At 43.2% G+C, this 105,285-nt stretch overlaps 1 protein-coding gene across 3 annotated transcripts; it reads right to left on the bottom strand.

Annotated features, from left to right (window-relative positions):
* Positions 1-12,604: 12,604 nt before the first annotated feature.
* GPBP1 (GC-rich promoter binding protein 1) lies at positions 12,605-69,514 on the bottom strand. 3 transcript variants are annotated; one of them, XM_074995552.1, is made up of 14 exons: positions 69,399-69,514; positions 68,188-68,383; positions 67,321-67,591; positions 66,276-66,344; positions 41,308-41,427; positions 34,990-35,113; positions 33,229-33,458; positions 32,019-32,085; positions 22,225-22,409; positions 20,983-21,123; positions 20,290-20,454; positions 18,035-18,216; positions 14,387-14,489; positions 12,605-13,493 (listed from the first exon to the last, which is right to left on the bottom strand). In XM_074995552.1, exons 5-14 carry the CDS (start codon positions 41,368-41,370, stop codon positions 13,335-13,337), a joined length of 1,419 nt encoding a protein of 472 aa, XP_074851653.1. In that variant the 5' UTR covers positions 41,371-41,427; positions 66,276-66,344; positions 67,321-67,591; positions 68,188-68,383; positions 69,399-69,514; the 3' UTR covers positions 12,605-13,334. The 3 variants fall into 3 exon arrangements, with proteins under 3 accessions (XP_074851653.1, XP_074851651.1, XP_074851652.1); XM_074995550.1 differs by having other exon boundaries at positions 67,321-68,383; XM_074995551.1 differs by having other exon boundaries at positions 67,321-68,383; positions 69,373-69,507.
* Between the last annotated feature and the right edge of the window lie 35,771 nt (positions 69,515-105,285).

Here is a 105,285-nt window from a genome sequence, read left to right on the forward strand (position 1 = left end):
GGGGCTGGAGAGAGCATCTCTCAACTCCTCAGATGATGGCCGCCATGGAGGACCCAGCAATTTCGACATTGCGGGACGTGCAACGACTACACTGTCCCTACTTCGACGTTGAACGTCAAAGTAGGGCGCTATTCCTATCCCCTCATGGGGTTAGCGACTTCAACGTCTCGCCGCCTAACGTCGAAGTTAACTTCGAAATAGCGCCCGACGCGTGTAGCCATGACAGGCGCTCTTTCGAAGTTAGTGCCGCTACTTCCAAGTAGCGTGCACGTGTAGACACGGCTATGGAAATCCAAATCGCCAACTGAAGACTAGAGCGAAGACAACTTAAGCTTGGCCACTAAGGGAAGAAATGTATACCAGAACAGAAATCCCAGACAAAAACCCTAAGCTAGGGGATAATAGTCTGGAAGTATCTGAATTATGTTATTTAATATCTAGGTCCCCTACTCACCCCCTCCCCTTACCCACTTCCTTCCCTCCTGTCAACACCCCACCTGTGAATTTTGCTTCCATTCTTTACCTTGCTGTAATATTTTTAACCAGTTGGATTTTCATAAACAATTGTTGTTTTTAAATTGCGTAACACATATGTGACTTATATTTTAATCATTCATATTGTGTGTAAGAAGATGGTTCAACTATAGCTAAGACTAGGTAACAAATGGCTAATATATGAGACACTTATGTGTAGCTGGTTTTTATTATGTAAATATACATAAAGTGAATTTAAAAAAAACCCTTATATGGGAAAGATTTTCCTGGTTTCTCACCTAAATCTCCGCCGCTGCAATTTAACCCTATTATTGCTTGCCCTTCCTTCAGTGGACATGGACAACAATTAATGACAGTGCTTTACATAACACTCCTGAACACATTGGAAGCTAGTTCTCAAATTCCCCCACCCCCGCCCCTCTACCAGAGTATGCGTATAAGGCATATTCACAGCACAGCTCCCCTTGAATTCACTTGCACCTCGAAGTACCCAGAGTCCTCACAGTGAAGTGGACACCTGTGATAGGTTTGGCTTCGGTGACTTGATTAGCATCACAGACAAACTCAGGGGAAGAAGCCGGGATGGAGTTGTGTGTGGAGGGCAAGGGGCTGTTGAAGGGCAGGGGGGGAACAGCCTTACCACAGAACCATCCCGCTCCTCCCTGCTTTGTTCCCTGCACACCTGTGACAGTGGGCTGGCTTTCCTGCTGCTGCCAGAGGAGGAGATGCTGTTGCTGTGGAGATTTTGCTTTGCTGCTAGTGGTGGCAGGGAGAGAGGCGGAGAACCTTCCTCCTGCTGCTGCTCGCCATCTGCTTTGTCTCCCCCACTCTTGGACCAGAGCAGCAGAGACTCTCTCATGAGCATGTGTCAGTTCATGGGCCCCCTCAGACTTTCCAACCGTCTCCTCTCATCAGCGTTCAGTAGGGTGGTTGCGTCCCCACGTTCTGCCTGTGCCTGCCCATTAGTCCCACCCCCTCACTGTCTGCTGCTGCTCTTCTGTTGGCTACCTGCCGTTGCTGCTCCTCTTCCACCTTGCATGGTGTCTCTCCCTGGTCCCCTCCTCACAGGGTGACTGATATGTCACCGACTTCCCTCTTAGTTGCTGTTTGCCACATACAGGCCCCGCTTCCCTTGCCATTTTGTTACTGGTCCTGACCAGACCCACCACCTTCACTGTTGAATGCTCAGGGCGTGTCTATACTTACCACAAGATCGATGTGCTGGCGGTCAATCTTCTAGGGTTTGATTCAGTGCACCTAGTGGGGCCGTGCTAAATGGAACAATCAGGGCACCACTGTTGACCCCAGTGCTTCTCACAGCTCCCTACTTTCGTTGCCCCACCTGGCCCCATTGGTCCTGTGCACCACCCAGCACTCACAACACAGCCAGAGGAATCAGTTCCTCTCCCACTGCTGCCTGTTGTCCCTGCCTCCTTCCTTAATTTACGTTCCCACTCCAGTATGTGGCTGTGCACTCCTACCCCTGCCCTCCCACGTAACCTAGCAGAGAAAGCAGCGAGCCTGAATGGTCCTCCCCTACCCCACCCATTATCACATTGATCCCACCTCTGTTCCCATCACCTGCCCACAACGCCATATCCCGGCTCAACAGTATGTGAAGCTTCTGTGGTGGAGAATGGAGCAGGACACTGAACGGGGGGACCTTGGCCATCATTAGTCACCATTGCTTTCTCCCTCTGTGGCAACCACCCACCACATCTCCTGGTATGTCAGCACCCCCACCAGGGCAGGGACTCTGCTACCAGACCATCCACCACTGTGACAGCAGCTCCTTTTACTGGGAAAAAGAGCCAAGTTAGGAAAAAGGGCAGGAGCCCCAGCTGGAAGGCTTATTCCATGGCGGTGGCTGTACTGTCCTTATCTCCATCCCACCCTTCCCCTCCACCTGGGGAAAACTCCTCTCCAGCAGCAGCCCTCTGCTACAGGGCTGTCAGGACCAGCCCTCTGCCATATTTTCTCATTCTGCCATCAAGTCACTAGCCAGCTTCTGGCAGTACATGGCAGAGGAGCATGGTCCTCCTTGGTGTCCAACCAGAGCCCCTGGTTCTCCCTGGTGTCCAACCAGGGTGCCTGTACCAGGCCCACTATTCCCTGAGAGAGGGCTCAGTGCTTCCTCTGGCAGGCTTTGGGGCTTGCCAAAGAGGGATACTGGACACTCTGAGACCCAGAAACGTACTGGACTTGCCCCCACAAGCCAACCCATCTGCCCAGTTACTGCTAGTGCTAACACGTGCTCACATCCCTGCTTGAGAACTAGGGATGTCCCACTACCATCATAGCCAGCCAAGCTAACAGGCCACACTGCTGATAGCCATCAGGTGGGGTCCATGGAGGTTGTCACAATGCCCAGGAGCAAGTCCACCTCAGGGAAGACCTTCCGTCCCTCTATAGCCACAAGCACTGATCTTATCACCCTTGCTCCATGGGCCCACTCCACCAGCCAGTCCTCTAATGACACCACCACTGAGGACCAAGTTTGAGTAATGGGGTGTTAGCATGGGAAGTGTGAGACACAAGCCCACTGCCTCCCTCTGGAGCAGGCAGCAGCAGCCTTCTGTAAGGGATCTAGGGAAGCTGCTGCTGGGCCTGCTCTTTCCATGGCCCTTGTGAAAGTCTACCAGTTAGAGGCAACTGACACCCTCCTCCACATGTCCATTATGGAGGAGGCCTCAGAGGGCACCTCCTCCACCTTTCTGTCATGTCCCCACAGTCAGCACAGAGGTGGAATTTGGCTCAGTTGCTGAGGGGAGAGGACTTCTTTGTGGCAGATGGGGGCTTCCAGCTTCTCTTCCAGGAGACTGAGGCACTAGATCTAACCCCTACAGCCCAGGGAAAGAACAACTCTTGTCCAGCCACTTCCGTCTGGACTCTGAATCCATCTCAGTGCTAAGTCTGCCTCCCCCAACCCCTCCCCAGGTTACAATCCAGGATTCTGCCCTACCCATGCTTTGGGGGTGGCTGCTGCGCTTTCCACTTACCTCCCTCTGGATGCCACTGGAACTTGAGACCGTTGAAATAATGGGTGCTGCTGATCAGCCAAGAGCAGAGCTTTCCACGGTGCCCCTCCTGAGATGGGGCAGCTGTTCCTAGAAAAACTCAGACACCCCATCCCATTGCCTGAGCCCAAGCCCACTATCATATAGTGCCTCCGACCCTTATCTGTCACCTGTATGGCTGCGGAGCCAAGGATGCACCAGTCCCTCCTTCCTGATCCTGTTGCGTTCCCTTTCTCGGGGGTGGGGAAGAAAGAACAACATGGGGGAGGTGAGAACAACAAGAAGTCCTATGGCACCTTATAGACTAACAGATATTTTGGAGCATAAGCTTTCATGGGCAAAGACCCGCTTCGCCAGATGCATGAGTGGGGAGCGGGGTTCAGAGGGGTATTTGAAGAGTGGGGTCCCTGTAAAGGGGGAGGGCCAGAGCTGACACGGTCTATTCAGCAAGGTGGAAATGGCCCAGTATCAACAGTACTTATCAAAAGAGGAAAAAACAAGTTGGATCAGAAAAAAATCAAGTCAGATGGGGGAGGTGGTGTCTGTATTCCCTTTCCTTGCTCCAGGGGAGGCTGATGTGCTCCCTCTGCTGCACACAGCTGTAGTGGCAGCCAAGGCAGACACTGCAGTGCAAACTGTGCTGCATCAGGTTCTGTTACCTTAGAGAGAAGGCCACACACCTCTGCACACAGGCAAGAGGAACACTGATACAGCCTTGGTAGAGGATGATCCCAAGGTCTGGGATTCAGCTGAGGCCACAGAACTCTTGTCACTGCTGCATTTGATTACAGGAACAACCTGCACCAGGCCTGGCCAACATGCATAGCTGTGGATCACACTAGCACACGGGAGATTTTAATCCCAGAAGGGCGTTGACAGGGAGAGCAAAGGGAAAAGGAAACAGGTCACCACAGCCAACCACCAGGGCCATAAACTGATTCTCTTATTGCATCTGGGATTGACAGTCCCAGGTTGCTCTGCAGTTCCACCGCAGCAAGGGACTACATAGCCTTATGCAGGGATTTATGGAGCCTGTGCAGTACTATTAAACTGGTGCTCCTATACCCAACATGCACCTAGCAACACAAACCTAAGCTACAGCCTTAGAAAACTTGCCCCATTCAATAGCTCTGATCTGCTCATAATGTTATATTGCTAACAACATATTTATGCTCAAAGCTGATCAGCAGCAATACCACCATGAACTGCTTTCATGCTTCGATCCCACCCCACAGCCTGCTAGTCCAGATGGAACTCCCCAATCCTGCTCTGGGGGTGCAGTGTCAAAAGCAGCAGCAAACTCTGAAGTCAGGTCAGATCACCAGGCACTGCCCCCAGCAGCATGGTGAAGTGTGGCATCTGGGGCTGCGGCCACTCCTGCCCCATACAGTGAGGGCAATGGGGAGGCAGAGAAGGATGGCAGAGAAATAGGACACTGTGAAGATTGGGGACACAGGGGCCAGCCAGGGAAGGGCAGACAGTGAAGAGAGCAGGAGGACAGGGGAATTGCAGGGATAGAAGAGACTGAGTGACAGGGCTGGAGGGCAAGGAAGCAGATGGGCAAGGAGCAGAAGGCATCAATGGGCATTGATTTGCTCAACGCTTGGCAGACTTTGCAAGGGCTGACTGCCTAACAGGGGAGAGTCACTTCCTCAACTCAGCACACAGCCGCCTGGATGAGCCAGCGGCACCTCTCCTGCACTGAGCTCAGAACAGTACTCAACAGGGAAGAGAAAAGGGCTGGTGCTGAGAGGGTAGGTGGTGCTGTAGGGGAGCTGGTGAAGCCATCTTCACCCAGTTGGAGGATGCTGCCAAACAGATGGCTTGGCAAGCATTCTGGCATGATGCCTGGGAACAGGTGGCAGGCAGGCTCCCTCCCACCCCCATTCTGCACCATCCAGCAGTGCATGAAACCACTGCTCTCTCTGACATGTACCTTTCTGCCACTGACCGCTGGAGAGCTAGTGTTCCAGACAGGGTGACTGGCACGTGTGGCTGGGACAGAGCTGCTCTTGTGGCTTTCCCTATAAGGGAGGGTGCTGGTATTCAACCAACTGGTCCTGTCCATACAGTGGTACCACTTCAATGCACTGAGCCCACTCTGAGGAATCCTGACCAGCCACCAGCTGTTCCTGGAGCTGTTTTCCAGACTGGAGCTGTGCAAGGTCTGACTGAGGTTGTTGGAACGGATTGTCTTCTCTGCATCTGGTCCAGTTGTGGCTTTGCCAAAAGGCAGAGAGGGCAACACCAAGGATGAGTGAGTGTTTTTTTTTGTCATGATTTAACTGTATCAGCTTAGACTCATAGAAGAGTAGGACTGGAAGGGACCTCGAGAGGCCATTGAGTCCAGCCCCCTGCCCTCATGGCAGGACCAAGCACTTTCTAGACCATCTCTGAAAGCCATCTATCTAACCTCTTCTTAAATATCTCCAGTGATGGAGATTCTGCCACCTCCCTTGGCAATTCGTTCCAGTGTTTGATCACCCTGACAGTTAGGAACTTTTTCCTAATGTCCAACCTGAACCTCCCCTGCTGCAATTTAAGTCCATTGCCTCTTGTTCTATCCTCAGAGGCAAGGAAGAACAAGTTCCCTCCCTCTGCCTTATGACTCCCTTTTAGATACCTGAAAACTGCTATCATGTCCCCCCTCAATCTTCTCTTTTCCAAACTAAACAAGCCCAATTCTCTCAGCCTTTCTTCATACGTCATGTTCTCTAAACCTTTGATCATTCTCGTTGCTCTCCTCTGGACCCTCTCCAATTTCTCCACATCCTTCCTGAACTGCGGTGCCCAGAACTGGACACAATACTCCAGCTGAGGCCTAACCAGCGCAGAGTAGAGCGGGAGAATGACTTTTTGTGTCTTGTTCACAACACACCTGGTAATGCATCCTAGAATCATGTTTGCCTTTTTCGCAACAGCATCACACTGTTGACTCATATTTAGCTTGTGGTCCCCTATAACCCCTAGATCCCTTTCTGCTGTACTCATTCCTAGGCAGTCCTTACCCATTCTGTATGTGTGACTCTCATTGTTCCTTACTAAGTGGAGCACTTTGCATTTGTCCTTATTAAACTTCATCCTGTTTACCTCAACCCATTTCTCCAGTTTATCCAGATCCTTTTGAATTATGACCCTATCCTCCAAAGAAGTTGCAACCCCTCCCATCTTGGTATCATCTGCAAACTTAATAAGTGTACTTTCTATGTCACTATCTACATCGTTAAAGATATTGAACAGAACCAGTCCTAAAACAGACCTCTGCGGAACCCCACTAGTTATACTTTTCCAGCAGGACCGAAAACCATTAATAACTACTCTGTGGGTACGGTTATCCAGCCAGTTGTTCACCCACCTTATAGTAGCCCCATCTAAGTTGTATTTGCATAGTTTATTGATAAGTATATTATGTGAGACCATGCCAGATGCTTTACTGACGTCTAGGTATACCACATCCACCGCTTCTCCCTTATCCACAAGGCTCATTATTCTATCAAAGAAAGCTACCACCTTCCAAATGCTTGCAGATGATTTCTTTAATTACCTGCTCCATTTAGCTTCACAACTGATAAATTATAGCCACCCCTTAGTCAATGTTCCCTGTAATTTTTCCATCCAGCTGCAGAATAAATTTTGTGTAGAGGTATGTGCAGTGTTTCCCTCAGGCAGACTCCCTGGCTGCTGCAGCCACTTGCTATTCAAAGTGGGTGGCTGCTGGGGCTCTGCGTGTGTCTGCACACAATACAGCCCTTAAGGGAGAGCAGGATTCACATGCTTCCTGTGACAAGCAAACTGCACCCAGCGCCCATTGACCAGTTTCCAGGAAGTGGGATTGTACTGGGAGGGTAGGCACCATGCAGAGACACCTCAAGGGGTGCCCAACATGTCCACACACAGCCCCACAACTTTGAATGGCATACAAGTGCAGGGCACGGAGTCTGCTGGGGGTCTCCGTGGGCTACAGGACACTGACAGACCCCCTGGGGACTATGGGAGTCTTGAATCAGGTTGTATTTTGCCCATCCCTGATCTAAGACTCTCAAAGCAGGGTAATATCGTGGACGATACATTCACCCACACTATTAACACACTTACTGTAATCCAAAGCATTTAACTTACTTTTCCTTTATTTGTTGCTTTTGTTGTCCCCCACCCCCTATTCCACTGCCCCAAGTTAAACCTTGGTATTTTCCCACACAACAGTAAGGGGTTTTTTTTGGTTTTCGATTTTTGGCACTTTGATCCATCTTTGAAGGTTAACATCTATAAATTTCCTGAACATGTTTAAAACAAAACAAAAATCCAAAAGGCATTCACAACTCTATGCAAACAACAGTTCAGGCTAGATATTTGCACTTACTCAACCAAGTTCAGAACTGATGGAGCCAGTTATACAAAACTGTATTTAGAAAAGTCCGAAATTAAAGAGCCAGCAAGGGCAGGAGAGATTAGAAAAACTTTCCAATGATACACAGCAGAGATGCTAGTATCCTGGTTCACCATTCCTCACAGGTTCAGTGTACAAACTACAAAGGCCCCCTTTAAAACACTCATATCTATCAGGTTTCCCCCACCCCATGTGTGATTAATTTACAACAGTATCACTTATGAGGATATCCCCAGTCTGCTTATACCATTCTCTCCATACTGGGTACATAATAATGGTTTTACACCACTTACCACTTTGTCTTTCTGAAGAGATACCTATTACTTTCATTTGGGGATCCCTAGTTCTTGTTATGAGAAGTGATAAATAATTTTATTTGCTTTCTCTACACTAGTCATGATTTTATAGATCTCCATCATTCCCCCTTCTCCCTGTCGTCTTTTTTAAGCTGAAGCATCCCAGTCTTATTAACCTCTCCTCGTATGGAAGCTGTTCTACGGCCATAATCATTTGTTGCCTTTTTCTGAACTTTTTGCAGAACCCATATATCTTTGAGATGAGGCAACCACACATCTGCACAGAGTATTCTAAATGTGCATATACCATGGATTCATGAAGAGGCAATAAGCTATCTTTTGTCTTATTCTCTACCCGTTTTTTAATGATTCCTAACATATATTACTGTTTTGACTGCTGCTGCACATTGAGTGGGTGTTTCCAGAGGCTTCTGCTTCCTGTTACCTAGGGATAAATCCCAAAGTGTAAAAGGGAATAACCTTGAACATAAATGTTGCACTAACTCAAAGATGGCAGCTTCCACAACCCTTCAATTTCTCTCTCTAGGTTAATTTCACTTCCAAAAGCATTGGTTATTGACATTTGTGCTTTGAATAAAATATTTAATAAAAGTCTTTAGTTGCAAGTTGTAATATACAGCAAATTATATCCAGGGGTCATTTGGTACAAAGGCCACAAGGAATTTTATCAAAGATACTTGTCTGGCGTGAAATATCACTTGCTAGAGTCAGAGAACTAGTTTCAAAAAAGATTTAAAGTTGGGACTCCTGAAACAAAAGACTGTAAGGATGTCGTTCATTAGTAGCAAAGAGAGAAGTGTTGCATAAAAAAGACCAGAGGCCATAAAAAAGCTTTTTTAAAAGAGGCAGTCCTTTACATATTCTCTTCCTCTTTGCGGAAAAAACGTTCATTAAAAACTTCAAAATTAGGAGTCATTTCTTCAAAAAAAAAAAAAAAAAACAAAAAAAAACAATCTTTCAAATTAAGAAAAAACATTGATTTGAAAATAGTTTACAGAAAACGTTCTAATGATTTCTTCTCAATGGTGCAAAAGTTTATTCCAGAAATGCTTGGAAATGACAAGCTTCTTTTGAGATGTATATTTGCAAATAAGCTACTTAAAATCAAAGCTACCAAAATGTAATAGCTCCCTCATATGTGTTACCTATATGGTAAGGTATTTTATATAGCAATGTGGAGTTCAATAACCTTGCTGAAACTTCTTACCATAAAAGCAAGAAACCATTTGAGTACATAGTATTTATATCAACTGGAAATTAATTTATCTGGCACTGCCTAAGCAACATTCATACTAACTCAGAGCAAAAAAAATCACATCTTTAAGGACTGCTAACAGAAGATAACTGCTTCAATGACTGAGTTTAAAAAGACTAATCAGATTAAAAAAACTGAGAAACCCAAAGTTTTAAGAATGTATGGAATTATTTGAAACAATTCCAACTCCTATTAAACCCAAATGAAGCTAAAATACATAGTTCAGAAAGATAGATTTTAAACTTTTTCACTTAGTATAAGAAGTTCTGATAATTTCCTGCCACATAGGATAAATCAGGCTGAGGAAAAATTAGAGGCCTACTGCTTATATGTTATGCATAAAGCTGAAAAAGTTACTAAGCCCTGCCCACCGAACCAGTGATTGGATGACAACTAACTTGAACCTAAAGCATGAAAAGTGTTTTCTTCTCCTTCCATAAATTTAGGTGATAGTATAAAACTCTGAATTGAGGTGCTCCCCATAACTTTACAGCACTCAGCACAAGTTATCTTGTTCATCTCTGTAAGGTCGCTATAAGATAGCAAAAAACGAAAAAAGCAGCAGCAAGGAAAACCTACTATTTCAAATGACATCTTCAGGTTTTTAGCTATCCTTTTAACCATCTGTGTTGAAGCACTGCCAAAAAATTAAATTTTCATTGTAATAACTTTAACAGGATATTGAAATCGTATTGTCATTTCTGATACTAACACATTGCCATTAAACACGTTCTCTTGAAAGGGAATTGAAGCTTAATACTAGTAAACAGACAGTGGGACAATTTGCATTTAAACTTCTTGTTCATTAATTTGCCTGTCTTAAGACAATTCCTTAGATGGCCACCATTGACCAAGTGATCTGAATACTTGCCTTAGTTTCACAAGACTTAAAAGTACTCTACCTTTGCCCATTTATAAACTGTTCATGTTACCCATGACAAACTAAATAGAACTCACCTGTCCATAATGCAGGTCTTTTGTACAACTATAAACTGTTTTAGTTACCCATGACATATTAAGACCAGATTCACTGCTACTTCTCAGGATACCATCTCAACTAACCTTTCCTACTTAAGCTTCTCAAAAGACCAGTGGTCGAGTGTTTGAAGATCTCCACACTAACACATGCAGAAAATATTACAACTGAAGTAACCACTGTTTACCATTTTTATTCTGGTTTAATATTCTCATTTCCTTCAGATTAATCATTGTGATTATTTTGCATGCTTTTAGTCACAGCTTACCTCAAAGCATGGCCAAGACCAGGCACCTAAAATAGTGAAACTGACTATCTTTAAGTACCATTGAAACATAAAATTACTAAAATTTGGCCCATCATTTCTCACTTCTCTAGACTACTCAATTTTAATAGCTTCTGGGATAAAGTTACCTGGGATGCAACAAAAACACCTCTGTCACACCCAGGAAAAATTAGTATATTTTTCTACATCAGTTAAGTTGGGTGACTTGTGATTTCTAGAGAATTTTGATGATGGGATTGTAAGTGTAGGACTTAACTTATTGTCATGCTCAACAGTCTGACTAGCCTTCCGTGACAAACAGGAACCAAAAAGTTTTAAAAAAATACAAAAACCCAACAAATCGTAAAATACAAAAAGCTTTGACCAGCAAATGTAAGCTATTTGCACAAAACTAAAAAAAGTCATGAGTTTTAAAGAACAAACAAGTAAACCATAAAAAAGCACAAAGAAGGAAACAGATGCCAGGTCATGCTTGGTTAAATATTGTTACCTAGGGCTATTAGATTTAATAATTTTAAAAATTAATGTTATTCATATAAGTAGTTAAAAAACTCTTCAAAAACTCTGAACTGCAGTTCATCAAGCTGCCAAAGCTCTAACCCCTCTGCACAATTTTGACATGCAAAGGCATTATCAAGACCCTCCAAAGACTGGATAAAGTTTGTCTGTATTTTAAAAATGGTAAGCATACAAAAGTTGCTTGGCAAATATATTCTGCATACGCTGCTAATACATAGCTGTGTACAAAAACCCCACAATCCCATACAGCCCTAAGAGGGTAGATGCTTTATACCCACAGTCCTTGATAATTTAAAAAAAAGATGGGGATGCCTAAATTAAAAAGGCCATGCCTTTAGCCCTTGACAGAACAAAAGCGAGATGCCCTAAATTGCTGCCGGTAAAATCACAACAAAGGTGCTATGAAGTGGGGGTGGGGGGGAAATCAATACAAAGCAGATTAAGTCATCAAAACTGAGAGCGATGGAAGAGGTGCATTCTGTGATTATTGGAGATTCAGATACTAATATGGCAATTCTCATTAACAAGAAAACATTTCCATTCTTATCTTTGACAAAACCAGGCAATTAAAGAAACTATTTTTCATATATTCTGTACCCAAATGAACACATACTTACATGCGCTCAATTTTCAGTACAAATCTACCTTCATGCATGTATTCGACCTCCTTCTTTTACCCTCTTGCCAAAAATGTGTCCATATATTCACTTGTAAAAAGTTTTCCCAACACCAAAAGCTAAAATATGAAAAAAATCTGCCTTTTAGGAAAATAGCTTTCCCTGTCAAAGTCATAATCTTGGCTAAAACTTAAACACTATGCAAGATCTAGTACAACAGGAAATATTTAAAGAGAAAAATCTATATACATCTTTATAAGTCTACATTATAGAAGTAGGAAATCATATCAATGCATTTATGCTTTGAATTAGGCTCTATATAGTTGGAACAACCTCAGAAGGAAAACATACGGAAACAAAATAAACCCGTAAAAATAACTTAAGTGTTGGCCCTGCCAAATTATCTCCACTAATGAATAAATCATAACAAGACCACATTGGTTTAAGAATTACTCTATGCCTATAAAAACGATTGCCAACAAGGCCACTGAATAAACTGCTTTTTGTACAGATGAAACTGATATGAGTGAGCGCAAAGATTGGTGATAAAAATTTTGGTTTTCTTAAAGCATGAAAGGCAACCATTGCTGCCAAATCTGCTTGCAACCTAGATCAAGCATATTGCAGTTGAAGGTTACAAATATCTGTGATGCTATGCACTGAGACAATATTCTGTAAATCCAGTTTATTTTCCATGTAGATCCAGTCAGCATAATCAATTTTTCTGCATGTGAATAATTTATCAAAATGTTTTATTTTCCCACAAAAATCCTGGTTAACATCCATTCTGAGAATCCTGGACCTTGCAGCACCCAAATAAAGCTCTTGATTTTAGGTCAGTTCTATAAATCTGGAACTGTAGCAATAGTCTTTTTTGCTGTTACAATAATTGAACTACTAATGGCTAAAGAGCAATTATATTTGGAAAAAAGTGGAACAGTACAACAGCTCAATTCAGGAAAACAAAGTTTTAGTGCACTTTGCTCATTTTAGCCAACATGCTACATTGCCCTTTTTTCGCGTACAAAGTAACTTGAGGGTTTCCATTGTAAGAAAGAAAATGACTCTGCAAGCAAAACACTGTCAAGTTGCCCCTTTTTGTTAAAGATCTGGACATTTTAAGACAGAAGCTTTGCAAAACATTATACAATTTTTGTTTTTATTATTAAATGAGAAAATCTCATTTGTTACATTGTCACATTGCTAGCCAGAGAAATGCTGCAGTGATGAAAGTCGATGCTGGATCAACCAAAGTCCTCATTCTACAACATTCATTTACAAAGTAATTATAGTAATGTTCACAGCGCAACACAACATTCCTTCTTTTCTTCATAGAGAAGTCCCAAAATTCTTCCTCTAATGGGGTATTTTTCTACATAAATTATAGTTTGGGGGTGCAGGTTGAACAATTCACTCCCATAGTTGCTTGAGATTACACAAGCTTCTAAAGCTGTTAGAGAATTCTTCACACATCATCATCATCAGAAGTGTCACTGCTGCTTGTTTCAGTATCCTCATTCTCAATAGTGGGTTTGAAAGTGCTGTTTTTCCAGGGGCTAAATTTGAAGTCACAGATGAGGCCATTTTTTAGAATGCCATTTTTTCGAAGGCCATTTTTTTGCAACTGAAATGTAAAAAACCAAAACACATTTAGTGGACTGAAAACTGACAACAGTAATGAATTACACTAAAACAATACTGCTTTTAGATCAACTATGCTCCTCATAGGACATTTCAAATGCGTGATGTGGTTAGCTTCAACAACTTTTTTTTTTTTTTTTCACATTAATCAGGATCTAAAGATAGTGGAGATACTAAAGATGAAAGGGAAAAAACCCATCAAGCTGCTTCTTCACCTTTTCTCCTTGAAATACCTGGACAAAGGTTTCCAGAAGCCAAAGGAAGCCCAGGTTTAAAAAAAATTGTGCAACTGCAAAGAAGTTTGTGGGTAAGTAAACCTCTGCTAGTCATATTGAGAAGGAATTGGTCAATCTATGGGGTCCATGCAATTCTATTACTGATAGTAATGAAAGGAAACAGTTTCACCACAACCACATAAGATGTAAGCTTATATTTTATGATAGACATTTATAGATGCAGCATGAACTTGCAAGGCTCACTCAACTATGAATTTTTATAGCCCTGCAAATCATTTCTGAGGATCATGCGGGGGTAGGGGGGTGTTAAATTTGCGAACTTACTAAGAGACACAAGGTTGGTGAGGTAGGTTTTATTGGACAAATTCTGTTGGTAAACAAACAGAAGTTTGTTCAAATAAAGATCTCATCCATTTTCTAATATCCTGGGGCCAATATGGGAAATCCTGTAAAGTTATCCAGATTTCTGAATTTCCCTTCATATTGCAGAACACATTTATCATAGGTACCCGCACTAGAACTCTCTCAGGAAACCCAGTTCACCCTATGTCATAATATGCTTTGGCATATTCCTCCATTGTGGTTTTTTTGAAACAATGTATAACACATAAAATGCTTGTTAGTTTTTAATAAGCATTACCTGTTCACTAATGACCTGGAATTCCCTCATCTCATCTTCTGTTAGTGGAGCACAGGTTTCATCATTTTCACTGTCTTCCTGCCAACCCATCTCCTTTAACAACCTTTAAAAAGATAATATTAAGACATTTATATCCAACATTCAAAAGTCTGCTTGTAGAACACTGCTTAAATCTTCAAAATTTGCAATCAGCAATACCCAGTTGCAAAGAAGTGCAAATTTTGTATGTACAGCATTCATTTACAAGGTAATTATAGCAATGTTCATAGCCCTACACAACTTTCCTTGTTTTCCTCATGAGAAGTCCCCAAATTTTTTTTTTTGTTTGTTTTGACAGTGGGAGTGTTTCACTTAAGATATGCAAACAGGCTGAAATGACATGAGTTTGTCCTTTACAATTATTCGGGCTCTTGAGTAAAATACCTGTATTTAATCAAAGATGCCTAAATGATAAAAGAGAGCCTGTCAAATGATCAAAAATGTGTCCACAATATTTAGTACCTGCACGTGGTAACTGTATAGTTAGGCCTACCAGATATACACATGCCAATACACACAGCAAGCTATGGTAATCAACTGAAGACATTCCCAATAAAAGTCTACTTTAAATATAAAAGACCGCCGCCACCACATTTCATGCCATCCTGAGTGTGGAGGCAGGAATGTAATGTTTATTTAATGGATGGTATCTTTGCTTCTGACCACTCAGAATAATTCCATGTTATCTATTTCCTAAAATGAACTGAAGGTTTATTTAACTCCCAGTTTCAGCCCAGTCATAAGCCACTCTAAGCATCATGAGACACCCATATAAATGGTACAAGCAAGAGGGGAAAAAATTATGGTCAAGAGTGCAGTGCCACGACAAAACTAACATATAAAAAGGTAGGTTAACAACAGTGCAGTAGAAATTTGGATTAGGTGTGGTTCTTGAACTCGTTATTGACAGAAGAGCACCCCCAGGCCATAAAAACTGAGGTGGGGTAAATTTCAAGTTTTCTGTCTGTGATTGGACCAACCACATGAAAGAGTCAAAACACTGGAACCTGTAGAGAGTCAAGCCAAAAAGAACCCAACTCTACAACCTACTCCATTTTCTGCCAGTTGTTTCCAATTCAGGATGCTTTAAGAGGTGTGCTGCCCTCAAGACACACATAGGGCTTGTCTACACTACCACCTTCCTTTGAAGGAAGGGAGGTAATTAAGGTGTTGGGAGTTTACTGATGAAGTGCTGCCGTGCATAGGCAGCACTTCATTAAGCAAATCCCCCACCCCACTGCAGCAACTTCAAAGTTTTAAACTTCAAAGCTGCCACTGGGGGAGGGAGGGGGACGGGCAGTGCCTTTGCTTAATGAAGTGCTGCCTATGCATGGTAGCACTTAATTAGTAAACTCCCAACACCCAAATTCCTTCGAACACCCAAATTCCCAACACCCAAAATACATCATTCCTTCGAAGTAAGGTGGTAGTGTAGACACAGCCATAATGAATGCTCCGAGGACTGCTGGGAGAACAAACAGTACCACACACTGAAGGCAGTAATTCTACACTACAAGGAAGAATAACCATGACTGAAGACAACCAAAAAAAAAGTCACATGGCAGAAGGTAAGATCTATATGGATAGAAAGCAACTTTTAAACAAAAAAGGAGCAAAGCCAACTAAGAAGCAAAGAAAAATTTAAAGCACTGATACCAATAATACAGAAATTAATTCAATTAATAAGTGGAACAAGTTATTTACCTTTTGACTACAAATATGTATGGAATTAGAAAGTAAAACCTTAACAAAATTGAGGAACAGGGGTTTGGGTCCTGAGAGCAAGAGAGGGCAAATGTCTTCAAAGTACCTTGTGACTGGGATCAGTCTACTGAGGGAAAGCCAGGACAAACCAAAAGGCACAAAACTTGATGAAAATCTTACCTTGAAATCTTACCTAAAAGGCTGGAAAACTTTCTAAAAGACATTCAATAGTTCAAACAGAAGTTTAGGGACTGATGCTGGAATTTTTGGCACTGATTCTATTACATCTGTTATACAAAAGTCAGTCTGCTAGTTGGCCATAATGGCCTTTCTGACCTTAAAATCCAAGCTTCTGTCAACCTTTCAGGCCTAGTTTCGCAGGTGAAATAGTAGACAGATGGGTTCCAATGAACAAAGAGGCTCCAGCAAAGTAGAAACTAACTTCTTTTGTGGAGGTGAGATGGAATCAAAACTGGTACAATGATGCTTATTTGTCAGACGTTTGCAAAAGCCTTAAGGAAAGAGATGCTGCACTTTGAAATGCAGTTTCTTATGGATAAAAGATTTTTCAAGCTGAAAAGGACTCCATAACGTACGATGCAGTCCTTATTTGCGTTTCACCAAAATCTTATCCTTTTGAGAGCTGAGGATCTAGAGGCCTCCCAAAAGAATGATCTTAGACTTCAGGCTGATACTTCTGGATCACAAGTTAATCACCAGAACCACAAGGATTTTAGAGTCACTGCACTTTGGACAAATCCAAAGTATCTGTGACCCTTCAAGAAAATGGAGGGCTTCACAAAAGAAGGACTAGGTATTTAAAAATCTCTCCAGATGATGCTCCAAAACAAGCAGCTTGCCATATAGACAGCTGTACCCCAACTAGTTGGTATAGCACAACTGTCGCTATCAAGAGTGAAGCTTAACCTCAGATACTTATGGGTGATTTCTGAAGAAAAAATTAAAAATCCTGTGCTCAAAATTAAAAGCATGCACACTATTTTAAAATTCTGCATAATTTTCTCAAAATAATGCAATATGATCACTCCAGTTTCCAGAAGCAGTTAAAACAAACCCCTTCAACAACCCAGTTCTACTTGGGGGCTGCTGGAGGGGGCTTTGGGAAGACCCTAGAACCTAGACATGAGCTCCCATTCCCCAAAGAGCCAAACTATGGGGCACCCCCTCCACAGACACTACCCCTCTGCCCCACAGAGGCAAGCAGCATAGCAATCATATCCTACACAGAACCTAATTAACTGTTGGAAGGTGAGGAAGTACCATAGTGCAGTAAGTCATGCTGCCAGGGGTCCTGTAATTTTACAGTGATGTGGTAAAGTGAATGCAAAATACAATTTCTTTTGTCACCAGAAAGAGCTGTTGAAATACAGCATTAACATACACACTGCACAACTGCTTACAAGAGATGTGATCTCCCAGCAATATCTCCTCCCTATGCAGCTGCTCTTACAGGTTATTTACAGGACACCCTAGCACAGCAGGGTTCAGGCTTTCCAGAACTCATTTTCTTCCCTTTTGCCTTTGAATAAATACAACACACTATAAACAAAAGCAACTATACCTGGCTACATTTCAACAATAAATGGGGAAACCCAAAAATTAGAGACGTTTAAGTAGGAAACCTATTTGTTCATGTATATGAGTCTGGAGCGGGTGTTGCACGTGCTGGGTACTTTAGACATCAACACAATACTAAAGCAAACACCAAAGAATTAGAGCTTTTGGAAGTACAACCCCTGGAAAGTTATATTTTAAAATTAACAATGAACAAGATCAGAGCATTGGCTTCATCCATATGTTTAAATAATTTAAAGTTTGTTTTCAGTCATAAATCCAGGAAAAGATATTCAACAGCCACTAGATGCACTGATATGAAGTACGTACCTATGTTCTGCCTCAAGTGAACTTGAAAGGACATCTGTCTGAGGAAAAGTTGAAGACCTCATGATCTGCTGAGAAATCACTGAAGCATTTCCATTCTCTTGAGGAATTTCATTTTCAAAGTTTCGGTTTATGTCCCTCTCATGATGAGCATTGTTGGTGTTATGCATGTTAAATGAGTCATCCTGTGAAAAAAGTGCATTATGTTACATTAAAATACATTATATACAAAAGCCAAAGTAATACTCTGTCAAATGCTGCCACTTTCCTGGGAATATGTACCATTTAAATTAGCTTTAAATGGAGAAACTCGCCACCAATTCACAAAATATCTTTATCTGTAGTTCTAAATATATTTAAAGTTGAGGTACAGGACTGCCAGAAGCAGCGGCAAAGGGTAGTTACCTTATTGCAACTAAAGTTCTTTGAGGTGCGTGGTGCTTGTCTGGAGTCCACTATGGGTAGGCATGCAATCCACCTCGCCTGAAGCTGAAGATTTCTTGCAATGCGAGTGCCTTACTACACCCATATAACTTCACCACCACAAAGTGCTAGGGCTTATGTCAGTGTAGTTAGGGTACATACTTACATTGCTGATTAGCCACCTTGTCAGTTTAAGTGTTCCAGCATGGAGCCCTGAAACTAACAAGCTGCCCTGAGATCAGGGAACCCAAAGCCTGTAGGACAACCGGAAATCGCAGTGGGGAGCTGTACACAGATGAGAGCCTTGGCTCTCAGCCTCCCACACTGCTCTTCTTCAGTCAGTGGAAATACTCTTGGCAAGAATGAGCACCACCAACAGCAGGAGGTTAGTGTGGACATCAATCACTGCAAGTCAACCTAAGATATGTCAACTGAAGTCTGTAGTGTAGACATGCCCTAAGTCAACAGAACATGAGAGGTTTTAAAGAGACTATTCACAAAGGTAGTCAAGAGTATGTGCAGGTGAACAGATTAATGCAGTAGACCCCTGAGATATGCATAAATCAATTGTATCTCGGGTTAACACAACTGAGTGGCAAAGAGCTGGCACCTGGTATACCCTCCCCCCAACTCAGAGGAGCAGGGAAACTGACAAGCACTGCTGTGCAAGTCAGTTTCCCCGCTCCTGTCATTGACAGCAGCTGAGATACTGCCACTGACAGGAGCAAAGAAACCGATTTTCGGGGGTAGCAGCCTGAGTCTCACAGCCCCTGACAAGAACCTGAGTCTCAGCTGCCACCACTGACAGGAAGCCCTGACAGAACTGCTCCTGTCAGGGGCAGCAGCCAAAAGTCAGGTCAGTTTCCTCTGTCCTGTTAGCAATGGGCAGCCTACAGCCAGGCTCTGGGTTGCTTGCCACTCACTTGTGACAGTAAACTGACCACTGGCTCCCATGAGTTGCACAAAATTTGACTTACATGGGGTTGCACAAGACCACAATACCCGCGTAAGTTGGGGGTCTACTGTATATGCCAAAGCATAACTGAAGAGATGACAGCTGGATGTATACTTTCACACACTGCCAAGATACCAGTAAAAGCAAAAAAAACAGAAGGAACTTAGTATTTAAATTTTAATGAAGAGGGACTACCACGCTGTTAGAAGGACAGGGGTTCAATACCTGAGCAGGTATCAACAGTATAAAATAATTCATCTTTTTCTAATATCAAGTAGGTTTAGTACCCTGATGTCATTATTTTACATGTTGTATAGCCATAAATTCTGCCCTGGCAAGTTTTTTTTTTCCCCCAGCTGTAAGTATTCAAAATAAAAAAAGCCTCATTGCAACCAAATAAAACAATGCGGCTACATCTACACAGGCAGCTTCTGTCAACAGAAGTCACTTTCAGAGAAACTTTGGCAGTACTGTGTCAACAGATAGTGTCTATATATAAAAGCAGATCAAAGGAGCAATCCGCTCTGTTGACAGAGAGAAGCCACACTGCCCTGCTCGCTCTCAAGAGAATGTCTAACCAGAATCTCTGCAAACATGGCTGCCTGGGAAACCGGAAGCCCTCTCTACATGGGCACCATGTTGATAAAATACTGTTGACGGAAACATTATATCTGGACTGGGGAGAAGTATAACACTGCCAACTGAACAGCTGAGTTTTGTCAACAAACTCTCACCAGAATGTTTTAACTGTGTAGACATTCGGCGAGTTTCGTCAACAAAAGCCCAGTTTTCTCGACAGGGGCTGCCTGTGTAGACACAGCTTCTATGTTTGGTTTGAGATTTATTATGACTATCTACAACAGTTGGTGAACTGGCCTACCTTCTCTTCCCCAACATGATTCTCATCTTCATGTTCCTCTTCAACTTTATCCTGTTTCAATGCCTTTAAGAATTCACTCTTCTTATCAGTGCGCACTCTTGTCAATTTTGTTAACCGAGGATGATTAAGTTTGTCAACAGGAGATGAAGAATTTGACCGATTACACTGGGAGGGGGGAGGAAACACGAACACTCACAAATTGGCAAGTTAAACTTTACTGGATAGGACACAAAACAGAACTTCCTTTTACTGAACTAGAATTAATAGTTTACACCTACTGTAGTTTCACCTGCATCCACAACTGACTATGTTTATGTAATGCAGTAAAAATAAAGAGAATATTAAAATTCCCCAAAACCCATTGGCAGTGAAGGTATTGTGTGTTTCTACTGATGTGTCTAATTTTGAGTGTATTCAAACATTTCCCCTCTAAAGTGGTACTTCTGGAACTCTATTACACTATCAGCACTTATGTTCATCATTCTCAGACTTAACATCTTCTAAATTATCCACGTCTTCTCCTTGCAAACCTAGATGGCATATACTGCCCATGTTTGAGGTCTAACATGGCAGTTAAATTTAAATCTAATCTCAAGAGTAACTCTTACTGGCCTAATTTCTGCTATAACAGGTTACTCAGATTGGTACCATAAAAAGTTAAAAGTATTTTTTCTTTTGAATCAAATGACATACCTCTTTCACTGAATTCTGAGATACACTAAAAGCTTTGGCAGTTGATTTGAAAGCATTAAAGTTGCCAAGACCATACGATGACTCATGAGGGAATGGAGTCCCGAGTTTATTCTCTTTTGTTTGGCTTTTCCACTGCATAGGCTAAAAGAAAAATAAAACCATTAACTAAAGTCTGCTTATTCCAGAAAAGCTACATGATTAAAACTGTCATTTTATGACAGTATAGAAACTATTTTATTGTTGAAAATAGTTTACATTTGATTTATGAATTAGCACTTCTTATACCAATACCTTGTTCTGTTACTTATCTAACTAGTCCAGATTAAATTCGAAATCTGCAAGCAATATTCTGTACTATCTCTAGTACTGCAAAGTTAAACATTTTCAATCATTCAAAATATTTTTCACACCCAAATAACTCGATATTCTATTAATACTAAGCATGTAAATTCCTGAAATGAAGAAAGAATCAATCCAAGGAGTGAGGCAGGGGGGTGGCATGCCTTTACCTAAATGATGTTTGGGAAGGATGTACAGCCTTTTGACCTTTTAGACTGACTGTAAAAATCATAAGGTAAAAGTTTTGTTTTTGTTTTAAAAAAAGGGATTAAAATGGTAGTAGCATTCTATGTTTATTTTCAATTACTTCAACATGCTCAGCTTTTCAAATATTTTGTCCTATTGCCAGACCCATAAAGACACACTGAGCTCACCCAGTCAAATATTTACTATGAATACTGCAGGCCAAAAAAATTCCATCCTAAGTAACACCTGTGCAGACCTTTTATCATCAGTCTTAAGTCATTCAAGGCAATGCACATGAGAAGGAATAATCTGACCTAATTATACACACTGGTGGATTCTAAATTTAACTAGAGCCACCCAGGGCAAAAAGAATGACAAAGGTTTCATTAGGGACATCTTGATGAAGGCCTCTACTGCATGCATGGTGGGGGAGAAAAATGTTAATGCATGTTAAAGGATTGGATATAAAAATACTGAAAGTATATTCCCATTACACAGATCAGCTGTCCCCTCAAATCTCACCTAGAATACACTGTTCAACTGTTATCCTACCTCAAAAACACGTGGAAGGAACAGGAAGGGTGCAAATAAAGTTCAAAACCAGTTACTTTTTAATTATAGTTGTGCTTAAACATGGTAATGCTACATGAAGCACTAGCACTCCCACATACAACAAAAAGTAAATTTCACGTTATTTACCACAGAGTTCAAGTTTACCTTGGCAGGTGCAGTAACAGGTTTATGCAGTAATCCTTTATAAACACTTGCACCAGTTCCATTCTTGAATGACTGTGAATGAAGACCTCCTACTATAGGGAATCCAGATATCTGCAAATCTTTTGTGCTACCCTTTTTAATCACCAGCATTCGTGGAGATCTAGATTTTGGATTCAGAGGATATTCTATACGGGGGAGGGAAAAAAAAAAAAAAAAGAGAATGAGCCTTCCCCTTAATGTAATCCCCCAGAGTACAAAATTTTGGGTGGCAAAGTAGTCCAGGGCAAATAGAAGAGACCAGTGAATCAGGAACTGAGGAGTTCAGTCTCGAGCTTGGTCTACACTAGGAGATTAAATTTGAATGCAGGTGACTTAGGTGGCATTTATAAGGAATCAGTCCATACCATAGGGTCTGTTCTATCCATTACAAGGGCTCCCATGGTCAGCTTTTGTACTCCTACTTTTCACAAGGAGTAATGCCAAATCTGACCTTGTTTGGCCAACCTCAGGATAGTACAAATAGAGCACAGAGACCTCCTGGATGTGTCCCACAGTGCCCCAATGTGACCACTATGTCCACCACTTTCAGCTCTGCTCCTCTCCAGATGTGCAGCAAACAGCCCAGGAAAATTTGGACACCATTTCCTGTTTGGCCGGTGTCGGAAGAAGAGCAGGCGGCACACCTCAGCAGCATGCCTGGCAAATTTCCAGAGATGCAGACAAGCTCCAGCATGGAGCATGGAAGAGAGAGATTCACAACCTCACTGCACTGTGAAAACACTCAAACCTCAAGAGAAATGCAGACATACACCAATCTCTCACAGGGCATGGAACAAAAAGGGTACCTCAGGGATGCCCAACAATGCCACATAAGAATAAAGGAGCTCAGATAGCTGTACCATAAAACAAAAGGAAGCCAATGGACATTCTGGGTCATCACCGCAAGCATGCTGCTTCTATGACTGGCTGCTTGGGATTCTAGGAGTGACCCAACCACGGTCTCCTAACAGTCTCTGAATACCTCTGAAGAGATTCCTCAGGAAGCCCCTGGCAACAGCAATGAGAACACGGTGAATGAGGAAGAGAAGGAGGAGGAGGACAACAATGGTCAGCAGGTGAATGGAGCAGCTGACCTCACCAAAAGCCATGAACTTTTTAGATCTCACCCCCTCCTCCCAAGGATGTTTCACAGGTAGGTCCTGATAGTGGGGAGGGCACCTCTGGTGATTCCTCCTTTTTAACCATGCTATAAGTAGGTTACAGCAAGTGATTGTGATCTGTGACAGCCGCTGTACCTACAGCCTGGGGCCCCCTGAAGAGCTTGTTAATGTATCTGGGGACAGAGCACCAATTCTCCCCGCACATCTTCATAAAGCTCTCAGACAGGTACACCGTAATTCTTCCCACAAAGTGTTTGTGGAGGCCTGCCTTCTCAACAGGTCCAAGACACCAGTAAGTAATCTGGATTCATGGCAGCACAAAGCAGTCCAGCATAATGATCACTCTTCTGCCCACACTGACTCCACATCCATTCCTTATCAATATTTCTTATTCTAAGCAAACTAATATCTTTTTGCAACCTAGAGGAAGCAGGGGAAGCAGCATTAAGCTACTACATGATAGCACAAGCTGCTCTGCCGTGCCCAGATCATCCCCTCCCTTCCCAGGGCTGCTAGAGAAATGACAACATTCACCATCCCAGCAGAGTAGGTAGCAGAAGCATGCATTAACTGTGAGATACAAAATGCCAATAGCACTACAGTGCTGCCATGCTTGCCCCCACCACCTCCCTTTCTTTCCCCACTGACCCTGGAGAAAAGAAAAGGCTCAGTGGCCCAGCAAAGTAGGAGAAAGCTGACATTTGCCCCACTTGTAGTGGCAAAATGGCCTTGCTCACCCACTGCTGAAGCACCTGCCATGAACTCCTTTAGCATCCACTGAATTAAAAAAAAAAAAAAAAAGCAATTTGAAAGCACAGGAACAAACCATCCTGATGCACAGTAAGAAAAGTAAATATGGTAGGCAGCCAGCCTGGCTTTCAAGGGAAATCCTTGGGGAGCTCAACCTCAAAAGGGATGCATATAAGAAGTGCAAACTTGAGAAGTATAAATTAAGAAGAAGTATAAATATATTGCTGGAGAATACTGGGGAGTAATCAGGAAAACGAAAGCACAACTGGAATTGTAGTGAGCAAAGAATGTAAAGAGTAACAAGAAGGGTTTCTACAGGCATGTTAACAATAAGACGGTGATCAGAGAGGGTGTGGGACAGTTACTGGATGAGGGAGGTAATCTAGTGACAGATGATGCAGAAAAAGGTGAAGTACTCAATGATTTTCTTTTTTGCCTCAGTCTTCACCAACAAGATCAGTTCCCAACCTATGGCACTAGGCAATGCAGTATGAGAAGGAGGTAGGCAGCCCTCGGTGGGGAAAAAGCAGGTTAAGAGCTACTTAGAAAAGCTAGTGATACCCAAATCTGTGGGTCTGGATTTAATGCATGAAGGGTACTGAGGGAGTTGGCAGATGTCATTGCAGAGCCTTTGGCCATTAACTTCAAAAACATGGAAATCAGGAGAGATCCGGGATGACTAGAAAAAGGCAAATGTAGTGCCCATCTTTTAAAAAAAAGAAAAGACAGACAACCCAGGGAACCACAGACCAGTCAGCCTTACCTGAGTCCCCAGAAAAATCATAGAGGGGATCCTCATTCTGGAGCACTTGCAGGGGTTGGGGAGGAGTGATCAAGAGTAGTTAACATGGATTCACCAAGGGCCTGACCAATCTGATTAGTTTCTATAATGAGGTAACCAGCTCTGCGGACATGGGGAAGTCAATGGATGTGACATACCTTGACTTCAGCAAAGCTTTTGATACAGTCTCCCAACAACATTCTTGTCCATTAGTTAAGGAAGTATGGACTGGATACATGCACTGTAAGACTGATACAAAGCTGCTTGACATACAGGCCAAATGGGTAGTGGTCATGTCTGGTTGGTGGTTGGTTTCAAGTGGGGTGCCTAAGAATCAGTTCTAGGGTGGGTATTTTTCAACATCTTTATTAACAACCTGGATGAGGGGATGGATTGCACCCTCAGCAAACCTGCAGAAGACACCAAGCTAGGAGGTCAGGTAGATATACTGGAGGGTAGCGACAGGGTCCAGCGTGACCTAAACAAATTGGAGGATTGGGCCAAAAAAACCGTGATGAAGTTCAACAAGGAGAAGTGCAGAGTCCTACACTTGGGATGGAAGAATCCCAAGCACTGTTACACGCTGGGGACCAACTAGCTAAGTAGCAGTGCAGTAGAAAAGGACCTGGGGATTAAAGTGGATGAGAGGCTGGATATGAATCAGTGTGCCCTAGTAGCCAAGAAGGTTAATGGCATATTGGGGTGCATTATGACAAGCATTTCCAGCTGACCTAGAGAAGTTATTATTCCCCTCTACTTGGTCCTGGTGAGACCACATCTGGAGTACTGCATCTAGTTCTGGGCCTCCCAGTATAGAAACGATGTGGACACATTGGAGAGGGTTCAGCGGAGGGCAAATAAAATGCTTAAGGGGCTACGGCACATGACTTATGAGGAGAGGCTGAGGGACTCAGGCTTATTTAGTTTGCAGAAGAGAATAGTAAGGGGCAATTTAATAGCAGCCTTCAACTTCCTGAAAGCAGGTTCTAAAGAAGATGGAGAGAGACTTTTCTTAGTGGTGACTGATGGCAGAACAAGGAGCAATGGTCTGAAGTTACAGAGAGAGGTGTAAGTTGGATATTAGAAAAACTACTTCGCCAGGAGGGCAGTGAAGCACTGGATTGTATTACCAAGACAGGTGGTGGAATCGCCATCCCTAAAGTTTTTAAGTCCAAGCTTGACACAATCATGGCTGGGACGATTTAGTTAGTATTGATCCTGCTTTAGGCATGAGACTGGACTAGATGACCTCCTGAGGTCTGTAAGATTCTAAGCTCACAAAAATCAGTGTCGTTGTTGCTTGTGTTGCATGGATTTGTTCAGTTTTTTGTTTTTTTTTTTTTAACAGGCAAGCAGAAATCATTCAGGGTGCACCTCCTCAAGAACAGAAGACATGACATATCACTGCCTGGTTATTCATAAAGCTGTTTTTCAAAGCCTCTCTGATTAGCAGGAACCCTCACTGTGCTCTCCTTATTGTTCTGGTGCCTGGCTGCTCATAATTGCTAACCAGGTGATCTGCCTCAACCTGCCAGCCTGGCATGAAGTTTTTGCCTTTACTCTCACACATTGTAACACACACAGCAGGCTTCCACCACAAGGGTAATGTTCCTTTTGCTGACGTCTAGCTGAGTCAGGAGGCTCCTGAATCTAGCTTTTAAATGGCCAAAGGCACATTCTAATGGCATTCTGTACTTACTCATCCTGTAGCTGAATTGCTCCAGGCAGCTTGTGTATGACTTCATGAGCCAAGGGAAAAAGTGGTATGTTAGATCACTATTAGCGTCTCGACGTCTCAAATGGTCATTTTATGGTCTGGGAAGACAGTTCCATTCTGCACATTTCTAAATAGACCAGAGTTCCTAAAGATGCACACATCATGCACCTTTCCCAACCATCATCCCATGTTGATTTTGTTGAAACGGCCCTTGTGATCCATGAACGGCTGCAACGCCATCGGAAAGTACCCTTTGCGGTTTACATACTCTGTGGCAAGGTGGTCAGGTGCCAAAATAGGGATGTTTGTTCCATTTATTGCCCCACCACAGTTAGGGAATCCCATCACAGCAAAACCATCCACTGTGTCCTGCACATTTCCCAGAGTCACTGCCTTTTGCAGCCGAAGGGTATTAATTGTGCTTGCTACCTGGATGACAGCAGCCCCCAGCTGTGGATTTGCCCATTCTAAATTGGATTGCCCTCTAACCAGTAGCTGTCTGGCACTGCAAGCTTCCACAGAGCTATTGCCACATACTTGTGAGCCATCACAGCAGGTCTCATTTTAGTACTGCTGTGCTTCAGAGCGAGGGAAAGCGATTCAAAGTTCCATAAAAGTGGCCTTACACATGCAGAAATTTTGTAGCCACTGCTTATCATCCAGATGTGCAGATCAATGCAGTCCCACCAATCTGAGCTCATTTCATGACACCAGAACTGGTGCTCCACTGTGTACTAAGCATCAAGTGCAGTCAACATTTCCCTACTTCTACTTTCCAGCATCTTCCTTTTGTATATGTCCATGTCCTCCCCAGAGCCTTCATTGCTCTCATGGCTGCGTAAGCTTTGCACATATTGGAGCACAATGTACAAAGTGCTCATAATACATGCCACATCTGTTTAAGCTGTACAGATTCCATGCTAGCCTTGTAATGGTGTCCACATGGGTACAGAAAAAGGGAGTGAAAACACTTTCTGCTGTTACTTTCCAAAGGGAGGGGGAGGAGACAAGGGCTCTATGGGATAATAATGACATACACCCAGAAGGACCCACACAGCACATTTCTATCTCACCAAATACTGTAACAAAAACCCACACTACAACAGTACAGCAGGAACTGAGGGAACAGGTACCCACAGTGCATTGCCAGCAAAACTGAACCTGACAACACTACTGCGGACACAATCCAAAGACACTATATACCAGTGTGGACATGCACCTTCAATGTTACAAAACCAGATTCTAGAAAAAAAATCAACCTTAGCCAAATCATCCTAATTTCCTGGTGTACACATTCCCTGAGCTCTGCCAATAACTCACGTGGTAGGTGGGTGGCAAGTGAAGTCACTATTCTGTCTCAGCCGCATACCTGAAATACTGGAATTCCCTTCTCACCTTAAACTTGTTGTGAGAATTAAAACCTGTGAATTATTTTCATACACGATTAGTAATGCTCTTAAGAAACAATGCTAAATCTTATCAAGCATTTTCCCCCTCTCAGGTACACTACTTTGTTAATCCAAAGCCAGAAACAGTGCTTCATTGTGGTAAGTTTGCATCCAAGTATTCCTACTTGGAGGCCTATGCAGCTACGGAGAGAAGGAAATTTTTCTGCTTATTTTATCAACCATTAGCCAGGACTAATTAGTCTGCATTTCACCCTGAGTGACAGCTCATTGCCAAGACTAGAGGAACAACTCTCCCACATGGACAGAAGAAACATAGAAGCCTGATCCAGAGCAATATGTCTCTCGTGTACTCATTTCCTGTTTCAAGTGTTTTTGTTATTTCATTTCAACATGCCTCAGGGCATTCTATTATACGTTCAGCAACTATTTGCATTTGCTATCAATTAAAGAGTGAAAGACCATTTCACCTGAGAGACAGCACTTATGGTGTTTGCTTAGAGACATGGTGTTCCTCTGTAAAATGCAAGAAATAAATTTACAGAACAGGGATTCTCACACTGGCTTTTGCACACAGGTATTTTACTATAACTTGTGTTGAAAGATATTGGATAGATTATTTTCAACTCTCAATAGTACTGCTCCATTTCTATTAGAAGCTGATTTAGGACTCATCTACATGGAGAAGTTAGTACAGCATAAGCAAGGGCATGCATTTACATAAAACAACAGCTATTCCACAACTCCCTGAAGATGCTAAACTGCCAACTGGTGGCTCTTAATTCAGACTAGGCACCCACACAGAAAGTTAGAGTAGCATCAGAAAAACCAGTTTATATATAATGAACCAGCAAAAGCTGCCTACAAGTAAAATCATTATGCTATTCTTTTTGTTGGTGAGTGTGAGCAAATTAATTGTACCATTTGTTATATGGCAGCTGAATACATAGCTCTTGTAGAGTTTAACTTTATTGAAAATCGTTACGAGCATGGAATAAGCTCTTGTACTCCATTTACAAAGTAAAACAGAACAAATTATACTCCAGGTTGATCTAGACCAGGGATCTGCAACCTGCAGTTCCAGAGCTACATGCAGATTTTTAAGGCCCTCTTTGTGGCTTCCGACACTATAATTGCAAAGCACAAAAAGCTCTCTAAGGCCGTGTCTACACTAGCCCCAAACTTCGAAATGGCCAAGCAAATGGCCATTTCGAAGTTTACTAATGAAGTACTGAAATACATATTCAACACTTCATTAGCATGCGGGCAGCCGCAGCACTTCGAAATTGACGCACCTTGCTGCCGCGCGGCTCATCCTGACGGGGCTCCTTTTCGAAAGGACCCCGCCTACTTCGAAGTCCCCTTATTCCCATCTGCTCATGGGAATAAGGGGACTTCGAAGTAGCCGGGGTCCTTTCGAAAAGGAGCCCCGTCGGGAAGAGCTGCGCAGTGGCGAGGCACATCAATTTCGAAGTGCCGCGGTCGCCCGCATGCTAATGAAGCGCTGAATATGTATTTCAGCGCTTCATTAGTAAACTTCGAAATGGCCATTTGCATGGCCATTTCGAAGTTTGGGGCTAGTGTAGACACAGCCTAACATATCTAAAAGCCCAACAATGAACAACTCATACCTAAATAGCAAACACTAGTCTCAAAATATTAGATAACTCCTGCTTTAATATGTGCAGTGCATTGTGGGATATGATACTGAATCTGTATTTTGATAGTGTTGCTAATAGTGTCTTGATTTTGAAAAGGAAGCTTACGGTATTCTTGCTGTGAAGGGCAACACGCATTAAGAGAGAAAAATTAAACATGAAGTAAAACTGGCATAATTAAAGTGGGTCAGGACTGAAAGTCAGGAAGATAGTGACACACACACACACGTATGTACAGTGTGAGGAAACAGAATATGTAAAAAGTTTGTGAATGTCCGGCAATAAATATGTATCACATTACAAACCACTGTGTGCGCTGTTCTTGAAACAGGCGTTACAAAAAGTACGGTTTGACATCATTTATTAAGGATCATCTCCTCTTCACATGCCCTGCAGCTCCTGAATTAAGTTTTTTACTGAATTTAAAAAATGGCTTTTTTGCTATTTTGGTTGTCGACTCCAATTTAGACTTCAATACTCCTATATCCATGTGATTTATCTGCAAATTGTCTTGCCTCTTAACTTTTGATTACTTTTAAGCCTCTTCTTCCAGTTTAAGACTTCCAAATATACTTTAAGTTTGCAAATGCAAGAGCGTAATATGCCATTTCCATCTTAAAAAAAAAAATCAAGCAATGCACTGCAACAGGAGGTTATTTTGTAATTTTTGCTCATGAGTTTGCCAAATTAAATTATTTCTTGCCTTCCCTGTGAAGATCAATTTGACTGTAGGCTACCCCTTGGAAAGCTTATTCTCCTTCACATCAAACTCAACTGTTTCCTTTTCCACTGATACAAAGTTTGCCAATGATAGAATTTTGCAACACAACAGGTGTGGCCAAATGGTGACTCTCAAGCCACAAGCAGCTCTTTTACCATTAAAGTGAGTCTCATGTAGCCTTCCCTCAACCCTAGATCCTTCCCCCATTCTTCACCTACCAGACTGGATGGGGAAGCTTGGACTCTGTATTGCAGCAGGTTGATGGGGTAGGAGATTCTGCCCAGCTGAGAGATGGGTCTCCAGGCTTTTGCTTTGTGGGGCTGAGGGTCTCCAGATTTCAGCAGGAGCAGGGCTAAAGCCCTGAGCCACATCAGGCATCTCCCAAAAGGCTGACAGATAACCTGAGCCCAAGTGAGTATGCCCTGGCTCTCAAATTTCTGAATTCTGTCAGATGTGACTTAGGGTGGGGTAAGTTTGGCCACCTCTGCTATATTACATCTTCTGCCCTGGCTACAAAATTAAACACTTGCTAACCTTTCTGACAAAGATAAATAAGTGGACTGATTTTCAAAGGTGGAAGTGGATGGTCAGGCATCCAAATTATTTATTAGCCTAACTTTAGGAACTTATTTTAAAATCTTGGCCTGTACCTATGTTGCTTTCCAAAACATGTGAAATTGTACAGATGAAATAATGCAGAGTTAGCAAATCAGCACACTACTGAAAAACAGAACTCATTTCTCAGGTTTCTTTAACAATAAACCCATTTCTAAATAGAAGCTGTCATATATGTTTACCAAAACGCAACATTCTTCAAAGAGGCAGACCTTTACATTACACCAAAAAAATATTCCCCACACAGCAGGTATTTCCTGTATTTGTCAACCTGTGACTGTGAATCACTTATCTGTAGCACAAACTGTAAGGTGGAAGGCAGGCACACCAGTTCAAAAAAGGTAAAATAAAACCCAAACTACAATCCAGTTTCTCTCGTCAGAGCTGGCTCTCTTTTAAACCAGAAAAAGCCAATCAGAATAAAAGCCCAGCAACTCAAAATTGCTCCCAGGCATTAGAGGCCTTTCCAAGTTTCAGCAAGATAAAGGAAGAGGATATACTTTCCCCCCAGGGAGCTGTCGTGGCCATCTCCTAGACCTCTTGCCTGATCTCCAAAGAGGAGCTTCCCTCAAAGTGTTACCTCAAACATCGTCTTTGAAGACTGATTCAGAAACATTCGTCTATAAAATCTCCAGTTTGTAGGCATACAAGACTCAACCTCTCTTCATCACATGCCTGCTTGAAGACCAAATCCTAGCAACCCTTGACCAAAAGATACTTTCTTGCCATAATAAAATGTGCTGACTGGCCAATGTTCTAGTACCTAATTATATGCAGCAGTTACTTTTTTCCATAAAGAAGGAGAGGAACAAATTTTACTAGGGGCCAGAGTCCTTTTGACATCAAATTAGGCGTTTATGCAAAACAAAGTGGCATTGTTATACACTTTTTTTTTTTTTTAAAAAAAGTCTTTCCAAGTTTTATTTTTAAACTTGGATCTCTAAATCTTTACCACCTTTTCTATCCAAGCAGTCAAAAACACTTACCCCATACACCGGCTGCTAAAGATTTATTCTGGTTTGGTTCTCTCTCATATTCAGGATTCAGAGAGGGCTGAAAGGAAAGGGGATTCAGAATTATTGCATAGTTGGTTCCTTCAAGAATCAGTCTCGAAACATGAAATATTGGATAGTCACACTATAAGTACTTCAAATGCAGGAGAATACTTTGTCGTAATGAACACAGTTCTTATATAGGCAGGACAGAGCAGATCCAATTCTATTTCTGAAGCAGATACTTCAGCTAAATGTGAATTACTGTTTTCCTCCGATGTCTAACCCTTCTCCAATATCCCTTCATAATGGGCTTCTCTCACCCCTCAATCAATGTTGTTCTGTGGACCATCTATCAACAGAATATTGGTCAGCCAGAAAAGAAAAACCTCAAAAGGGAGGATGGTAAGTAGGGTGTCAGGAGATTATTAAGGACGTGCTGCACGGCATATGCAGCAATTCATTAAGCTAATTCTCCCCCACGGCAACTCTGAAGAGTTAAGCTTCGAAGTGCTGGCTTGCGTGTAGCCTTGGCTAACCCCGTCAGTACTTCGAAGGGCCTGGGCAACTCCCAAGTTCCTGTACTAGAGGAGTAGAGGACTTGGAGTTGCCCAGGCCCTTTGAAGTACCGACGGGGTTAGCCACGGCTACACACGAGCCAGCACTTCAAAGTTTAAGTCTTCGGAGTTGCCGCAGGGGAGAATTAGCTTAACGAATTGCTGCATGCACCGTGCAGCACGTCCTTAATCTCCTGACACCCTACTTATCATGCTCCCTTTGAAGTAGGGTGCTAGTGTACACAACCCTAAATTCTCACATTCTGCAATTCCCAGGTTTCACAATCCAAGAGGAAGCTTCCCGACTGGGTTTTTACATGGCAGAAAGACTACTTACTTATTCTACTCCCAATTTCTGAAAAGAACATTGGGTAGAATTCATTGTGTAGCACTTGCCAGGGGAAACTGCTGTAAAATATTGTAGTGAAAGATTTAGAACAGACCTAGATCCCCAAACCTATGAAGTAAAAAAATAAACGAGTACTATGCACAATAAAAGGAGGTAAGAATAAAAACAAGTTCATGGATAAACCATTAATACTCTCTCACCCATGGAAAGGGTGGGCAAGTCTCAAATCAACTTGCACATGGACAAAAAAAGCATTTGCAGAAGCAATGAAACCTTGTTATAATTAAAAGAAACTTACAAAATCCTCAGCCTCAAATTGCTTGGGCTCTTCCTTGTCTTCCTTTTTCCCAGTTTCATTGTCAGATACATTATTTTCATGCAGCAATCCTTGGCTTTTTCCAGAGTGGAAAGTGCTGTTACGAGACCGGGAACTTCCACCATGATATCCTCCCCCACGGTGGTGTATGTTTTCTGTCCCATTCCTGCCTTGCGAACGCCAGCCATTTTTCTCTTTTCTCCCAAAATGGCCTGAGATTTTTAAGTTTTAAAAAGTATAATTACAAGCAGTTTATAAAGAATTTCTGTGTTGCAAAATTAATACAGAAAGTTAAAAATCATGAATGAACCAAATGGCAGTCTACGCTGATTCTTGACCTGATAGCACAGCAAGTTTCTTTCACTCAGAAGCAGCAGAGCAGGATCTCTACCTTGTACTAAGGCAAGCTCGGTTTAAGAGCAAAATGGGAGATGGATGGCTTCAAAGGAGCTTGGTCTGACAACTAAGTGTCCTCAGGCCCCTCTCCTGTTTGGCCATGTCTGTGGCTGTCTACAGCACATGCTAGCTAGGTATTAACACTGCTTCTTTTCAAAAGTACAATACAGTGCATTCCGGGACTTATTCTTTTAACCCACCAGTTCTCCACCAGGTGGGGGGGGTGGGGGAGAGGAGAGATTTGCAAGACCTGTCCAGGGGGCCCATGGGCCCCATGGCTGAAACCCACATCCCTGATCCCACACAGGGCTGGAGCCATGATTCCCAGTACTCAGAGGCCAGGTGTGAAGCTGAATACCAGAGCCCCAAGTCCTGGTGCTCCTTTTGACAGCAGTCCTGGGGACAGCTCCATACTTACTCTCCAGACAGGTCAGAAGCAAGAAGTTAGAGTCAGGCAGTGCAGGGAAACTGCTGATCTGGCTGGTGCCATGCAGGAGGCAAGAGTTGTATTCCCTCATCTCTTGCTACTACTGCATGTTGAAGCTGCTCCTCAGCTCCTAGACCCTTTGTTCTCACAGAGGCAGATGGGAAGAGCCATCCAGGAGTGGAGATCAGGCGCTGTGACTTGCAGATCCCTCTGATAACAGGGACCGCAAGGGATTCCTCCCAGCACACAGCCCATAATATGCCTCCTCACCCTTAGCTACCCCTCCCTGCCCTCACATGGACTATAGTCACTCCCCTCCCTACACCCAAAGCTGTATCCCTCTCCCTGCCCCACTGGCTTGCACACAGCCCTTATCTACCCCTTCCCTGTGTAGGGGAAGGGGAAGAGGAAAATGAGGGGGCACAACCAACAAGGCTCAGAGCTTGTGCCCCATCCCCACAGGCTCTCAGGTTGGGCCAAAAACAAGGGGCTCAGTGTGCAGGAGCAGATTATGGGTGAGGCATATAGGCAGAAGGGGTCAGGGATTTGGGTCCCCAGTGGGGGAGAGGAGAGGGAAAACAGAAGCCCACCAACCTGCTTCCTCTCCTGCCCGTCCTCACCCAGAAGAGTAAGCGGGCCCGACAGGGCCCTCAGCTTGCCTTGATCTGACTCAGCTTGCCTTGATCTGCTTTCCCCGGCAGCAGCAGAGAGCTGGTAATCATACTCCAGCCATGGTGGGGTGGGAGGGGAACTTGGCCAGGAACTACATCCCTGGATGTCCCCCATCCTTGGATTAAGCCTAGCAATGCTAAAGCTTTTAGTGTTTGCATATTCAGAAAGGATAGAAGGGCCATGGTAAGCTTATGTCACACAGCTTTAAACACACAGCACTGTGGTGTTCTCTGGAAACAAAATGATACCTCCATTAGGACGTCCAATACTAGGATCAAACCCTTCTGAAGAGTTGTGTCGTCTGCGGTTTGCTTCATAACGATTCTCTGTCCATGACAAATTTTCAGAATGCTTTTCAAAATTCAGTGACGACTGGAAATGACCACAAACAGTAGATTAGTGCTTGTAACATTCACTTAATGAACATAAGAACGGCCATACTGGGTCAGACCAAAGATCCATTTGGTGTGGATTCTATCTTCTAACATTGGAAAATGGCAGCTGCGTTAGAAGAAATGACCATAACAAGTAATCAAGTGATCCACCCCCGTCACCCATTCCCAACTTCTAGCAAACAATGGCTAGGGACACCATCTCTGTCTATCCCAGCTAACTGTCATTGACAGTATCCTGCATGAACTTATCTAGTTTTTTTTTTTGTTTTTTTTTTAAACCCTGTTATATTCTGAAGCTTCACAACATCCTCTGTTAATGAGTTCCACTAGCTGACCGTGTGTTATGTGAATTTTTTTTTTTAAACCTGCTGCCTATTAGTTTCAGTTGGTGACCCCTCTTTCTTATGTTGTAAGGCATGTAAAAAAAACCCCACACGTATGTCCTTAATTTCTCCACACCTGTCATGAATTTTATAGACCTAGCATTCTCCCTGCCCCCCCCACCCCAGATTAGTAGCCACATTTCCAAGATCAAAAGTCTCGGGCTTCTTAATCTCTCTTTACAAATAAATTGTTCCATAGCCCTAAGCATTTTTATTGCCCTAGTCTGTGTTTTTTTAAAATTCCAATATATCTGAGACTGGGAGATCACATCTGCATGAAGTATTCAAGATGTGGGCATACCATGGATTTATATTTTCTATCTAGCTCTTTCCTAATGATGCCGAACATTTAGTTTTGGACAGCTGCTGCACACAATAGATGTTTTCAGATAATTATCCATAAGGACTCCAAGATCTTTCTAGAGTGGAAACAGCTAATTTAAATCCCATCATTTTATATGTATAGTTAGGATTATGTTTTCCAATGTGCTTTACACTGCATTTCTCAACATTAATTTCAGCTGCCATTTTGTGTCTTAGTCATCCCCTTCTATTGTGTTTTGTTTCTCACAGTTTACTAGAATCAAATAAAAACAGACACTTTTGGTTATGAGAAACAAAATAAACCTTATGGAAAATTTGACAAAAGGAATTTTATGTAACAACTCTGTTCATCATAGGCCAAGTGTGCAGACAGATTGGAAAAAAATTGCTCTAAAATATTAACACCCATTTAGACACATGATGTTACAGGCCAGCGAGGACAGTTAAGAAAACAGGTATATAAAAATACCTCATCACTCACTGTACAGAAAAGCAGAGGAAGAATCTAATGAAGACCTACAAACTATCCTGAGTGACAACTTGTTCTGGTATCATAATTGGCTGGGCTTGGGAGAATACCACTAATTCCCTCCTGCCATTCCTGGTCAAGAAGTAGCCATGTGCAAAGAGTGCATCTGAGCTCCACCAAGGAGACCAACAAATCCCACTAATGTATTCAAATCTCAGTGAGACTGAAGCCCAGCAAGCATTCACCGTAAAAATCTGAAAACAGTACACCTTCATTCTGGAGTCTCAAGTGGAAGGAACCCTTCCCTCTTCCCTGACCTTGACCACTGAACACCAGTGTCACATTCAACAGTGAAACACACTAACAAAACTGTTGTCCAGAGTCAGAAATACGGGTAGAAATATAAATTTGGGTAACTGCTCGCCAATCTGACCTAAGACTCCCTAGGCTTGCCCTCCACCATGGACTACAGATATTAAGAGCTACAAGAGAGCTCAGTAGGTCTTGGGACTCAAAAAAAAATCACACAAACTCTGGGCAATATAATAGCAGCACGATTTATTACAGTCAGTAGTGTAACTTCACATAAACTAATGTCTGAAGTAATGATTACAGGTTAGATCACCCTGGTTAGTTACAGAAATGCACTTTGAACAGACAATTACATACATGCCTAATACATGGGTTGGCAACCTGCAGCTCTTTAAGGAGTCATTTGTGGCTCCAAATGCTGGCTCCTCTGTGGCTCCCTGCCCTGCTGCCGCTGAAGCAACAGAAATAAATTCAGTTGGCTTAACTGCAGCCAGGAGTGATCTGGTTGTTAAACCAACTGAACTTAGTTCTATTTTTTCAGCCACAGCAGGGCAGGGAGCCACAGAGGAGTCAGTGTCCAGAGCTGCAATGACTCCATCTGCACCCCAGGAGACAGTGGTCTGGCCCTGGAGGGGGGCACTAGAGGCATTTCTGTGTCCTCCCTCTCTCACCCACCGGTGTTTTCCATAGTGTTGGCTGGCTTCAGCTGCCTCCTTCCCTCCCTCTGCCCAGTACAGATCAGCAGTGGGGTGGCATGCCAGGTAAGGCATGTGGATCTGGGGGCTGATGGGGGTGGGAGCCTGAATGGTCTTGGAGGGGAAACTGGCGCTACTGGGTCTCTCACAGTGGACTACCATGCAGCCACTGCTGGCTCCTTTACTGTGGATAAAAAGTGCCCCACCAGGCAAGGCCTGGCTGCAGAGCTCACAGGAGTGCATGGCAGCCTGGATGGCGAGAAAGGAGGGTGCCACAGCTTTATGCGCTCAAACCTTCTGACTCCAGTTCCTGGCTGCGCTGAATGCCTGAATGTCAACCTGCAGAGTGCAGCTAAATCTGGCAGCCCTTACAGCTGGGCAGCGCCCACCACGCCCCAGGGCTTGCTCAGTGTATCTCAGACGGCCTCCCCAGCTGCCGCTCTTGCTGTCCAGCTCCTCGGAGGACGGACCCAGCCTCCTGCATCTGTTACAGATAAGTAAAAGCATCCCAGCTCAACTCGATGCCTTACCACAGCAGGGAAAGTCCCAAGCAAGTTTTCAGCAAACTTTCCTACCATCTCTTAGCCCCAAGGAGACCCTATCTGCCCCAGGGACAGGAACTGAGCCCCTCTGCCCCTCCCACATGCAACGTGTGAGGAAATAGAATATGGAAGTTTGTGAACATCCTTCACTAAACATTTATCACATTACAAGTCATTGTGCGTGCACGGTTCTTAAAATAGAGGTTACAAGAAGTATGGTTTGATTTATTAAGGACTGTTTCATATTCACATGCATTATGGCTCCTGAAGTACTGATTTTGTAACCAAATTTGAAAAAACAGCTCTTTTTGCTATTTTGGTTGCAGACTCCTGGTCTAGTATATCATACTCATGCTCCCTTCCTGAGTACCTGAGGAGCTGAAGACCAGGCTCATTCTGCTGGTGGTGAGAGTATTATAACAGAGGAAGCTTTATAGATTAAAAGACAGACTAGTACCAGCAGAAAGAAAAAATGTGTAAGGAATGCTTAGATCTTTAGAAACCCTTACAGAAATCCTCCCCACACGCTCTCAGCTACTCTGTGTCACTCGGGACCAGTCTCCCAAAACCAATACCAGACTTCCATACCCGTATATTTTTAGGGTACGCACATCTGATGGGGGAATTAACCTAAGGCACTCCTTTGAATAAGCATGAGATGTAACTTCAGACTCATGGACAAACTCCTTTTGGGCACCTGAGACTAAAATATCAAGTACCACCACCTGATGAGCCTTGCCTCTACTTTATGGTAAAACAGGATGACTAGTATGACAAGGTCATTGTATTTTGGTACCTTCTGATACCACAGAAGATAAATGTCACATTGTACATCAACATAGGTCCTTTTTCAGATATCCCACAACATAAATGCTACCTTTTATATTAGCATACTGATCCCTTTGCAGTTAAAGTAGCACCTGAAAGGTCCGAAAGTTCAGGTATGCTCAGACTTAAATATGTCTGGAAATTTCTCTATACTTACACCGACCTAAATATACATATAAAAGGTGCTAAAACTAACACTTACAAAGTATGATCCCTGTAGGCCCACTGCATTACTGCTAAACTAGAATAAAAACAGTAAAGGGCTAAGGAGGACAGATAGGTTAAAATAGGCCTACAAGCTATAAATCCAATATATATACCCCTACACCTACGAAATACACATACCTCATGGATAATTTTTTTAAATGAAAAATGTTTGGTAAAGCAAAAAAAGAGTACTGTTACTACTTCCAAAGTTATAAACAACCTTGGAACAGGCTGCCAGGAAATCTCTTTTCATCACAAAGGGGAACTGTATTTGTACACACTACAGTCCAGTACAGACAACAGTTATAAAAGGCAGTTTCATGTTTAGTTTACAGAGTCACACATAAAGACCTTATAAAACTGCCTCTTAACCGGCTAAATATTAATGATCCCTTTATTTAAAACAGTCAATCTCATAAAACTTCTTTAAAGCTTAATGCTGTTTTAAGATATCAAATGCACAAGTTCAAATTATATAAGCATCACATTTACTGAAATTAACGTGCATATAAAAAGTCAGGCAGTTCACATTTCCACCACATGATGGAGCTGTTACACTTGTGATGGAGACGAAAGTAACAGTTTCGCAATCATAAGGGATCTCTATAGTTTATATTTGAAAACTGAGAAGTTCTGGCACTCTATTCTTCTAGTAAAAAGAAGCAACTGATATTCAAGAAACTGCGAGAAGCCTGCTGTTCAATATGAAGGAATACAATAGTTTTCAAAAGCCATTCAAGGTTTACCAGTCAAGGCACAAACAAATATTTACTGAACTCTTTTTATTTTGGAAGGTTCCTAGAAGGGTGAGCGACAACAACCCATTGCTGTCAGAAAGAACCCTGCAACTCTCAGAAATAGTTCAGGTTTCATTTAGCCTGGCTGTAACATGGAATTCAGGCAATGTTCACAAAATCCTGACTTCTTGGTGCTGAGTTCTCACAGGGCTAAATGGATTTTATATTAGTACACAGGTTAGCTATTAAGTCAAGAGGTCCTGACAATGATGCAGTAGCCAGAAAAAGTATCTTTTGGCAATGCATGAGAAAAAGGCCTGGGTTCTTAAAAAAAGAGCTTAATTAGAGCACATGCTAAAGGAGGGGCAGGCAAACTTTCTGGCCCACATCAGTATGGAAATTGTATGGAGGAACACGAACGCACACGAAATTGGGTGTTGAGGTGCAAGACAGGTTTAGGGCTCTGAGGTATAGGACTGTGCTCTTGAGTGAGGCTGAGGGGTTTGGAGATCAGGAAAAAGGTCAGGGGCACAGGGCCCTGGTGGCGCATAACCTCAAGCAACTCCCAGAAGCAGCAGCAACAGCATGTTCCCACCCTCCTGCTCCTATGTAGAAGCACAGCCAGGCAGCTCTGCACACCACCCTCTCCACAAGCACCATCACCACAGCTCCCATTAGCCATGGTTTCCAGCCAATTGAAACTGCAGAGCCACCACTCAAGCTAGGGGTGGATGGGCGGAGCCCCTTAGTTGCCTCTGACCATGCTTCACAGTGAAGGCTTAAGAGACGAAGTAGAAGGTTTGACTGGCTGGTCTGTAGTTTGCTCACCCCTGTTCTAAATTTATCCAGTTTACGAGAGAATAGTTGGACCATTAGGTCACACTTCCTTGCAAGCTGCAAAACCCCTAACAAGATTTTTTAAAGTCCTGGGCATTTGATTTCCTGGGGATATTTTTTTTTCCTTTTAGGATCATTTAAAAAACAACTGAAAATAAACTGACAATAGAATATCGACAATCCTGGAATCTAAAGGACCTTTTACATTGTAGCAAACAAAAATATTAGAGAGCAGTTCAAGTCTGCGCTATCAAAATCCTAAATATGGACTTTGTTTATAAAAGTATATAGACAAGAAGAGCTGTTGCTATGGAGGATCTCCAGAAAAAACACCATACCTCTTTCTATGCTGTACTTTTGGTTTCAAACTAAGAGCTACCCTAGATGACTGTTCTGAGTAGGAGAAATCGAAGTTGGGATCAGATATGGAAGATGTGATTATGTTTAGACAAATAACCCTTCCTGTTCCTAAATGTTGTGTTCTCATCCTAAATCCAGTAGAGAACAATCCACAAAAACGAAGCACCCTGTAAGTAGAAGCTGCAAGGTCCACTGCATACATTGCACTTTTTTTTAATTTAAGACTTTGCAACAGAAATTTGAAGTCACGTGATAACTGTGCAGCTGACATTATGAAAGCTAAAGCTCAGATATGAAAGGTTGAATACTAGGAGAATGATCACTATCCAGAAACCTGACTGGAAGATGCTATTTCATAATGACAGAAAAAGAACAACAATTAATTAGGACAAAATCTCTTAATGAGTATGGGAGAGGCTATTCTTAAAGATTTCTTTGGCTATCTTTGCACATTCAGAAGAATTCCAGAACAAGTACCTTTGTTGATGATGGTGGAGTAGGAAAATTAAGCCAGGCTGGAGCAAAGTCATGCTGCGCCATTTAGGTCCAGTCTCTCCAAGTCAGTGAAACAAGGCTTCAGCACCTCATGGCAAGTCCCTGTCATTTAGAGAAGAAAGTGGATATGTTTTACACTTGAATCTTAACAGTAGGACACAATTGTGTCTTGTTTCTAACCGTACTTAAATACTCCGATACTACAGGTTGAACGTCTCTCATCCGGAACCTTCAGGATCTGAGCGGTGCTGGACAAGAGAATTTACTGGACAACAGGAAGTCAATATTTTCTAGCACCTTACCAACACTTCCACTGCTTCCTGGGCTCTTAGAAGATATTTAGGGGTAAATTACAGCTAAGTACCAGCACAGAACACTGAAAGCCACAACTGATAACTGTAAACAAACTTCATGGGACCAAAGGATACTTAACCACACCTGTGACAAGTGGTCATCCAGCATGATTTATTTGGCTGGATTATGGAGTTTGCCAAATGAGAGTTCCAGATTAGAGAGGTTCAACTTGTACTTTCAAGAACAAAATCAGCCTCAATCCTGTAATATCAGAGTTCCTCAAACATTTAAGTGACTGCTTTCAACACCAGTGAAACAGGTCAGTATTATTTAAAATATGGAAAAAACACAAACACACACAGCCTAGTGACTTACGCAAGCTTATACAGGTGATCTGTAGAAGAGTTAGCTCCTATATCCCACTTGAAGAATATCCTTCCTCAAAGCATTTTTAATAATCTCAAATATCTAGAGTTAGGCTGCTAAGCCATTATTTAGGCATCTAATGAAATGGCCTAATATTCAGAGCTGAGAAGCTGCCAGAAATCTCACTAGACACACTGGAGACTTTGGAAGGTCGGCTCCTTTAAAAGGCAGGCCCCTTGGCTCAAGTAATCTAGAAGTAAGGATCTCTGGACTTACAAGGAATACAAATTTTATTGCAATAAAGTACAGATAATCCCCAAACTACGAACGGGTTACCCTCCGAACACCTGGTCATAACTCGATTTGGTCGTAAGTGGGAAATGGACATAAATCAGACATCAGGAACAGTAATGTACAGAAGCCTGTCGGAGAACATTTCAATCTCCCTGGACACTCAGTGGCAGATTTAAGGGTGACAGTTCTGAAACAAAAAAATTTCAGAAGTCAAATGGAGAGAGAAATCTCTGAGCTGCAATTATTTGCAAATTTGACTCCATTAACCATGGATTAAACAGAGACTGGGAGTGGCTCACAGTTTACAAAGACAGCAACGAAGAGTCCTGTGGCACCGTATAGACTAACAGAAAAATTCTGAGCATGAGCTTTTGTGAGCACAGACTCACTTCATCAGATGCTGGTCTTGGAAATCTGCAGGGCCAGGTATAAATAAGCCAGAGCAAGGGTGGGGATAACAAGGTCAGCCCAGTCAGCAAGGATGAGGCTTACTACCAGCAGTTGATCTGGAGGTGTGAACGCCAAGGGAGGGGAAGCTGCTTCTGTATTTAGCCAGCCATTCGCAGTCTTTGTTTAAGCCAGAGCTGAGGGCATTGAATTTGCAGATGAATTGTAGCTCAGAAATTTCTCCTTGGAGTCTGGTCCTGAAATTTCTTTGCTGTAGGATAGCTACTTTTAAGTCTGCTACTCTGTGGCCTGGGAGACTGAAGTGCTCTCCTTTGGGTTTTTGTATATGAAGTGAGTCTGTGCTCACAAAAGCTCATGCTCAAAACTTTTCTGTTAGTCTATAAGGTGCCACAGGACCCTTCGTTGCTGTTACAGATCCAGACTAACACAGCTACCCCTCTGATAGTTTACAAAGACATTCTGGAAAGGGAAGCAGCTGAGCTGGCTTTTATATTCAAATTCGGCACATTAACACATGGTTTAAATCATGATGGGAACTTTCTGAGTCACTATAGGGGCTCGTCTGCATACTTGGCTCAATCTAATTCTTGACCTTCCCCCCCTCACCCCTCCACTCTCTGATTTGCCTACCTTGATTATCTTTTTCTGATTTGTCCTCCTTGCTTACTGTTTTTGGTTCTCTGTGCCTTAAATATTGAGTCTGTTCTGATCTGGCTATGGTCTGAAGAAGTGGCTCTGTCCCACGAAAGCTCACCTAAAACTATTTTGCTAGTCTTTAAAGTGCTACTTGACTGCTTTTTGTTTTTACAAAGACAGTTTCTCTATTCTGGGTGTCGACAGCTCCCCATTAGACGCTGACAGTGGCTCACATCCCCCGTCTGATCTGACTTGTTTTTTCCTCTTAATAAGTACTGTTGATACTGAGCCATTTCCACCTTGCTGAATAGACCTTGTCAGCTCTGGCTCTCCCCCTTTACAGAGAACCCACTCTTTAACTACCCCTCTGAAACTACCCGCCCCCACTCATGCATCTGATGAAGCAGGTCTTTGCCCTCAAAAGCTTATGCTCCAAAATATCTGTCAGTCAATGAAGTGCCACAAGACTTTGTTGTTCTCGAAGCTACAGACCAACACTGCTACCTCCGATACTTGTCGCCATGCAAGGCACTACAGTTAGCTGCAATGAGTGGAAATCCATCAACTTCATGAAAAAACTTGCACAGATACAGACGGACATCATCTTCCTCTCCAAATGCAAACAGAATGACATCATACCAAAAGGACTGAAGGTGAAAAACCCACTGAAATCAACATACAACAGATTACAGTGAGAGACTGTGCCACACACTCTCTAAGAAACTGGGGAACCACCTAATCATCACCACGTACAACAAACAGGGCAACATCAAAAGAGAGCTCTCAAATCTGGAGACCCTCATAAATGAGCAATCCTCCACGCAAACCTCCACATGGCTGAACTTTACTAGAACAAGACAGGAGATTAACACCACACATTTCTCTTCTCTACAGAAGAAAAAGGACTGTAAGCTATCTAAACTCCTACTTTACACATGGGACTACGATAGTGCTACCCCTAACTCACCCAGCAATATTGTCAAACTATACACTCAGCCCAGCAGAAGAATCTGCCCTTTCTTGAGGACTCTTTCTGCCACACCACCCCCACAAACTTGATACAGTTCTGTGGTGATCTGGAAGCCTTCTTTCGCTGTCTATGACTCAAGGAACGCTTCCAACATGACACTGAACAGCGCACTGACCCACAGGTACCCTCCCACCTACGGTACAAGAGAAACTTCCTCATGGACTCCCCCGATGGGCAAAATGACAAACGACCTACACATAGAATGCTTCCGCTGGCATGCACAGGCAGAAATTGTGGAAAAGCAGCATCATTTACCCCATAATCTCAGCTGTGCAGAACGCAATGCCATCAACAGCCTCAGAAACAACTCTGACATTGTCATCCAAGACGCTGACAAGGGAGGCACTGCTGTCATCATGAATAGGACAGACTACCAAAAGGAGGCTCTAGGCAACCCTCCAATACCACATTCTACAGGCCTCTGGCCGAGGATCCCACCAAGGAATACACAAAGAAACTCTGCTGAAGACCGTCCCTATAAAAACACAGGAACACATTTACACAGACACACCCCTTGAACCCAAGCCAGGTTTATTCTACCTGCTACCCAAGATCCATAAACCTGGAAATCCCGGACGTCCCATCACCTCAGGCATTGGCACCCTCACCACAGGATTGTCCGGACACATGGAGTCTCTACTTAGACCCTATGCTACCAGCACCCCCAGCTTTCTTCAAGATACCACCGACTTCCTCAGGAAACTACAATCCATTGGTGACCTTCCTGAAAACACCATCCTGGCCACCATGGATCTGGAGGCCTTTTACACAAATATCCCACATGAAGATGGACTCCAAGCTGTTAGAAACATTATCCCTGATGAGACCAAGGCACAAATGGTGGCGGAGCTTTGTGATTTTGTCCACCCACAACTATTTCAGATTTGGGGACAAATTATACCTTCAAATCAGTGGCACTGCTCTGGGCACTCACATGGCCCCATAGCATGCCAACATTTTTATGACTGACCTGGAACAATGCTTTCTCAGTTCTCGTCCCCTAGCGCTCCTCCTCTACCTGAGCTACATTGATGACAGCTTCATCATCTGGACCCATGGGAAGGAGGCTCTTGAAGAGTACCACCGTGATTTCAACAGTTTCCACCCCACTAATCAATCTTGGCCTGTACCAGTCCACACAAGAAATTCACTTCCTGGACACTACTGTGCAGATAAACGATGGTCACATAAATATCACCCTATACCGAAAGCCCCCGGACCACTATGCTTATCTACACACCTTCAGCTTCCATCCAGGGCATACTACATGATCCATTGTTTATAGCCAGGCACTAAGGTACAACTATTTGCTCTGATCCATCAGACAGAGACAAACATCTAAAAGACCTTTGCCAAGCTTTCCTCAAACTACAAATACCCACCTAAGGAAGTGAGGAAACAGATTGACAGAGCCAGACAGGTACCCAGAAGCCACCTGCTACAAGACAGGCCTTGCAAGGAAAGCAGAGAACTCCACTGACCATCCCATACAGACCCCACCTAAGGCCTCTCCAGAGCATCATCAGTGATGGGCAACCCATCTTGAACAATGATCCTTCACTCTCACAGACCTTGGGAGGCAGGCCTGTCCTTGCCTACAGACAGCCTGCCAACCTTAAACAAATCCTCACCAGCCACTACAAATCACAAACCAGTGACTCGAGGCCTGGAACCAGCCCCTGCAACAGTCCTCACTGACAACTCTGCTCATACATCTACACCAGTGACATCATCACAGGACCTAACTATACCATCAGGGGCTCCTTTACCTGCACATCTCCTAATATAATATATGCCGTCATGTGCCAGCAATGCCCCACTGCAATTTACATTGGCCAAACAGCCTCTCCATAAAAGAATAAATGGACATAAATCAGATATCTGGAATGGTAATGTACAGAAGCCTGTAGGAGAACATTTCAATCTCCCTGGACACTCAGTGGCAGATTTAAGGGCAACAGTTCTGAAACAAAAACACGTCAGAAATCAAATGGAAAGAGATCTCTGAGCTGCAATTTATTTGCAAATTTGGCTCCATTAACCATGGATTAAACAGATAGTGGGAGTGGCTTGCAGCTTACAAAGTCACACTATGAACAGGAGGCAGCCAAATAACTCTCCAACATCACATTTTACAGGCCTCTCTCTGCTGATCCCACTTTGGAATTCCAAAAACTACTTAAGGAACTCCCTGCTGCTATCCAGGACCTTATTCACTCAGACACACCATCTGAGCCACAGCCTGGATTATTCTATTTACTTTCCAAAATCCACAAACCTGGAAACCCTGATCGTCCTATCATTTCAGGTGTTGGCACCCTTACCACCAGACTATCCAGGTATGTCGACTCCCTCCTCAAATCCTATGCCACCAAACACTCCCAGCTATCTGTGAGATACCAACTTCCTGAAGAAATTGCAAGACATCGGAAAAGTTCCTGACGCCATCCTTACCCCATGAATGTAGAGGATCTGTACACTAATATTCCACACAGATAGATTACAAGCAATCAGGAATACCATCCCTGATGCCACCACGGCCAATCTGGTGTCTGACCTCTGTAACTTTGTTCTCACACACAATCATTTCCGTTTTGGGGACAATTTATACCTCCAGCTTAGTGGAACTGCTATGGGCACCCGCATGGCCCCACAATATGCTAATATATTTATGGCTGACCTGGAACAACGATTCCTCAGCTCTCGTCCCCTCCTCTTAAGATGCATTGATGACATCTTTACAATTTGGACCCATGGTATAGAGACTCTAGAAGAATTCCACAGAGACTTTAACAATTTGCAGCTCACCATCAACTTATGCCTTGATTACTCCACACAAAAGATACATTTCCTGCACACTACAGTACAAAGCAAGAATGGCCTGATCGGTACCACACTGTACCAGAAAACCACTGATCACTATACTTACCTACACCCTTCTAGCTTCCATCCTGCACACTACTAGATCCATTGTTTACACTCAAGACCTTAGGTACAATCACATTTGCTCTGATCCAACTGACAGAAACCAAAAACTACAAGATCTCTACCAAATATTCATGAACTTGAATTACCCACCAGGACAAATAAATTAAAAAAAGAAAACAACAGGGCCAGACAAATACCCAGAGACCAGCTACTCCAAGATAGGCCCAAAAGAGCCAAGAACAGAACACCACTGGTCATCACCTACAGCCCCCAACTCAAACCACTGCAACGAATTATTAAAGACCTACAACCTATCCTTAATCTGGATGCCACACCCCAGAAGGCCCTAGGTGACAGGCCTGTTCTCTCCTACAGACAACCTCCCAAACTTATGAGGATTCTAACCAACAGCCACAGTCTATATCGCAGAAATACCAGTCTTGGGACTTTTCCTTGCAACAAAGCCCGCTGCCAGCTTTATCCACATACCTATCACCCCATATCACTGGACCTAACCAGGTTATTCACAGAATCATGGACACATTCTCATGTTCCTCAGCTAACATCATTTATTACATCATGTGCCAACAATGCCCAGATGCTTTGTATACCAGACAGACTTCAAACTCTCTCAGACAAAGAGTCAGTAGACACAAAACAGACATCAAAACATTCCTCATCCACAAACCAGTTAGTCTACATTTTAATGGAGTGGGCCATTCTGTTAATGACTTAAGAGTTTGTGTCTTACTGAAGAAGAATTTTCAGTCTGCTTTGGAAAGAGAAACTGCTGAACTCTCATTCATATTCAAATTTGACACATTAACACATGGTTTGAACTGGGATGCAAATTTCCTGGGACATTATAGGGGCTCTTTTGCATACTTGGCTTAATCTAATTCTTGACCTCCCCCGCCACTCTCTGATTTGCTCACCTTGATATTTTTTTTTTTTTTCAATTTGTCAACCTTGATTACTGGTTTTGGTTCTCTGTGCCTTAAATATTGAGTCTGTTCTGGTATGGCTATGGTCTGAAGAAGTGAGTCTGTCCCACAAAAGCTCACCTAATAAATTGTTAGTCTTTAAAGTGCTACTTGGCTGCTTTTTTGTTTTGATCTTACAAAGACTGTTTCTCTGCTCTGGGTGTTGATAGCGCCCCATTAGACACTGACAATGGCTAACATCCCCCTGTTGGATCCAACTTGTTTTTCCCCTCTTTTGATAAGTACTGTTGATACTGGGCCACTTCCACCTTGCTGAATAGCCCTTGTCAGCTCTGGCCCTCCCCCCGCCCCCACACACATATATATGCATTTGAGGAAGGAGGCCTTTGCCCACAAAAGCTTATGCTCCAAAATATGTTAGTCTCTAAGGTGCCACAAGACTTTTTGTTGTTCTCGAAGCTACAGACTAACACAGTTACCTCTCTGATACCTTTATACTGTAATCCCTTGAGGTACACGAGGGTTGCATTCCACGTACCTTGAATTTTGTGTAAATGAGACCGGCTTGGGTTGGGGCCCTGGGAAGAGGCAGAGGTGGTGGGAAGCTGAAGTTGACCCGGGACTTGCAGATGGTTGGATGCAGGCAGCAGGGGGTTGGGGCAGAGGTTGAGCCCAGCCAGGTGGGCAGAGACAGGGCTGCGGGGGTGGTGGGTCAGGGGTTGGAGCTGGAGCCCTGTGTGCTGGGGGTTGGAAATCCCAGACACGGGTTAAAGCCGGAGACACGCGTGCTGGGGAGTGTGAACTGGGGCTGTGGGGTATTGGGGTGGGGTTGAACAGGGTGAACTGAGGCTGGGGGGGGGGGGGGGAGGAGTAGAGCCTCATGTGCCTGCAGCAGCTGACAGCTAGTGCCCAGCACATGCCAGGGGGGAGAGGGGGGCACTGAATAGGGGTGAACCAGGGTGGGGATGGGTTGAGCTGGCAGGGGGATAGGGCCCTGTGCACACCAGCAGCAGCTGACAGCCCGAGCCTCAAGTGTGTGGGGGGGGGCGGGGGAGCTGGGCCATGGGAGGGAGGGATTGAGCCAGGCATGGGGATTGAAGGGGGGATGCCCTGGGGCAGGGTGGTTGAGTGGAGGAGGGCTGGAGCCCCACCGGGGGCAGGGAGCCAGAGCCCTGTGCATGGCGGGAGAGCCAGATGGGGGAGGGGTGCTTGAGCAGGGGGCAGGCTGAAGACCCATGAACACTCAGCCAACCGTGCACAGGGGGAGGGGAAAAATCGAGGCCCAGGGGTTGGAGCTGGGTCCACAGGGGTTGGAGGGGAGCCCCAGGTGTGTGGCTGGAGCCCCCTGCTGGGGGAGGTGAGCTGGAGGTTGGTTGTAAGTACCAATGGTCATAAGTTGATGTGTTTGTAAGTTGGGGACCACCTGTACCCCTTTCAGTAACTTCATGCAGCAGAATTTTCAGAAGTTACTCTGTGCAGATGAAACTTTATATTGGCAAAAAGGAATACTGTTAAATATGAAATACTAAAATTAAATCATTGACATGCCCAATGTAGTTTTACTCAAAACTAACTAATTAGCAATGAGAGGAAGAGTGCATACTTGAACATACAATTATGTGCTCTCAATCAATGTATTTTAAAGCGACAATGTTTGGGTACCTGCAAATGTGGGAAAGTACAACTATTGGAATAAAATGCTAGAAGAAAAAGGTCTCAAGGCAATTCCTAAATGAACAGCATAAAAATATATTTTCATAACTAAAAAAGCAGTCCAGTAGCACTTCAGAGTTGAAGAAATGGGTCTGTCCCACGAAAGCTCATCACCTAATAAATTATTTTGCTAGTCTTTAAAGTGCTATTGGACTGCTTTTTTGTTTTGATAGTACATAGACTAGCACGGCTTTCTCTCTATTACAAATATATTTTGACTTAGTAAACTAATGGCTAAGGGTTTGTCTACACTTAAAAAGCTGTGCTGCTGCAGTGCTTCAGTAAAGACGTAATGCCAATTGGAGGGGTTCTCCCACTGTGTAAGTATTACATCACTACTCAAACTAGTGTGTTCGTTACCACTATGGGAACAGAAAAATTATTCTGGAGAATCGAAACAAAAAAGCAGTCATGTAGCACTTTAAAGACTAAAAAATAATTTGTTAGATGAGCTTTCGTTGGACAGATCCTTTTCTGATTTATTTTGTTAATCTTTAAAGCAGCACATGACTGCGTTTTTGCTTTGATGGAATACAGACTAACATGGCTATCCCTATCACTATTCTGGAGAACATTATGCAGTTATATTTTGGGGGTGTCTGGGAAGACATGCAGATAGTTGGTGACAATGGACAGGCATTTTAAGAGGTGTAGGGGAAATGAATCTGAGGCTTCACAAGGGGAGAAAGGTAACTGGGGATGAGTGAGGGGTTCTGAGGTGGCTGGCAGACAGTGAGGGAGGGAGACAAGTGCAGGGCACCTGTCTGCCCCATATTCTACTTGTGGGCACCCCAGGGTCTGGGGAGTCCTAAGTTACTCTCCCAACCCTTCTTCCCCAATATAAGCCAGGATATGGAAGAACCTTTCACAGATTCCTGACCCTACTTATGTGTATACCAAGATCTGGGAACCTCTGGCCCTCCACTGTGGTCTAACCCTTCTCATGCCCCTTCTTGTGAATCAGGGTTGGGGGGTGGGGGGGAGTAGGGACTCGCACCAACCCCTTCACATGAACGTAAACTGTCCCACGGTGAGCCCAAACCCTGCCTCACCAGATGCTAGGATCTGCATGGGGCCTGGCCCCTCACCAACTGTGGGAACTTGACTCCTTCTGCCCCTCAGCCAGATTTGGGTCCTAAGCAACACTCTATACCCATCAAAACAAAAAAAGTAGTCCAGTAGCACTTTAAAAGACTAACAGAATAATTTATTAGGTGATGAGCTTTCGTGGGACAGACCCACTTCTTCAGATCATAGCCATACCAGAACAGACTCAATATTTAAGACTCAATATTTATCTGTACTTCTCTACACCCATGTGAGGCACAATGTAGGAAGCCCACCCTGTCCCTCTAAGTTTAGGGCACATCTATACTACAAAATTAAGTCACCCTAACCTATGTTAGCATGCTGCCATTGGCACTGTGGTAATTATATCACTTAAGCATTTCTACACTTTGATCCTTGTATTGGTTATGCACATCTTCAAAGAGAGCTCATATCAATTGCACTGTCAGCAACAGGCATCATAGGACCGCTCCTGAAGGCCAGCAACAGCTGATATGAGTAACGCTGCATCTACGCTGACAAGCAGTCCACCTCACACTATCAAGCTTAACTCTACATCACATGTGGAGTGGAATTTAAGTGCCGCAGTTATATTGGTGGGAACTAAATTCATGTGTAGACACTTCCACAGCCAGGCTGACACAAACTGCCTCATCGCCTTTACTCTGTAGTATAGGTCAGCCCTCAGAGCATGCACCAAGAACACACTGCTGATGCTGAACTGAGAATGTACATAACATACCAGACACTCTACAACATTTGTGGGGAGGAAGAATTAGAAAGTCCACAGAAATGAATGTGGCACTTCACAATCTTGAGAGCAATTTTTTTAGGCTGTATTCATCTCTGAGGAGTTGTCATTCTTATTGAGACCCCACTTCACACCTTTGAGCTTCCCATGCTTTTGATGGGTAAGAGCTGTGTGTTTTACCGACAAAAGTACAGCAAACATCAGGGTGCACTACCACACTTACTTGGGGAGAGGAGGATTAGATAAAATAGTTTCCTGGGTGCCAACTGGAAGACCTCCAAGACTGCTTAGTGAGACTGAGCAGAACAGAAAGATGTCTGGAGGGCCAGGCTCAGTAATCTAAAATTCCTACTCACAAATTTTGTGTTTTGTTTTTAAAAAAATACAACAAAATGGCAAAACAACTTTGCATTCCCTAGTTTGCTGAAGTTTGGATTATCCTTAAGTCAATGTTCTGGAAGGGCACGAGCTACCACCAGGAAACCCTAACCGTGCTAGGAAAGTAAATCTGCCATTTAATTATTTGTTTATAAACGGACACAAAGACTAAACTTGCTAATGTAACCAATATAAATTTAACAAGAACTCAATGCATATCATTTCTGACAAAGAACTCCTTTGCTTCTCCCACATCAAATGACCATACAACACTAACAGCAATAAAGTCTCTCACTAGGTTCTTCACTCCAAGTAGGCTGGCCATCAAAACTTCAGAAAGGCATATTTCACAGCATAAAGTCAAGGTTGAATAAAGATCTCTACTCCAGGCAAATTACACTCCAAAAGAGAGACACTAAAACACATATACAGTAAGATACAGTTGGGATTTTTCTTTTTCTTTTTTTTTTTTTAAATAAAAGAAGTGTTCCGTTAGCATGTCAAGTGATAGACAAATGGAATAATATAAAATAGATGCAACTGTGTTTCACATATTAGAATATTTTTCCTTTGTGTAATCATATGGTGATAGGTCCCCCTAATTTTAACTGAAATGCAGATAGAAGAATGGTTTCCAATAAAGTATTTTGTGGTCAGAGGAACGTATGACAAAGCAACCCAACACAGGGTGCAATGAAATCAGTAGTATGTTACTTCAGAAATGGTTATGGTCTGCTAGAAATGCAATGCTAAATGTATGCTAACACTTCTAGGTCTCCTTTGTACATGCAATGCTATGGCTGATCTATATTTCAGCTGAGAATCAGACAAATGTATTAAGTCCTCGGAATACATAGCTACTTTGAGGTAAAATAAAAGTGCGGGTCATGGAGTTAACAACATGCCTGTGGTGTACTTGCTACTTCAGGCTCCCAAAATGTGGTTCTTCTCACTATGTGCAAAAATAAGCTTTAGGCCTTGGATTTATAACCTAGTGGAAGTTAGTACACAAATGCAACCACAAAAGTATGCAAAAAAACCCCAAACCATGCAATCAACTATTGCTTAGCTTTAGGAACTTACAGCTTGACCTAAGCACAAATGCCCAGATAATACAAGTATTCTTATTAGAGTTCAAGAGTGTAATTTATTAAAGCTATTTAAATCTCCTTGTGTGGGGACATGTGCCTGTAAGCCCAGCTACCTGGACGACTGAAGCTGGTGGATTCCTTGAGCTCAGTGGTTCCAGGCTGCAGTGCACTATGTGGGTTGGGTGCACAGCGCTAATGACCACCTAGTCAGCAGGTGACTGGAGTTCTGGCAAGAAATGTCATGACATGTTGTGAACTGCACTGTCAGGGCTGATGCACCTCTGGATCAATTAAGGTGATTTAAACCTGAAATTAGCTAAATTATTTTGATCATGCAATTCTTAAATAAGCCTGTGCAATTTACAGAACTGTAGGAATATTTCTCTTTTGTTTGCACAGTTCTAAAAACCATGTCCAAAACCAAAATTTAAATAGCATGCATAACTAATTAAATCTTGATTTGGAGAAAGTCTAGCAGCTGAATTTACTTATCACTTCCACCTTTGTATTAAGAAAGCAACTTTTAAAGGAAGGAACTGTAACAAAGCTTGCTACGAGCATAAACTAAGTTATCTAAATTTCTCAATCTAGAGTAACTCTGGATACAGACATTTTACAGCAGCAGAGAAGTTCGGCCACCATTTTAATAAATGGGATTTATTATAGTGCACAAGGAAAGTCAGATGCACACCTCCGATCCGTGTGAAGGTTGCATCCTAGACCAACACTTAAAAAGATTCATTCCTCTAATTTTTAGGCAGGAAATATCTTCAGTGTTATGTATAATACAAATAGTCATGATGTAAAGTTTAAAAGATTTTGTATAAAGACTAATCCACATGACTACAAAAACCCACCAAAAACAATCCTGTCAATATTTAGCATGAATTCCCTTAAGAAAGCTGAACCAATTGGGGTCAGTCAACATCTAATGAGTTCTCATAGCAACAAGCATTTTTCACAAGTTATGAAGTACCTGAAAACAACAACAGAGAAAGCCGTGCTAGTTTATATACCATCAAAACAATAAAGTTGATAATTGTTTGCAATTCCACAGCACCTTCCCCTTTCTAGGATATCAAAATACTGTAGAAAACATTAAGCCTTACAACAATGTGTATAAAGCAGGCAAATATTTTTATTACTTTAAACAGCTGAGAAAAATGAGGCACCGATGTACAAGAACTGGAGGTCAGATGACAGTTTTGTGGGGATGCTGGGAACAGAATCTAAATTAGATCTCCTTACCACCAAAAACATGCACAAGGAAGAAAAGATGATCTTCTGACACAGTATCTCAGCTACTTGGTACTACATGCTATTCACTGGAAAAACGTTCATTTGAAACAACTGGATAAAGGATGAGTAACAATGGGAGCGTATCTAATGAGATTCCATTCTCAGGAATGAAATAAAAATACAAGGAGCTGTAGCAGAAAGCAGCACAGCAAGCATCCATGGCTGGAAGCTGAAACCAGACAGAGTCAAATTAGAAACAAAGCATGAGTTTTTAAAAGTTAGGAAGGTTAACCATTGGGCAATGGTAGATTCATCAGGTCTTCAGATCTTAAAGATTGGAAGCCTTTCTAGAAGATAGTGTGTAGATTTAGTGCAGGGATTACAGAAATATTTAACTTTGACATACAGGAGGTCAGACTACATTTAATGGCCTTTTCATTAATCCTAGACATTAAAATCAACTTTTTCTGCTTTGAGGTCAGATTATATAAATATCTTTATTTTTAATATTTCAAGGATGGTCAAGTTTGACCTCTTTACAATGTAATTTCAGACAATATTTTTAAACCATATACCCTAAAACTTAAAACAAAATTGTTAAAGAAAATTCAGAGTTTCACCACTTCCATGTTTATGATTTTAAGTGATTTGTCCACAAAGTACCTGATAACAGAAGCTGAGCAGCTGAACAAACTATACCCAAGGTGCTTATATGCACAAAGACAAACTGAAAGATCAAAACTTTTGCTAATTCCCTTCAGTTACAGTTCTATTACAGGTACTTTTGAGTACAGGTCACAGAAACATTCAGAGACATCTGATTTCCAAGTTGACTACATCTCTTTAAAACTTAGTTTTGTTCAAAACAAAGTCCTTTTAAAATTAAGACCATGTGTGTTAAAGCAGGATACATATGGCTTAATCCTCACTATTTATGGGATAAGTCTAACTTGTTTATGCTGCCCCACTTGCATCAGCCACAGTATCTCCTGAACAATAAAATTCAACAATTCAGGCAATAAAAAAATTTCATTTCCTTTGTTTGTAGAATGTTTTATATATGGATTCTGTCAATTTCATTATAGGAAAGTTACTTGACTTTACTTTTGGTTCAAGAAGGGGTGGGAGATGGCATGAAATTCACAGAATGCCCGCTTCTCACTTAAGTTTCTTCATTATTCTTTCTCCAGTAGTCATTTAACTACTACAACTTGTCTCTTGACCTGATGAGGCATATCACAAGATGTCTCAGTTTTCTAGTTTCAGTGCAAATCAAGGACAAAATATACACTGAGCTGCTTCTTTGTCTTCTGCTTCTACTATAGTTTAGAAATTGTGATTTTTCAGGGGAACTTTTATTTTTGAGCTAACAATGCATATTAGTATTCCAGCAGTATTTACAAAATTAAGTTGGAAGTTATTCAGAGCTTGCCTACACTGCCACTTTACTGCACTATAACATTTTGGGTTTAGGGTCTGAAAAAAACAAACAAACAAACAAACATGCTCCTTCCTCCTCCTCCACCAACTCAGCAAGTTACAGCACTGTGCAGAGCCATTGTAAAAAGGATCCCAGTGCTGTTAGCTCCTCCCACTTATGGAGGTGGTTTATCTATAGTGCTGGGAAAGGTCTATGGGACAGAGTTGTACAGTGGAGTGGGCAATTTCTGCAGGGTGACCCATGGCAAGAATTTTGGTAAGTAGGCTGCGCTTTTCTATTGTATTAACGAAAATCAATCCCATTTCAATGTCTTCAAATGAATTTTCATTTTTTGTTCCTTCATTTGTTTTGTTCATAAATGGAGTAACTTTTTTGCTGGTGGGATCAAGGGGAACAGACCATGTTTGAGAGAAAGCAGCATGTGTATCTCTCATGTAGTGAACGGCCTCATTCTCTTTCACAGGGCTAGTGTATGGGGGAAACGTGACAAATTTCTCTTACCTAGACAAGATCTCTAATCATTCATATAGCCTTTGAGCAAATTGGGAAATGGCTCTTTCCTTTCAAAGCAACTGTAACTGTGACTCATTTAAGATTCTACTTAAGCTGAGTCAGCCTCTTGTGGTTGTAAACAGCAAGATCCATGGACACAGGATCCAGGAGAAGACAATCCAGCTGGTAGAAAGGCTGCACCTTCTTTTTTTAGGCCTGACAATTTGACGAATTGAGTCCCGAGTTTTAAGGCAGAAAAATCTGTTTTGATTTTATTCACTGGATCTAATTACCAAGGCAACATTACACAGATCTCAACCCCTCTGGTATGCCTGCCAGAAACACTTTCCTTCTGGGAGGCGACCAGTATGGCTTTGCTGCCCTCTCCTTCAGGACTGCAAGCAACATTAAACTCCGTAGTCAAGACCATACAATGCTATATGATAAGGCTTTGAAAAACATACTACAAACTTTGTTGAGAATGCCAGGATTCTGGCATAGATGTTTAATGTAACTTCTGTGTTCACTCTGGAATAGTCAAATCTTGAGATTCACTGCCTGAGCCCCCAAACTAGCCACTTACAGCTAATAGGATGGCTGACACCCCAAGCAGAGCCACTCCTCAAGCCAGCCCCCAAGATTGTTCACAGTGATGTCACAGGCAATGACAAAGAGCATAGGCAGCTAGGCTCAGAACTATAGAGACCTGATGACTTGACAGTGTCAGTCAAAGCTATAGGACTGATCCAGTAATGGCTCACTTTGAACTGTTGTTGCAGATGTGATAGCCTCGAGAGCGGTGCAAGAATAGTAGATCAGTTTATAAAGGCCCTAGCAAAATCTTTAACCAGAGAACTCAATCAGGAATTTCCAGCCTTTGAAACAGATCAGTGACATCCTTTCACTGATGGCTAAAAAGGTTTTGAAGAAGTTCCAAGAAGCATCTTTCGTCTTGCAATGTCTTTTTCTTATAGTCTCTTTTCCAAAATACCCCTATACTTTTTCCTATGGAACATCATGATGCTTACAATAATTTGTGAGCATTCATATCGATGTATGATATTGCAGGACAGGCCACCACCCGCAAAAGCAACTCCTCTGCATATGTAAAATACTCTCACTCTGGCCAACATTGCATGAAGCACTTAAAGGGTCCAAAGGGATCCATTTCAAGTGCTATTTAGTTCAAGAGGGACTTATGAAACAAACCTCTAGAGATGGGTAAAAGAAAAGCCTTTAAGTCAAAAAGGACTTGTTGTGCAAACTTTTGGAGGAGTAGTACTGAAGCTTTACCACCATATTATATAAAGTGTTTTATCAACTCCTGTCTGTGGTTTTACCACCTATCAAAAAAGAACACACCTCTATTCACTACCAAAATTAACATTTCCAGCAAAGCTAACCATTCAATTCACATACAATAACCAGGCAATTATAGTGCAAGGTGATAGCAGTAGGACAGAATTATAGCCTCGACTAAGGAGGTCCTACTGCAGTTTCACAGAAGTCAAAAACTATAGTCAGAGTGCTAAAAAAAAAGGAGACGACTCATGCAAATTTCTCAACCTTCTTTCACTTGGATATTGCTGTTCAGGAGAGTTTGTTTTTGACAAATGGTGTTAGAAAAATCTTGGGAAAGTCTGTAATACTCCAGGATTTCCCTAGCTTATGGCAAGAAGAATCTTCTTGGCTTTTCTACTGCCACCCCAGTGCTGAGGGGAAAAAAAAAAGCATAGAATTATCTCGGCTGGTGGAGAGGAATCAGGACCAGCAGAGGACAGGATACAAACACTAATCACAAAACATTAAAGTGTTAGATTGGTGCTGCTATCTGTCCATCAGCTAACTTAAACAAACACAGCTAGGAATTAGATTTTTGCAGCTGGATGATAGTTTGTACTATGGACTACATATATGAGTTGAAGGCATTAAAAAGTACAGTTTAATTAGTAGACTGAGTGGAGGTGGAAAAATTCTTTATCCAGAACAATACAGTTCCAACCATATTAGACAAATTAAAATCTGCTCTCTGTACTACACTACCAACTCTCAATCATTTCAAGAACTGAACAAGCATACCAACTTTGGACTTTTTTCCAGCATCAGAGAGATCACTAGCTTTAGCTTCAGCTTTAGAACAGAAGACTGGCATTAAAAGTCATCTGGGAACTAAATAAAAATCAATCTTTCACCAGTTTAAAAACTCCTCAGCACATTAAAACAAACAACTTGGTCTAATCGACATGGACCTGGAGATATTCAGAACATTCCAAAAGAGGACTAGGCTAACAAAAATGAAAAAAAAAACTGAGTCCTGGTTCCTAAAGTAGTTGAAACAAAAACACCCAGACTCCATAAATATGATTTATTCTTTGTTGGTCAGAAATCAAGCTTTCCTCTACTAAACATGACTGTTTTTCTTCTGATCTGCCAGGAAAAATATTTCCTCTTGCTGATTCTGAACAAAGCTTATTTTGAGGACATTCATTGTTGAAGACTAATATTAAATGCTTTGACAGAGCCTTAATAAAAATGTCAGATTATACCAACAACAAATACCCGCAAGAGAAACCAACTCATTTTTAGACATTTAGCAATTTTTTCCAGTTTTCAATTTGTTAAAAGATCAAGATATAACACAGAAAGCAATGTAAATAAATTCCACCTTCTTGGGGAAAAAAAGATTAAAGTGTGCATTCATTGCACAATTGGCTGAAATGCTTTTACATTTTATGTCATTTGCATGGCTCTGTAAGAGCATCAATACACATTTAAATAGCTTAAAAGAGTGACAGATGCAGAGATCTGCTAGAGCCCCTCCACCCATTTACTCTGTTAACTAGCTAACAGTAACATTTAACCAGTTAACCAAACCAACAGGATTTTACATCCCTACTGAGCACCACCCCAACCACCAGTCTCCAAAGAGCGTAGGTATGTAATTTTCATCAGCACATTTTCACTCACGAATTCCATACCTAAAAGTCAGTTCTGCCCATCATCCTGCTGCTTTGCAAGATTCGCCTACTGCTACCTCTATTCTTACTGCTCTCCTGGACATGCCACAGGCCCTTTTTCCTCCTGCGCTCTTCCTCACCTCCATTCTCTCTTAGAGATGCAGCTGGCTAGAGATAATTCTACTCTCTAATCATCCCAAACCCACCAGTCCCATTCTGGAAAAAAAGAAGTTACTGGGGCTACTACTGCTTACTGTCACCCCTCCACCCCCACCAGACATTAAAGAAAATTTTCAGTCAGTCATATTACAACCCCCCCACATTTAGTTATGGAAAGAAACCAAACTGCATCCAAATTTCAAAGGGTTTAAGATGGTGACATTTCACACCAAAACTCTCCTCTGAAAGTAGGGATTGTGTCACATTAGGTGCAGTTTAAAAAGCAAACCCAACTGTGGAATAGCTACTAGAGCTGGCTGAAACATTTTTTCTGAAATAAGTTTTCACAAAAAAAAAAATCCTCCACCACCACATACGCTGTATCCTCAAATTTATTCAGTTTTGATTAGACATCTTTGGTTCAAACTTTTTATTAAGACGACTGAAAAAGGCATTTTCCTCATTTTCTATAGAATAGCAACAATGGTTTGGAATGTGTAAGATCCAGACCGAGATCCCTGCTTTAAACTTAATAAGGCATTGCTAAATCACATATAGGATCGCGACCTGAACCTGGATCTCCCACATCTCAAACCAATGACCTCAGCAGGCTATAGACACACACCCTACTTCCACAAATCAAAAATCTCAGGTTGCGTCAGAAAACAGGTTTCTGACACAGTTACAGTTGTGGTAGCATCTGAAATGTTTCATTTCCATTCTAATGTGGAAGGAAAGTTTTGGCAAAATAGAATTTTCATCTTACAGTCACGCTCCAGACATTACCATAATGCCTCCAGAATAAGGTAAACTGTGCTGACAATTAAAAAAAAAAATCTAAAAAAATCCTTTTCTTTGTCTTTACCTTGTATTATTTCAACTAAAGTCATGTTATGTTGTTTACTCTGCCATTTATTTGGTTTCAATGATTAAACCAAAGTAAAGGTTGCAACTCTCAAATCTGGTGTTCTCTCACTTGGCAACACCGCTCATCCAGTAGGACCATGGATGTTGCCCACTAGTCATCTCGTATCTGGCAAGTGCGGGAGTCCCAGCTGGGCTGGGAGCAGCACCCCTGCTTGCCCCATGGCTGTGAGGCAAGAGGCTGCTGCAGGTTCAAGAGCCAGAGAGCTGCTTCCGCACCACAGAAGCAGGAGCTGAAGGATGCAGCAGGCCAGAACCAGAGCCCCCACTTACCCTACAGCAGCAGGGACAGGACGCTGAGATGGAGTCAGGCACCAGAGCCCACACCTGCTCCACAGCAGCAAGGACTGGGAGCCCCGACTTGTCCTGTAGCAGTAGGGGCTGGATGCTGCCATGGGGCCAGGACACTGAGCGTCCACCGCCCCATGGCAGCAGGGGCATGGGAGGCTGCTGCAGACTTGTGCTGGAGACCCTGCCAGCTGGGGAGGCTGCTAAGGGTCTGGAAGCTGGAGCCCCCACCTGCCCTGTGACATGGAGGTGGGGGAGTGCAGGGGGTGGCTACAGCTTTGTGGTAGGCCCTGGGAACCTGGGCTTGTCCACCTTCCCTTGTCCAGCAAATTCTCATGTTCGGGACATGTCAGGTCCCAAGCATGCTGGATAAGGGAGGTGCAACCTGCAGTTAGTTTCACTCTGAAAATATAACAAAAATTTAGGTCTCAAATATTTGAGAAAATTTTTAAACAAGCTCATTTTTATTGATCTTAAAATTGAAGAAAAGCAGGGATTTGCCAAAACTAAGTTTTTGATCTAAATCATGATTTCCCAAACTGGGGGGTGTGAAGAAATTCCAAGGAGGCACAAGGCAACCCAGCGCCCCCCCTCATAATTTCCCCCACCCAAAGAAAGAGCCGGCCTTTGCTTCCAGCTCTCAGCTTCTGCCATTTTACGTGAGTGACCCAGCACAGCTGCTATAAAAAGTAGGCAGCCAGCAAAGACCCACGTGGAGCTAGCCACCTCCTGTAAAAGGTGAGAAAGTGTGGGTTGGGGGGAGGAGTGAGAAGAGGGGTTAGATGGGGGGCTGAGGGTGCCTGACTCAGGTGACAGGGATGGGGTAAGAGCCAGGGGCTGGTGGTGCCTGGTTTGTGGGAGGGGAGGCTCTCAAGCAGCCAGCCAGCTTGTGGGACTGGGCAGCTGGCCCCAGCATCATGGGGCTCAGGTGGCTCGCCCCCACAATGCAGAGCTTGAGCAGCTGGCACAGGGCTCAGGCAGCTGGCCAATTGAGGCTGCACCAGGTACCCGAAAATGGCCAAAAAAAACTATTTGTGCTTATTTTTTACTTTAAATAGCATTTTTCTATCAAGTTTGTTTTTATTTTAAGTTATGAATTGAGTTTTTGTTAAAAAGGGGGTTGGATGGTGGTAAAGAAGAGGTGGGGGGCATGAGGGTTTCTCAAAAAAATCAACATGGGGGCTTGATGCCAAAAAGTTTGGGAACCATTAATCTAAATCAAGCTGATTTCCCCAGCAGCTTAAGTTTTTTCAAGATGGCCATACCCCAGTGGTGTTACTTATACCAATTCCTATCTTGTGGAATAGCACACCTCTTCCTCCAATTTAAAGCAGGCCAGGAAAGGATTGTTAAGTTAGGTTTGCCACCTTTGTTTTCTTTTAACATAAAAAGAAGGTCTTAAAATAATGGAGGGTAGCGAATTTGAGTTAGAGAATATTAAGCATACAAGCTTGATTTTCCTCAGTTTTGCTAGAGCTCTTGAGATTTCACGCCTTAACTAAAGGAAAGAGGAGTGGAGTATTTAAGCAATTTTTTCCTCAGAGGACTTCAATAAATGTCAAAAACCCAAAGCTTTAAAACATGGACAAAAAAATCCAAATCCTTCTCAATAGCACAGCATTTAATTTATGTCTGTTGTGTTGTTAATTTCACTGTTCTCACCAGATACAATGAAGTCTTCCATAGGCAAGACCTGATTTTCTAATGTAAACAAGTGAAATTTAAAAAAAAAAAAAAAAAAAAAAAAAAAAAAAAAAAATCAGTTCTTTGTAATAAAATCACAAAGAAACAAAGACACACACAGTCATTTGCTCTCTGGCCCTTCCCAGGTCACCTTAAAGAAAGCCGTGAGAATAAATGTAATCTTAAAACCAATGCTGTAAACCCCTGATTTACACATAGGTTGCATTCCTGGACAATTCCTGGGAGCAGAGGGGAGCCAGGATGCCACCTGGTTCCCAACTCCCTACCACTCCTGGGTATCAGGAAACTGACCGGTGTTGCACTGGTCAGTTTTCCAGCTCCCACAAGCAGAGGGGAGCCAGGAGCCACCTGGTTCCCACTCCCTGCCACTCAATTTTAATCTGCGTTAATCCAAGTATCGGTCAAGTTGAAAAGTGCGTAAATAGGAGTTTTACTGTATCAAGAGGAAAAAAAAAGGAAAGACCAAGTACTTAATTTTGAAAAGAAAAAGATGTGAAGGAAGAACTTATTTATCAGATACACATGTGCATGGAGGGGCATTTCTAGATAGTAACAGTTGGGTTTTCTAAGTATACTTGGATAACAGACATCTAAACTTTGGAGCACCTTAAACAACCTTGGAAGAGCATTTACCATTGGAGTTCCCATTCTGCTTCAAACAATGTGCACACAGACAATATAGACTCTAAACTTTGTCTTGGAAGTTGTCAAGTTTTTACATAAAAAACTATAAAAATCAATATATGCACTATCAACACCAGCTGCTCCTAGAAGACCGGGGGAGGTTTGGATGGACCAGGTGAAGGACCTCTCCATCCCTATTCCTTATCCCACTTACTTAAGAGAAGCACTTCACTCTTCTGTAATCAAACCAGGTATATACTAAACAAGTGAACCAGCTGAAATAAGCCAACTGATTTTAAAATCTTATTAAACCAGCACATTTCTCTAGTAAAGAACACATTAGATTGTAGCTAACTGGATGTAGTTGACCAAAATCTAGAGTCATTTAGCAAAATGCATTTGTACACAAAGCTTAAGAACCTAATGTGAGGATGACTCAACAGAAGAGTGCTGCATCTCTATACAAGAATTATAACACCATCAGTCTTAAAGTTTGTGAGGCATTAGTGCTGTGACTATTACTATAATATTTCACCACCTTTTATGTATCTTTTTATGAATTCCACCTGCTTCTCTTTCCTTACTTCTCCCCTTATATATTCTCACACCCACCCATACTCCGGTTTCCCTTTCTTTTTGCTGTTTACTTCTTTTATACATACAAAAGGACACTCCAAACAGAAAGTTAGGAAAAAATGACCAGTTTTATTCCACTTCAAGTGTACACCTGCAGCACCTTACAGAGAAGATAATTAAATCCCAATCTACTTCTCTATGGAGACAGGTCAAACTGCTTGTTATTGCACTAAATACTTCAGCTATTAACTATCTAGTTTTAAACACCCATCTAGGCTGTGTTAAACAGAAGCCATTGTATTTATGTAAAATGACGGAAAGAGGAATTGAGTGCATATGGATACTGAAGGCAGTAGAGAATTGCCATGAATGCAGCAGCCAGCCTGCATACTACCGCCTCAATTTGGGAAGGCGGCCAACTCTGGAGCTGCCCATACGTATTATGAAGGATAAATGAATGGCCTGTAGCATCACACCAATTCAGGCACCACAGTCCATGATAATCAATGACTGATGTCATAAGCGCTGTCAAGATAGACTAATAGCAAAACACTACCACAACATTCAGATTTTTGTGATGATATATTGTTGCATCATTTTATAACCCAACTGCTCACTACACAGGCCTATCACAACTAATCCTCCCCAAAGAAGAACATAAGCTCAGATTCATAAAAATTAAACACAAAACAAAAATAGGTAACTCCAAAAGACAGTGAGAGATGTACCTATGGCCAATGTGTCCTATTCATATTTATTTTACAACGAATCACGTCAGACTGACAGACAGTAAAGCAAAATCTTGAAATTTATAAAAAAATCCAAACTGCAAAAACAGGACATCTGGCTCAACCTCACTATATAGTCGCTGCGTCCCAATAAACTGTTTGTGTTGGCTCTTTAAGCCTTATCTAATGATAAAAACTTATATCTGGTATTGCTCATTTGCTTACTACAATATAAACAAATAAGCTGTACCAGCATAAAAACTCGTTTATAGCAACATGACTACATGCCCTATGGGGGGGGGGGGGGTGAGCAAACTTTTTACACTGAGCCCCACTTTTCACCCCTGCAATTAGTAGGGCCCCTCCAACCTGTCTAATGTAATCCAAACCAAAGAAAAATTCACAAATGTCCACAGGTAAGAAAAACCTTTTGGCATGTGTAAGAAAATAAGTATGTAAATTGTAAAAACTGTTAATCAGCATATAAATTTGAACACAAAAGCTGTAGTTGTTACTACAGGACAGCTTCATACTACACCCAATACATATGCATGCAAAGCAGGATACTTAGCTCTCAAGCGAGATTATCCTGGAATCTTAAATTAGGGCGCAGTAATGAAAAGAAAAGCTCTCCCACTGCCAGCAACTATGAAGATGTGAAGAAAGGAGTCAGTTTTCAAAAAGTGAAGAGCACCTGGCTATATACCAGACAGAGAACCATGGTAGAAACATATAGACAAAGGGGAAAAAAAAAAAAAAAAAAATCACTTCTCACAAATAACGTCCCTTAGTGAGAAAGGGCTTAACAATTAGAAAAAAAGATGAAGAAACTGCAGAACCACTGAAAGTAGCTTGAACAGCATTAAGGATTTTCCTGGTGCTATTAGTTTTAAATGGAAGATGCTTATATAGTCCACTGATCAGTAGTAATCAATTTACGTAATAAAGAAACATAAAGCTTTAAAAAAATTCAGCCGTAAGTGATTTTTTACTTACTTGAAGCAATACAGTAAAGTTACAATAACTGAAAAATTTAAAAAAGGAGTATTTCCAGTTTCAAATTTCCTTAAACATTTACAGTACTTTGTATATAAAGCCCATTTCACAATTTACACTGTATAATCAAACACCCAATCATTTCATTAACTCTATTGTTAAGAGGACCATGAGTCAGTATACAGCCCAGCTAGTTTCAGTGGAGTTCCTCTCAAGCACACAGCTTCACCTATCCAGAACTTATTACAAGATCAGATCTTTGATCATCTTCTCCTGATTGCATGCACTAAGCAAAGGAAGAAATTAACACTTGGGAGCAAAATAACCCACATAGGCAAATTAGTATAAAAACCCCACAAAACTTGACCATGGGATTTGGAAGAAGGTAGAGTATCTTATATTATCCAGAACCAAGACTAGACTACAATGACTCAATAATGATAGTGAACATAACAGATTTTGATTCAGCAAATACCAAATGAAAGCATTTCAACAATTACACTTCTCACTATAGTTAGTACAAAGGTCCTACAGACCTCAAATTATTCTGATCACACAGGAACCTGCACACAGGCCTTATGGAGTAGGTCTATTTAAAATAACAACGTACATTCCTGATCAAAATACTGCCTACAGAAAAAGGTATTCCAAGCCTGTCATCTCAGCACAGACAGCTTCACATTCATTTAAAAATACTAGGGCTTCCCTTCAAGGCACTATCCCAGATCCCATTTTTGAGCTCTCGAGGAGATTTAAAATTAGTAACAGCCAACAAATGTTGAAGAGCTTTAAAGGGAAAATTATAAAATATGGCCACTTCAGTAAAGTTGGTAAATTACAAATAGTGCTTCAATTATTTCAACATAGCTCAACCTTTACATATAAAATACAAAATTACAGTTGAATAAAGTTACCACTGACTTTTGAACTAGGTTGTTTTGTCCATCTTAATTTTTTCTTGAGGCAGTAGTGGATCTGTTGAAAGCAAACCTGCAGAAAAAGTAAAATATTGAAGTATTTGTACACAGCTTTATTCATTTATTGTAAGAAAGCTACCCCATATTTCCAGTGGAAAAAAGGAACAACAATAAATTTAACAAAGATGTGAAAATTAACAATAAAAAGTTGAAAAGGTGAATTAAGCAGCCTATTGGTATCTAAATGATAAGAAATCAAGAGGGCTTTCAGGAACTAAACAGAGGATCAAAACCCATCACATTACAGTATTCTGAATACAGCTTAATAAAAAGTCAAACTGCTTAAACAAATGTTATATCAGAAGTTGAGCATGGACAAACTACTGTCTCTACCCTCAACTTTGAACATACTCCAAGAATCAATTTACCTACATAACACAAAACTATATAAGCTTTTATCACTTCAAACCTCACAAAAAGTTTATGTACCAAGAATTTCATTCTATTTGTTTGCTGATCAACCATCTTAGTCAAAGGCATTAACTTCTTGATGTTCAGTACACAATGTATACAATGTATCAGAAGAGTAGCCTTGTTAGGCTGTATCTCCAAAAATAATGAGAAGTCCTGTGACACCTCATATTTTTTGGAGCATCAGTTTTTGTGGGCAAAGACCCACTTGGTCAGATGCATCCTTGCCCACAAAAACTTATGCTCCAAAAAATTTGTTAAGTTTATGAGGTGCCATCGGACTTCTCATTGTTGCAATGCACACAAAGATACAGACTAGCTAAAAATTCAAACAGCATACAGTTTAAAGCAAATCCTTAATGTCACATAAAACTTTCTCTAGTTAAGATTTCTGCAATAGCTTCCAATATTTAGATATTTTGATAGCTAAACACTAAAAATAAAAACTAGACTGTGAGCTCATTTGAAGGCTTTCAAAAATAGCTTAACATTTGCTGTGTATGGAACATTATTTATACTTCCACTGATGGTATAGTTTACTCAAGTGAATACTGATTCATGCATAATGCAATACTTACAAAATCCAACAGGCCTGCACCAGGTGTTAGTTCTGGGTAATTTGTATTTTCCAGTTTGTTTTCCTTGAAATAACAACCCAAAGTCCTTGAAGATTCTACATCTATTAGATGGAGTTCACCACTTAGAAATCAACTACCCATCGTTCTCATTTACAGCCTTCACAAATCTATTTCCAAAATTTGTCAGCTGTTTTAAGAAGCTTGTTCTATCTTTGTGCAGTCTCTTTTCTTTACTACTCCATGTACAGCTCACTATAATGAGCATCGGCTCCTGATGAAATAAATATAAACTTTTATGACACCAAGAGTAAAACTGAAAAGCCAAATTTCACATCTGAACTGAAGAATGTTTCTAAGCTTCAGCTTACAGAGGCATCTGCAAACAATGGCTATCTGGATACCACCATGTTGATTGTTAGCCACATTTTACAAAAAAAAAATAAAAATCAAATCAAACAAAACATGAGAGAAAAGAAAAACAAAGTTCTATGAATCTCTTCATTCAGAAAACAGGTTTCATTGTAAAGTAAAAAAAGAGGCTGACAGAATATTTAAAAAGTAAAATCAAGGTAAAAATATCTGCCATGAAACTATTTAGTTGTGTTTTAACAGCAACACAAGAATTACATGTAATGTAATCTAAAACCAGTTATGCATACAACTCAAATGTGTCTTAGCTGGTGCCTGAAATTTTTTTTAATTAGGAAAAAAATACCCCTTAAATTTGACAACAGAAATATACTGTCTTGTACAGGAGATTAAGACATTTAACCAATTATCCATTCCATGTGGACAAAAGTATCCACAGATGATTTCTCTCGTATTTTTGAGTAGAGAAATTCAAGACTTCCCACGCTTTCAATTTACTTCTTAGATGTCTTCTGATGGTTTCAGAAGTCTTTTGAGTAGGAAATAACTGAACAAATCATAATAGCAGGTCGATTTCCAGTTATTTTTCCCCCTCTTCAACTGAAGCAAAGGCTGTAGCATCCACCTTTCTCCTCCACAAGAGCTGTAGCAATAGGCTCTAAATATCCAGAGCAGCCTTTATAATCCAAACTCCCTACAGGAAGAAGGGGAAAGAAAATCCGTGTTACTTTCTAAACGTTCAGTTATGTATTTGCTTGTAAAAATACTCTCCCGTCTTTTTACAAATAATAGTGTTCATAAGGATCAAGTCGACCTTCATTCACAGGACTGAAAAAGAAGCACAATACCAATAAATATGCTGCGCACGCCGAAGTTTCTCCTTGCTAATACAACCAGCCGTTTGCTCCGGCACCAACCAGGAAGACACAGATGTCTCATTTTATACAATAACACGTTACGCCAAAAGAGGAAGCGGATGCTAGGTTAAAGATGCCAAAGAAAAAAGCCTCGAGACATTAAAGCGCTCCTTGGGAAATCCCGCCCGCACTCCCACTAGGGCAGAGACATAAACAGGAGTAAGGACGCCTCGGCTGCAGTCGGGATTAGCTCACACGCCGACGTGAGCGATCGGGATGCGTTTGTTTTCAAGGCATCGGTGGAAGCGTCTGTACTGCCGCCACCCCCAGCTACACACACGCCCCGGGAACCAGAAGGAACTCGCCCCGAGGGACAGGCCTGGAGGCGTCGCACGCCGGACGTGGCTGGAAGACGCTTAAATGTTCACTCCGGGGCTGCTGCTGCCCCTCCTCCCAGCACTTGCTGGCTCAACCAGCCCCAACCCCGGCCCGGGCCAACCGCGGGGTTCAACACCTGAAGCCACATGCCCCGCGGCTGCTCGGTCATGGGGAGATGGGACCCCAGCAAGGGGGCGTCCGAAAAGGGTGACGGGGGGCAAGAGAGACTCTCCCCGTGGCAGGAAGTCCCCAAGGCCACTCGAGCTCAGGAGCCTCACACCAGGCGGCAAGGGGCCCTTACTGCCAGGCTGCCCCTCAACACAGCCGCGCTCCCCTTCTCCAGACCGGCCCGGACCCCCAACACGCCACGGCATGGAGGCCACCAGCCCCCTCCCCAACAGGGATTCCCCTCCGCGGAGCTCTCTGCCCCGCCGCCAGCGGAGCCCACCTTCGCCCCCCTGCCGCAGGCCGTACCCAGCTGGCTGGTCCGGGCGGCGCAGGCAGAGAGCAGAGGGTCCCGGATTTGAAAGCTCCTTTTGCCGCTTCTCCGCACACAACTCGCCTCGCTCCCAAAATGGCGCCGCTCCGAGCCGCAATGCTCTGCGCCCCAAACCTCGCGAGAGTCCGCGCGCCCGGCCGACGCCACGGGACAGGCCCCAGCAAGCCAGCCACCCGCCAGGCAAAAGGGGAGGAGTTTCAAGAGGCGCCGACGGCCCGCGCCGTGGAGGAGTTTCAAGGCACCCCAGCCGTCTGCTCCGCCCCTCCCCCACCGCGCCACCTGAGCCAGCGGGGAGCCCCCCGCGCTGTGACGTCATCCGGAAAAATCCCGAACGTTCGGAGAACAGCTGAAAGGGAATCCCCAGCGCGCGCCGTCTGCCTCTGATCCGGGAATGGGGAGTCCCCGACCGCGGCTCACCCTAGTAGGGCGTAACAGGAAGATCCTATTAATCTTAATTAATAGTGTCCCTCGTGTCCCACTGTCCCTGGTGTTGTAACACCCGGGGACTCCCCAACAGGAACGGCCCGGGTAGGAGACAGTGCTGTGTATTGCGTCAGCTGTGGATGTCCCCAAGCAGGGAACCCAGATCCTTGTTACTCTGTGACTGAGGCCCTGTGTGAAATTTAAGAGCAATCTTTAGTTCTCCACGCTGTTGGAATTTAGTTACAATGCACCTAGCTATTGCGCAGTAACAGAGAGATAGCCGTGCTAGTCTACGTACAGACTTGTAGGGCTATCTGTCTGTTACTATTCAACATGCAAGGCACTACATTTAGCCGTTTGGAGTGGAGATCCATCAACTACATGAAAAAACTCCCTGAGATCCAGCCAGACATCATCCTTCTCTCCAAATGCAAGAAAATGGACATTGTACCCAAGGGACTGACAGTGAAAAACCCATTACAATCAACATCCTGCTACAGCATCAACTACAGCGAGCATCTGTGCCACATGCTCTCTAAGAAACTGAGGAACCACTTGATCAAAATCCTTTACAATAAACAAAGGATGATTAAAAATGCACTCTCTGAATTTGCAATTCTCATCAACAATCAGGCATCCACGCAAGACCCCACACAGCGAGGCTTTACTTGTACTAGACAAGAAATTTATAAAACCCACTTCCTACAAAAAAGAAAAGAGAATAAATTTTCTAAATTACTTCATACCTCAGGATACTACAACAGCGACAGCTCAACTAACATATTGTTAACCTTTCCAGCTACCAACTTAGCCCAGCAGAAGAGTCTCTCTTATCCCAGGGTCTTTCCTTCTGCCCCACTTGCGGTGAGAGACCTGTCACCAATGCGTGAGCTAAAGAGAAAGACTGCCACTAGTGGTACAGATTTGTGTTTTTATAACATGTAAGCACCACAGGGAAAATAGAGAGAAATCTCTAGGTGTTAAAATCTGATTATTTTAGTCCAATCTCATGATGCTAGAGAGGAGTTGGGGACGTTTTTGACTAAAATGAGTTGTGAACGTTTGGAGATGGTGGCGCTGTGAGTCATGCCATCTCAAGCCACTGGAGCCTAGATATTGGAAATCACCAAGCAAAGGGTATGTCTACACTATGAAATTAGTTCAGATTTGTCGAGGTTGATTTTTAGCACCCAATTGTGCAAAGTCAAAGGTGCATGTCCACACTATTACATAAAGTCCACAATGTGTCCCTATTAGCATTGCCATGTTTGACTTTGTGAGCAGTGTGCTGTGGGCACCTACCCCACAATTTCTCCTGCCCCATTGCACTGTAGAATTTCTGTCTGTGTGTGTGATGGGACAAAAATGTGTCACGGGTGGTTGTGGGTGTGTGTTGGCCCTATCCCAGACTGCACTTCTCTCCACCCGCTCTTTTTGGAAAGCAACAGCAAATACGTTTTTGTGCCATTTTTACATATCCATGCAGATCCCCATACATGGGTAGCTTCATAATTTACGTGAGAGCAATGGGGAAAATTTCATGCCAGGCTAGAGCTCAGAGGGAGATCATCTGCCAATAATTATGAGCTGCCAGACACCAGGGCAATTAGCAGTGCCCCTCGCTGTGCTCTGCTTATCAGGGAGACTTTGAAAAACAGCTTTATGCATGCTTGGGCAGTTACATGACAGTCAGGTCTGTTGCTCTTAAGAAGGTCCCCCTGAATGATGTGTGCTTGCTTGTAGAGCCTGTTACTGCCCCCGTACCCCTGCCCAGCACAACACAAGCAATAAAAACTTCTTTCAGCTTAAATCATTTTTATTCAGGGGACACTAAAGGAGTTCATGGCAGGGGCTTCAGGGGTGGGTAAGCAAGGGTATTTGCCATCATAGGTGAATGAATGTCAGCCTTCTGTTCTCAGAAGCAATCTGGGAATGCAAGGCTGCCTTTTACTTTCCCCCTCCACACTGCATCCTGAGGTGCCGAGGTGGGGAGTTAGGGAACAGGGTGAGGAGAGCATGTGGTTCATCGTGGGCTGCAGTGGGGCACTGTGCTCCTATACCAGGGACTGCAGGAGCTCTGTTTGCTGCCTCATCAGCTGCAACATCTCCCTCTTTGCCTAAAGATCCACTCTCCTTTCTTCCCAATCAGCCTGCCTCTCCTTCAGTGTGATTCTCCTCCATGCATTTAACTGTGCCCTCACCCTGTGGGTGGCTTCTATGTGCTCTATGAACATATCTTCCCATGTTCATTTTCTCTTGTGGATCTGTGCCAGTCTAACAGTTGGAGGGACGGTGGGGGCGAGGGAGCAGTAGTCAAAGAGCCTGTGTTGAACACACTGCAACAAAACATAAGTGAAGGCCAGATATTAAGCTCACCTACAGTACATGCATTTCCTTAACAACACACAAAGGAATCTCATGAATGAACCTCTGTGAAAGAGAACAGGCATGTATTCCCTGTAAGGACAAATTTGGGCTTTTAAGCATCCTCTGTGCAGTAAGTCCTGCACAGAGATCTTAATGGACCTGCTTGACACACTTGCTTCCAGCCATGGTAAGGCACAGATTGGGGGCTTGCTTTCAAATCTCTGATTGCAAAAGCAGTTTCTGCAGCTGTGCATGCTGCAAGATGAGGGGGACCTAGGAGCTGTGGGTGGTCACCACAGTCTCCCCACCCCCCCAGCCCTGTGGCTGGGACAGTGACAATTTCCCTTCCCCCAGCAGCACAGAGAGAGTGGTGGAGGTGGTCCAGGCATGGTGGAGAAGCTTCCTCTTCCTTCCCCTGCTTCGTCGAAGTTGTAAAAAGAGTTATTAGTTGCCTTAGAGTAGCAAATATTGATAAGGAAAGTATGCTGACTGAAAGCGTGCAGCTGGTTGTTATGATGCACTATTCTGTGGAAGTGTGATGCCAGATTATTCACTGGTGACTTGGCATGGAAAGGTGTCTTGTTGAAGAGGTAAGAATAAGGCAGGCCTTCCCAAAAACCTCATGAGAAGAATTAAGCATACCTGTCTGAGAGCTTTATGTAGATGTGCAAGGAAGATTGGCGCTCTGTCCCCAGACACATTGAAAAGTTGTCCCAGGGCCCCGGGGTCTGTAGGTACAGCAGCCACCACAGATCACACCAAATTGCCTTAGCCCACTTGATTTAAGAGGAAAACTCACCAGAGTCGCTGTCACCTAATCATTTTTTATATTGGATCTGGAAGCCATTTTAATGCCCAGTGTGGCTCTTGGTCCCAAATACTGTGCTGGAAGGCTGTGTGAGGTGTCTACTGAAACCTGAATCTATGTGTGCTACTCACAAGTCTGTAACACGTATGTAGGCAAAACAAAAAAGCAGTCAAGTATCACTTTAAAGACTAACAAAATAATTTATTAGGCGAGCTTTCTTTGGACAGACCCACTTCTTCAGACCATAGCCATACCAGAACAGAATCAATATTTAAGGCACAGAGAACCAAAAATAGTAATCAAGGTGGACAAATCAGAAAAAAAGTTATCAAGGTGAACAAATCAGAGAGTAGATGGGCAGAAGGGTGGAGGGGGGGAGTTAAGAATTAGATTAAGCCAAGTATGCAGAGGAGCCCCTGTAATGACCCAGAAAATTCCCATCCTGATTCAAACCATGTGTTAATGTGTCAAATTTGAATATAAAAGAGAGTTCAGCAGCCTCTCTTTCAAGAGTGTTGTGACAATTCCTCTCCAGTAAGATGCAAACTTTTAAGTCGTTAACGGAATGGCCCACTCCATTAAAATGCTGGCTGACCGGTTTGTGGATCAGGAGTGTTTTTATGTCTGTTTTGTGCCCATTAACACAGACCTCTCTCCACTGATCCCACTTTGGAATTCCAAAGGAAATTACAACAACTAGTAAAGGAACTCCCTGCTGCTACTCGGGACCTCATTAACTCAGACACACCATCTGAGCCACAGCCTGGATTATTCTATTTACTTCCCAAAATCCACAAACCTGGAAACCCTGGACGCCCTATCATTTCAGGTATTGGCACCCTTACCACCGGACTATCCAGTTACGTGGACTCCCTCCCCAAACCCTATGCCACCAACGCTCCCAGCTATATCCGAGATACCACCGACTTCCTGAGTAAATTACAAAACATCGGAAAAGTTCCTGATAACGCCATCCTTGCCACAATGGATGTAGAGGCTCTGTACACTAATATTCCACATAAAGATGGATTACAAGCAATCAGGAACACCATCCCTGATGCCACCACAGCCAATCTGGTGTCTGACCTCTGTAACTTTGTTCTCACACACAATCATTTCCATTTTGGGGACAATTTATACCTCCAGATTAGTGGAACTGCTATGGGCACCCACATGGCCCCACAATATGCTAATATATTAATGGCTGACCTGGAACAACAATTCCTCAGCTCTCGTCCCCTATTACCACTCCTCTACTTAAGATACATTGATGACATCTTTATGATTTGGACCCATGGTACAGAGGCTCTAGAAGAATTCCACAGAGACTTTAACAATCTACACCCCACCATCAACTTATGCCTCAATTACAACATGCAAGAGATACATTTCCTGGACACTACAGTACTAATCAAGGATGGCCTGATCAGTACCACACTGTACCGAAAACCTACTGATCGCTATACTTATCTACACCCTTCTAGTTTCCATCCTGCACACGTGACGAGATCCATTGTTTACAGTCAAGCTCTTAGGTACAATCACATTTGCTCTGATCCAACTGACAGAGACCAAAGACTACAAGAACTTTACCAAATATTCATAAACCTGAATTACCCACCAGGAGAAGTAAAAAAACAAATCGACAGGGCCAGACGCATACCCAGAGACCAGCTACTCCAAGATCGGCCCAAAAAAGCCAAGAACAGAACACCACTGGTCATCACCTACAGCCCCCAACTCAGACCACTGCAGCGAATTATTAAAGACCTACAACCTATTCTTAATCAGGATGCTACACTCCAGAAGGCCCTGGGTGACATGCCTGTTCTCTTCTACAGACAACCTCCCAACCTCATGAGGATCCTCACTAACAGCCACAGTCTATACCCCAGGAACACCAGTCCTGGAACCTTTCCCTGCAACAAAGTCCGCTGCCAGCTTTGTCCACATATCTTCTCTGGAAATACCATCACTGGACCTAACCAGGTTACTCACAGAATCACGGGCACTTTCTCATGCTCCTCTACTAACATCATATATGCCATCATGTGCCAACAATGCCCAGATGCTTTGTATATTGGACAGACTTCTAACTCCCTTAGACAAAGGGTCAACGGGCACAAAACAGACAGCAAAACACTCCAGATCCACAAACCAGTTAGTCAACATTTTAATGGAATGGGGCATTCTGTCAATGACCTCAAGGTATGTGTGTTACTGAAGAGACATTATCGCACCGTTTTGGAAAGAGAAGTGGACGAGCTGACTTTTATACTCAAATTCTGCACATTAACACATGGTTTAAATCGTGATGGGAACCTTCTGAGTCACTATAGGGGCTCGTCTGCATACTTGGCTCAATCTAATTCTTGACCTTCCCCCCCACCCCTCCACTCTCTGATTTGCTCACCTTGATTGTCTTTTTCTGATTTGTCCTCCTTGCTTGCTGTTTTTGGTTCTCTGTGTCTTAAATATTGAGTCTGTTCTGGTCTGGCTATGGTCTGAAGAAGAGGGTCTGTCCCATGAAAGCTCACCTAATAAACTATTTTGCTAGTCTTTAAAGTGCTACTTGACTGCTTTTTGTTTGGATAGTGTATAGACTAGTACGGCTTTCTCTCTGTTTGTCTAAGAGAGTTTGAAGACTGTCCAATATACAAAGCATCTGGGCATTGTTGGCTCATGATGGCATATATGATGTTAGTTGAAGAACATGAGAATTTGCCTGTGATTCTGCGAAAAACCTGGTTAGGTCCAGTGATGGTATCTCCAGAATAGGTATGTGGAGAAAGCTGGCAGTGGGCTTTGTTGCAAGGAAAATTTCCAGGACTGGTGTTCCTGCAGTATAGATGGTGGCTGTGGGTGAGAATCCTCATAAGGTTGGGAGGTTGCCTGTAGGAGAGAACAGGCCTGTCTAGGGCCTTCTGGAGTGTGGCATCCCTTCTGCCCTTCTACTCTCTGATTTGCTCACCTTGATAATTTTTTTCTGATTTGTCAATCTTGATAACTATTTTTGGTTCTCTGTGCCTTAAATATTGAGTCTGTTCTGGTATGGCTATGGTCTGAAGAAGTGGGTCTGTCCCACAAAAGCTCATCACCTACTAAATTATTTTGTTAGTCTTTAAAGTGCTACTTGACTGCTTTTTTGTTTTGATAGTATATAGACTAACGCGGCTTTTTCTCTGTTACTATTCAGTATGTAGGCAAAGTTATAGATTTTAGCTATGTAGCTGTGTTAGAAAATTCTTGTGTGCTAAGCGTCACAACACTAGGTGTGAACTCAGCCTCAGCCAGGATGAATGGACTATAAACAAGTGCTCAGACAGACATTCTAGGTGCTTGGGACATGTCAATAGGATGCAGCCCAATAGTCAAGTGACCTGAACTGAAAGGAACAGGTCCAGCTCCAATGGCAGTTTGCCACAACAGCCTCCCTGAGTCAAGTGGGGGCGGATCCTCAAAGGACTATGGGAAGAAAAAGAGGCTTTGTCCCTGAACAGGAGAGAACACAGGAGTCAACAACAGAAAAGAGCCATACTGTGGACTTAACAGTGTCCATCTTGGATCCTTTGTCTTTTGGTCTCCAGGGGTCTGTGTGCCAGCACATGGACGCCACTGGGCTGGATCTACACTGCTTTGATAACTGAATCTATGTAACCTGAAATGAACTTTCAGAGACTTTCAAGAATCAACAAATAACATCGCTGGCCTGCATCAGTAGTTACGATTGATGCATGTAAAGTATTGCTTTGACAGTCCTTCTCTCTAGCCCTGTTCTTTCTTTTGTATTAATAAATCTTTTGGGTAAGATCCAAGTATATATTGACTGGGGTATGGGGCTGGGCCCTTTGGGGTCTGGAAGAATCTGTGCAGTGTTGAGTGAAACAGGCTGAAGAGCTTCTCACTTTAAGTTGGGGGTTGTTGGTCTGGGCTGGTACAGCAGCTGAAAAGTCTGTGGGATTGCTTGTTTGGCTTCTGGCTGGCCACTGGGGCTGGCAGAGGTGCTGTTGTAGCTGGTTGGATTTGCCTTAATGAGAAGAAAATCCCAGCCTGGGGCTGTCAGTGGCCCAGATTTTAAGCAAAGGTACCCTGGATTGGTTTCTCTAGCTGTGCCCAGAAACCCCGTCCTATTACAGGTGCCCTTCCTGCCATCAGAGTCCTGCTGTGAAACATCCTGGGAGGAGGAGATGACGTCCAGCCTTACAGAAAGTTTCTGGCTGTTGGCGAGATCAGCTGCTCCATTTTCATGCTGACCATTGTTGTTCTTACTCATCCACCATATCCTCCTTGCTGTTGCCAAAGAATTCCTGAAGAATCTCCTTGGAAGTATCTACAGACTGTTTGAGAACATTGGTTGGATCACTCCCTAGAATCCCATGTAGCCGCTCGTAGAAGTGGCATATTTACAGCGATGACCCAGAATGTCTGTTGGCTTCCTTTGTTTTATGATATACCTGTCTGTGCATCTTATTTCATGTGGCACTTCTGGGCATCCCTGGTGTATTCTTTTTCCTCCATGTCATGTGAGATCTAGGTGTGTATTTCTCCATTTCTTCTGCTAATTCATAGTTTATCCAGCAAAGATTCACCCCCCCACCCCAGCAATGAAGTCCTCGATCTTCTGCACACTCCACACTGGAGCTTGTCTGCCACCCTCGGAATTCATGGACAGATTTGCTTGTGAGATGTGCTGCTGAGTTTTGCTGCCTGTTCCGCATGCCACACTGGCCCAACAGGAAATGAAGTTCAGATATTCCTGGGGTGCTTCCTGTACACCGAGAGAGCAGCAGAGCTGAAAGTGGTGGCCAGAGTTGTCACACTGGGGCACTGTGGGACACCTCAAGGAGGTCAAGAATGTTGAATTTTACAACATTCCATCTGCACTATCCTAAGGTCAACCATGCAAAGTCAAATTTGGCATTACTCCTCATGAAAAGCAGGAGTACAAAAGTTGACCGTAGGAGTCCTTAAAGTTGATGGAACAGACTCTATAGTGTGGACCAATTCCTTAGAATTTTGACCTAAGTCACCTAAATTTGACCTAATTTCCTAGTGTAGACTAAGCCAAAGACAACCAAAAGTGACAGCCTTGAAGAAAGTGTAGAACCATACTAGGTTAATTATGTTGACTGAGTATCTCTCTCAATCAGTCACCACCATTGGAGCTTCTGTGGCACTCCAGCCAGAATTTAAAGCTACTTTTTTTCGTTGAACTGCTGTTCTGTTAAAGATTGTATTTTCCTTAGGTAAATCTTCACAGTCATGCAGCTGCCCATATGATAGCAAATAAGGGTACAGTCGTTCATTCCTTGCACTCCCAGAATTCCTACTAAGTTTCACAAGGGAGTATTGCTAGGGCAAGCGACTGATCCCTGTCTCCATTCCTCCCTGCTTTCAGACCGCACCAGAGCTTCCATGTAACTCCAGAGAGGCAGAGAGCAGGATAGAAAGCTGGCATTTCTTCTCTCTTAGCCTGTTCTCAATGTATTCTGATGGTGTATATTCTTCTCAGCTTGCAATAATGGAGGAAGAATGTGGCCCTTTACCAGAAACTGCCCACTGTACAGTAGTTTTGCAATGTGAGGAAATGGGGATAAATTTATTTTCATTTAACCCATCAGCACAGATTGAAGTGAAAGAACATTAGAACCTGAGCTCCAAACACCAGCGTTACAAACTGAGGACTTCAGCCACACACACCTCATTTGCAACTGAAAACGTACAATCAGAAGCAGAGACAAAAAAAAAACCCAACAAAAAACAGTACGGTACTGTATTAAATATAAAATACTAAAAAAATAAAAGGAAAGGAGCACTTTTCTTCTGCACAATACAATTTCAAAGCTATACTACGTAAGCGTTCAGTTGTCAAGTTTTGAAAAAAGTAACAACATTTTGTTCAGCGTTACAAACATTTCAGAATTACAGTTAACCTCCTTTCCCAAGGTGTTCCTGTCTGATTCACTCTGCCTGCTGCCATATAACTCCCTTTTAATTTTGTTTCCATCTATTTTTCTTCTTGTTGCTTTTCTTCAACAAGGATCTTGCTCTGAAAAGAAAAAGAAAGTAAAAGCAGCAAACATTGTCTTCTCCCATCTTTCTTAGCTTTTTCTCATTCGGGCACACATTTTCTGTCACTTCAGAGCCCACCCCTTGAACTAAGATTACAATCACAGCTCTGCATACCGTGCAAGTTTCGTAGATTCATTCATGACACATCCTAATACCGCGATACCCTAAAAGCAAAACAATCTGCCTGACTTCAAACTCAGCCACAATTTTAAGAATTGCCTACTTAATGGATCAGAACAATTGTCCATGTTACCCAGTATCCTGTCTTCAGATTGGCTAGAGCCAAATGCTTCAGATGGAATGAACAAAACAGGGTAATTAGCAAGCAATCCATCCACTGTCATGCTACTTTCTGGGAGAGCGTAGGGTTGCATCACTGACCGGTTTTGCTAATAACTATTGATAGATAAGTTAATGGATGATAGGTCTAATTATTTTTTAATCTAATTATGATTTTAACTTTCATGATTTCCCCTGTCAATGAGCTCAATGGGCTGACAATAGTTGTGTGAAGTAATACTTTCAGTCAAATACAAAGTCAGCAACATTACAGCATCAGAGAAAGGGAAGCAGTCCTTGTAATGCATGAGGTAATTGGTGTCCCTGTTCATACCATGTGTTAATGTGTCAAATTTGAATATGAATTCCAATTCAGAAATTTCTCCCTATAATCTGCTTTTAAATTCTTTTTGTTCTAGGACACAAATTCTCAGGTCTTAAACAGAATGGTCCACTCCATAGAAGTGTTCACTGACCAGCTTATGTGTATTGAGATTCCTGATGTCTGCTCTGTGTCCATTTATTCTTTGGCGGTTTGGCCCAGTCTGTCCAATGTACATAGTGGCAGGGCATTGTTGGCACATAATGGCATATATGATGTTGCTCGAAGTGCACGAAAATGTGCATTTGATCTTGTAGCTAACATGATTAGGTCCTGTGATGGGATCCCCAGAATAAATATGTGAACAAAGTTGGCAGTGGGGTTTGTTGCAAGGAAAAGTTCCATGATTAGTATTACTGTGGTGTAGCCTGTGATTGCTAGTGAGAACCTTTCTTAGGTTAGGAGGTCGTCTATAGGAGAGGACAGGCCTGTCATTTAGGGCCTTCTGGAGTGTAGCATCATGATCTAGAATAGGTTGTAGGTTTTTAATGATGCTCTGAGAGGTTTGAGTTGGGGACTATAGGTGATGACAAGTGGTGTTGTTATTGATCTTCTGGGGCCTATCTTGAAGTAGCTAGTTTCTGGCTATTCGTCTGGCTCTGTCAATCTGTTTTTATACTTCTCCCAGTGGGTAATTAAGTTTTATAAATGCTTGGTAGAGGCCTTGAAGTTTTTGGTCTTTGTCAGTACGATCAGAACAGATGCAATTGTATTTAAGGGCTTGACTGTAAACGATGTATCATGTGGTGTGGTCTTGATGGAAGCTGGAGGCATGTGTGGTAAGTGTAGCAGTCAGTGGGTTTCCGGCAGAGAGTGGTATCAATGTGGCCGTCACTGATTTGTACTGTGGTATGCAGGGAATGTATTTCTCATGTGGAATAGTCAAGGCTGAGATTGATGGTAGGTTGCAGGTTGTTAAAATCTCTGTGGAATTTTTCCAGAGTCTCTTTACCGTGTGTCCAAATGATAAAGATGTCATTGATGTAGCCTAAGTAAAGGAGGAGTAACAGGGGACGAGAGCTAAGGAATCGTTGTTCTAAGTTGACCATAAAATTGTCAGCATACTGTGGGGCCATGTGAGAGCCCACAGCAGTGCTGCTAATCTGGAGGTATAAGTTGTCCCCTAATTGGAAATAATTGTGGGTGAGAACAAAGTTACATAGGTCAGCCACCAGATTTGCTGTGGTAACATAAGGGATGGTATACCTGATAGCTTGTAGTCACGAATATTCCACATGAAGATGGGTTATGGCTGCAGGGGGGTGGACTTGAGCTGGAGCTGCACAGGCGTGGGTGGTTGAACCAGGGTGCGGTGGGGCTGAGCGAGAACCACGCATGTGGGTGGTGAGCTGGAGCTGTGCTCAGCTGGTGAGCCAGGCCGTGGGGGATTTGAACCGGGGTGGAGGAGGTTGAGCTGGAGACATGTGCGGGGAGTTTGAACCAGGGTGGCAGGGGGTTGAGCCGGAGCCATGCTTGGGTGTTGAGTGGGGCTACAGGGGTTTGAACTGGGGCAAGGGGCGGGGGGGGGTTGGGTTTTGAACTGGGGGTGCAAGTGAAGCAGGGGTTGAGCCAGAGCCATGCTCGGGTGGTGAGTTGGCAGTGGGGCTGAACTAGGCCAGGAGAGGTTGAGCCGGAGCCGCAAGTCAGGGGTGGTGAATGGAGCTAGAGCCAGGCACGGCGTGGGGGGAGTTCAGACAGAGCCATGTGTGGGTGGTGAGCAGGGCTGTGGGGAGGGGTAGGAGGGGCTGTGCTGGGGCCACACAGGGCCAGCAGGGTTGAGCTAGGGCTGGGGGGAGCGAGATTTTGAGTTGAGCTTAACTCACCTTAATGCGAGTTCAGCACAGCCTGAAGTCGCTCATTTTGAGGGTTTACTGTATTTGCAGGATTGAGGCCTACATGCTGAGATCCCACAAAACAGATACGTTTCTCTAGGAATATACTAATTCTCACAAAAGGTAGTAGGAGTTGTCAGGAAAATAAAGCAGAGCTATAAATGACAGTATGATGAGAAACTTGCAACAATTGGACTTTGAATGTAGTACAGGAAAACAATATTTTAATTTTACTGATTTAAATAAAAAAAGTGTGGTCTAATTTTTATAAATTTTATTAGTAAAAAATAGTTCAAATTTGTATAAGTATAGGAAAATGTGTTCAATTAATTTGAAATAATTTTAATTGTTTTAATTTTAGAACTACTGGTATCCTTGGCAACTAAATTTCTGGCTAAACTTCTTGACACTGAAATGATATTGTCAGGTAAAATGATTTAACTGTAATTCTGTGGTGATGAAAGTATGATGTTAGGAAAGGTAAAATGATTCCTCAATTAATAATGAAAAATTAAACACAGAAAATTATGTTTGTCATTAAAACAGACACTGGCAAATACTTTTATAGTTTGAATTGGATTCTGTATTCTCCATTATTTGCAGTTCCTTTATGAGCTTAAAATTGTTATAAATTCTTATAGGCTGTTTTAACATGGTTTCTAAATCTTGTCAAAATACAAGGTTTTTTAAACTTGTCATGAAAAAGTATGTGCTGTCACAATAGATCAATTTTTCTATTATTGGATAAAGTTATTAGTTAAAAAATAAAAAGATAAAATTAGACAGTTAAAAACGTGAAGTACAGGTTAAAACTCAGTCGGCCTGTCACTCTCTGGTCTGGCAATATCCGTAATCGGGCATGTAGTTGGCTGGATGGCCACTTACCATTGGGGTGGCCAAGTTTCTCCTGGCTTTTGTTTACAGCCACCAGTCCTGGCTCTCTGTGTTCTGTGCTGTTATTTAGTTCTAATTTACCCCTAAATGTCTTCTAAGAGCCCAGTAAGCAGTGGAAGTGTTGATAATGCTGCTAGACAATCTTGACCCCCTGTGGTCCACAAATTGTCTTATTCAGCACTGGTCAGGTCCGAAGGGTGAGGGACTAGAGAGGTTTAACTTGTAGTTCTTTCTTTTTAAACATTAGAAAAGCATCAGACTTAGACTGCTATGCAGCTTAATTTTATTTCAAATCAATGCTGAAGTGGTTAACCTCAATTTTATTAAAAGTCTTTAGGTACACTGTAGGGACATTTTCATGTGTATGTACATTAGTTCTGCATTGGTATCTTCGTGTCTAATGTTGCAATTCTTAATTTAGCAAAGGTTCCTGCTGTCATCAGTGGAAGTGTTGTCTGAGGATTGGGTCTGCAGGATTGGGTCATTGACATAACCTGGGCCACTCAAAGTGCATATAGATTTGTACAGAAGAGCTAAAATGTTGTAAACACAAATAGTTGCAGGTACAAAAAGCTGATGGTCAGCTAATATCAGTCTGAAGGTTCGAGGTGGAAAAAGTACCCAAAAAGTTACTTGAGTGAAAGTGCAAATACTTTGGGTGTGCACGTACATATGTGTGTGCTTAAGCACAAGTCACAGGTGTCCCTCTGGAAAACTACTTGAGGAAAAGTACACACACACACCTACCTCACATCTTTATTGTATTCAAGTCTCCAAAAGTGCAGCTACAGTTTTACTCAAGTAACATTCAATTACTTTTTCCACCTCTGCTAAAGATGTATGCATAGTGTGAAATAACTTTTTAAAAAGTTCACTCAAAAATAGTGGTGAAATTGGCTATCTGCTTACTTGCAAAATTTTTTTAAAAAAGTACCACTGATGAGAAATTGATGGAAATAGCAACAGCCTGAGATGTTCCAACTCTCATGGGACCAGATTAATTCCTGTCATATCTCTTTTGCCTTCAGATGGATTACACTAAACAAAAGATAAGCTGTCAGAGAGGTAGCCATGTTAATCTCTATCCGCAAAAACAGCAAGAAGTCCTGTGGCACCTTATACACTAACAGATTTATGGGACCATACGCTTTCATGGGCAAAGACCTGCTTCGTCAGATGAAGTGGGTCTTTGCCTATGAAATCTGATGCTTCAGTAAATCTGTTAGTCTAAAGTGCCACAGGACTTCTTCTTGTTTTATGCCAGCATATTGTAATGCCAATTTGTGTAGTGAAAGGCACTGAGGCAGAGCACTGACATGGGGAAGAAGTGAAAAACGTTTTATTATGTTGCATTATTATAAATCATGAGAAACATGATTTGTTCTCCTAGCTCAACACTGTTACAAGAATATTCAGGATTACTTAGAGCATACAGAAGAGAGAGAAATCAGAAAAAGTCTTGGGCAAATATCCTTTGCATGGATAGAAACTCTTAAATACAAAGGCAGCACTGACAGTTTCAACATATGCACATCATGAGGTGGATGGGTATGTGCTGGTCAGGGTACAGCCAGTGAGAGAAAATACATCATCCTTCTGCAGGCCTAAGAAGGATATGTGGGAGAGATCATACAATAGTTGGATGTTATCTTTTCCCAGAGTCTCCGAAAGGGACGGTGGCTTCCCACTGCTCCTCCCCGTAGCATAGCTCTAATGGGCTAGCACTACCAGGATTTGGAATAAGAGATGTAGGAGGCACTCAGAACCAGAATAGGTGCAAAGACATGGGAACTTGTTTCAATGATCCTTTATGCCAAGAGTCTGCACAGATTACAGGGGTTCTGCCAGACTCAGGGACAGGTTCCTTAGCTTTTTTTACATATCCAGTGAAAAAGCATGAGGGATTCTTGCAAGGGAATCTCTGAAGGATTTCCTCCTGCAGGCATTATTATGGAAAACAATGATACAGGTCAAGGATTTATTTCCTTATTGTTCACAATACAGTTTCTTAAATAAACACACACATCCCACTCCCTTTCTAAAACAAGATGAAAAATTTTTTACAGGTATCATATGAGGTCTGAAGTCTAAAAAGGAAAATTTGATGGCTGGTATTTATTGGAATAAGAATATCCTTTAACATAGGTCCCTGTATTTCTTGGATATGATATTTTACACAGAATTTGCCTTATTTCCTTTCCAGTCTTGCCTCAAGCTTAGGCTTCATGCTTCCTTACAATAAATTAGAAGAGACAGCTAGGTTTGAGTGTCACTGGATTACTCAGCTAACAAAACCAATTTAAAAAAAATACACACACAACTTCCAAATAAGCCTACATATGGAAATCAACCCATTTATGAAAAGCATTGAGAGGTATGTGATGATAAAGAGCACAAATCCCATTCCATTAAAAAGCTGTCAACTATTTTATGAGAAAAAGGAAATATAATAAAAATAAAATATCCTCTGACCTCATTTACTACACAGTGCATGGGTTTGCCTTACATGTGTACAAAGTAAAATAAGATGCTTATTAAACTGAAAACCTGAGGCCTACATATCATATTCACCTTACAAATCAGTATGTATACAGATCTAGATATCAGTTCACCTCTGTTTAAATTAAGGTTCTTGTTCAAAACTGAAATCTCCTCTCATTTCTTGCAAACATACATTATATGTTATATTATATATTATATACAAACATTTAATGAATACTAGTTTTGAATCTAGCAGCATAATTCCACTTAAGTAGACCAAATGGCCAATCAAAAATTAACCTGAGTGTTTAACAACCTCATCATCACTCCAAAATATCATTGTTCACACAGAATCCCCCCAGCTGTGTTTTCATATTGTATTGCAGTGTTTATTTTTGTTATTTTATTGTGCTGTGGGATGGTGCTTCATGTAGACTGCAGACATTGGCCCTCCATGCTTAATTTTACACATTCCAGCTTGTCCCATAGATTTCAATAGTCCACTCTCAATGTAAATACGTGCATAAGTCTTTACTGGATTAGGACATGTATTCCTGTCAGGGCGTGATGCTCTTAGTTTGTGAGGTTGGGTGTTTTAAAAATATTTAAATAGAAAAAAAGGTCATGAAAAATAGATGATGGGCTTTGCAGCATGCCTTAAAGACCCACACAAAGGCTATTTTGGACTCAAGTTATTGAGCAACTACCAAATTCAAATTGAAGACCCTTTCATGGAAAAAAAAAACTTACCAGCATCCCTGTGGTGGGGGGGATAAAGGGGTAAACAGTGAGGTGGCAAAATTTGCAGATGATACTAAACTGCTCAAGATAGTTAAGACCAAAGCAGACTATGAAGACCTTCAAAAAGATCTCTGCAACCAAGCTTGACTCACCACTGTGGTGCCTCCTGCTGCTCACATGTGACAGCTCTTCAGTCTCTTCTGGCTGGCATCTCATCTGGCACTGCTTATCCATTTGGTTCTCCACCTTATATCAGGACCCATGTCTCACCCTGACCACAGAGCCCTTCTCTCCAGGTACTGCCCTGCCACAGTACCCCACACTCTGGGGTCCTCCCCTCCCAGAGAATTCCAAGCCCCTCTGTACCCACCTTGCCTGAGTGATCCACTGCCAATCTTCATCTAGCCCCTTACCTCAGGGGCAAACTACAGTCTGAAATGGCCACTCATTATTGGGTTGGACCTGCTGCTTTCCACAACCCTGGCTACCTCTCTGCTGCCCTAGTACCCTCAGACCTTGTCTTGGGTCCTGCAGCCTGGGGCTTGCCTAGCCAGAGCTCCCCTTACTTGCCCTGGCTTTCCCCATCGCTGCTCTATCTGTGACATCCAGGTCTAGCCAGCAGCTAAGTCCTCCTGCCTCCAGGGCTGGAGCAAGAGAGTCTTCATGCTGGCCAGCCATCTCTTTTATACAATCCTCCTGGGCTCTGATTGGCTGCCACAAGCCTCACCCCGACTAAGTCTTGGGACAGCCCTCTCTCACAGTTTTTAACTCTTTCTCTACCAGTGCCAGGCAACCCCCATGCAACAATCTCACAAAACTAGGTAATTGGCCAACAAAATGCCAAATTAACTTTAATGTTGATAAATGGAAAATAATGCACATTGGAAAAAATAATCCCAACGAGCCATACAAAATTATGGGGACTATCCTAGGCATCCTTCAGTCTGCGTAAACTATGGATCACGCCCTTCGTAACTCCATTTAAGATTGTCATTCGCAGCATTGACTGTGACTGCGGAGGCCCACACGAGAGTAACAGTCGTTGCTACATCTGCTGCACATGTAAATGGGGACTAATTTAGCTATAACTACACAACAGAGATCCTAGAGCCACTGTGGATATTTCTGTGAAAACATCCACTCAATGGCTATGTCTACACTAGAGTGATCTGTCAATGGAAGTTACTGTTAGAAGATATCTTCTGACAAAACTTCTGTCAACAGATTGCAGCCAGAATGCAAAGTAGATCGACAGAGGACAACCAGACTGCCCGGCCACTCTCTTGACAAAACAGCCAACCAGAAGCACAGCAGATAGGGCTGCCAGGTGTCCTGGAACCCCTGTCTGTTGACAGAAGGCCCCCCGGAATGTTCAGACTGGCTTTCTGTCAACAGAAACAAAATTGGAGAAGGGTTCTTTCAAAAACAGGGTTTGTTTTTGAAGGAACCCCATCTACATGGCTGTTTTTGCTTCCAGAAAAGACTCTTCTAGAAGTGAGATTGTGTGAAATATGCAAATGAGGTATGAGATATGTAAATGTGCAGCTCATTTGCATTTCCAATCTTGCTCATTTGCATTCCACTTCTGAAAATTGAATGCATTGTAACTACACCCAGGGTGTGCAGCAGTCTGTGAAGCCAGGTAGAGACCATCATTTTTTGCTTCCCATTCCTTATATAGAATTTCCCAAGGGCAGGAAGTCTTTGTTCAATTCCTCCCATCTCTGTGGAAAAGTACAAAATTCAAGATGAATTCCAGCACCAGGTGACATGGTCACATGTCTTTGTAGGACCAATCATAGTCCAGGATTTCAGAAAACGTAAGATTATTCACAAATTATTGTCTCAAGTACTGGGCCATTAAGTTCCTTGACTACTGTTAATAGCCTGTTCTTGCACATCTAGCTATATAAAGGGCTTATACTTCATAATTCTAATGTCACATAAAAGAATAATACATGCACACAAACAGAATATATACATTCCAGCATTTACAAGTGCTCTAAGGAAAGGTTTCATGGCCCAATTTGAACAAAACACATATATGTGTTATGCATATTCCTATTCAGAAACATATTTCCATAAAAACTATGGGGCTGCAACCTCACAATCAGAATTGGCTATAAATGTATATTTGAGTAAGATCTAAAATATTCATTAATTTAGGAGGTAATGCAGCCTAGCTTTTGGAACTGGTAGAACCTTCTAATATGATGAATAAGATTTTCAGTAATCTTCATCATATCTGAGTGGGTTGTCTGGGTGAAAGCCCAAGGCTGGGATGGCAGAAAGGAAACTTTTTTTTTTTGTCTTCTGTGCAACGAGTAAGGTATTGCAGAAGCTGTTTTGTGCCAACTTGGTAAATTTAAGTAATTGGCAATCTACCATCTTTGGGGATTATCTGCCCCACTCTTTGCAGATAGTCCTAATTAAATAACCTCAGCATGGCCCCCCCTTGGAGCCTAATCACAGTGTTCTAGAGCATGGGTGTCCAACCTTTTGGCTTGCCTGGGCCGCACTGAGTGAAGAGGAATTGTCTTGGGCTGCATATAAAATATATAATATAGTTAATGTATATAAATCACATAATAATGTTAAAAGTTTACGAACTTGTGGGGCCGCATTACCAGCTGTCCAGGGCCACATACGGCCCGCGGGCCATGGGTTGGACATGCCTGTTCTAGAGCCTTCTTATTGGAGCAAGGTGAAGGTCTGAGTGTGATACTTTAATATACATGGTAATCAAATTTTCTTGCTCAGAATAGAGCTTAGCTCCAAAATACTGTGTCATAACTACATAATTTGGTGATTTGACTGAAAGAAAAAAGAATGAAAAAGCACTTTAGTATCTTATTTGAATTTAGCAAGATAAAACTAGTGAAAGTTCAGGCTCAATGTCATCTAAATCACAAGAACACTGAGAGAACAGAATATATTGGGCTATAAAATAAGTCTTAGTGCCATCACCACACAGATGTTATAATATACTGATCTGAAAAACAACTTGCCTTGAGCAATATATGTCTAATAGCAGAGGCTCAAAACAAAGCACTAAAGTAATCTAAATAGAACAGAAACTGCTTTTGAAATTAGGTAGGCTGGGCTGAGTGTGATGTCTGTTGTGGAAAACTATGTTTTAGGTTATAACAATACCTCCACTGAGATTACACTGAAGTAATAAATGGATTTAGGAGAGTCATCAATATCTTCAACATGGAGTTTTCTTTTGCTATGTTAGTTTTCAAGAATAAACAAAAGATTTTTACCAACAATACTCAAATGCCTTTAAATATCAGCAGGTGAGTATATGAGCAACGAGTAAACAAAGGAAAATGTCAATAGACTTTAACAAAGTAAAGCTAAGGATCATATTTTTCAAAATAATTAGAAGAACTGTATATAGCACGTTGGCTTTAAAAAATAAATAAGAAAACTTTGCAACCATACAACAATTTCTTCGAATTTAGTATTTTAGGAACATGGTATAATTTGAAGCTGAGTTTGATTTTAAATATGACTAGAAACTTTGAGTGGAATGATGAAATATAGAAATAAGCCTATTCCAGGATGAGTAAATCTCAGTAAATTTATAAACTAAAAATAAGGTAAAATATTGAAATACTCAAGTACAATTGATAAGCTAGGAATACCTCATAAAATCAATAAAGTTAACAAAACTCCTAGAGTGAAAAACTGCTTAGTAATGAAAATATAGAATGAATTGGAATTAAATGATTAAGAGTTCCAAGTTGGACTATATACAGAAGAGAAAGAACGGGTTTGGCAGGGTATTCAAACGTCTTAGTCTTTCATTCATCTTGTGTGTACAATGCCAGACATTTTTGCAGGAAGACTAAAAAGTAAAATAGCTCAGCTACTAAACAAATAAAGAATTAAATGTGCTTTATACATTTATAAAGGGATTCCTTTACCATCCAAGTGCTATACAATAAAACTGGTGCAAAATATTAAACTCGGGCTAAAGATTCAAGCAGCCTAAACACATATTCAAACTGAACCAAAGACGTAGATACACCAGCTCGAGGCTGCCCACCAGAAACTGGCCCCTGTGTCCTGCTGTGGTCCTAGAATGCCAGGGAGACCAGCAATGGCCCAAAACTTCTGCATGGCGTAGGCCACCATTCTCAAGCTCTGTGAGTGGCTCACCCTTGCCCTGAGGCAATGGGACATGCCCCTGAGGCCCATCATTCCCCTCGAGATGCGAGTTGCCATCACACTCTGGAAACTCACTGTGCTGGACAGCCACCGATTCTTGGGGAACGGGTTCGGCATGGGGAGGTCCATCATCAGGGTCCTGCTCGTGCAGGTAGGGTGTTCCCAGGCCAGTGGTCACACTGAGGGGGAGGAGGGGAAGAAGGCATAGGTGGCCCTGGAGAACAGGAGGGTGGGAGTGATGCAAGTCCCTTTGCCAGAGGGTTGCCTCCATCCCACCCCCACAAAGCCTGGCCACGGGTGGGTGCAAGTGCAGGGGGCTGTTCCCAGTAAAGGTGGGGAGAGAGACTGGGAAGGGAGAGCTGGCTGGCATCCTGCCACCCAACTGAGCCCCACCTCACCACTCTCACTGCAAGTAGTCAGAGCCATCAACAGGATCCTGCTGTGCAGGGTCATCCGCCTGGCAGATGTGGATGCCGTTATTGAGGGATCTGGCACCCGGGGCTTCCCCAGCTGTGGGGGGGAGGGACTGTCAATGGGACACACATCTCCATCCATGGCCCAGAACACCAGGTCTTGACCTACATCAACTGCAAGGGATACTTTTTGATTGTTCTGAAGGCCATGACTGACCACGAGGGCCAGTTCACTGACCTCAACATTGGGTGGTCAGGGAAGGCACATGACACCCGCATGTTCCAGAACTCCAGCAAGTACCACAAGTTGCACGCTGGGATCTTCTTTCCCAATTGCACCATCAGGGTCAGGGATGTGGACTTGCCTGTCTGCCTGGTGGGGGACACAGCCTGTCCCCTCATGCTAACTAACTACTACTACTAGGCATCCTTCAGTCTGCATGGACTATGGATTGCGCCCTTCGTAACTCCATTTAAGATCGTAATTTGCAGCATTGACTGTGACTGTGGAGGCCCACACGAGAGTGACAGTCCTTGTTACATCTGCTGCATATGTAGTGGGTTTCTGGCTGGTCCTTACTGTCCTTTCTATGGGCTCGCTTCTCCTCTGCCAGCTGTCTGATCTTCATCTCGCCCTTCTGAAGGCCCTTGTGTAGTTCCTGCTTCCAGCTGCTGCGGTCGTCTGCCAGCTCTTTCCAACTATCTGGGTCGATGTCTACCTCTTTGAGGTCCCTCTTGCAGACGTCTTTGTAGCGCAACTGGGGGCATCTGGGAGGTCTTTTCCCAGAGGCTAGCTCGCCCAACAGGATGTCTTTTGGGATCCTTCCATCATTCATCCTGTGGCCGTGGCCAAGCCAGCGGAGCCGCCACTGCCTGAGGAGGGTATGCATAGTTGGAAATCCAGCTTGCTCGAGGACGACGTTGTTGGGCACTCTGTCCTTCCATGATATCCCACAAATGTGCCTGAGGCGGCGCAAGTGGAAGACATTCAGCCTCTTTTCCTGACGGGCGTACAAGGTCCAAGACTCACTGCCGTAGAGGAGGATGCTGAGGATGCAGGCTCTGTAGACTTGCATTTTGGTGTGAGTGTACAGCTTGTTGTTGTTCCACACTCTTGCTAAGTCTGAACAGAGTTATGGCTGCTTTTCCAATCCTTCTGTTTAGCTCAGTCTCCAGTGACAGGGTGTCAGTGATGGTGGACCTGAGGTAAGTAAACTCATGGACAACCTCTAGCGTGTAATTGTCAATGCTGATTGAGGGAGGTTCAGCAACGTCCTGGCCAAGTACATTTGTCTTCTCTAGGCTGATGGTAAACCCAAAGTCCTTGCATGCTTTGGAGAACTGATCCAGCAGTTTTTGAAGCTGGTCTTCTATGCGTGTCACTACAGCAGCGTTGTCTGTGAACAGCATGTTTCTAATGAGCACTTCCCACACCTTAGACTTAGCCTTCAGCCTTGCAAGATTAAACAGTTTCTCATCAGATTTTGTGTGCAAAAAGATGCCCTCTGTTGAGGATCCAAAGGCATGCTCCAGGAGTAGTGCGAAGAAGATCCCAAACAATGTCGGAGCAAGGACGCACCCTTGTTTGACGTCAGTCCGGATGCTGAAGGCATCCGATGATGTGCCGTTATATTGGATGGTTCCTCTCGTATCTTTGTGGAAAGCCTGGATCATCTTGAGTAGCCATGGTGGACAGCCTATCTTGTGGAGCAATTTAAACAGTCCATCCCTACTGACCGAGTCAAAAGCCTTACTCAGGTCGATGAAGGTGACATAGAGCGGCTTCCTCTGCTCCCTGCATTTCTCCTGCAGCTGCCTCAGGGAGAAGATCATGTCAATGGTAGATCTCTCAGCACGGAATCCGCACTAGGATTCAGGATACATCCTCTCAGTGAGCTTCTGGAGTCTGCCAAGGATGACACGAGCGAACAATTTATCAGTGATACTTAGGAGGGTGATTCCACGGTAATTGTTGCAGTCACTTCTGTCTCCTTTGTTCTTATACAAGCTTACAATGTTGGCATCCCGCATATCCTGTGGAACCTCACCCTCTCTCCAGCACAGGCACAGCAGCTCATGTAGGGGTTCCAGGAATGTGTCCAAGGCACACTTGATTACCTCTGGTGGTATACCATTCTGGCCTAGGGCCTTTCCTACTGCAGTGCTGTCAATAGCTTTCTTCAATTCAACCACAGTTGGTTCCTGGTCCAGCTCGTCCATGACTGACAGGAGCTCGAAGGTGTTGAGGGCTGTATCAACCACAGTGTTCTCGCATGAGTACAGCTCGGAGTAGTGCTCGACCCGTTGCTCCATCTGTTTGGCTTTGTCAGTGATGACTTCGCCAGATTTGGACTTCAGAGGTGCCGTCTTGTTCTGGATGGGTCCCATTGCCTTCTTTATGCCCTCGTACATTCTCCTGAGATTACCAGAGTCAGCACAGATCTGGATACTGCTGCATAGCTTAAGCCAGTAGTTGTTGGCACAGTGCCTGGCTGTCTGCCTTACTATTTTTCTGGCTACTCTGAGTGCTTGCTGGGTACTCTGACTCAGTGAGCGTTTATACTCTAGGGCTACGTCTACACGTGCACGCTACATCGAAATAGCTAATTTCGAAGTAGCGACATCGAAATAGGCTATTTCGATGAATAACGTCTACACGTCCTCCAGGGCCGGCAACGTCGATGTTCAACTTCGACGTTGCTCAGCCCAACATCGAAATAGGCGCAGCGAGGGAACGTCTAAACGCCAAAGTAGCACACATCGAAATAAGGGAGCCAGGCACAGCTGCAGACAGGGTCACGGGGCGGACTCAACAGCAAGTCGCTCCCTTAAAGGGCCCCTCCCAGACACACTTTCATTAAACAGTGCAAGATACACAGAGCCAACAACTAGTTGCAGACCCTGTATATGCAGCACGGACCCCCAGCTGCAGCAGCAGCAGCCAGAAGCCCTGGGCTAAGGGCTGCTGCCCACGGTGACCACAGAGCCCCGCAAGGGCTGGAGAGAGAGTATCTCTCAACCCCCCAGCTGATGGCCGCCATGGAGGACCCCGCTATTTCGATGTTGCAGGACGCGGATCGTCTACACGTCCCTACTTCGATGTTGAACGTCGAAGTAGGGCGCTATTCCCATCCCCTCATGGGGTTAGCGACTTCGACGTCTCGCCGCCTAACGTCGATTTCAACTTCGAAATAGCGCCCAACACGTGTAGACGTGACGGGCGCTATTTCGAAGTTACTGCCGCTACTTCGAAGTAGCGTGCACGTGTAGACGCAGCTTAGAAGTGCAGCGCGCTTCTTTTCGATGACTGAAATCATCTCATCGGAGTTAGCTTCAAACCGGTCATTTGTGTTTCCAGCTCTTCTTCCAAACACTGACAAGGCCATATTGTAGATTGTGTCCCTCAGATGCTGCCATCTGGATGTCACATCAGCACCCCCAGGGCTGCTGCGCAGATTCTCCTTAAGGGTCTCTCTGAACATTTCGGCTTTTTCTGAGTTTGCCGTCTTTCTGGCATCAATGTGGGGCCTTCCATTTGGTTTAGAATGGTGCAGCTTCTTGGGTCTCAGCTTGAGCTTGGAGCAGACCAGTGAATGATCTGTATCGCAGTTGGCACTATGGTAGCTGCGTGTCAGGAGGATGTTTTTGAGGTTGTCTTATCTGGTGATGACCAAGTCTAATTGGTGCCAGTGTTTCGAGTGCTGTGGCTCATGAAACCCTACACCAGCCACCTTGACCCCTCCTGGGAGGCATTCAACAACAGGCTGGCTAGGGTACGAGGGCCTGCATCCTGGTCGAGAGTGCCTTTGGCTGCCTGAAGGGACATATCAGGTGTCTTCTCACCTGCCTGTACCTCGGGGAATGCCACATCCCACTGGTGGTGGCAGCCCGCTGTGTGCTGCATAATTATGTGAGTGGAAAGGGAGGCCTTCCTGACTGCATGGGGTGGGGCTCAGGCCGCGCACCTTGCCAGGGCCTATGAGCATCCATGCATGGCTGCCATCCAGCAGGCCCATTGAAGGGCTGTGTGCACCTGGGAAGCCCTGAGGGACAGCTTCTCCCTAGGATAGCAGTGACACCATTCTCTGGGCCACCTCACTGGAGGCTTTGGCCAAGTGCCATCCCACCACTATACCCCCCTACCCTCCATCCCAAGAACACAATAAACACACATTGTGTTTTGAAACAAAATCTTTATTTACGGGGGCGGGGGGGTTCAAGATAACAGGGGAGGAGCGTGGAGGCAACCAGGGGTGGAAGAGAGAAGAGTGGGTGGTGCTAGTAGCCATGATGGAGGGAGGGAGCTGCAACAGGAGACCAAGGAGCAGGGAGGCTCAGGGCTTGGGCTGTAAAGATTGCTGGTCCCTCCAGGTCACACTGCCTCAGGTGCGGGGTCCTCAGCATCCCTGGTGGGAAAGGGGAGGGCGTGGAGGTGGAAGCAGGAGGAGGAGAGGGCATGTTGGGGGGAAGTGGTGGTGGGTGAAGGGGAAGGGCTGCACCAGGCAGGACTCTATGGCCCGGACAAAGGTATTAATGTCCCAGACCAGGGCTGCCCCACATGCCATGTGCGCCTTCTGTGTCCTGACAGTCTGCTGACAGAGGCACAGGTACTCCCGCGTCCACTTCCAGAGGACCTCAGCCATAGCCTGGAGCTCTTCCAGGTGGAGGTGGTGCAGCTCCTTCAAGCTCTGGGTGCACTGACAGTGTCCCTGGGTCAGGTAGCAAGGCTGGGGGCTGTGGGGGGGTGCCTCCTGGTCCTAGCTGATCTAGTGTGGAGAACAAGGATGGAAAGTCAGTCATCCCAGGGGACAAAGTGCATGAAGCCCAGCCCCCATGTGCAAGCTCAGGGTGCTGATTTTCTGTTCTGCCACAGCTGTGGTGGTGGGAGCCAGGCCCTGCGTGCTGTGGCCACGGCTTCTGCTATTCCCAGGCATGGTGGCTGCCACAGGACTGTGGGCATGCCTGTGTGCTGTGTGGGGGACTGTTGGGTGTGCATGTGTCATGCTTTCTCCTGCCACCTTTCTGGGGTGGCTTGTGGGAGGAGGGTGTCCCACCCTGAGGTCCCAGACAGGGCAGGCCTCTCCAACCATCCCATGCCCCAAAGGCCAGGAGGCCTCTGTGGCACCCTCCCAGGGTCACGTGCCTGGGAGCAGCATGGCTCGTGTTCCCATATGCACTGGTTACTGCATGCTCCGTGGTCGCCCAGGGCAAGGCATGAAGCACCCAGCCTCCCCTGCTACCCAGCCAGCCCCCAAGTCCCCCCATCCCCTGTGTAGGAGAAGGTGATGGCACTTACCGAATGGTCCCTCACCCATGGCGGGGCAAAATATTTTCCATCTGCTCATTTGCTCGTGGGAGAAACCATCACCGGAGTCTGATGTAACATGTCCACTGGTTCCATTATGGTCTCATCCATAGAATCATAGAATAGTCCCATACGAGGGACTATTTCTCTACTGGTGGATGGTTGGAGGATTCTCAAAAGCTTCTGTTGATTCTCTTGGATGTCCTGGAGGTCAATCTCCTGGGCAACAGCAACTCTCTTAAAGAGGTCTTGGAACTGTTTCACATCATCAGCTGGGATCGGTGTATCTGTAATAACATCTTCATCAGTTGAAGAGGATGAATTATGTTGCAGGGATCAATCATCATTCTCAGGTAGTTCAGGGTCCTCTTCTTCTACAGGTTCCTCATCCTCCTGCACTTCAGGTGCAGTGGCTGGGGTTCAAGATGGTGGGGACTGCATGGGGACTCTCCTCATTGGAGTGAATGGTACTGAGGTCTGGTGTTTGTAGGAGGACCATGGGTCACAGGGTGGCCACTGCACAGGGTATGGAGGAGAGGGATATGACCATGGAAGCCCATACCATTGCTGTATGGAAGCATAATGTTGAGGTTTGAAGTGTGAACAATACCAGTGTGAACAATCCTGTGCAGGTGATGAGTGTTGGGATGAGAACTGTCTTTCTTGCACGTCTGTGTCACTCTGGGTCAGGGGTCAGCAAAGAGAATAGCAAGAAGAGCCTTTTTTTTTAATTTGGTAAAAAAATCAATATTTCAAGAGCCACAATGCATGTGAATACGAGATTGTCCTTAATAAATAATGTCAAACCATACTTTTTGTAACCCCTACTTTAAGTACAGCTTATTCACAATGATTTGTAATGTGACATATGTTTACTACAGGACATTTACAAACTTTTTACATAGTCCATTTCCTCATACTTTATTTATGTGTGTTTGTACCGCTGTCTAACTGACTTTCACTCCCGAACCTTCTGTCTCTCGATGGAGGATGCTAGAGTCTGAACAATTTCATTTTTGTTTTTGGAATCACTGTACAGCTGCTCTGGTACTGTGATAAAAACCACTCTTTTATATATTCACAATCTGTGAATGGCTTTCCTCATTTCACAATCTCTTGAGTTGTCACAAAACTAGCCACAATAACGCTACTTGGTGATTTCACACATTTAGCGAACACATTCTTACTTTGCTCTGCCTTGCGTAGCAGCTCCTCCACAGCTATTTTACTGGCATCTCCAGCTGGATACTGCTTGGCAAAAGTAGTGTGGTTTTTTTGAGAAAATGCCTGTCCAGGTTGCATTTTTGTTGGTGGTGAATTTCTCATAGCAAATGAGACATAAAAGAACCCCAGCCGAACTCAATAGAAATGTGAAGTATTGGGTCCATTCAATTTGAAATTCTCTTTTCATCTGCAATTTTCCTCTTTTTTGATGCCATTCCAACCCCACTTTGTAAGCCAATTTTACTTCACTTTTAATTTCAGTTTTCTTCCTTAAAAATGTGTTGCCCTTTGCAGCAAGGATGTCGCAAACTTCCTTTTCAAAATCAAGACTCTCTCAGCAACACAATCAAAACACAGATACGTTATGGCTACACTAGCCCCCGACTTTTGAAAGGGGTATACTAATGAGCCATTTTGGCAGATGCTAATAAGGCACTGTCATGAATATGCAGTGCCTCGTTAGCATAATGGCAGCCATGTGCGTTTCGAAAGTGCTGCTTTCAAAACGCACGCTGCTCATGTATATGGAGGCCTTTCAAAATGACCCCCGGACTTTGAAAGCCCCTTCTTCCCCTTCTTGGTTTTGGGAAGAAGGGGCTTCTGAAGTCCTAGGGTCCTTTCGAAAGGTCCCTGTCTACACATGCAGCGTGTGTTTCGAAAGCAGCACTTTTGAAATGCACACGGCTGCCATTATGCTAATGAGGCACTGCATATTCATGGAAGCACCTCATTAGCATTTGCTGAAGTGGCTCATTAGCATACCCCTTTCAAAAGGCAGGGGCTAGTGTAGCCACGGCCATACAGTATCATATCGCACAAGGCACTGTACATATAGGAGGAGTTATCCAATGTTTCGAGATCACATACAGTTTGCTACTTAGATACGAGTTGTTCATTGTGGGGCTTTTAGATGTTCAATGTTTATGGAAAAAAATGAGGAGGAGATTTTTTTTACTTTGCAATTACCACATTGGGAGCCATAGAGAAGCCCTTAAAGAGTCACATGCAGCTGCAAAGCCACAGGTTGCAGGGTGTCCTCATTTGGTGTCCTCATCTGGTGTAGAGGAGGTTCGTTTCCTTAAAGAGGAGGGAGGAGGACTTTGGAGGCTAGTCCCTCGGATGGCAGGAGGGATTTTTCCAACAAAATAATCTTGAGGTGCAGTTCTCGGTCATGCCTTGCTCTGGCCTTGAAATTTTTGCAGTGAGATCATTTTTATGGCATGTGACTCTCACCTAGACATCTGATGCAAGAAGAATGTCTCTCTGAGACAGACTTTGTAGGTGTCACATTCCTTGAAACTGGAAGCAGCAGGCATGGTGAGGATGTAGCTGGTCAAGGCAGGAGAACAGTTAGGCCCTAAGGCCAGGGAAGGCAGCAGGAACTTTGTGTTTTTGATGGGGGGGTGGGACAAAGAAGATCTCAAGAGGTCTGGTACAGGAAAGGGTTGAGCTTACTCAGGCTTGTTTTTTTCCGCTTTTTTAGGTGAAAGGGAGACGGCTGGAACTGCATCTGCTGCCACAGACAGCAGAGAAGGAACCAAGGGGCTGCTCCATGTGCGCAGTTAACAGACGCCAATGGCAGCACAAGGCACAGACTGCACATGTCCGGTGTTGCAGGGCACTGCTAATGAAAAACCTTCAATTGCCAGAATGAGGATGGACTGACACCCAGAGTGGAGCACCCACAGGGACATCACCTGAAGAGAAACCATCTTGATATAAGTGTTATTATAAAACCTGAGACTCATTCTAAAACCAGTGACACTCATTTTTTATTGGTGTTGAAACTCCTTATGCCTGGGTGGTGTTGCACATATGATACATGTCAGGAAACATTCACAGTTCTGCAAGTCTCTGAGCTTTGGGCTACAACCCTAAAAAGAGCTGGGCTGTTAAGATTGATGCAATGCCCTCAGCTCAGCATTTTCCAGATTTTATTGCCACATACCTCAGCCTTAGAGAAACACTGTGTCATCACTTAGGGCCAAAGTATAACCCATCTAAAATGTTTGCAACAGAGTCCAAGAGTATCAGCTTATTTTGCAACTAGCAGGAAGTTTGCTCCCTACTGAAACGCCAAACAAAGGATGAAATTGACTCTCCTAACACAAAGCTCAAGTGTTCAAGGGCATTGCGGATGTAACGAAGAGAGTGGAAGGAGTGAAATTATCCCAGCCTCCCCACTTTCTGTGGCTGCTGTTTCTACCTATGGACTGAAAGGGCCACCATGGCCTCTCCACATCTGTGGCTCGAGGCACTGTAATCATCCTGAACTCTACAATAAGCACTGGAAAGGAAAACAAACAAAACCAAACTAAAAGCATTGGGCACAAAAGGCAGAGGTCAAAACCAGGAGCTGGTTTCGGAAGCTGATCAATTTTTTCTCCTGGTTTGAGTAGGTGGTCCATGCCTTAGAACCATAAAGCAGGATACTCAATACACATGCCTGGTAGACTAGTATCTTTGTTTTCACTGTCAGCTTAGGATTGTTCCATGCTTGTTTTGTAAGTCTGCCAAAAATAGTAGCTGCCTTTCTGATTCTGATGTTCAGTTCTTCTTCCATGGATAGGTTTGTGGTGACAGTAGATCTAAGGTAGTAGAATTGTTGAACCACAACTAGTGGGCTGTTATCCAGAATGACATCACTGAGGTCGCTGAGGTATACCTTGAGTAAATTCAGCAGTTTTCTTCATGCTTATGTCAAGGGAAAACAACTTGCAGGCTCTGGACAGAGAATCCATCAGTGACTGTAGTATGTCTTCATTATGGGCAACGAGAGCTGTACCATCTGCAAAGAGGAGTTCCCTGATGAGGACTTTCTTGACTTGAGTTTTGGCCTTGAGTCTTGCCAGGTTGTAGAGAGAGCCATCTAATCTTGTGTGGAGAAATACATCTCTGTGTGAGTTTTGAAATGCGCAATTTAATAGAACTGAGAAGAATATGCTGAAGAGGGTAGGGGCAAGAACACACCTTTGTTTGACTCCTCTGTTTATTGCAAATAGTTCCCATGTAGACCCATCATATTCCACTTTTGCTTTCATATTTTCATGAAAGGATGTTGTGAGCTTGAGTAGGGTTGGTGGGCAGCCAATCTTGCTTAATACTCTGTATAGTCCTGATCTACTGTGTCAAAAACCTTTGTGAAGTCCACAAATGCTATGAATAACAGCTTTCCTTGTTATCTGCATTTTTCCTGTAGTTGTCAAAATGAGAAAATCATGTCCATTGTTGACCCACCAGCACTGAAGCCACATTGTGTTTCTGGATAAACTCGATCGGCGAGTTTTTGCAGGCATTCGAGAATGACACGGGCAAATGTTTTGCCTATGATGCTCAGTAACGAGATGCCTCTGTAGTTGTTGCAGTCACCCTTGTTGCCTTTGTTTTTATAGAGAGTGATGATGTTTGCGTCCTTCATGTCATGTGGGACATCTCCTACTCTCCAACATTTTAGGAGTAAATCACAGAGGAAGGGGAAGAGCACAGCCTTGTTTGCCTTCAGTACTTCAGCTGGAATTCTGTCATTTCCTGGTAGTTTTCCATTAGAGAGAGCATCAAGAGCTTGAGAAAGTTCCTCTTCCATAGGCTCTGCATTTAGCTCAGACATTTCTGGAAGAGTTGGGATGAGGTTGTCAAGTTCAGATTGTATTGTATGCTCATGGGAATAAAGACTTGAGTGGTGTTCCACATATCTGGACATCTGCAGCTTTTTGTCTGTGATCACTTGTCCATTTGAATGCTTCAGTGGGGCGACTGTGGTAATGTTTGGGCTGAGTGCTTTCTTCAATCCATCATACATGGTTTTCAGGTCACCCAAATCAGATGCCTTTTGAATATTAGAACATATATCAGCCCAATACTTGTTTGCACATGGCCTGGATTCTCTGAAGAACAGATCTTGCATGTCAAAGTTCATCTCTTGTGCTTCGAGATGGGTTCTTCATGTTATTCAGATGTGCCTTGGGTTTTTTTTTCAAGAAGGGGCCTAAGAATGTCAGCATTTTCATTGATCCAGTCTTTGTCAGGGAATTTATGTGTTCCAAAGTCAGATTTGTCACATTCGTATATTGCATCTCTCAACACAAATCATGTTTTATCAACAGTCCGTTGGTCAGGTTTGTCTTCTATTTTGCAAGTGAGATCATCTGTGAAAACAGAGCATTTTGCCGGTTGAGGAGGGATTATAACTCCTAACTGCCACTTCCCATGTTGTTTCCATGCTACCAGCAAGGATGTAGTGTCCTCTCCATTTGGCACCCTCTTACATGTCGCTTTACCTGGGCTAGTGTTTGGAGCAAGTGCATTGCCCAAGCAGCACTATACCCCTCTCAGTCGCCCCAGTTGAATCCAAAGGAAAGACAAGTCAGTACATTTGGAACTGAGGTGACTGCAAGAAGATGCCGGAAGGCAGGTTTGATGAATCCTCTCTGCTAACTGCCTCAGGGTCTACACTCTGGATCTTCTGTCTGGGTTTACTCCTTTAGCCTTTGGACCTCCTGAAACTACCCACAAGGCAGTGGGGGATTTTCTGACAGGGTTGTCGTCCCTGGGGTGACATAAGGAGTCACTCTCCCTTGGATGCCGGTGACCAAATCATAGTTCATACGCCATTTGGATTAACCAAAATAATCCAGAGATCCAAGTATCTCAGACCCTCATCTGATAGGCTGTGGCCATGTTAGCCCCTCCTTTCAGAGGGACTATGGTAATATGGCACTTTGAAATATGCTAATGAGGTGTTCCATGACTATGCATTGCCTCATTAGCATAATGGCGGCCATGCATGCTTCAAAAGTGCTCGTTTCAAAACACATGCCGCCTGTGTAGCAGGGGGCATTTCAAAATAACCCCCCTGATTTTGAAAGCCCCTTCTTCCAAAACCAGTTACGTGGGCAGTATAGAACACACAGCCGCCATTATGCTAATAAGGTGCTGCATATTCATGACATCACCTTATTAGCATATTCCAACTTGCCATATTACCTTAGCCCCTCCTAAAGGAGGAGCTAGTATGGGCACAGCCATGCAGAATGAGGGGGGCAGAAGCCGCTCAGTCTGCCCACCCACCAGCATGCTCAGAGGTCTGAACTGCCCACCCAGTGCCCACAGGCTCTTGGCACTGCTGCTGCTGCTACTGTCCCTGCTCAGGGCTCGCAGAGGACCATGTGAGCAAGAAGAAATAACACACGGCAAATTTTAGATTATGTATTAGTGATACAGATTATTTAAGAATCCCCAGTTATTACTTTGAGGGTTGATAGGTCTTTGTCCCAAGGTTAGGTCCAGTATTATTTAAATTGTTATATAGTTGGGAACCCTGATGTGCACAGGTACAACACTATAGGAATGTTTTTATATTTACCAATATTGTTTATCAATACATTTGGCACAGTTCAAACATCTCAACAAGGAGAAGTGTAGAGTCCTGCACTTGGGATGGAAGAATCCCAAACATTGTTATAGGCTGGGGACTGATGGGCTAAGCAGCAGTACAGCAGAAAGGGACCTAGGGTTTATGGTGAATGAAAGGCTAGATATGAGTACACAGTCTGCCCTTGTAGCCAAAAACAACAATGGCATATTAGGACGTATTAGGAGGAGCACTGAGAGCAGATCTAAAGAAGTAGTTGTTCCCGTTATTCGGCCCTGGTGAGGCCATATCTGGAATACTGTGTCCAGTTTTGGGCCCCCCAGTATAAAAAGGATGTGGATGTGCTGGAGCAGGTTCAGCGAAGGTCAACGAAAATGATTAAGGGGGTGGAGCACATGACCTATGAGGAGAGGCTGAGGGATTTGGGCCTATTTAGCTTACAGAAGAGAAAACTGAGGGGTGATTTAATAGCAGCCTTCAACTTCCTGAAGGGGAGCTCTAAAGAGGATGGAGAGAAACTGTTCTCAGTGGTGTCAGATGGCAGAACAAGAAGCAATGGTCTGAAGTTACAGAAGGAGAGGAGTAGATTGGATATTAGGAAAAACTACTTCACCAGGAGGGTGGTGAAGCACTGGAATGTGTTGCCTAGAGGGGTGGTAGATTCTCCATCCCTAGCGGTTTTTAAGTCCCAGCTTGACAAAGTCCTGGCTGGGATGACTTAATCGGGGTTGATCCTGCTTGAAGCAGCAGGCTGGACTAGATGACCTCCTGAGGTCCCTTCCGGCCCTGTGATTCTATGATTTTAATAATGTAGATAGAAATACTACAGAATGTCCATTTGCTCATCCACATATGCATACCATTTCATACCATCTCCTGTAGAACCTGAAATATTAGCAATATTTTCCTCATTACCATCTCCTTCCCCATCATCACTAGTGGCAACTTCCAAGAACTACTTCTTTTCTTCCGAAAACCCCTTTGGCTGGAATGCCATTTTAAAATCTTTTATGCTGATGCCAGTATGTTTGGTACACATTTAGTAGGGGATTTCCCCCCTTTTTCTTATTTGTATTCCTTACCTTACTAATACTGGAGTGTCTTTTTTCTATGTTAGTATATTAATTATTTTAACTTATTATTATTATATGCAGTAATTCATTGCTATTGCCCTTTTGTGGTTAGGCATTACATTTCTTATTTTTGTCCTAACTCATTATTTTGGCTCTATCCAAGTTCCAAGTTGTGGTGTACCTGGTCAGATCAAATGCGTATGGGCTTACGAAACCATGCCAACCTGCTTTAACACATCCTCTATGTTAAAGGTCACAGCCATAAAGGGAACTTGTGTTTTAGCTTATCACTATTTATCTAAATGATAGGTTCCAAACATATATATGCAAATTTTGCCTTACCTTAACATACAAGATTTGGTCTTCAAGCTTGTTGTGTTATAGCCAAAATGTGTCTTAATGTAATCCTATAAACCTATTAGTAAACCAAATAATCAAATCTATAAAAAAGAGAAAACTTTTAGGAAAAGATAGATAGGCAAGCAAGCAGGCTAGACTATAGGTTTCATTATGTCCAAGGTGAATCTGTTGATGCAAACTCGTAAGTGAAACTAAAGCAGTGCTTCAGTGCACTGCTCTGGAAAGAAGGAGCTGGCTCCTATACCCTCCCACACACCCCAACCCCCCCGTCATAAGCCCCTTCTCGCACCCCCACCTTGAATCTTGCACCCCCACAACCTCCCTCCCACACTCCGGCCCCATGCCCTGGCTCCTTCATCCCCCCACACCCTAACACCTTGCCTTAAGTCCCTCCTTGCACCCCCAGCCTTGGCTCCTGCAGCCTCTTACCCCCCCAGACTCCTGCCCTAAATCCTGCACCTGCCCCTACCCCAGTCCCCTGCCCTGTACTTACAGTACTGTCTTATCACAACCGCACCCCAAACCCTCTGCCTTGAGCCTCTCCCAGGGCAGGAGATTTGCAAGAGGTTGAACCTCTCTAATCTGGAACTCTCTCATCTGGCGACATCCATAATCCAACATGATTTTAGTTAGCTGTACAACCACTTATCATGGGTGTGGCCAAGTTTCCCACAGTCCAATAAAGTTTGTTTGCAGCCACCAGTCCTGTCTCAGTGTTCTATGCTGTTATTTAGCTGTCATTTACCCCAAATGTCTTCAAAGAGCCAGGCAAGCAGTGAAAGTGTTTGTAATGTGCTGGACAATATTAACCTCCCACAGTCCGGAAAATTCTCTTGCTGGCACCAGTCAGGTCCTGAGGGTGCCAGATTAGAGAGGTTCAGCCTGTACCTGTAAGAAATGTAAGTCACTTTCACTCCTGGAAATCCTTGTTGTAAATCCATTGGCTGCTATGGGACATTACCAAGAATGAAATTGTTGCATCCATTATGCTTCGAGTGCCAAGATACTATCAATTTGGGCTAATTCTAAAATTCAGCTTAATAAAGCTCCTCCCTTTTTAATGTTTAGCAGAAATAAATAGGATTCAGTTTTTGCATAAATACTATTTTTACAGCGAGCATGAGATGAAGGAAGCCTGTTCCTGGAAAACTTTGTACAGAGGCTGAGGGAGCAGACATGCTCCCTGCAAATCATAGTGCAAGAGCATGTGGCTGGTGAGTCAGTAGAGTAAAAGATGCAAATGATAGCAGCTCTCTGACCTGTACATTGACAATGCAGATTATAGTACTGAAGTGAAGACAGTTACTTTAGGCTGTTAAAGCATTAGAACTCAGACTTGAAAAATGAAAGCTGTCATAATCTGAGGGTATCACTTTGACTTGCTGAACTGAAAGCACTGAGGGAAAGACAGTGTCTGGAGAATGTCTTTTAAACAAATCTCCTTATTGTACATACCCTATTCTTTTCATGTACTTATATAATCTTCATCACTATAGTATCTGAGCACCTTCCAGAAGAACATTAAGCAATGTGACTAGCATCTGACACGGCGGTCCTTCTAATTTTTCCCACACATGTGCAGAATGAATTTTGCTATGTGTTCATCACCTCCATATAGGTTCACATAACGAAATTCATGTGTGGGAGTTGTAGTATGTAAT

Source organism: Carettochelys insculpta, chromosome 5, assembly GCF_033958435.1.
Source record: "Carettochelys insculpta isolate YL-2023 chromosome 5, ASM3395843v1, whole genome shotgun sequence".
In the NCBI taxonomy this organism is placed as follows: Eukaryota; Metazoa; Chordata; order Testudines; family Carettochelyidae; genus Carettochelys; species Carettochelys insculpta.

Excerpts from the sequence above, each read along its gene's own strand:
- GPBP1 (XM_074995552.1), bottom strand. The coding sequence starts at position 41,370 with ATGGCGCAGCATGACTTTGCTCCAGCCTGGCTTAATTTTCCTACTCCA. Across the intron at positions 20,455-20,982 it reads CTCAGAATTCAGTGAAAGAG|TGTAATCGGTCAAATTCTTC; the intron begins GTATGTCATTTG and ends CCCCCCTCCCAG. Across the intron at positions 18,217-20,289 it reads ATCATGTTGGGGAAGAGAAG|GATGACTCATTTAACATGCA; the intron begins GTAGGCCAGTTC and ends CTTTTTTCACAG.